The following is a 141,456-nucleotide window of genomic DNA, read 5'->3' as shown; positions in this document are numbered from 1 at the left end:
GTTACCTCGCAGACTGAAAGGTTCGTTGAAAATTGTGTGTTAAGGTTTTGATGTTAAATTTTTCATACCAGTGACGCCTCCCCCCACCCCCCCCCCCAACATATCGTCACTGCACAACGCAACCAGCCTCCCATTGTTTCCGAGTGAAGAACCCCTCGGCATGTTCCGAAAAAAGTTCGCAAGCGCCCATACTCACGTCCCCCCCCCATCCCCCCTCCCCCTCGCCGAGGGAAGGAAAGTTGAGATGCGCCCATTACTCCCCTCGAGGGAGAGCCGGTGTCGGTGTGTGACGGTTTGATTTGTGTGTGAGGGTGGGCGCGCGGAGGGGACGATTCCTTCGTCAAGGTCGGCGATAGACACTCATTTCATTTCATTTTCTCTCTTTATTTCCTTTCCTTTCGAAAAGGTAGGAGCCGGGACTAAAAGCTGTAAGAACAGCTTGACAGGGGCCCCGGCCCCCTACATGGTGGCACTGCAGCGTGTCGGAAACAACATCAACATAACAAAGGAAAAATAAATACACATACATACTACAGAGGCAATATAGTTCAAGCGCAACAAAAAATACAAATTCAACATTGCAAGGCAAACAACAGTTTGTAACGCTTCAAACACAAAAAAAAGAAAACAAAGAAAAAATAGATGAAGTACAATGTGTTGGACATTCTGGACACAGTATGTAACGAATTGAAGCGACAGTAAATTTCTACAAGGGACATGGGTACAATAATTACAGCGCAGAAAACTTCTCACATTACAAGATCTAAGACAACTATAGTAATTTCTGCCGACAGAACAGGCTAATGGTATGTTTAGGTTCGTATGCTGGATCGAAATTCGACGACTCTAAACTATTGAGTAATGTGGGAGTAATATATTTCAAAGATTGCGTATGGTATGAGGTGCGAGGTGTAGGTACAAGCCATTTTTCCTTGTGCCTCGTAAGGCGAGGTCTGGCGTTTTCTTGTAGTTGGGCTAAAGATATTAAAAAATTACTTTTTTCTTTCACAAAAGATTTATATTGTAACGTGCTTCCATAGAACCTCGACGGAAGAAGCAGAAGATGAAGGACGAGCAGAGAGAAAGGAAGAGAAAGAGCTGAAGGACGCTGGTAGGCTTCCTGCTTCCATCCTGCTCCGACCGATCCCCTCTGTGAATAACCCCCCGTGCGTGCTAAGCACGTAACAGTTTGGTGGAGGTGCGGGGTATCGACCACGGAGCATTCCATCTACCGAAGGAGCCGTAGACTCGCAGGCTTCCCACCACTGCCATCGGACATGCCTGGAGACGACAATGCCGAGCAACCCGGGACATCCACAGCGAACAACTGGCCACATTACCGAGAGCCCCGCACATTTTTTGGAAAACCTGAAGAGGACGTTGACGAGTGGCTGAAACACTACGAGCGGGTGAGCAAATACAATCGCTGGAACGCTGCTACCAAACTGGCTAACGTGGTGTTTTTCCTTGCCGCCACTGCCCTTGACTGGTTCGACAATCATGAGGATACACTGAGTTCATGGGCAACCTTTACGACCGAAATCAAGAAAAATTTTGGGGATGAATCGGCAACAAAGAAGCGTGCGGAACAGACATTGCTTCACCGCGCGCAAGTACCCGGAGAAACTTGCACGGCATACATCGAAGCCATCTTAAAGTTATGCAAGCTCGTTAACTCCAGTATGCCTGAAGAAGACAAAGTCGGCCACCTTCTAAAAGGAATTGCGGAAGATGTTTACAATTTCCTGATTAGTAAAGAGAGCCTGAGCACCTCCGCTGACGTTATAAAACATTGCAGAACATTTGAAGCTCTTAAGCTGCGTCGAATTACCCCTAAATTCGGAAGATTGGCCAATGTCACCTCTATAGCCAGTGTTGAAGCCTGTCCTCCAAATTCTATGGCTGATATGATTCGAGAGATTGTGCGCGAGGAATTGTCCAGATCCCGGGACACCTTCTGCCGCACAGAATATCTGCGGCACAGTTCTGCACCGGAGGAAGATGTTGCCGCCCTGTCGACTCCGTGGGCTCAACCTAACGGCACTTTGCCCATGGACGATCGGAACATTGCCCAACGTTATGGCCACCAGCCGGCGGAAAGGAGGCCCACCTACCCAGAAGACGTTGTTCGTCAGCAGCGAGATCCTGGCTCCAGCCAACGTCGCGACTTTGTTCGCCAGGACTTTTATGGCGGTCGCTGGCGCTCTCAACCTTTGTGCTACCGGTGTGGCATTGCAGGGCATATCGCTAGATATTGCCGCCGTCGTTTCCCGACTTCTCAAGACTGCCAACCCCCAGCGCCTACTTACGGACAAGTGCACACCGCGCAGCAGCGACCCTCAACGTCCGCTTGGGACCCATACCGTCCGAGCACTTTGCGGAGTTCATCACCTGCATCTGACCGCAGTGTGACGCCGCCACCTCAGCGCCAACGGCGGTCACCTTCTCCTCGACGTCGTGCATCCCCTCCGCCTCCGGGAAACTAGGAGGCGCGGCCAATGGAGGTGAGGCCGCCGGCGAGTCGATGACGTCCAATATACCTCTGCCCGTGTTTATGTTGAAGAACAAACTGGAAGTGTTTATTGATGGTGTGAAAACAATGGCTCTTGTGGACACTGGTGCTACCGTATCCGTTATGAGTTTGAGGTTTAAGAACCGTTTAGGTAGGAAAGTTATGTTTAGTGGTGACCGTGCAGCGTTATTTCGTGGTGTCGGTGGTGAACCTTTGGTTCCACTTGGTGTGTGTGCTTCGGATGTTGTTATTGGTGGTCTAACGTTTAGAACAGAATTCGCAGTGCTACCACGGTCAACGCATGATGTGATTCTTGGAATTGATTTTCTGCAAGAGTGTGGTGCAACTTTAGACTGTCGTACGGGAGAAATTGCTTTGAATTCTTCACTACTTTCAGCTCTTGTGGATAACTCGACACCGGATTTTGGAGCATTTGCGGTGGAAGAAGACACTATTGTACCAGCTTTCTCCGCAGCATTCGTGCGGGTTTCCTCTATTCACAATCAGTGCGAATCTTTTGAAGCTGTGGTAGAGCCTACGACACTCGCCTGCTCTAAGAAGAGTATCGTCGTGCCTCGTTGCGTCGTTCCCGTGGTGAGAGGCCGTACTGAGCTGTGGACAGTGAACCACTCTGAAGAGCCAGCTGTGTTGCCCCGGGGCCTCAAACTCGCCCGTTTCGAGGAAGGTGTGTCAGGTTCCGTCGCGACGTTAACCAACTCTGTCAGTGAGCAGCACGTGAAAAGAGATATGGAGACCCAAGTTAAGGCTATGATTAATCAGGCTCTTCCCACAACCGAGCGTCGCACTCTAGTGGAACTCCTTCTGAAGCACGTGTTCGTGTTCGACTTTGCCAAAGACGATTCTACACCACCGCCTACCAGTCGTATTCATCACACGATCAACACCGGCTCCGCACCTCCTATACGCCAGAAGCCCTATCGAGTCTCAGCCACTGAACGTAAGTTAATAGATGACCAAGTTCAAGAGATGCTAAAGCGAGGCATAATTCGAGAGTCTTCAAGTCCTTGGGCAGCTCCAGTTATCCTTGTTAAGAAAAAAGATGGCACATGGAGGTTCTGTGTTGACTACCGTCGCTTAAATACGGCCACGAAGAAGGACGTCTATCCGCTTCCACGTATAGATGACGCAATTGATTGTCTGCACTCCGCTTCATACTTTTCTTCTATTGATTTGAGATCCGGCTACTGGCAAATCCCCATGCACGCTGCAGATAGGGAAAAAACGGCATTCATAACACCAGACGGACTTTACGAGTTTAACGTTATGCCTTTCGGATTATGTAACGCACCTGCAACATTCGAGCGGTTCATGGATACAATCCTGCGTGGCCTTAAGTGGCAAATTTGTTTATGTTATTTGGACGACGTTGTAATTTTTGGCAAAACGTTTAGGGAGCACAACAGCCGCCTGGATATTGTGCTTGATTGCATGGAACGAGCTGGCCTTATCCTCAATTCCAAGAAATGTCATTTTGGGAACCGTGAAACAATTGTTCTTGGTCATTTAGTTGATAAAGAAGGTGTTCGACCAGATCCAAAGAAAATTGAAGCTGTCAAAAGTTTTACGGTGCCTCAATCAGTGAAAGAGCTGCAGAGTTTTTTAGGGCTCTGCTCGTACTTTCGACGCTTTATAGCTAGGTTCGCGGACATCGCTTACCCACTGACGTGTTTGCTGCATAAAGATGCACCGTTCAATTGGACCAGCGAATGTGACGCAGCTTTCCGACATCTGAAATTTCTTTTGACCTCGGGCCCCATCCTACGCCACTTCTGCCCATCTGCACCAATTGAAGTGCACACTGATGCAAGTGGTATCGGTATCGGCGCTGTACTTATACAACGCCATGGTCACGATCAGCACGTGGTAGCATATGCCAGCCGGTCATTGAGTAAGAGCGAAAGAAATTACACGGTTACTGAGCCAGAATGTCTCGCCGTTGTTTTCGCTGTACAGCGCTTCCGCTCCTATCTGTACGGGAATGCTTTCACCGTCGTGACCGACCACCACTCGCTTTGCTGGCTAGTGAGTCTTCGTGACCCCTGTGGCCGGCTTGCTCGATGGGCTTTGCGCCTACAAGAATTTAATTTCACTGTGGTGCATAAAAGCGGCCGTAAACACTCAGATGCCGATTGTCTTTCCCGTTTGCCGCTTCAAACGGCTGATGACGACGCAGACAACTTTGATGAATACTTGGCGTCACTTTCACAAGCCTTCCCCGATCTTCAAGTTTTCCGAACTGAGCAACGCAAAGACCAAACATTAACCTCTTTGTTTGATGCCGCTCAAGATTCTGTAAAGAATACTTTTTGCATTCGCGACGGTTTGCTTTATAAGAAGAATTTCGCTTCTGGAGGAGCACGCATGCTTCTTGTCGTACCCGAAAACCTACGCATCACAGTTCTTGAAATGATGCACGACGACGCCACGTCTGGGCACTTGGGAGTGACACGCACACTCCACCGCACACAGCAACGATTTTACTGGCCTAACATGCGTTCAACCATCCAGCACTATGTAGCCAGCTGTGTGCAATGCCAGCGCTTTAAGCTGCCGACTTCAAGTCCACCTGGCAAACTGCGGCCAATCACACCTCCAACAGCCCCGTTTGAGCAAGTTGGCATTGACCTCCTTGGACCTTTCCCACGGTCCTCGAAAGGAAATCGATGGATTCTTGTGTGCGTAGACCACTTAACCCGTTATTGTGAGACAGCCGCGATACCAGCTGCTACTGCGTCTGAAGTATCTAACTTCTTACTTCGTTTCGTCATTCTTCGGCACGGCCCTCCTGCAGTTCTCATTAGCGACCGTGGACGCCAATTTACAGCGGACGTTGTTGAAGAACTTCTCCGCCTCAGCAGCTGCAGTTTTCGCCACTCCACGCCATATCATCCCCAAACGAACGGTGTGGTAGAACGCACTAATCGGACGCTCACCACCATGCTTGCTATGTACGTCGCTGCAGATCATAAAGACTGGGATGGCGTCCTCCCGTTCGTTACTCATGCATACAACACAGCGCAACATGAGACAACTGGCTACAGCCCCTTTTACCTGCTCTATGCTCGCTCGCCTCGCTGTGGCCTTGACACCATTCTACCATTTTTCATCCACGACGAACCTTCTCTTGCGACCACACTCTGCAGAGCTGAAGAAGCTCGCCAGCTTGCCCGCGTTCGAATTTTATCTTCGCAAGAGCGTTCCAAGAACCGCTACGACGTCCAACACCAAGAAGTTTCTTATGTTCCTGGTGACATTGTGTGGTTGTGGACCCCTCTACGCAAGCGTGGTCTGTGTCAGAAACTGCTATCCCACTACACTGGACCGTTTGTTGTGTTGGAGTGCATTAGTGACGTTAATTACGTTATATCACGACTAACTGCTAGTGGTCGACGGTCACGCCAGTCTCAGGTGGTGCATGTAGCCCGCCTCAAGCGATTCCATCCCAGACGGTCTATTTAACTCGCCCGACGGGCTTCGTCTGCGAGGAGGGAAATGTAACGTGCTTCCATAGAACCTCGACGGAAGAAGCAGAAGATGAAGGACGAGCAGAGAGAAAGGAAGAGAAAGAGCTGAAGGACGCTGGTAGGCTTCCTGCTTCCATCCTGCTCCGACCGATCCCCTCTGTGAATAACCCCCCGTGCGTGCTAAGCACGTAACAATATATTAGCATTAACCTATAGTTATATAGGCAAAACACTGGGAGAACATTATATTTCTCAAAAAGGGGGGCCGAGTGGTGCAAAAAAGACACATTAGCGATATACCGAACTGCTTTTTTTTTAAGTAAGTGCAGTTTTTTTAAGTCAGTCATACCAGTCGTGCCCCAGACAATAATACAGTACTGAAGAAGAGATAATACTAGGGAATTATAGAGAATAATTTTAACCTTGGTAGGCAAAATTTCTCTCAGTCTCGCAATAACACCAACAGCACTGGATATTTTCGATTGAAGGTACTCAACGTGTTTGTTCCAAGTTAAATGCTTTGAGAAATGAACACCAAGTATTTTCACTGTATCGACTATTTGGATGCGATCTGTACCTAGACGTAGATTCAATGAAGTCAGCTGATGTTTTCCTTTTGGTGAATATAAAATTGCTTGTGTTTTAGACGGGTTTATCCTTAAACAGTTTGCGTTAACCCATTGGTGTAAATCGCCAAGCGCTTTATTCGACAGCAATTCAATGTCTGCTTCTGTCTTGCCCTTAACAAAAAGCGTCGTATCATCTGCGTACGAGACAAACTGAGCGCTGTCTGTGCATCGAACAATGTCATTGACATAGATAATGAATAACAGTGGCCCAAGTATGCTTCCTTGCGGGACTCCAGTTGATACAGCCAGCACGGAAGATTTACTGCCATTTATGTCAACGTACTGAGTTCTATTTCCAAGGTATGACTTAAGCAGTGTGTGAGCAATGCCGCGGACTCCGTATCTATGTAGCTTGGAAAGAAGGATGAAATGATTTACAAGATCAAACGCTTTCGTAAAGTCGATATAAATGCCTGCTATAATCTCTCTTTTGCTAAAAGCTTCTAAAATGATCTCTTTTTGTGCTACAAGGGCCGTCTCTGTTGATCGGTGCCGTCTGAAACCATGCTGAAAGTCAGAATACAAACTGTGTTGTGAAAAAAATGAAGAAATTCTTATGTGTAATATTTTTTCGATTCCCTTTGAGAAAATAGGTAATATGGTAATTGGACGGAACTGCTCTAGTTGGTTGCGTCTACTCAACGATCGCGAGCCACTCGTTTTCGACGTTCTCCGGCCAGTGTTCCGTTTCTTAGCGTAGCTGTAAATAAATCCTCTTGCGTTGTTTTTAAAAGTATGCTTCAATCTCCCTCATGTCATTGAAAAACAGAGATGATGCACGCAGATGATGCATGCATGCCTACTTCTCTATCTCAGCCGTGAAATTCACTGAAACTCCAGTAGCAGCTCAGGGAGAGCCTCGATATAAATGCCAGAGCGCTTTATTGGGAAAATTGACGGAGGATAGAAATCGGTAACGTTTCAAACTACGTATATTGTTTCTTCGTTGCGTAGCCAGAACGTTTTCTTTCCCGTTAATTGAACTGCTCTAGTTGGTTGCGTCTACATTTATCATCACCTACGCCCCGCACGCAGCCTGATGCCCCGCACCTTCCAGGTGCAATCTGGTACTACTTTTGTGCTATCGTTCACCTTCATTCCGATCCTCATCAGGCAGCTTTATTTAGCATAACTGGGCGGCAGAAAGTCAGCTCTGGGGATGATATTGAGATGTTCGCAAGCACAAGGCGGATTCCGGCAGCGCAGAACAGGGCTAATTTGATGTGAGTGGTAGATCCTGCAGTGTACGTAGTCACGATGATGATGCCGATGGTGTAGCGCGCCGGTAAGTGTACCAAGCGGATTGTGAGTACCCAACTCCTCCATTCAGTTTTTAGTTGTATGACTTGTGGGGACGCCTTCGTCCCCTGCGTTCACTTTCCCGCATTGCACACCCCACTGTTGTTAGCTCCTCCGAAACGCGCTCTTCTGTTTTGGTTACTTTAACTAACAGGGGAGGGCGCTCGCGTCGTAGCGACACCAGCGCCACGGATGGCGTTTGCTGCGCGCGCGCGGGGGATAGCTGGCTCTCTTCTCCCTGGGACAGGGAAGCACGCGGACGTTTCCGCGCGCCGGTCCGCTCTTCGCCGCGGGCGTCTTGTGGTTGGAACTTTCTCCCGCCACCCCGTCCCGTCGGGCCTCGGATCTTCCCTTTGCCCTACCGTGGGCGAACGTTCGCTCGTAGCCGTGCTGGTGAGTCGGACATCCTAGATTCCTCAGTGTATTTTGTTGCTAGCTGGCGTTATTGTTGCTATAGCAATAAATGCCTTGTTTGTGTCAGCCAGTGTGTCGTTCCTTTGTTCCCGCAGAGCAAGGCCCGCCGTGGTCGGCGTGCGCTCGGTAGCGCTCGCCGCGCGGTAGCGGTGGGGTCCGCGCGGTTTTGAACTGTGTCAACGGTTTTGAACTGTGCGATTTAAGTGACCATTTGCCAATCTACTGCATTTTACCTCACAAAAGGCCTAATTCAAATAAGCAACCAGTTTTTATCCGCCATTACTCTGAAAAAAATATCAGCAAATTCAAATATCTTCTCTCAAATCAAAGGTGGGACTCCATTTTAATGGAAACAGATGCAAATAAAGCGTACGAGGCTTTTCTTTCCTGCTTTATGGCTGCATACGAGAAGTGTTTTCCCCTCGAGCCATGGGTAAAACGAAAAAAGATAAGGAAGCCTTGGATCACTCATGAACTGCATATGAGAATCAAACAAAAAAACAGGCTGTTTGAAAAATTCCTGAATACCAAGCATGAAAATGACTTTACACTGTTTAAAAAAGTTCGAAACAAATTAAATGCAGATATTAGAAAATCAAGATTTGAATACTACATAGCTAAGTGTTGTGTCCCCTTATTGCTTTTGTGTGTGCGCGCCCCCGCATCCTCCTCCTAACGACCACTTGCCCCTCGTCGCACGCTGTCGCCAGATGCCCCCCCCATGGTGCGCCCCCGCATCCTCCTCCTGTTTTGGGAAGCCACTCCCTCCCGTGGACGCTTCTCCGCTCCCTCCTTTCTTCGGGCGGCCAGTTCGGCTCCTGCCTCGGTCGACGCTGGTCGCACCCTCATCAGCTTTAAATAAACGAAGTCTTAAAGTACCGTGTGCGTCTTTCGCTGCATTCAACACAGCGACCGGACACGACAGTGGCGACGAGAAAGTGGATTCGACCCGCGCTACGCAACGCTATTGACAAGCCATGGCTACGCGAGGGTTTCCCAATCAGATACCAGAATTCAACGGCTCATCGTGGTCATCGTGGGTTGGACGCCTTCAGTTCTACTTTGAAGCTAACAACATCACAGACCCAGCCTTGAAGAGGGCCAACCTGCTGACGCTGTGCGGGGAGCAGACCTACGATACTGTCTGCGCCCTTATTCAGCCAAGCACACCAGCGGCAGTGTCTTACGACGACATCGTAAAAGCGCTGCAAAAGCACTACGACCCAAGGCCATCCGAGGTCTACAGCCGGGCTCGCTTCCAACGACGAGATCAACTGGGAGGAGAAAGTGTGAGCGCCTACGTAGCCGCGCTCAAGAAGCTCGCTGCCGACTGCAATTTTGGAACGCTGTCGACAACAGCTACCGGGCAGGAGGGAGACGCAGCTTCTTCTGCTAACACCACCATGCTTCCCTTGGACGTGATGTTACGCGACAGATTTGTGTGCGGACTGAGTGACGAGTCACTGCAGCAGCGCCTGTTCGCTGAGAAGGACCTCACATTCAGCAAAGCTTACGACATCGCCGTTCGAGCGGAGAGCGCCGGTCACCAGCAGAGAGGGATTCGCCGGAACACCGAGCCGGTACACCAGACAAGCAACCAGGTGCGCAAGCCTTCTGTTGTTGTAAAATCGGTCAAAAAGGCACAACGCTGCTGGCGGTGTGACGACCAACACAACCCCCAGGGATGTCGATTCCAGTCAGCCACGTGTAATTTTTGCCACAAGCGAGGGCATATCGAAAGAGCATGCATTACGAAACGGAGACTTGCCAAGATAAAGTCACCTTCCCAGCCTAATCACAGCGTCAACGCCTCAGAGAATACGCCGCTATCTGATCTCCATGGAACAACATCAGCAACACCATCTGTGTTGTACGACCTGAACACCATGAATCTCGGCACGCGACCGAAGATTTTTACAGAAGTAAGCGTACATCACCAGCTGATTAAGTTCGAGGTGGACTCCGGCGCAGCCTGTACTCTGATCAGTGAGGACACGTTCCGAACTTCATGGCCATCTGACGCACCCGCCCTGCAACAAGACGACACGCACCTGCGAACGTGGTCAGGACAGAATCTGCCACTATTGGGCTCTGCCAACGTGCAGGTTAACTACAACGGCCAGACCCATACGCTACCTCTGCTTGTTGTGAAGGGCACAGGATCAAGCCTTCTAGGGAGAAACTGGTTTTCTCCACTAGGCGTGATGATATGCGGCATACACCAGACGCCGAGCCAGAACATGGTTGAGCAACTGCAAGAGAAATACGAAAGAGTATTCTCGGAAGAGATTCCAGGAAACGAAGGGCCCCCGGTCACACTGGAGTTGTTGGACAACGCGCAACCCAAATTTCTGAAGGCCAGGCCGGTGCCGTTTGCTCTCCGAGATTCAGTTGAAAAAGAGTTGGACAAACTGGAGCAGCAAGGTGTCATCGAGCCGACGCAGCATTCAGAATGGGCCACACCACTTGTCGTAGTTCGCAAGAAGAACGGAACCATACGCCTCTGCGGAGACTACCGGAGCACCGTCAATCTTGCGACTAAAGCGTCCTCTTACCCGCTACCGACACCTGAAGAAGTATTCAGTGTACTACGTGGCGCAAGAGTCTTCAGCACATTGGACCTCACCCAGGCGTATCAGCAGCTGAAGGTGAGCGAGTCAACTGCTGAATTATTGGCAATTAACACACTGAAAGGCTTGTACAAAGTCAAGCGACTGCCTTTTGGCGTAGCTGCAGCCCCGGCCATATTTCAAAAATTCATGGAGACAGTGCTTCAGGGCATCCCAGGAGTTTGTGTCTACCTTGACGATGTCATCATCAGTGGCACTTCCACTGAAGAGCATGCAGTGCGCCTAGAGCTCGTTCTCGAAAGGCTAGCAAACGCTAATTTGTGCATAAGCAAATCGAAGTGCTGTTTTGCGGTGCCAGAGGTGCAATTTCTGGGACACCGAATTGATGCGGAAGGCATTCACCCTACCGAGGACAAAGTGCGAGCGATCACAGAAGCACGAGCTCCAACAAACAAGCAGGAGCTACAGGCTTTTCTCGGACTCTTGACGTTCTACGACCGGTTCTTGGAACAAAGAGCTACCGTGGCCAACGACTTATACCAACTCCTTCGGAAAGATGTGACATGGACATGGTCGCCACGCCATCAGCAGTCATTCGATGCCCTGAAAGACCTGATTCGAAGATGTACAGTCCTCCGCCACTACGACGAAAGGAAGCCTCTGCTTTTGGCTTGCGACGCATCACCGTACGGAGTCGGCGCGGTTCTATCGCAAACTGACGAGCAAGGAAGGGAAGCTCCCATCGCCTTCGCCTCACGTACGTTGTCGCAAGCAGAACGCAACTACGCGCAACTTGACAAAGAAGGGCTAGCCATCGTCTACGCGGCGACACATTTTCACCAGTACATTGCCGGCCGGAAGGTGACCTTTATAACCGATCACCGACCGCTATTGGGCATTCTGGGACCACAAAGGCCTATGCCACCAACTTTGTCTCCGCGAATGACACGTTGGTGCATCAAACTCTCAGCGTACGACTACGCTCTGGTCTACCGCAATGGGAGTAAACATCAAAACGCCGATGCGCTAAGCCGTCTGCCACTAGACGCAACTGTTGACGAACCATTTCCACCAGGAGACGTTCTGATGTTCGAAGCACTGCCAGAACCTCCGCTTACAGCAGGCACAGTTGCAGCATCTACGCAGAAGTGCGCAGCTCTCCGGCTAGTTTACACAGCTGTTCAACAAGGCAACGTGCATAAACTCAAAGGGGACAACTTCGACGCTTACCGCAGGCGAGCTACAGAGTTGAGCACCCATCGCGGCTGCATCATATTTGGGTCCCGAGTTGTGATGCCGAGAGAACTACGCGCACAAGCTATGTCTCTCATCCACGCCGGACATCGGGGCATCGTTGCAATGAAAAAGTGTGCCAGAAGCTACATGTGGTGGCCTGGCATTGACAACGACATCGAAACAGTGGTGCGAGAATGCAAGCCTTGCCAGAGCAGCCGGAGCGCCCCGCCGAAAGCTCCTGTCCCAGAATGGGAAAAGCCAGACACACCATGGCACACACTGCACATTGATTTTGCAGGACCAATTGAGGGCTGCACTTTCCTTGTGGTCGTAGATGCCTACACAAAGTGGCTTGAGATAAGGCAAATGGGACAGACGACTTCGGCAGCAGTCATTGACAACCTCCGATCACTATTTGCAACGTTCGGCCTGCCGCGCAAGGTAGTGTCTGACAACGGAACACCGTTTGTGTCTGCGGAGATCCTCAAGTTTTATCGCGACAACGGGATCTCATCAGTTACATCGGCCCCCTACCACCCAGCGACAAACGGACAAGCCGAGCGCTACGTAGCCGAGCTAAAACGCGCCCTTGAAAGAGATCAGACAGGCTCGCTGCAGCGCCGCCTTGCGCGCTTTCTCTTCAAGCAGCACACGACGGTTCAGAGCACAACAGGCGAGACCCCCTCGAAAATGATGTTCGAGCGTGAAATGCGAACCCAGCTCACAGCCATCCTCCCCGAGCCAAAGGCAGAGACGTTCCGGGAAGAAAAAGCAATTCCGCGCTGCGGCACGCTTAATGAGGGGCAGCGCGTCCTCGCCCGACAGTTTCTGAAAAAGCCACGCTGGGAGGAAGCTACAATTGTCAGACGCATAGGCCTGCGCTCTTGGCTCGTCAACATACATGGCACAGTAGCACGCCGACATCTCAACCAGCTGCGTAGATTTACGACGCCGTCTGAGAGCTGTCCGCCAGCGGAGAGAACACGTGCACCATCTTCCCACATAGCCTGGCACCTCTTCCCGGAAGAAGAGACTTCGCCCAGGACAGACCTAGGAGACACAGCGAACAACAGCCAGCCTACAAGTGTTTCTCCCCCGAGCGCACAAAGCCAGCGCGCCTCCACGCGTGAGCGCCGACCCCCTGCACGATACCAGGCAACTTTCTAAGGGGTAAGGAAGTGTTGTGTCCCCTTATTGCTTTTGTGTGTGTGCGCCCCCGCATCCTCCTCCTAACGACCACTCGCATCCTCCTCCTAACGACCACTTGCCCCTCGTCGCACGCTGTCGCCAGATGCCCCCCCATGGTGCGCCCCCGCATCCTCCTCCTGTTTTGGGAAGCCACTCCCTCCCGTGGACGCTTCTCCGCTCCCTCCTTTCTTCGGGCGGCCAGTTCGGCTCCTGCCTCGGTCGACGCTGGTCGCACCCTCATCAGCTTTAAATAAACGAAGTCTTAAAGTACCGTGTGCGTCTTTCGCTGCATTCAACACAGCGACCGGACACGACACTAAGTTTGCAGACATTACGGGTAACTCACGGCTAATGTGGCAAACCGTGAGGGAGGTACTCTCGAAAAATTTCCAGCACAAAAAGGTTCCGTATCAAAACGATGCTATGACTGACAACGAAGTCGCAAATTTATTTAATGACCATTTCATTGCAGTCGGATCATGCGATGGGAATTCAGTTGATTCACTGTGCGAGCAGTTCATTGCATCGAACGCCGCAAACACATTGTTTTTAGCACCCACCGACGAACGTGAAGTGCTGGATATTATTCTGACACTAAAAAATGGCTGTGCTCCAGGAGCAGAAGAAATTAAACCGAAACCTCTAAAGGCTGTAGGTGAAATAATCAGTTGCCCGCTCTCTCACATTTGCAACATTATTTTATCTATGGGCGTTTTTCCGCAGAAAATGAAACTGGCCAAAGTGACTGTTGTGCACAAGGGTGGCCCCGCGAACGAACTAACAAATTATAGGCCTATATCAGTACTACCAGTATTTGCAAAGGTAGCCGAACAGGTTATAAACAAAAGATTCGTCCGATTTCTCACCGCGCAAAATATTATAGCCGATGAGCAATTTGGCTTTAGGAAAGATAGATCAGCCGAAACCGCACTCCTTGGGATAAAGGGAAAAATTCTAAACAACATTGAAGAAAAGGCACACACCCTGGGAATTTTCCTCGACTTTAGAAAGGCATTCGACTGTGTTCAGCACGATGTTCTAATAAGAAAGCTTCCATTTTACGGATTCCGTGGCGTGTCGTTGACCTTAATTGAGAGCTATTTAACGTCAAGAGAGCAATTTACTGTCATAAATGCTGCAGCCTCACACGTAAAAACAATAAAATATGGTGTGCCTCAGGGATCTATTCTCGGACCTGTACTCTTTATTTTATACCTGAATGATATTGTGAATATACCAGGCAGCGAAAACCTAGTGTTGTACGCTGATGACACTAATGTCTTTTTCTCAGGTACTGACCCCTACGCGCTCGAAAGAAAGGCTAACTATTCGTTGACCGGCTTGAGTACATGGTTAAAACTAAACAGGATGCAATTAAATGCTAGTAAGACCAAATACATTCTCTTCAGAGCAAAAGGTGTAAAAGCTCCTGACAACCTAAACTTAAACTTTGAAAACACTCAGCTGAAACAGTGCTCGCAAATTCGTTTTCTAGGTGTTCTGTTTCAAGAAAATCTCTCTTGGAATTCGCATGTTGATCAGCTTCGAAGTGATCTTTGTCGGGCGGTTGGCATTTTAAACAAATTGAGATATTATCTCCCGGCGTCCATAAAGCGGCAAATATACTATTCATTAATACATTCCCGTTTAAGCTACTGTTCCCTTGTATGGTTAACGACGACACAAACAAATCGAGATTCCCTCTTTGCAATTCAAAAGCGGGCATTACGAGCTATTGGGAAAATACAGTTATTGCACAGCTGCCGGCCTTTGTTTAGGTCTTATGGAATACTAGAAATAAGTAAACTGCACACATACAAACTATGTCTGGAAATATTACGCCAGTACAAACTAGACAAAATAACCTTCGAAACCACCTATCACACTAAACTTAGCACATACGAACTTCGGAAACAATGTATGGAAACACCTCGTGTACGCACAAATTACGGTTTTCAGAGGTTAGGATGGCAAATTCCTGACTTAATTAATCAATACCCTATTATTCTGGATACTGTACGCAGCACTCCCTCTATACGTAAATACAAAATGTTAATTAAAGCAATGCTCATAAATGAACCTTAAAGGTGAAAACTGAACGTATACCTATCACTAGTGTATGTTTTGTAAATACTGCTATGGTCGAATTGTGTTTTGAAGTATGCTGTTTGTTTTTCCGCCGAAAGCCTGTGTTTTGTAAGGATGTCTTATGTATTGTGTAAAAAATATTGAATGTGTGTTCTATTATGTGATGCTCTTTCTTGGTTTTTGTAGCCTGTGGTGCCGCCTGTCATCCGGGTGGCGTGGCCTCGTCAGGCAACGTATGCCTTTTGCCACGTCACCCTGGACAACCTTTTCTTTGTCTTAAATAAATTCTGAATGAATGAATGAATGAATGAATGAATGAAAAACGGGGAGAACGGATTTATCTCCCCCATTTTAACCCCACAGACTACTGCATGGCATATAAATGGCGCAATGGGCTATCTCCCCCCTGGGCAGTCTACGTTCCTATGGCTAGAATATCATCAGGTGGCTTGGCTTATAAGAGTTGATGCGCATGCTAGTTGGTGCATCATGTTTATGCACATCGCATGGGAGGACGGGAAGAAGGACAGCGCTGTGGATGTCCTCTTCTTCTTCTTTCTCGTCCTCGTCCCTTGCGCTGTCCATGAGCTTGGCTCATTTAGGCTGACTGACAACGCTTGCATAAAAAAAGAAAGCGGGGAACGCAGCGCCAGGAATATGGCTACACAGGTGGCTAAGGAGACGCTTCATTCTCGACAATACATTAATCATCAACGAAAATATTAAAATTATGACATAAGCAGCATTTTATTCAAAAATTACTAAAACAGAACTTCCACGAACAGGAAAATTAGCGCAAAATATTTATTTTCTGAGAACCTTTTAAAACTTTGGCAGTGTTGCAGCCAACAATTCCGGACACAATCATTTCTGAACGGAAACCGGTTTACGAACCCGATTTTTTTCATATATTCGAAGATTTCACTACAACAATCAATATATCCGCAGATCTCCCGTCGGCAGGTTTGTATTTTTTTGCTATTACCGTTTTTGCTGTCGTCAAAAGCGTTCCACATTGGTTTTCTATGGCAGACTTAACTGCTTGATGCGACGGATGGAAGCACTCTAAAAGAAAGATTTTCATACATATGAGAACAGACAATTACCTTCAATATTTTCATGGCAATACCTTACAATATTTCAATATACTAATATTTTTTTCCAGGCATGTTGCACCTAGAACAATGGCGCTGCATCGACAGCTGCGACTCATTACGGTTTATTTATATTTATTTATATATACGAAATACCTACAGCGCCCCCATGGAGTAATTACTGTAGGGGAAATATCATAAAAAGCAACCGACGTACAATACAATAAATTAGGCCAACGATGAAATATACTCACAAAACCACCCAACCTCCCCTCATCTCAAAAAGCAAACAAATTTGGCACTCAGGTGCCGATCATTGTAGGAGCTCGAACATTACATGCAGCTGATAATTTTCCACCTACCGGTCTGCGATCAGACCATCCACGTTGAGGGACTCCTGTGTAAAGTAGCCGGCAACGCTACTGCGTAGTGTTGGTCTTTGAAAGTACGCAATAGAAGCTGGCCCTGTGACCTCGAACACGCGAACCGCACTTTTTGTGGGATGCATCACGCTAAGTCTGACTTTGATCTGGAATGCCCACTGCTGAACGCCACCCATGTTGCCCTTGTAAAGGCGGATCCATGCGTAAAGTTTTACTGATTCGCCGTCGCTCATGAGCCGGATTCCCGGTTGAGTGAGTTGCAGAGCGTTTTCGATGTAGTCCATATTCGGAGTAAAATCATTCTTTACTTGCGCAGCAGCTCTTACTGCTTCGTTGTTAGTGGCAGTCTTTTCATCCTGCAGGGTTTTCTCTATTCTGTTCGTGCTTTCGGAAAGTTTATCACACTTTGTGTGATACACTTTGTGCTTTCTATTCGCCGTGATCAAAGCGCTTTTGTACGGCTCGTGACGGATGTTCGCAATTTAGTGCAGTCAGGAGGAAACTTGCATTACTTTATCTAACAATTTATTTAACAGCTGCATCTCACCGGTACTCACCTATTGGGGTATGAAAAGTGGAGGCCAACAAAGAGGTTTCAGCTTAAGTTAAGGACAACGCAGCGAGCTATGGAAATAAAAATGATAGGTGTAACGTCAAGAGATGGGAAGCGCGGGCGGGGTGGATGAGGGAATGATGATGATGATGAAAACTTTATTTATAACAAGGGAGTTTTGGACACGTCGGTCCTTGGGCCCCCGCACGGCCCCACTGCACTCAAACGTTCATGTCCCGGAGGCTCATGACGCTGGCAGCCCGGCCGGTGGCGATGGCTTGCTTGGCCGGGACCTCGGAGCGCAGTAGGGTCTCCCAAGCCTCCCATGAGGTAAGGTGCTCCAGGCCCCGCGGGGGAGGATCCGCCGGGCAGAGGAAAAGAATATGGTCGAGGGTGGCTTTGGGGTGGTGGCAGAGGGTACAGGAAGGGTTCGTGTGGACTGGGTGATATCGCGAGCGTATATAAGGGGAGGGCAAAGTGCGTGTTTGGAGCCGCCTCCAAAGTGTCTGATGGTAATTGTCGAGGGAAGGATGAGGTGGGGGGTAGAGCCGACGCTCGGCTTTGTAGGCCTGCGTCATTTCACTGAATGAGTGCATGCGCTCCCGCGAGAACCCCAGGTCGGAGGCCGCCGGTGCCCGGTTGAGAGAAGCTCGGGCTAAAGCGTTGGCGGCCTCATTTCCGGGATTCCCGGAGTGGGCAGGCACCCATATCAGCTCCACATGGCGGGGCGGGTGCGCGGCGAGGGAGTCCAGTATGCGAAATGCAGGGACGTGAACTCTCCCGCGAGCAAAATTTAGTATGGCAGTTTTGGAATCTGACAGTATATATCGCGCCTCCGTGCGGGTGATGGCCAGGGAAATGGCGGCCTCTTCGGCCTCCTCCGAAGTGGCAGTAGGGGTTATGTGAAGTGTGGCAATGGGTTGGAGGGAGGGGTTCGTGATGGCGACAACCGCGTCCTCGCCCGTGCATGCGGCATCCACCCAAACGGCATACGGTTCCGTGCCATAGTATTTGTGGAGTGCCCGTGCGCGAGCTCTGCGGCGGGGTTCGTGGTAGGTGGGATGCATGTTTTTGGGGGGAGGTTTAATAAATAAATCGCGGTGAATGAGGCGGGGTACCTGGAGCTGTGTGGGATCGGTAACTGGTAGGCGTATACCGAGGGTGTGTAGGATGTGTCTCCCGGTGGTGGTTCTCGCGAGACGTATGTATTGTGTCTGTCGGTGGGCCTCAATAAGCTCCCCTATCGTATTGTGCAGGCCTAGTTGAAAGAGTTTTTCGGTTGAGGTATTTTGGGGTAGGTGTAATGCTGTCTTAAATGCTGTTCGAATCATGGCATCCAGGGTGGAGATTTCCCTAGCCTGGAGTTTCAGGTAGGGGAGCGTGAAGATAAAGCGGCTGAGGACGAAGGCATGAATGAGACGACATAGGTCATGCTCCTTCATGCCCCGGTGGTGTGCAGAAACGCGGCGGATTAGGTGTGATATCGACACAGTTGTCTGCTTGAGTTTCTGTATGGTGAGTGTGTTTTTCCCGTTGTTCTGGATGTGGAGGCCAAGTACCCGGAGAGTGTTTACCTCCGGGATGGGCCGGTTTTCCAGTGTCACGGTGATGGGGGCTGTGGGACAGTTTCGTGTTGTGGGGCGGATTATGAGGAGCTCCGACTTCTCCGGTGAGCAGGAGAGTCTGATACTCCGCGCATGCGTTTGGGTGAGGATAGCCGCGGACTGTAGGGTGTTCTCTATGTCTCCATCACTGCCATGGGTGGTCCATAGCGTGATATCATCGGCATAGAGTGTATGCCGAAGGTGAGGGATGGTTTGTAGCTTGTGGGCAAGGGGAATGAGAGTGACATTGAAGAGGAAAGGGGAGAGGACGGACCCCTGGGGGGTTCCGACCCCACTAAGGGTGTATGGGGGGGAGATGTGGGGACCGAAGTGAATTTCGGCCGTGCGGTTAGTAAGGAATGTTTGAATATAGGTGTACATACGTTCACCTATGTTCAAGGGGGAGAGAGCCGCCATGATCGCTTGATGGTTCAGGCGATCAAAGGCCTTGGAGAGATCCAAGGCTAAGACAGCTTTTGTGTGACCCGGAATGAGGGGGTCGAAAATGTCCTGCGTGAGTTGGAGCATGGCGTCCTGTGCTGACAGATGGGGACGGAAGCCCACCATGCTGTGCGGGTAGAGGTCTTGCTCCGCCATGTGTTGGGTGAGTCGAGCGAGTGCGACGTGTTCGAAAAGCTTGCCTAGGCATGAGGTTAGTGAAATGGGACGGAGATTTGAGGGTGTAAGTGGTTTGTGGGGCTTTGGTATGAATATGATTTTGGCATGACGCCATGATTGGGGAAGAGTGCCCTCCTGCCAGCATTTGTTGAAGTACTCCGTGAGCTGGGCGATCGATTGATCGTCCAAATTGCGGAGCATGGCATTAGAGATCCGGTCAACTCCTGGGGTGGAGTTAGAACGGAGAGTCAGGAGGGCCGCTCTGACTTCTGTCTCCGTGATCTCTGCGTCGAGGTTGGCATTCGGGGCGCCTGTATAGGGGGGCAGGGGGTTTGAGGTACCGGTAGTTGTATGTGTGTTTATAAGTATATTAATGAGTGCGTCAGGAGAAAGGCCGGTCTTGTGTATAAGGCGTGTGACGTGGTGTTGTGTGGCTGTTTTGGATTGCGTGGGGTCAATTAGGTGACGGAGGAGTTGCCAGCTACGTTTGGAGGACAGATTGCCAGCCAAACTGTCGCAAATCGGACCCCAGTTTGATCGGCAGAGCTCCTCAGCGTGCTCAGTAATTTGTGTTTGCAGCGCGGCCAGCCGCTTTTTAAGGGTCCGATTGAGCCCCTTCCAGCGCTATGAGGGAACAAACGCAGGTTAATGGCATTCTAGGAGAAATCAAGAGGAATAAAGGTGCTTGGTGTTGAGACGCGGGTTCTCAGTTGCCGTCGGGACGCGGGTCCACTGTCGCCGACCGGCCGGAGCAATGAAGAGACGGGGGGGGGGGGGGGGGGTTTGATAAGGAGCAGCGTGAAAAAAAAGTTATAAAAATAAAACAAAATAGACAAGGCCCACCTTTTAGCAAGATGAGAACATTAGCAGAGTGGCCAGTGAGCAAAAAGGACAGATGCGGAGGGGGATAAAAAAAAACACCGTCAAACCAGCGCACAAGTTAACACCTCCTAAACCACCCAAACTCTAATATCTCGGAGGACTGCACACACAATGATGTGCACGTGGCTTTTTCAGAAACAAGTATAGGTTAAAAAAAAAATGCGGGAGTTAGGCCGGCAGTGAATGTCAATCATTTGTGGTGTAAGCAATGTTGATTTCTCTCCCTCTCTCTCATTGCTTATGGTAAACGAGCGAGCCAGCTGCAAGCGCACGAGTGAGCCTACTCCTCGGACTGTGGCGAGAGCAGAGAGGCACGGGGGAGACCGTCCACTAAAGATGCACAAACAAGGCAGCGTGGGTCGACTCTCGCACCAAACACAGCAAAAAACCGAGTGAAACGTAGCCCCTCACCCTTTTCTTGGAGAGGGCTCCACTTTCACCCAACAAATGATTGACATTCACTGCCGGCCTGACTCCCGCATTTTTTTTCTTTTTTTTAAAACCTATACTTGTTTCTGAAAAAGCCTCGTGCACATCATTGTGTGTGCACTCCTCTGAGATATTAGGGTTTGGGTGGTTTAGAAGGTGTTAACTTGTGCGCTGGTTTGACGGTTTTTTTTTATCCCCCTCCGCATGTGTCCTTTTTGCTCACTGGCCACTCTGCTAATGTTCTCATCTTGCTAAAAGGTGGGCCTTGTCTATTTTGTTTTATTTTTATACTTTTTTTTCACGCTGCTCCTTATCAACCCCCCCCCCCCCCCCCCCCCCCCCCCGTCTCTTCATTGCTCCGGCCGGTCGGCGACAGTGAACCCGCGTCCCGACGGCAACTGAGAGCCCGCGTCTCAACAACTGGATGGCAGCGCTGGGATCGAAGTCAGCTCTTCGCATCGCCTAGCAGCGTTCGCAGTTGCAAGAGCTCCCACGTTGGTGGACCCCATGACTGCGGCTCTGTGAGTGTCCGACATTTCTTCCCTGATGTATTTTGCCAGGCTTTTGAGTTTAGCGTCAATGCTGGCAGGCTTTCTTTGGCAGTGTTGTGAGTATTGATTGTTGTACGCATTGCTAAGAAGAGATAGGGGATCGGTCGAGTGTCTGAGCGCATCATGGACCTGAAATCTTTGCAAAAGCTGGATCTAAATTTGATCAGCAAAGAATTAGGGGTTGAACTTGGGAAGGCCATGCGGAAACCGGAAATCATAGAGGCAATAATATCTTGCGACAGCGGAAAGTTAGGTGGGCGGATGAGGTTAAGAAGTTAGAGCCACGCTCCAGGCTTTCTTCATAGGTGCAAGGCGGTCGGCCGTGACATCATGACAATAGGTCGTCGCTGCTGGTTGAAGGGAGGTGCTTTGCAGGATGAATACCACTTCGTTCTTGATTTGTATCGGACTATATGGTAAACCTAAAGACCGATTCTGGCCACGTATATATACATTTAGTTTCCTCGCCGCGTGACGAACGCGCGTTACCGCTGAACCTGCGTTGAGTGGGATCCACTCCCATTGCACTCACCATTCCAACGGTTAGAAGAGCAGCCGCTAACTTTCTTTGCTTGAAGTGAGTTCCAGAGGTTACAGAAAAAAAAAACGGCGGCTGTCTAGGAGAGAGAGAGAGAAAAAAAAAGAGCTACACAAGCTTCTATGCAAATATTTTTATTCTTGACTTTACATGATGTACTGGCCCGCATTTATGAAAATTTCACAATGAATCACTTTAGAGTGAGAGCTCTGCTCATGGGGGTACAACTTCCGATTTCGATGATGATGAGACAATGTCCTTCAATGCTTCACAAGTTCAAACGGAACTTAACTGCGGGGTGGTATGGCCCAAGCTGTGGTAGTGTGACCACGTGATTATGTAACTATGACTATTCGGCACTTGACCTTGATTTTGACTTTGGAATTGAGACAGTAGCCACCACATAGACAATGACCGTCGATTCCTCACAAGGTGAAACTAAACTTGAATGGGTGGTGGTATGACCACGTGATCATATGACTGACCATTGCGCACCTGGCCTTTATCTTGATATTCGATTTGAGACGGCGGAGAACATGCTTAATAGACCTTTCGGTCGTATAACTGCTTCAAACCACGTTCAACGCCAGCCATTTTTTTAGTCATACATCGCCCAGACGAAGACAAGTCCCCTTGTCGAAACGTTGGCTCTAGCAACCTGAGGTTTTCCCCTCCATTGTTCATTTTGTGATCGCCAAGGACCATCTACCGCACCCTCTCTCTACCATGGAATCCATCACAGAGGTCTTATAAGCAAGGGTAAATTTACCCGAATGATCACCAAAAGGCCTGCGAAATTTTCGGCGCTGTCAAAAAGAAGGCTGATTAAGCTACCGATGCTTACTGGAAGGAACTTCCGCCCCAGTGTAGAAAAAAAAGTTTTGTAATATGGGGCTGATCATGGAAGGATCTCAAACATTACACGCAGTTGATTATTTTCCACGTAGCCGCATTCGATGAGCTCTTCGACTTTGAGCGACCGCGCAGTCATTAACGCACCAAAGTTACGGCATGCTTTTGGCTTTTGAAGGGATATGTAAGAAGGATCATTTATTTTTTCCTCAAGGACGCGATCCGGGCATCTTTTTGTGGGATGCATCACGGCAAGCTTGACCTTGTGGTTAAATGGCCACTGCACAAGGTCGTCCATGTTGCCCTTATACAGGCGAAACCACGCGTACAGTCGTACAGATTCGCCGTCTTTCTGGAGGCATACCCCAGGTGACAAGTTGTAGCCGCGCAGATAAACGAGGTCGCTCTCATAATCAGCCCAGAGTACCTTCAACGCGGTCTCTCGGAGGGACTTGACACCCTTTACAACAAACACACAGAGCGCCTTTCCCAGATCAGTGTTTCGAACAATGCTTTCGATATGCTCCAGTGTCTTGGAGCTAAATTCAGTATTTTCTTGCGCTGCCGCTTTTGCTGCTTCGATAGCAGTAGCATTCTCTGACAACTTTTCTTTAGTTTGTCTCGCTGCATTACCGATTTCATCCTTCAGTGTTTTCTCTAGTCTCTTAATACTTTCGGAAAGATTCGTTGTATCAGACCTCGAGGCCAAAATCGATTTCAGTTCCTCGTTAGATGCGGCCACCTTTGACAGGATTTGTGTGAAACTGTCAAGGAGTACCCCAACTTCTGTCTTAACCTCCTGTCGCTGATTTTCCCTAGCGTTGTTTATCGCGTGGGAGATCTCGTTCAGCCTGTCACCGTGTGCACTAATGTGAGAAACTATTTGCCCGAGAAACTCCTTGACTTCCCCTGCCTGTTTTTCAAATGTTTCCTTCAGAGAACATTCAAAAGCAGCGGCGTTCCAAAAATCTGAATGTCCTTCGCCGTCTGATGTGGCAGGCTTTGCCGACCTGCAATAGCAGTTTTTCAGGTGCGGGATCACACTGCGACAGGGAACGGTGGCAGAGCACTTGGGACAGCGAACAGAGTGGTGTCCACAATCGCGCTGGAAGTGTTGGGCGATCCGCGAAGCAGGAGCCACATACTCGCAGCCAGCTGCTTCGTTCCAGCACATCACCTGCAATGATAAGGCATGCATAAGGTTGGACTGAGATAACAGCGATGGCTGCGACGGACGAAAAAGCGAACCTTTGACGTTTGGTGGTGCAGAACGGAGTTTTGGAACGCTTTCGGTCGTGAATTCCGATCGCGACAGTACAAGAAAACAAAGAGTTAATCCGTACAGTTTCAAGCTGTGATATCGCTGGTCAATTCTGTCTCATTCCAGCTTCAAACATGAGTATGATAGCGCGGGATGAAGGGAAAGAAAACATATTCCGTAGCGTTTATGCGAAGCCAGAAACAAAATGTGATCTATTCAAACGCGATAGCATTAGATCATATCTTCGGTGAAAACTGTGGGGCCTAACGGAATTCCTGGCCCCAATGAAATTCTTCTTTGGTTCACAACAAAATTTCCCATTGGTTTACAGGTTCTAGCATGGATGACCTCGTAAGGCGGAAAGGATGTCATAGCCAGAGTCACAGGCTGCCACTGATCCGTAACCTCATAAGTGCCTGAAAAATCCCGGGAGCGCCAGCGGCGAAGGCCTTGCGCAGCCTGAGAGAACGGAAGCTTTCCACTTCTCGCGAAAGCCACCAGGAGCGCGTTGAGTGAGCGCGACGTCATCGTTCGTCCTCAAGGAAGCGGAGTCTAAAGTTTTCATTGCCACGGGGACATGTTGGAGCAGTGTGATATGATGCCGTCATCTAGATGGTACAAGGAGCGGGTGCTATCGTGTTTCACTCTTAACGAGGCTGTGAAACACTGCTTGAAGGGTTGCCGGCTATACTTCATTGAATTCTTTATATCACACAGATGCTGAGTCAAAATGAATTACAGGAATCGGCGCATAGGAACGGGAGTTATCCACTGCAGAAACTTCAAAATACAAGCAAACAAAGTGGGGTCCCCAACTCCATTATCGCGGTGCTTCCCATTATTTAATTTTCCCAATAAAGCGATTGAGAGGGACTAATCAAGACAGCCTGTCCCAGCACGTCGTGGAACTTTGCACACCATGGTTGCCTGTTTGCTGTAAGTCGTTCCTGCCAAGGCCGACAGCGTAGTTTCCATGGTTACAACAGCCACGTCGACGCCATGCTGGCCCAGCGATGCTTCATCGTCGCGTCAAGAGCGCAGGAGGGAACAATGACCAATGGCCGTAGGCGCCGACTGCGGAGGAGAGGGGGGGGGGGGGGCTGCAGGGCTCGAGCTCTCTCTCCCCCCCCCCCCCCCAGCCACTACGCATGTACAGATCGCCCTGGGGCGCCAGAGGGTGCCACGTTCCCGCCAACAGCGCGCCTGCCGCGTCGAGACGAATCAGCGCAGGCGTGGAAAGGGGCGCGGTAAGCTGTAGCCGTGAAGTATAGCAGTACCCGCTGTGTTAAATGTATCTGCTTTCACCACAGCGCGTACCGTTCCTCGCCACTGCGTGTACACACTCTTGGTCCCGACGCGGTAGGCAGGCGCGCTGCTGACAGGAACGTGGCACCATCTGGTGCCGCTGCCTGGTGATTCTCCACAAACTGACAATGCGCACTAATAAATGTGAAACGAAACGTTTTTTTTTTGCTTCCTTCCTTGCGAGCGAAACGAATGCTTACAGAATGCAGTGGCTTGATCAGATCGATTCTGCCAAGCCGTTTTCAGGCACACAGCAGCCATAATAGTTGTTTCCTGGGCAATAGATCTGTACAGAGATGTGCAAAGTCCTTCGATGCCAAACAAAAGCCAGAGCCTCTGGTGGTGTTATTTTTTGCTTTACATGCATGGCAGTGCTTTGATGTAAGGCAAATGTGTTGATTTTGTTATTTAATTTAAAACACAAAACATGACATAATGCATATTCATCTATTAACGCAATTTGCAGTATATCTACTCCATGTGCAATATGTCATCCAGCGCCTACCCAATGTTGTCATATCCACTGATAAAAATCGTCACCGTGTGATAACACCAACAGTGCCATGAATGTGCTTTTTGTCAGCTAATTAAAATAATAAAAACCAGAATATACGTGGTACAACCGATACCAGTAGCATTAGTACACGCCCCACCGCGGTGGCTCAGTGATTACGGCGCTCGGCTGCCGACCTGAAAGACGTGGGTTCGATCCCGGCCGCGGCGGCCGAATTTCGATGGAGGCGAAATGCTAGAGGCCCGTGTGCTGTGCGATGTCAGTGGACGTTAAAGAACCCCAGGTGGTCGAAATTCCCGGAACCCTTCACTACGGCGTCCCTCATAGCCTGAGTTGCTTTGAGACGTTAAACCCCAATAACCAATAACCAACCATTAGTATACCTCACTAAATACATCCAACAGGGAAAACAATGTACTTAAAGGGAGACTGAGGCGGTTTTCGAATCAGCTAATTTTTTAGGGTTTTGAAGTAGTGTCATTGCTGATCACGTCTGTGAAATTATTTTTTCGATTTTGGCCAAAACAGTGGCGCAATCACCAATTAAAAACGCGATGTTTAAATCTCCCGCGCCGCGCGCGACCGCAGGAGAGGAGAACAGCGGAGAGGTAAACCTCGTCCATGTCGGCCAACGTGACGTCACGTTGAGGAGCCAGGGATACTTCGGCGCACCCGAGAGAGCTTTCAGCGCGCGTTGTTTCTCGTGCTGCATGCGTTGTTCCTCGTACTGCGTGCGTTGTGACGTACAAAGTGTGTCAGCCGACCTTGAGAATCAGATTCAACACGAGGTACTACTCTGCTTTCGTGTCCACGAACAACTACGCCCGCGACTGTGTCGTCTTCAACTGTTTTCCGCAAGATCATACGCTCGCAGCGCAAGCGCTCGCTGCTTTGACGAAGAATTCAAGCCGACCAAAGCAAGCGTACTCTGCTCGAAGCATTTTCGTGACACCGGCTACATGCAGAGCTTGTCCCTAATGTGATCTCTGGAGATTTCGGTCGCGGCTGAACCATGACGCAGTTCCTTTCATTTCCTCGCGCATGAGAGGCGTGTCACCATTTCGAAGAAGCGCCTCTTCTAAAAGCAGAAACATGCTCACTAGAAACACGCCCCTGCAGAAACCTAATAGAGGCTCAAGCATGTGTGTCTCTTCTCAGCTTATAGGTGCGGCCAGACTACCTGAGGCGTGCTCAGCAAGGCTCGGTTAGTGATTTTGTACTCGGTTCGACGTGTCCAAGCAAGCAAGCAAAGCAAAACACAATAAAGCAAAGCAAGCAAGCATTGAAGCTCTTCATATGCGGCATCTCGTTTAATCGTATCTAAGCGATTAAAATGAAAGCGTTCGGCGTTCTGATTTCGGATGCAAATTTAACAGAGAAATGAATGCCAACCAAGTTTTTGCAAAAAAACATGTCTCGCAACCTTAGTCCGTTTCTTCTTCAAGTTGTGGCAACGAACGAGTTGCAGCTAGCTTGGCTTTTAAACACACATATAGTTGGCCACTACTTCACTGAACATAAACTGCAAATCTAGGAAGGGCAAACGTTTCCGAGCCAGCGATTAATATTTTCTGGCATCTGCTGAACGCGCCACGAGTGAAGCAGCAGCCTTGTGCGCGTATTTAGCTTGGTTTCCAGCGCACAATGATTCCTTCAATATCCTGTGGTCACATGCCTCGCAGTGCTTGGCCACTGCGCTTCGCTAATTTTGACATCAGCTTTGTGCTGCTTCATCGTTTCCTTGAAATACTTTCTTGCCCCAACCTACGCCGGGGAGTGAGAATAGGATTTTTTGTACACAGCGCTTTGGGCCTTTTCTTTAGGATGACGCTCTTTCGGGCGAGCCAGGAGTCGTCCGGTGGTGGTAATTGACTTGAGTATTGTTCGCACCCCTTCCTTTCCGAGAATACCAGCCGAGGTTGTGCTGGCACCTTTCACGCATGATCTGCGTACGTGTCTTTCACGCTAGCGTATGCTTGTGCTAGGCGTAGAATTTTTTGCTCGTGTCTTTTTTGCTTTCAGGTGATGCGTGGAATGAACAAACTGTAGTATCCTTTTCTTTAGAGGTCAGTAAAAAAATAGTCGCCATATTCGCTTTTACAACGCCACGGAAAGCTGCGATCTGCACTCAGCGCAGCGCCGGATCCGCATCGGCAGCTTCTCCAGTCCTCAAAGTGACGTCACGACCTCGCTTGACCAATCACGGGCGGCGGCGCGCCGCGCGGCGTTCCCCGCGGCAGAGGCCGCATATTTCTGCTAAAAAAGGCAATTCGCGCTTGTTTTTGCCTTATTTGGATGCGATATTCGAGCATACAGCATGAAAAACTATAGGACGCCGCTGCCAGCCTGATTTTCAAAAAAAGTGCTTCAGTCTCCCTTTAAATTGTGTTTGACGGCCCCTTAAGGCGGATGTCAAGCGTCTTCCAAGTTTTTTGAAAAAAGACTCCACTCCGTTGCAAACATATACCTCTCACATAAATGACATTTTGTTTCAGCAACACGTGTTTAGGCAGTCCGGACAGTGACACAGCTATCATATCGCTCAATAAGAATTACTGCTCACCTCTCTTGTCAACAGCTCTTTGGCAGGGAAGTCCACGCAGATGACGTCCTCATCTTGCCACTCGTAGCCGTCCAGCGGACAGACGTGTATGCCTTCTTCAGCGTACTGCCCGTAGCACGACTCGCACAGCGTGTGGGAGCACGGAAGCAACGCCGTCTTGGGGCGCACCAGTCCGCACGCCCCACAAACTCTGTTCGGTGGAAGAGGCTTGAGGAAGTGCAGGGGCCTCCAGTCTAGCTCTGAGGAAAATCCGACCAACATGTACTGCATGCTTCCAGGAGGCATCTTCTGGCCCGCACAATCGCTGTACTTCGAACAGCAGGAACTGCAGCATACGCCCCCGTCAAAGGGCTCACTTGTCACAAGCATTCCTCGCTCGTCGCCAAGGCGACAATCGCTTCGATAACTGCCTCCTATCTGTCTTCCTAAGGCGGGACGCGTGGCCACCCGGGGGGAGCAAGAATCTCTCCAGTGGCGCCTGCCGACACCTTCACGTGTTTTTTTCGGAATCGTTGCCTCGCAGACTGAAAGCTTCGTTGAAAATTCTGTTTAAGATTTCATGTGAAAGATTCCATGTCATTGACGCCTACTCCCCTCCCCCCTTTTTACCTCCCACCATAACGTCACAACGCAAATAGTCTCCCATTGTTTCCGAGTGAAGAACCCCTCGGCTCGTTCCGAGAAAAGTTGGCAAGCGCCCATACTGCCCCCCCCCCCCCCCCCCCCCCCTCCTCGCCGAGGGAAAGCGGTATCGGTGTGCGACGTTTTGATTTGTATGTGAGGGTGGGCGCGCGCAGGGGACGATTGCTTCGTTAAGGTGGGCGGTAGACACTCAACGTCCCGGAGAAGCGAGCCACTCGGTTTCGACCCTCGGCGGCCAGGCTTTCCTTTCTTAGTGTAGTTGTTAATAAATCCTTTTTTGTTGTTTTTAAAAGTATGTTTCGATCTGCTGCATGCCACTGAAAAACGAACACAGATAATGCAGGCAGATGACGCATGCATTGCTTCTTCTTTCTCTCTCAGTCGTAAAATTCACTCTAACTACAGTAGCGATTCAGGGAGAGCTTCGACATAAATACCAGAGCGCTGTACTGGGAAAAGTGACGGACGGTAGAAATCGGTAGCGTTTCAAGCTACATTATTTCTTCGCTACCTAGCGAGAACGTTTGCTTACACGTTATCTTCACGTCTGTTGTTTGTTGCGTCTACGTTTTGTCATCAGCTACGGCCCGCACGTAGCCTGACGCCTCGTACCTTCAACGTGCAATCTGGTACTACCGTGTGTTATCGTTCATCTTCGTTCCGTTCCTCATCAGGCACCTTTATTTAGCGTAACGGGGCGGCAGAAAGTCAGTTCTCGAGATTATGTTAAGAAGTTTGCAAGTAGAAGAGGTTCCAGCCTGTGCAGAGCAGGGCTAATTCAGGGATAATTGAAAGTCAGTTCTAAAGCCTCCAACGTACATAGTTACGATGATGCTGACGATGATGTAGCGTGTCGCTAAATGTACAAAGCGGATTGTGAGTACCCAACTCCTTTATTCAGTTTTTGTGTTGTATGACTACTGCGCTGGCATAGAAACAGCGCAGTGTGCGATTTCCTAACTGTGCAGTCTACGTTCCCATGGCTAGAAGATCATCAGGCGGCTTGGTTTGCAAGAGTTGATGCGCGGCCTACTTGGTGCATCATGTTTATGCACAGTGCAAGGGACAAGGACGAGAAGATAAGAAGCGCTGTGGCTGTCCTCTTCTTCTTTCTCGTCCTCGACCTTTGGGCTTTGCATGAGCTTTGCTCATTTGGGCTGCCCGACAACGGTTGCAGAAAAATAGCGGTGATCGGAGCGCCAGGAATATGGTTACGCTGGTGGCTAAGTAGACACCTTACTCTTCACAACACATTAGTGATCAAGGAAAAATATTATTATTATGACATAAACAGCCTTTTATTCAAAACCTAACAACACACCACTTCCACGAACAGGAAAGTTAATGCAAAATATATTCAGATAGCCTTTTAAAATTATGGCAGTGTTACACCCAACAATTCTGCACAAAATCATTTTGAACGGGAACTGGCTAATGAGCGCCATTTTTCATATATTCAAAGATTTCGCAACAACAATCAATAGCCGCGGATCTCCCGGCGGCAGGTTTGCATTTCTTTGCTATTAACCTTTTTGGTGCTGTAAAACTGTTCCCCTTTGGTTTTCTACGGCAGTCTTAACTGCTTGATGCGATCGATGGAAGCACTCTAAAAGAAAGATTTTCATACATATGAGATGAACAGACCATTACCTTAAATATTTCCATGACAATACCTTATAATATTTCAATATACTAAATTTTTATCCAAGGATGTTGCACATGTAACAGTGACACTGAATCGACAGGCGCTGCTGATGACAAGTTGATTTATATTTATTTATCCTTCAGCGCTCTCACTGGGTCATTATTGTAGGGGGAAATATCATAAAAGCAACCGACGTACAGTACAGCAAATTCGGCCAATGATGCAATATACCCCCAGAAAACCACCGCAGCTCCCATCACTTCAAAATGCAAACAAGTATGGCACTCGGGCGCCGATCATTCAAGGAGATCAAACATTACAAGCAGCTGATCATTTTCCACGTACCGGTCTGCGATCAGACCCTCCACATCGAGTGACTCTTGAGTAATGTAACCGGCAACGCTACTGCATACTGTTGGTCTTTGAAAGCACGCAATAAGAGGTGGCCCTGTGACTTCGAACACGCGACCCGCACTTTTTGTAGGATGCATCGCGCCAGGTTTTTGCTTTGTGCTGGAATGGCCACTAAGAACGTCATCCATGTTGCCCTTGTAAAGGCGGATCCTTGCGTAAAGATTTACTGAATCGCCATCGCTCATGAGCCAGACCCCCGGTGACAAGTTGTAACCGCGTAAGTAGACCAGTCCGCTCTCATACCGAGCCCCGCCTCTCTTCATCACGGACTCGTGAAAGGACTTAAAAATTCCGCACAGAAAACACGCACAATGCCTTGCTTAGTTGAATGAGTCGCAGAACGTTTTTGACGTGGTCCATATTCGGAGTAAAATCGTTCTTTGCTTGCGCAGCAACTCAAACTGCTTCGCTGCTAGTGGCAGTTTTTTTATGCTGCAAGGTTTTCTGTAATCTCTTTATGCTTTCGGGAAGATTAAGTGGATCACACTTTGCGGCCAAAACTTTTTTTAGTTCCTGGTTAGAGGCATCAATTTTGGACACGATTTGTGTGAAGCAGTCCTTAAGCAGTCCAGCCTAGCGCCATAACCACTGAACCACCGCAGCGGCTTAAAAGCAATTAGAAAAAAAAAATAGACACTTCCTGCTGCCGCGTTCTAGCATCTTCAGAACGGCCGGGCTCGAGGTGGTGCTATGAGAGGAGTAACGATTTCGTACGGAGTGCATGAGATTCGCCGCGCAGTTTATATAATTTCTGCAATGTACTGCGTCTGTAGCACTTCCTGTGAAATAAAAAAAAAGACGTGCTTTAACTTCGCGATGCTACCTCCTTATTGCTGCTTTTACAAAACAAAGGATTCTTTGTCAGTTCTAGCTAACAGGTCCGTCCGAGAGAGCGCAACAGCATTAGTGCTAGTCAGCTCACCGAAGGCGACAAAGACGAAGACCATTTTGATAAGCCGCGGTAGCTCAGAGGTTAAGGTGCCCGTCTATTGAACCATAGCACCCGGGTTCGAACCCAACTGTGGCGGCCGTGTTTCTATGAAGGCGAAACGCAAAAGGCGCCCGTGTGCTGTACGATGTCAGTGCTCGTTAAAGATCCCCAGGTGGTCGAAAATATTCCAGAGCACTCCACTACGGCACCTCTTGCTTCCTTTCTTCTCTCAGTCCCTCCTTGATTTCTTCCCTTACGGCGCGGTTCGAGTGTCCACCGACAAGAGACAGTTACTGCGTCGTTTACTTTCCTGAAAACCCAATTTTATAAAAAAAATTTTCATAATTACCCTCGACATCGTCACCGTACTGGCTATATGTTTGTACACTGTTGCCCTTGTACAAAGTGGAGCAAAACCTGCATATCGATAATATTTACTCTCCGACTCCTTTGCATCAGTCTCATTCTCCCTATTCGCACTTCCACACACTTTACTTGGTTTAACATATTACAAGAACGAACTACGGCTGTCAAAAGGTTAGTTATTAACTGCTATTTTTACTAAACGTGTTCAGTGACCTAGCGTTAGCTGCCCTGAAATTACTAGTACAGTCTAGCCCGTTTATAACGAAGCCACTTATAGCGAAATAGCGGTTATAACGAAGGGATTTCAATTTCCCATTCCTATTTTTGCATTTTCAATACATTTTGGGTCCGGTTTTAACGAAGTAAATAAGTGCGTGTCAGCGGATATAACGAAGAGATTTAGTACCAACCGAAAAACAATCTGCCAATCAACACATTTTTGCGTCCTTGAGGCGATTTTTTCCGCGAAAATAAGAGCAAAATCGGCTGACGGCGTCCTTTCGTGGCGTCGTCTGCTCTCCTGCGGAGCGAAAGGTTGCTTCACTGCATCGCATGGCACGCCGGCCTCGTGTTGCGCCGTCCTTGAACGGCGTCACGGCGTAGAGCGGTAGAGCACGCCGCGCAGGGGAAAAATGTAAAAAGAACAGAGACGATTTTTTTTTTCGATGACGTCGCAGAGAGCGGCTGTCTTGGCCAATCGCGGTTATCTATTTCTCCCAGGCAGTCGGCGCCACGGCTGGACTGCAGTCTGCAGGAGGTGTGGCAGCGCGCGCTTTGTTTTATGTCGGTGCCGCGGTGCGCAAGGCAGGGAGAAAGCGCGGCAGCATTGTGCATGTTGGAAGCGTGGCTCATTTTTATCGTTATCGCGGATCGTTGTATGCTGTTGTATGGATGTTGTACGCGTTGTAGGGGACGCTGGACGACTTCTTTCAGCGGCAATAAATAGGTATGCCGATGTTAGCATTTTTTTTTCGTAGTCCGTATATAACGAAATAGCGGATATAGCGAAGTGATTTCCGATTCCCGCCGACTTCGTTATAACCGGGCTAGACTGTATCTCCTCTCTGCGAAGTATTATTGTTCATTTGAGTTATTACAAATACAGCAACTGCTGTTGTACGAAGTGCCTTCCACTCTTACCTGTTGGTTGATGCTCAGCCGCCTATTGTGTTTTTCATTGCTTATAATTTGTTGTAGTTTGCTCGACTGCCCGCACTATTACGTTTATTTTCTTGACTTTATTGTTGTATATTAAGCTTGATTTATACCAAAAAATTTCCTCAATAGAGTCATGACATTCGTTTCTCGTCCCCTGCCACTGCCGTCTGACAGAGTGTGAGAACTTCGTAAAGCGGATTGCCGCTTTTTCTTTTATATTTCATTTCAGTTATTACTAATACTGCAACTACCGTTTTACAAAGGGCCTTACACTATCACCTGCTGGTTGATGCATAGCTGCCTATTGCGTTTTTCATTGCTTATAATTTGTTGTAGTTTCCTCGACTGCCCGTACTATTATATTTATTTTCTTGATTGTATTGATTTATATTAAGCGTGATTTATATTAAAAAATCTTCTTAATATAATCATGAAATTGGTTTCTCGTTCCCTGCCACTGCCGTCTGACAGGGGGTGAGTACTTTGTCAAGAGTATTGCCGCTTTTTTTTCGCACGTCCTCCATCAAATTCTCTTCGATGGCAACAAACAAGCTTATTATTATAGCTTGCGCAGGAGAGGGCTAACTGGCATTAAGTGGGAAAGTTATTGTTCCCATAGTGGACGCATTTAGGATGAAGGAAGTTTTTCATAAAATTTCTTGTACAAGTACTGCTTCGGCATAGCAACTGCGCTGTTTGCGATCCGCTGTGCGCTCTCCTTGTTTGCTTGCGCAGTCTACATTCAGATTGTTAGAAGAGCATCCGGCAGCGGTGATCTTAGGAGCAAAAAAAAAAGGAAAAAACAATGACTAAGCACAAACTTTTATTTGGGACATTGCGTTCGTTGTCATCCAAATTGCTGAAAATATGAAAATCCAAGCATTGTATTAAACAGTTAGCGATACAAAACTTCCACAAACGGGGAGTTAGAGGTGAATAATTGCCAAAAAGCCTCATAAAAATTTTAGCAGTGTTAACTGCGTTGACGGTTACTGCTTATTAGAAATTATTTCCAAGAGCTTCAGTCCCTAAAAATATTTTTCTCCTTGTGCCAATTACGGAAGGAGCTCGAACATTACACGCATCTGATCATTTTCCACGTAGCCGTCTGTGATAAGTTCTTCGACGCTGATTGAATCATCAATATAGGCGACACCAGCGTTCCTGCATGCTGTTGGCCTTTGAAGGTACACACTAGAACGGTTACCGCTGACCCGAAGCACGCGTTCTTTCTCTTCTTTCGGATGCATCACGCCAAGCTTGATCCTGTGCTGGAATGGCCACTGCAGAACGTCGTCCATGGTGCCTTTATACAGGCGCAGCCACACACGCAGTTTTAAGCATTCGCCGTCTTTTGTGAGGGAAACGCCAGGCGTCAAGTGGTAGCCGCACAGGTATACCAGTTCACCCTCATACACAGCCCGGCCTTCCTGCATAGCGGCCTGCTGGAGTGACTTGACACCTTTTACAGAAAACACGCACAGCGCCTTGCCTAGTTCAGTGTTTCGCGGAATGCTTTTCATGTCGCCCTGTACGTTCTGAATAAACTCATTGTTTTCTTGTACTGCTGCTTTTACTGCTTCGATGGCGTTTGCACACACTGACAACTTTTCTACAGTCTTCTTCGCTGCATTGCCCACTTCATCCTTCACAATTTTCTCCATTTTTATGCTTTCAGAAAGACTAAGTGCATCAAGCTTTCCGATCAAGGCCCCTTTTAGCTCTTCGTTAGATGCGCTCACTTTAGACAAGATTCGTGCGCACCTGTCATCGCGTTCCGCAACTTCAGCCGTAGCTTCATTTTGTTGAGTTTCTTTGAAGCTATTTATCACTTGGGAAATCTCGTTCAGCCTGTCCCCGTGTGCGCTAATGTGAGAAACTATTTGCCCGAGACATGCCTTGACTTCTAATACCTCTTTTTCAAATGTGTTCTTCACAGAACAGTCAAAACATGCGGCATCCCTGCGTTCTAACTGCCCTTCGCCGTCGGATGCGGGGCCAGTTACCGGGTTGCAAAAGCCGTATTTCAGGTGCGGGATCACACTGCGACAGGGAACGGTGGCAGAGCACTTGGGACAACGAGCGGGGTGGTGTCCACAATCGCGCTGGAAATGTTGGGCGATTCGCGTAGCAGGACCAACATACTCGCAGCCTGTCCCTTGGTTCCAGCACTTGACCTGAAAAGATAAAGCAGCCCGTTACATTTAGAAGCCATCATATACAGGGTGTTCCACCTTATGTATTGCAGAAGTTCTAAATATTGGGTTTTTGAATTATAAGAGCGCTTTTTCGCCATAGCACTGTCAGCAGTGTAGTAAATCGGAATGCGGCTTAGATGTACTAACTAGCAGGCTTGTTAACTAATACTTAATAGTTAACTCTTTAACTATTACTGTATAAGACGTGTAGCTTGCCATAATTAGGGCCCAGTTTTCAGAATTTTGAAACTGTGGTTACCATCTACGATATGGCCGAACAAACTTTGCCTACATCGCGCCAAAATACATGCGGTTTTGAGAAGCTTGCACGCAAAGCAACCTCTCCAGTGCATGCAACTCGTCGAAATAGCTAAATTATGTTGTGGCACAGCGTTTAGCCTAACAGTATTTTCTAAATTTAGAAACTGATATGGACATTACTTACGGTTGGCCTTCACGGCTATCAATAATTAAGAAGCCTATGCAATAGTTAAAAAGTAATAGGCAATAGTTAAATATTCGGTAACCAGCCTGCTAACCGAACTCCGATGTACTGCACCACTGCCAACGCTATGCCGAAAAACGTGCTTCGCGTTGCTTGCAGCATAAACTTGCTAGTTAAATTAGAGTCTAGCTCGCGGCAGGGACTCGAACCGGCGACCTATGTTAGGTGTGTTAACACTCGATATTCGGTCGCTGCCTCAACGTCGGCTCATTTTTTTTTAAAGTTCACCTTGATCGAAATACGACGATGCCGTGATTGCAGGTAACTAGCAGAACGATGAGGTCGTCTTGTAAACATTACGCTGAGCACATGTGATCCACTCGTCCGGGATGGAGGCCCTTCAATATCAGAAGCAAATCTCCATCCAGTACAACAAACTGCGAGAAAATAAATGCTGCCATCGACTAGTCTATGCTCTTCATCTCATATCTTAGTCTTCAACGCAAAATTCAGCTTAACATCCTTTGTACACTGGCTAGTGCGTACCTTTACAGCCATAGGGTCACGCCTTTATGTCTTAACTGCCAAAAATACTACATAACCTTTCCGACTGCCTCTTAATGCACTTGAGCCATACCAGCGCTCAACTATTTTTCCAATGGCAGCCGCATCTCTAGCTTCACATTAGAAGCCTTTTTGGGCGCCTCAATTTCGTAAGTTGTCGCGACGCTGCGCTAGTCTTATGGAGCGACTCAAGAGCTAGCCTAGGATCAGCGGCACTTAAATCTGAATGCAATTGGTTGTGGTTCTTTAAGTTCGTCGGCGTTTCGTCGTAGGGCGCTACTAAGACGGTAATATCCTCCCGTGCCGAGAAGAAGCAGGTGCGAAGGCTAGTCGACGAGGGAGAGTCGGGATCGACAATTGAGGGCCTAGATCGTTGACTCAGCCGTATCTGGCTTGCTTAAAAAAAAAAAAATTGAGGAAGCGCTAGCTATGTAATCTCTAAAATATCCTTTCCCACCCCTTACTTGGTGGAGTGCTTGGCTATCCTGGGACCACCTGCAAGAACAGCTGGTCCTCGTGCGGGCGACCCGCTACCAATTTAGTGGTATACCAAATCTGTACAATAAGCTGTTTTCTCGCTCCCTCCTTGCTTTAAATAAGCAGAAGTGTTTTTCGCAGCGTCATTGGCAAAGGCAGCAGCAAAAGAAGCGGTGACGAGTGCAGAACGCAGGGATGGGGCATTTTTATTTAAATTTACCATTGAAATATCGTCGCCTTATGTGCCCTTAGCGTACCTTGCGCCCTGCCTTTTTCATTCGCTGCAGTTTCTCAAGTTTCTCATTCACTGCACGCGTTAAGTCACGGCAACTTTAAACTTCCGAGGGGCGTCTCATATAGAAACGCCCCTCGCCCACAGTATCTCATATCTCATATAGATGCCTATTTTATAGTGACACTACATTTTGCTCCGTCGGAACGTCGCCTGTGCACTCATCGCAGCTTTGGTTGTGCTGCAAGGAACTACTTCTAGTATACATTCCGTTCTCGCTCACCTCTCTCCTCAAGAGCTCTTCTGCACGGAACTCCCTCCAGTCGACGTCATCGTCCTGGCACTCGTAGCCGTCCAGCGGACAGACGTGCGAATCTCCTTCAGCGCACTGCTCGTAGCAGGGTCCGCACATTGTGTGTCCGCATGCAAGCAAGGCCGTCCTGGGGCGCACCAGTCCGCAAGCACTGCAAACTCTGTTCGGTGGAAGAGGCTTGAGGAAATGCAGGGGCCGCCCGTCCAGCTCGACGCAAAATCCAACAAGCTTGTACTCCATGGTTTGGGGAAGCGTCATTCAACGCCAACGCCCGCTCGCATTCACTATGAAGGACGACAGCCGCCCGTCAATGCGCGCTCTAATCTCCTCTATCGCCGGCCGTCAAGGCGACATTCGGGGAGATACCCGCTTCCTATCGGCAGTCGCATGGCTGAGCTCACGGCCTAGGAGCCAATAATCAGTTCAGCTGCGTCTTGTCGCTATTTGCTTTTAACTCCAGAGCGTCAGTCCCACCGTGTCGGGGGAAAAAAAAAAAACTCCGCCGTACGTGTTGGCGACCGTTTGCAGCATTGTTGGCCGGAGTGACCGGCCACTCCGGAACTGTAATGCCCACTTAAGTCACATGACCTTGTGGCGTCGTCACAACCGGCCCACCAGATTTTGAACAAGCTGACCATTGTGGCACGTGGGTGTTAAATGAATGGTGGTCGTGAGAGGTTGCGCGAGAAGAGTAACCTGTGTTTATAGGCGCCAAGTGCTGGGAAGTGGGGGGGGGGGGGGGGGAGAGGAGGGTTGGGAGGCTCCAGACCCCCCCCCCCTTTTGGATTCTGTAGGCTCTGTATCGGGCGGGACGAAAAAAAATGTCGAATTTCTAACCGACCTTTATGACGTCGAACGTTAGAAATCGTCGCAGCAAACTTCTTCCGGGCTCTCTTCATTTGCTGCACGCTCACGAGCTTGCTTAGGGGCATGCCCTGTTTTAAGGCGAAAGCCTTTAATGGCTCATACTGTCGTCTGTCGGTTACCAAAGCGCGTTACACGCGTTTAACTCTGAAACTAAAAAGATAGAAGGAAACCAATGGTTGGTTCAGATAGAATAGGAAAAATTGAACCTAGAAGCTAAGATTGATGACTGTAGATTAATGAGTTAATTAATTATAGGCAAAAATGTCGAAATTGCGTCGAAATAACGCAGATGTCGATATAGCCACGGGAACGGTGTGACATCACATACACCGTAAGTCGTCACGGCATAGTTAAACTTGTCACTGAATGGTCGGAAAAACGTCGAATTTGTGTCAAATTAGATGAAAAAATGTGTAATTAAGCGTAATTAACACTTATGATCCCCGAAAGATGTATACTCTGGGGATCGATATAGCCACGGTAACGGTGTGACGTCACATCCACCGGAAGTCGTCACGGCATAGTGTCCTCGGCTTTCGCGTCTCAACACTATAGTTGCCAAAGTGTCCTCGCAATTTTTGAAAGATCTGATATGAGCATAGAACCTTTGCCCTACCTGACGTCATTCCTGTGCGGCGCATATAGTTTCTTATTATTACCTAGAGGGAAGGCTGGCACCTCGTCTCTGGCAGTTTGCATGGAGCTTCCTTAAGACCACTTCAGCCACCATGGGCGCTCAAAGCATCATGGGGCGGTGAGCTATCGGCTGCAGAACCAAAACTTTTGGCCAAAAATAATGCAAAAGTAGACGCTGTTTGATAATAAAGAATGACCTAACATTCAACACCCTGTCTATAAACTGCAACAAATGAGCATAAAAAAGCGTAGATCCAAAAGTTTGCCTAAAATAAGAGGTGGCTTGCTTTTCAATTGGCCAAGTATTGCACACCGCAGAAACTAATATTTCGTGCTTAACAGGCGCACTTTTGAAAATAAATATGTAAAAAAATGTTGCTTAAACACTTTAGGAGGTTTTTTAATGGCATTTCGGAAAAGAGAAACCTTATATTGGCGTCGTGTGCTGTTGCGTTGTCGCAACTCTGGGTTTTGCGCACTACGTTCGCGCCGAATTCGTCTGCGCGCGGGGGGCGCTCCTTTTGACGGCTCTTCTCTGAAGCAGCACGTATGAACACACACACGGATAACACCGTTTTAGGAATGGAACATCTCAGTAAGGCCGCTCTGTTCCCGAAAAAATACATCTGTCCCGCACCAACTATCTCACCGGCCCATGATGCTTTGAGCGTCCATGGGGGTTGAAGTGCCGTGCCGCCATCTTTCCCTCTAGGTATTAGTAAGAAACGGCATGGCGTGACAAGCTTCGGTTGCAGATCCGATGAAATTGAGAAAAACTCGCTCGGGAAGCTCTTCTTTTCTCTCCAACAAAGTTTCTATGAGAGGTGTGTCTATTCGGAAACAATTTCCTCTGTTAGTTCAGCAGAGTGGCATTCGTCTGCGCAACAAGCTTGGTGCGTTTCGTGCCGATGGAATACTCCGTTTGTTTGAACACGTTATATTTTCCAGCGAACCTGGTCAAAATGAATGATCTTGGAATACAATAATTTGCTTTGTGAGCCGCGAGCTATGTAACTCATTGTTCCCAGCAGCCTACAAAGCAGAACAAAAGTAGAGAAATGTCTCGCTTCTAATGAAAATGAGTTGTTTGTACATTGTTACGTCGATATTAAAGAAGGTGAAGGCAGTGCTTTTCGCTGTTGCTTAGTCCTTTGTTGTCTAATTTGTGGCAATTATCTGTACACAGTGTTAAAAGTATAATAAAAAGATTAGATATAAATATACGGGTACGAGAGCCACACTCAGGGTGGTTTCAGTCTTCGGGATGAATTACTAGATGTTTCGTTTGCGAAACGTATGCGCAGACAACGAGGCGCCTTAAAGTAATCGAAGTAAATGAAGCATTGAATTAAGTAATTGAAGCATTTGTTTTGAAAGTTGCAGTAAAGTTCAAAAGCAATTGCAAGAAAAGAAAGAGACTACACAAATTCACAGTTGTCCCTTGACAGTAGTCTTTGGCATGGGCCTGACCATCGATCAGTCTTTGTCTCCATCAAGCCAATCAGTGAAGACGAATAAGCGGCTGTGAAGTGGGGGGGAGTTAAGAAACAATAAAAGATGTACCAAAGATAAACCGTCTTTAATCACGCTTGTGTAGCTTTCGCTGCATAAGCACTCGGGTAGGCAGAGAATAACTGCTGCAATTTTTTAATAAACCACAGTGAGTTACATATGTCTAGGTATAGTCCACAGGTCTGAGTTATTCCATTCCACCGCCCAAGCAATTAACAAAAATCTGTCGTCGAGTGTGAGGGGTCAGAGGTGTGAAGTCCCAAGTGGCTTCCACAGTCCCTGCTGAAGTACGATTCAAGGCAGCAGCTCCCACCTAATCTGAAGCTGGTCATTTTCTACGAATCCGTCTTTGATGAGATTTTTGAGGTTCAAAGACGGGTTGTAACAATAACCAGCTCGGTTACTGGACATTGTTGGCTTTTGATTAACTTCGCTGCACCGACTTGGTTTAACTTCCAGCGCACGCTCGGCGACTCCTTTCGGGTCAATGACGCTCAGCCTCATCTTATGCACGAACGGCCAAGGAACAAAGTCGTCCAAGTCACCTTTGTGCAGGGTGTATCTCCCCCGCAGTATCACAGATTCCCCGTCTTTTAGAAGGTACACTCCCGGAGATATGCAGTAGCCTCTAATGTACACCTGCTCGCTATCATAGACAGCCCAGGTTTTCTGCGTCGCAGTCTGCTGAAGCGATTTCAGTCCACTCACAACAAACTTGCATTGCGAGACTTGTAGCTCCTTCTGTCGGAGGACAATGGTCAACGTCTTTTGCACGCTTTCATTCATTTGCAGTTTGACCTCTTCAATGGCACCTGCAATTTCTGACAAGTCGTCTCTGGTTCCACTGAATTTATCGTTCAGAGTTTTTTCTAAACGTTCAATAGTCGTCGAGAAAGTGTTAATTGTGTCTCTGCTAGTGGCAAAACATTCTCTGAGCCCGTCATTGGACGCTCCCAATTCAAGTATGGTTTTCGTCAAGCTGTCGTGAATTTCTCTCGTTGAAACCCCTAGTTCCTGTCTCAGTGTCTGTTTGAGTGCGTTCATGCTGTGGGATATTTCGTTTAGTCTGTCCCCTTGAGCGCTGATATCGAGAGCCATCGGCCTCAGACACGCTGTGATTGCATCCGCTTGCTTTTCAAAGGCGGTTTTGAAAGAAGCCAAAAACGCTGTCTCTTCGACTTGACTCGGAGGAGCTTCGCATTCGGATGAGAGAGGCTTCGAAGTGTCGCAACAGGCTGACCTGAGATGCGCGCACACGTCTCTGCAGAGCACAGTGGCCGAACACTTGGCACATAACACTGAGTGGTGTTCACATTCCCGCAGATAATGCTGGACGATTCCTGAAGCTGCCGTAGAATACTGGCAGCCACTTGCTTGGTTCCAGCACTTGACCTGAAAAGCGAGAAGAGGTACCACTGGGAAAGGAGTCTTTGTACGCCGAGGTAATTACTTAAGACCTCCTCTCGGCGCATTGATTCACTCTGCAATTCGACAAAACCACTCGACCAGTAGCGGATGTGGACTGTCAGATCCCTAGGTTTTGCCTTTAAGTTAATTTAGAAATAAAACGGTAAAAGCTGAGAAATCTTTTGTGACATATGCGCTTTTCATTTGTGTTCGATATTCAATGTGTTTTGCGAAGCTTCCCCGGTATGTATAGTAACACAAAAAAAAAAAATCAGTTTTTTGAACAATGGGCGAGGTCAGAAATAATTGATCTAAACCTTCGTTTAACATTAGTAATAAGGATGGAACAAAAATTGCAGTTTGACGGACCAGATCGATCAAGGCAGCTTCTCTCTTCGCTTATGGTCTATGCGCGTGCCAACAAGTTGGATAAAGTGCGCTATTGTCCATGGAAAAAGATAACGCCCTGCCGCTGATAGCAGTGGCGACGCTGGCACTTTCTGGAGTACATACTTATGAAAGCGCTGCAGATAAAATTCATAGCTTGAGATTTAGATCAGCATGATAGAGAAGCATTACAAGTGCGACAGCACGTGCCGCTCGGTTGTGCACTTGTACGGGGTGAACAAAACGCTCGGCTCTGTGAAGTTTTACGAAGCCTGAAGTGGCAACGCGCCGGCATACCGCCGTGTATTTCGTCTCATCGGAACTTGCGAAACAGTGGACGCTAAGCGTTTTATGAAATTAAATGATTTAATTTACCCTCAGGGCTTACAAAAAGATTTAGACGAGAGTAGCAGTAATGCAAAAGATAGAACGACATTTTTCAGAAGCAAAAAACAATTTTTGAGGACAATTACGATATTCCCTAACGCGAAATTTGAGCTCAGCTCTGTGTTTTGATTTCTAGATGTATTGAAGCAAAGAATTTGATTGGTTTGGTTTATTGGCGTTTAAAGACCCAAAGCGACTCAGGCTCTGAGGGACGCCGTAGTGAAGGGCTCCGGAAATTTCGACCACCTGGGGTTCTTTAACGTGCACTGACATCGCACAGCACATGGGCCTCTAGAATTTCACCTCCATCGAAATTCAGCAGCCGCGACCAGGATCGAACCCGCGTCTTTCGGGTCAGCAGCCGAGCGCCGTAACCACTGAGCAACCGCGGCGGGGTCGAATGATTTGAGATATACGTCTGTGCTTGTGCAGTTACATAGTACTCTTTATTTTCCACGGATACTCTTTCTTCAAGTAACACTTTTCTCCACGTCTTTGATTGTCAAGAAGGTGGCTTTATGCTCGGAGAAATTAACGGACATATGCTCGCCCTGCTTCACCAATGTATGGTTCATAACCAGGCCGTTTATAGTAGGAAGACAACGTTGTGAGTGGTGTGGCCGACAAGGACAATGTATCGCGCGCAGCAGATTTCCCAGCACCGCCCGCCAACGGAGCAGAGCGTGGGGCGATGCGAAAAGGCAATGCGTGGACGGCGCGCGGCGTGCACCACTCCGGCGCCATCTATGAGCGATGCGGTACTTCCGTCCACTAGGCACAACCGGACTCGAGAGGAGCGCGCTTGATCTTTTCCCCTCACCCTGCTCCTCTCGCGCTTGGTTACACCGACGGCGACGGCGTCGCGGCTTGATCCTCGAAAGGGCGTATAAGAGCTACGCCCTAAAAAGGTCTCTTATTTAAAAACAGGAAGTACATTCCAATATAGGCGGTAGATGGGACGGAACAAGATCAGTGCATATAAAGTAAATTGCGTTTGCACCGCCGTATCTGGAAGTAAAAGACGGTCAAATTTAATAGCCTGAACACCAGGTGAAAGCAAGGAAAAGGAGAGACTCGAAAATTTTTAGGATGTTAGAAAGTGCAATACGAAAGCGATAGTGTCGGAGATCTTTAATCGTGGAAAATAGTTTCAACGGAAACTACATCACAGGACCGGCAAAAAATTGACCCGCACAGCGGATAAAATATATACGCATGTATGGAATCATACCTCGAACTTCCAGGCCACATTGCTTCACAGCTTATTAGACTTCTTTAAACCCAGTGACAGCGTCTCATAGTCCAAAGAATTCCGCATTTACTAAGGTCCAACCATTAAGTATAGCGTCTCTGGGACAGTCAAAATGAGTGAAGCCTTTGTCATAATTTCTAAGGCCAGTAGCTCAGCCTCAGGGCCTTGCAGTGCGGCTCAGATAGCATCTGCAGTCGCTCGATATCCTGATCGAGTGCTGAAGACAGAATAGCAGATTGGAGAGAGTGGCACTAGGACAGGTCATCCGGGAGATCGAGATGTCTAGATCCATAACCTACCATCTTTTCATTATCCAAACAGCTGTTCTATTCACACGATCGACGCTTTGAACTAGCGGCGAAGAAAGCGACGCGTTGATTTCTGCACCTATATGGAGCCTGTGATTTTAGAAGAGCACGTAAAGAAGCCAAGGTACTTAGGAGTTAAGAGTTTAAGCTGTTATGCCGACCTTGTTGCTTGAGGGACGCTTTCAGGTCGTTCTGTATTTCCTTGGTCGCAAAAATAAATGTGAAAAAGCTTGATTGTTTCCTGTGGCCTAGGCGGAAGTAACGATAATAAAAAAAAACTATGACGGTCGATTTGCGTAGCTAAGCTAAATGAGAATTGGGTAAGCTGGCAGTTCGGTTTTCATTTCGCCTCCGGTGACCAGATCCAGTGTGCACGGATGGGAGTTGTTCGGATAGCGATAAAGGGTTAATGTCCACATATGCAGAACTGGTTTGGTTTGGTTTATGGGGTTTAACATCCCAAAGCGACTAAGGCTATGAGAGACGCCGTAGTGGAGGGCTCCGCAAATTTCGACCACCTGGGGTTCTTTAACGTGCACTGACATCGCACAGTACACGGGCCTCTAGAATTTCTCCTCCAAAGAAATTCTAGCTGCCGCGGCCGGGATCGAACCCGCGTCTTTTGGGTCAGCAGCCGAGCACCATAGCCGCTGAGCCACCGCGGCGGCACATATGCAGAACTGGTCGTTGTCCCTACTCATAGACCCCTGGGATTCCTCATATAATTCCTGGCGCAATGCGCCACTGGGCAATCGACGGGAATTGGGTTGCTTGGATTCGGTTGCGATCCATGTTGCTCTTCCCGAACAGCCTTTCAAGTTTAATTGAGCAGCCACCTGACACGGTGCGCAGGTAAGCATTCTGCCACAAATCCGGCTTTGTCCGAACCCGACCGCGGTGGCCGCATTTCGATGAAGGCGAAACGCAATAGGCGCCCGTGTGCTGTGCGATGTCAGTGCACGTTAAAGCTACCCAGGTGGTCGAAAGTATTCCGGGGACCTCCACTACGGCACCTCTTTATTCTTTCACGCCCTCCTTTATTCCTTCCTTTACGACGTGGTGCGGGTGTTCACCGAGATATGTGAGACCCTTACTGCGCCACTTCCTTTTCTGAAAACCAATTTTTAATTTTCTATTTCAAACAGGAAAACACGCAACGGCTAAATGCGGAGAATGTACACTATCAGTGCGGTACAGTGTACCTCTTTTTCCAGCTGTCCCCTCACCTCTTTCATTTCATTTCTACACCCTGCCTGCTATCTTCTTATTTCCGCTGCCCCAGCTCAGGTGCTTCCCGTAGCGATGGCAGATGCCGGGGCTATCAAAAGTCTTTACCTTCTTTTTATTATATGTTTAATAAAACCACTACTACTACTACACTATAGTAGCAAGCGCACTAAAACAGAGAAATCCGAGCGCATTCTTTTGGATTACTGTTTCGCTCTCACCCACCTCTCTTCTCAGTAGCTCCTCATCAGGGAAGTCTTTGAGATCGACGTCTCCCTTCTCGTATCCGTTGCCGTCGAGCGGACACACGTGCGACACACCATCCAGGTCTTGCTGCTCGTAGCAACACTCGCACAGCACGTGCATGCAGGGCAGCAGAGCGGTTGTCTTGCGAACCAATCCGCAGGCACTGCATACTCGGTTTGCTGGAATAGGCTTCAGGAAGATCAGGGGCCTCCAGTCCAGTTCTGGCGAGAACCCGACCAGCGTGTACTGCCGCCCACTTGAGGGAGGCATCGTTACTCTCCTGTGCTCGCTGTGCAGACTGATTGATGAGCTGCTTTTTCTTCCCCCGTAAAGCGCTATCTATCTTGCCCGCGGCGGTCGCCAAGACGATAACCGCGACTGAATCTGCTGCCTCTCATGCAGACTGGCGGACAGTGTACGGGGAAAGAATATCACGTGCCCAAATGATCTGTCCTGTACGCTTGAAGACGCACCGAAACAAGGTATACGGGGTGTTCCAGCTTTCTAGCAATGGTGTTTAAAAAAGGTGTTCAACATTTTGGAACAAAAATGTTGAAAATCGGAAATTTGTAAGACACTTTATATAACTATTCATGGCAATAGTCCATTCTTGTGCGATTTAGCGAAATACGTCTTTTGCAGTGTTTCCATCCATCGCATCGAACTGTGAAGCCTGCCAAAGAAAACCAGTGGGGAACGCTTTTGACGAGAACCTGTGCAAAAACTCCTTTCGAAATGCTGTGTGGATACCAGCCAGAAATCCACACCACCGTCCTTAAAAGAATAGTGAGCAGCCAGGACGCAAACTGGGAAGACTCCGAGGGGTTGCGAACCCGTGTTCGAGAGCGCATTATTGCCGAACCGAAGAAATAAAATTCAGGGGAGCCCTTTGAGGATCTGAAGTGCGCAGAGGCGACGGCCTTTAACCGCACCTGCGCATCCGCAGTGTGCGTGTTGAGTGGGTTTGCACGTTTACTGGACGCCATTAACTAAGTAACTAATTGCCATGAACTATTTAACCAATTATCACAAACTAACTAACAATTATTAATTAATTAACGAATTATTATTAACTACTGCCCATACATCTACTACTACACCATTAACTATCATTACTTGCTTTTCAAGCAACAATTAACGATTCTTACTATCATACTGAGGATTGACAGGTGCCGTGGACGCACGGACGGACACGCTGGCGAGTCAGGAGCCATAAAAGTTTGGTTTGGTTCATGGGGTTTAACATCCCAAAGCGGCTCAGGCTATGAGGGACGCCGTAGTGAAGGGCTCCGGAAATTTTGAGCACCTGGGGCTCTTTAATGTGCACTGACATCGCACAGTACACGGGTCTCTAGAATTTCGCCAGCATCGCAATTCGACCGCCGGCGGCCGGGATCGAACTCGCGACTTTCGGGACAGCAGCCGAGTGCCATAAGCACTCAGTCACCGCGGAGGCTTGAGACTATAAAAGACTTTCGCATTAAAATTAAGGCAGTGTACGATCGCCAACGCTACCCTGCTAGCCTCTACAACGTCGCCGACGTTGTTTTCCCGACCAGGGCTACTGAACTGACTGGAAAACTCGCAACAGCCCAGCAAAAGTACAGGGGACGTTTGGTGGTTACTAGTGTTCTGCCCACCGGCACTTGCCGAGTGACAGAGCTCGACCAGTCAGAGCATGCTCGTTGGGCAACTACGACCCACGTGTCGGAGTTAAAGGGGTGGATGTCGACAAAACACCAAGTCCGGTTAGACAACGAAGATATCACTAGCGAAGAGGCAGAGACTGTGAGTGAAGCAAACAGTGGCAGAAGAGCGTTTGGAGCCACGCTTCAAACGCTCTTCATAGGTGCCAAGCGGTCGGCCGTGACACCATGGTAATAGGTCATCGTTAGTGGTTAAAGGGGGTGGGGGGTCATTTGAAGGATGAATGCCGCTTCACTCTTGAGTTGTATCCGACTATATAGTAAATATAAAGACCGATTCTGGCCACGTGTATATAATTAGTTTCCTCGCCATGTGGAAAACGCGTTACCGCTGAACCTTCGCTGAATGGGATGTGCTCCCGTTGCTCACGCCATTCCAATGTTTAGAAGGGCAGCCACCAACTTGCTTTGCTTGATTAAGTTCCAGCGGTTAGATAAAAAAACAGCGGCTATCTCGGAGAGAGAGAGAAAAAACAGCTACACAAGCTTCTGTGAAACTACTTTTATTCTTGAGGCACTGGCCCACAATTCTGAAAAGTTCACAATGAATGACTTTAGAACGAGAGCTCTACACCTAGGGGTACAACTTTCGATTTCGATGTGGATGAGAGAATGACCTTCAATGCCTCATAAGGTCAAACCGAACCTAACAACTTGGTGGTATGGCCCAAGCTATGGTGATGTGACCACGTGATTGTGGCTACTACTTTTGGGTACCTGGCCTTGACCTTTTATCTGATACTTGATTTGTTACAGTGGGTGCCCCATAGACAATGACCGTCGATGCCTCACAAGGTCAAACTGAACTTGAATGGGTGGTGCTATGGCCCAAGGTGTGGCAGTATGTCCAGATGATCATATGACTGACCATTGGGCTCCTGGGCTTGACCTTGAAATTTGATTTGAGACGGCGGAGACCATTTTTAACAGAGCTTTCGGTCGTATAACTTGGCTCGAGCCATGCTGATCCCAAACTATTTTTTTTAATCATACACCGGTGATAGAGGCCTTATCAGAAAGGGTAAATTTACCCGATTGATCGCCAAAAGGCCTGCGAAGTTTTCGGCACTGTCAACAAAAAGGCTGATTCCACTGCTGATGCTTGCTGGAAGGAACTTCCACTCCATTATAAATGAAAGCTTTGTAATCTGGCACTGATCATGGAAGGACCTCACACATTGCACGCAGTTGATTATTTTCCACGTAGCCGTCGTTGATGAGCTCTTCGACTTTGAACGACTGCGCATTTGTCCACACAAATGAGTTGCGGCATGCTGTGGGCTTTTTAAAAGATATGCCTGAAGGATCTCCTTTTGCCTGAAACACGAGGTCTGCTCCGCTTTCATAGGAATGCATCAAGAAAAGCCTGATCATGTTGTCAAATGGCCACTGCACAAGATCGTCCATGTTGCCCTTATACAGGCGAAAACACGCGTGCAGTTCTAGAGATTCACCGTGTTTCTTAAGGCGAACTCCAGGGGACAAGTTGTAGCCACGCAGGTAGACGGGCTCGCTCTCATATAAAACATCGCCTACCTTCAACGCGGCCTCCTTGAGTGTCTTAAAATCCTTTATAAAAAACACACAGAGCGCCTTGCTTAGTTCGGTGTTTCGTACAATGCTTTTGACATGATCCAGTGTCTTCAAACTAGACTGAATATTTTCTTGCGCTGCAGCTTTTGCTGCTTCGATTGCAGTGGCGTTCTCTGACATGTGTTTTTGAGTTTGGCTCGCTGCTTTAGCGATTTCATCCTTCAGAGTTTTCTCTAATTTGTTTATATTTTCGGAAAGATTCGTTGTAGAAGACCTCGAGGCCAAAACCGATTTCAGTTCCTCGTTAGATGCGTCCATTTTAGACATGATTTGTGTGAAACTGTCAACGAGTTTCCCAACTTCTGTCTTAACCTCCTGTCGCTGATTTTCCCTAGCGTTGTTTATCGCGTGGGAGATCTCGTTCAGCCTGTCACCGTGTGCACTAATGTGAGAAACCATTTGCCCGAGAAACTCCTTCACTTCCCCCGCCTGTTTTTCAAATGTTTCCTTCAGAGAACATTCAAAAGCAGCGGCGTTCCAGGAATCTGAATGTCCTTCGCCGTCCGATGTAGCAGGCTTTGCCGACTTGCAGTAGCAGTTTTTCAGGTGCGGGATCACACTGCGACAGGGAACGGTGGCAGAGCACTTGGGACAGCAAACAGAGTGGTGTCCACAATCGCGCTGGAAATGTTGGGCGATCCGCGAAGCAGGAGCCACATACTCGCAGCCAGCTGCGTCGTTCCAGCACATCACCTGCAATGATAAGGCGCGCATAAGGTAGGACTGAGATAACAGCGATGTCTGCGACGGAGTAAAGAGCGAACATCTGTCGTTTAGTAGTGCAGAACGCAGTTCTACCTTGCTTTCGGCCGTGTATTCCGATCGCGACAGTACAAGAAAACTAATAGTTAATCTTTACAGTTTCAAGCTGTGATATCGCTGGTCAATTTTGTCTCATTCCAACTTTAGACATGAGGTTGGTAGTGCGGAATTGAGGCAAAGAAAACGTATCCCGCAGAATTTTTGCGGAGCCAGAAACAAAATGTCATTATTTAAACCCGATAGCATTAGATCGAATCTTCGGTGAAGACCCGGGGATAGCAGAATTCCTGGCCCCAACGAAATTCTTCTTTGGTTCACAACAAAATTTCGCATTTGTCTACAGGGTCTAGCATGGGTAATTACCAAGTTTAGGGCATTTAATATCTATATTTAGTGACTGCATATATAATACAAAGCAAGCATCACGACGGCCCATTGTTTCCAAGCTTTTCTCTCGTGACGGCCGATGCGTGCGCATGGAGGCAACCGAAAATATGCGCCAAACTGCAGCCATGGGTGCGGCAATATGAATGGCAGAACGCTGCGTAACGCTACAACGCGTTAAGCACAACACTTGTGTAGCGCAAAATGACATAGCTTCTGTGTTATGCCTTCAGCATGCCGATACCACTGTCGGCCAAGCGAGAACACGAAAGTGCAGAGCTTATCGTTTAGATAAGGATTGCTAAATGACAAGAAACTTCGGTGGATGCTAATGTAGCCGCTGGTTGTGCTTGGGTGGATGCTGTGTTATTACAAATTTACTAGAACTTGGGGGATTCCCCTAAATATTAACTCAAGATCACTATCTTTTGCAGATAAGCTATGTGCACGCGCACTAAACTTTCTATAATTTAGTTATTTGCAATCTACATATGGCTTAAAGACCCAGCAAAAGGGCCAGTTGTTCAGCTCTTGATTCGAATTGTCGCGTTTATTCAAAATTCTCTTATCTATTGTTCATTAATAAAAGCTGTGGTCTTAATATGGCATCTCATCTATTTCGCGATAAATCTGGCGCTAAGATTAAACGGCATTGCTACTTTAGGCGACTTTTAACTTGAGACCTGGCTAATCTTGTAATCAGCCCAAAGGCAGCCCCGGGACGGAGGTTAAGCTTCTTCCAAGTTTTATGTCAAAGGCTGCAGTCGTTGGCAATAATATACCTCCCGCATAAACGGCCAGACGTTTAGCTCAGGCAGCCCGTGTACGCCTCACATGGAAAATTAGAGATCACTGCGGGGACCCGCATTGGGGGAATGAGAAAGCACTGAGGCCTCGTTCGCACTCGTCGCCTCTCTTTGCCTCCATAATTTTCTTTGTTTCTCAGTTTAACTTCTTAATTACCGTATTTATCCTAACCTTTAATTAAAAATACATTTATTTACTCTGATTATACCTTCTTTTATCGCATTCAACCATTTTGGTTTTTCAAATTTGGCGCCGTGGTTGCTATCCCGTCCACTTACTATATACCCGTCCAGCGTATTCAACCGTCCGTTGGTTTTTGCTGATAATTAACCAATTCATCTATGCCAACTTGACTTTTTGCAGTAATTATCGCTGATCAAACACATTTCATTGCATTTCAAACTTTATTTTCGTTCCTTTGCCCACTTTTGCACTATAATTCCGTCCACGGCTGTTTCCCGTCCACTTACTATATCGACGTCCGCACTATGTGGGTGTTTTTCCGGCATTTCTGGCATTAATTTATTGCCTAATAAAATAATTATTAACTAATTAATTTAACTAATCATGCTATCAACATTTTCTTGCGCAGCATCATCACACCTTCCTCTTTCAATTAGAACCACTAGTCTGATGCTACTTCTTCTGAGAACGTCACAACGGCCGCGGACACGTCTTGCGGACACGTTTTGCGGACACGTTTTGCGGACACGTTTTGCCGACACGTTTTGCCGACACGTTTTGCCGACACGTTTTGCCGACACGTTTTGCCTACACGTTTTGCCGACACGTTTTGCCGACACGTTTTGCCGACACGTTTTTCCGACACGTTTTTCCGACACGTTTTGCCGACACGTTTTGCCGACACGTTTTGCCGACACGTTTTGCCGACACGTTTTGCCGACACGTTTTGGTGCTACGACCCCGCCGACAGAGGCTAGGAATGCTTTGACAATAATAGAACTCCCGAATAATGACAGCGCAATAATATCGCTCAATAAAGATTCTCGCTCACCTCTCTCTTCAGGAGCTCTTCTGCGCGGAACTCCCTCCAGTCGACGTCATCGTCCTGGAACTCGTAGCCGTCCAGCGGACATACGTGTAGGCCTTCTTCAGCGCACTGCCCGTAGCACGAGTCGCACAGCGTGTGGGAGCATGGAAGCAACGCCGTCTTGGGGCGCACCAATCCGCAAGCACCACAAACTCTGTTCTGTGGAAGAGGCCTGAGAAAGTGCAGGGGCCTCCAGTCCAGCTCTGAGGAAAATCCGACCAACGTGTACTGCGTGCTTTCAGGAGGCATCTTATGGCACGCACGATCGCTTCACTTCGAACCGCGTGTACTGCAGCATACGCCCCTTGAAAGGGCTCACTTATCGCATGCATTCCTGGCCCGTTGCCAAGGCGACAATCGCTGAGATAACCGCCGCCTATCTGTCTTCCCATGGCGGGGCGCGTGGAGACCTGGCAGCAAGTAATCCCTCCTGCTGCGCCTGCCGACGCTTTGAACTGCATATTTCAGAACCGTTACCTCGCAGACTGAAAGCTTCGTTGAAAACTTTGTGTTAAAGATATGATGATTTCGCGCAAATGACGTCTCCCCCCCTGTCCTCCCAAGGTGTCGTCACTTCGCAACTCAACTAGGCTCCCATTGTTTCCGAGTGTAGGACCCGTCGGCTCGTTCCGAGAAAAGTTCGGCAGCGCCCATTACTCACCTCGAGGGAGAGTGGTGTCGGTGTGCGTCGGTTTGATTTCTGTGTGAGGGTTGGCGCGCGGAGGGGACGATGCCTTCGTCAAGGTCGGCGATAGACACTCAACGATCCCAGAGAAGCGATCCATTCTTTTTCGACGCTCTCCGGGCAGTGCTTTCTTTCTTAGTGTAGTTGTTAATAAATTCTATTTCGTTGTTTTTAAAAACATATTTCGGTCTCTCTCATGCATTGAAAAACGAACACAGTTTGATGCAGGCGGATGATACATGCACTGCTTCTTCGCCTTGTGTCTTAAAATTCACTCAAACTCCAGCAGCAGCTCTGGGAGAGCCTTGACATAAATGCCAGAACGCTGTATTGGGAAAAGTGACGGTACAAATCGGTAGCGTTTGAAGCTGCATTATTTCTTTGCTGCGTAGGCAGGTTTTCTTTCGCATTAACTTCGCTGCTGTAGTCGGTTGCGTCTAAGTTATATCATCAGCTACGTACCGCACCTTCAAAGTGCAGCCTCTGCTTCCTCCTGCTTTCTCTCGATCGTCACATGGCTGAGCGCTGGTGGCCTAGGAGCAACTAATCAGTTGAGCTACGTCGTGCTGTTGTTTTGTTTTTAATTAAGGACAACATCCTTGGGTAGGGAAAGGCTAGTTCTAGCATATTGGTGCTCTGTGAACTGTGATGCGCGTAATAAAACACGAATGATCGGTTTCATCCTGAATTTACACCTAGATTCGTGTTATGTGAAAATTTTCCGATGTTTGTTTAAACAGGGAACAAATAGCTAATCCTACTAACTTGGGCAGTAATTTCTTTGTGTCAGTGACTGCATAATATTTCGCCTCGTATTTTCTTTTTTTTGTATACTCAGCGCGCTACAAATATAGGTTGTAATATAGGTACAAGCCAGTGGCGTAGGAAGAAATTTTGTCCAGGGGGGGGGGGGGGGGGGGGGGGGGGAGGCTCATGTTGCAGCGCGGCCTCCTCATAGAATTTGTGGAGAGATCAAACGCAATAATAATAACTGCATTGCCATTGACAATGACATTGCGTACTAGTTAACGCTACGCACTGTCTAGACAAGTGAAATATGTATTTTTTATTTTTAAATAAAAGAATGTATTCGTGTGTTTAAAAATCGTGGCAGATATAACTGATACCAATGCTTCCATGTTCTTGCGTATTTAATAAGTAAAGAACATATTGTCACGGACGCCTGTAGAACGTTCTATCCCTGGCAGAACAGTACCTGGCGAGCACACTGGGCAGAGCGCTTGTTGTTTGTAGGCGTTCGCGGAGCTTTTCGAAGGCGTCCTGCTGTTCCTGTGCCCAGACGAAAGGCTGATCGTCTTTTGTCAGCCGTGTGAGAGGCTCAGCCAGCCTGGAGAAGTCTTGCACGAAGCGTCTGTAATATGCGCAGAGGCCAAGAAACCGGCGCACAGCTCGCTTATCAGTGGGAGTCGGAAACGCAGCTACAGCGGCCGTCTTGTCGGGGTCGGGCTGACGTCCTCAGGTGTCACAACATGGCCCAAAAACTTCATCCGTTGGTACGCGAAGTGGCATTTTTCGGGCTTTAGAGATAGACCGGCTGATCGGATTGCCGTCAAAACTGCACTCAAGCGTTTGAGATGTTCTTCTTAGGTCGCAGCGAAAATAACCACATCATCAAGATAGACGAGACACGACTGCCATTTGAGGCCAACCAGGACAGTGTCCATCATTCTTTGAAAGGTGGCAGGAGCGGTACACAGGCCAAAGGGGAGCACCTTGAACTCGTACAAACCGTCGGGGGTTATGAACGCGGTCTTTTCACGGTCACGTTCATCGACTTCGATCTGCCAGTACCCACTGCGTAGATCAAGAGAGGAAAAATATCGGGCATGATGCAGGTGATCGAACGAGTCATCAATTCGGGGCAATGGATGAACGTCCTTTTTAGTAATCTTGTTGAGGCGACGATAGTCGACGCAGATTCGGAGAGTGCCATCCATCTTGGCGACCAGCACAACGGGCGAAGCCCACGGGCTTGTTGACGGCTGGATAACCTCGTAGCGGAGCATTTCCTCAACCTGCCTCCGAATCACCTCCCGTTCTTTCGCAGACACTCGATAGGGGTGGTGTTGTATAGGCCTCTGGCCTTCATCCACCACAATGCGGTGTTTAGCGACCGATGTTTGCCGAACTTTAGAAGTGGTCGCAAAGCAGTCACGAAAAGAGTCGAGGATCATGTGGAGGCGGTGTTTCTGATCGGCGGTTAGGTCGGGATTCACGTCAGTCATAACGGGGGCGCCAGACGTGGATGCATGGGTATCGTTGAGGGACAAGGCGCAGTGGGAGACTGAGTCACTAATTTAATTGAAATAGGCTATGGCGGTTGCTTGCGGCAAGTGGCGGTATTCGGGGCTAAAGTTGGTAACAAAAAGCTGCGTTCGCAGTCCGCGGAGGGAAGTAACACCCCGCGCAACGCAGACTTGTTGACTCAGCAGTAACGACAGGTTACCTTCCGCAACCCCGTGAGGCGTGCGTGGGTTAGAGCATTCCACCGTAATAAACAAACTGGAGCGTGGTGGTAGCGTGACATTGTCATCACACACGCGAAAAACAGGCCTGTCGGGCTCGCTGCTGTCGGCTATGGCACACTGAGGTGAGAATGTCACGACAAGTTCGCGGAGGTTGATTATCGAACCGTGTTCCCGAAAAAAATCAAACCCGAGGATGAGGTCCTTCGAGCAATGAGCCAACACAGCGAAGCAGGCACTGAAGGTGACACCACGAATCTCCATTCTAGCGGTGCAGACGCCAAGCGGTGTCACCAGATGGCTTCCAGCTGTCCGGGTGTGCGTTCCAGGCCAAGGTGTCAGTACTTTCCTCAGGACAAGCGCCAGACCACGACTCATGACGGAGAAATCGGCGACGGTATCTACGAGAGCAGTCACGCGGCGGCCATCAACGATGACCGGGATTTCAGCCGAAGCTTGGTCACCTTCAGAAAAACGCTGTGTGGGGGAGGACGGACTAGGGGTTCGTTCTCGCGGTCGGGTTGGGGCGTCAAGCGGAGGCGTATCTGTTCGTCGAAAAGTCGTCGAACTTAAGGGTCGTTCAGATTGTCCAATTGAGTCGTCAAGCGAAGGCGTCTCTGGGCGTCGAAAGGTCGTCGCGGCGTGGGGTCGGAGGTCGGGTCGCATGCTAACGTCGGTGAGCGGAGGGGATGTTCGTCATTATGTCCGGTGACGGCGGCCCTACCTCCGGGGGTCGCCGTCCTCAGTTTTCCCGGCGTGGGCTGGAGGACTGCCGGACGTAGGACTGGCGGGCTGGTGAAGAAAACCGTCGAGGCGACGGTGACCTGGACTGACGTTGGGCAGTGGGTGCAGGTGGGACGTTGGCCGCTAGGTACTGATCGATCTCGCGGGGTCGTTCACCATAGCGTGGCAGGGGTGCGTCTGGCGAAAAGCCGCGCAGGCCAATCCGGCGGTACGGGCAGTGACGACGGATGTGGCCTGCTTCGCCGCAGTGGAAGCACAGGGGCCTGTTGTTCGGCGTTCGCCACATGTTTGCCTTCGTGACGGGTGGGCGGTCGTCTGGCAGCGCTGTCGTATGCGGGAATCGGTGGGACGGCGCGGTAGGGGCAGGAGAGTAGAACGCCGGCGGTGGTGGCGCAGGACTTCGCAATGCCTTCGCAGGACTTCGCAATCACTAGAGGCCGGATTTTTAGGCACTAAAAAGCGCGTTTTAGGCGCCATAAATAGGCGGCTAAAATTGCATTTTAGGCACCTAACGGAGAAAAATAGGCACTATAAACTTTATCAAAAGTGCACACAGTTCCGAACTTCAGCGCGCAATATCTGCCGTAAAATAAAAAGAAAACACACCAGGAATGATTTGGGACCTTAAGCAAGGTGCGAACATTTGAAGGCGCTTTTTTAAGGCTGTCGCGCAAAAGGGACGGTTACCGACCCTTTTAAAACACTTTGATATACCTCGAAACAAACAATTCGCTTGTCGTGTACAAAAGTAGAAACAATGAACACCTTAACAGGAGGCCATAAATTTGGAAATTGATAGAAACATTGTCAATTCAAAGCACCTGACAAGTGAGTTCAGTCTTCGCTCACAAGGGAATTGAACTTATTTATTGCAGGCATACACGATGCTTCAACATTAATAAATATGTTGTCATTTGTGCAAAAAGTGTTTTATAGTTTGTGGCTTCACGTGTCTGGAGCCACGCGACTATCAAATGGTGCTTGCCATTAGAACGGTCTGGAAGCCATAAATACGAGATGCTAGAAAATGTTACACACAGCGCTGCTTGATGCGGAATATGCCGAAAAGAATCATAGTTCTGCACGGGCCTACGTACATCCACGAGTATCCATGGGAAAATAAACATCATCCATCTAGAAATCACTGTTAAAGCTATCGAAGCAGAAGCAGACAAGCACCATCTGGGGCACAAGGAGCGAAAAAAGGCAGGTTATCCAGGTGGAAATTTTAATGAGTTAAACTGTTTCCAGCAGGTTTATGGAACATTTTACAGTTGGTTTCAATTGGAACCAACTGGGAATTATTTGGACGAACCTATAGCTTACTCCGTATACTTTCCGAAATGTGGTGCCATCTGGCCAACTACCACTTTAACAGCCAAAGTCATTTCATTTCATTTCATTTATTTGTCCCTTAAAGGCCCGAAGGCATTACATAAGGGGGGGCGTACATACAGGTTGGAGGGTAGTGGCAGAGAACACAAAAAAAAGAAAGGGGGAAAAATACACGGGGTACAAAAAGAGTACAATAATATACAAACTAAAAGCAAGAAATAAACATACAAAAACAAAACAAGGAACAGTTGGCACTTCGGTGTCGCAGTATGAATATGTTTATGAGAAGTGATTAGCCAGTTTCTCGCGGAAAAGGCAGCGATCGAAAAGCTGCCACGATAAAATGGCAGAAAATAGGAAAAAGGTTGCTTCAATAGTTTCGGCTGACGTGGTTGGTATTGTGTACACAGCCGGCGTAGGTGCAGTGTTCACCACTGCCAACTGACGAGGTCATCTAATGCTGCCACGTGTGTGTTCTACTCAAAACCGAAATGGATTCGAAAGCAAACAGAATCTGAAAGCAAAACCACAGCGTATTTCAGGCCCCTTTTCTGTAAAATAGAGCATTTTTAGACACCGACGTCGGAAATAGGCATTTATAGGCACTGACACCCAAAATAGGCATTTATAGGCACTATAAAAAGAGTATTAAACATATTGTCAACACCTAATTCGTGCTCGTATGTAAAAATGGTGCGCCTACGAAGCGTTAAAAAAAATAGGCATTTGCCTAAAATCCGGTCTCTAGTCATCACAGAGGGTGCTGGCGGTTGGGGAGGTGGAATGGGCTGCACCGAGCGGCGTATCTCGTCACGCACAGCATCCGAGATGGCGGTGACGCTAGGAGGCTGCTCCATAGAGCGAAGCTTCTGCAGCTCTTCGCGAACGATGCTCCTGATGAGCTCTCGGAGGGAGGTGTTCTCATCCCCGGGCCTCGGCATGTGGCACTCCACAGCAGTGATATTTGATGTACGGCCGTAGTGCGCAAACCGCTGTTGCAGGGTGCGCTCCATGCCTGCCGCTTCCTTTGCAAAATCGGCGACTGTAGCCGGGGGATCGCTCATGAGCACAGCGAACAATTGCTCCTTCACTCCCCGCATCAAGTGGCGCATCTTCTTGGCTTCTGACATCGAAGGATGAGCGCGGTTGAAAAGCCGGGTCATGTCCTCCACGAACATCGCCACGCTCTCGTTTGGCTGCTGCGCTCTCGATTGCAGGGCCAATTCAGCACGCTCCCTCCGTTCGTTGCTGCTGAACGTATCCAGCAACTGCCGCCGGAAGTCTTGCCAGGTGTGGATGGCGGACTCGTGGTTTTCGAACCACGTCTTGGCGGCGTCCTGGAGGGCAAAGTAGACGTTCCGAAGCTTGCGGTCCTCGTCCCACAGATTAAATTCAGCGACCCTGTCATACCCGTCCAACCAGTCCTCCACATCCTCAAACTTGTCACCATGAAACGACGCGGGCGTACGAGGCGTATGAAGAAGCAGCGGTGGCGAACTCACAGATTGCTGGAAGGTCTGGCTGGCCACCGTAGAGGTCATCTTGCGGGATGGCGCGGTGAGGGGATTGTACTCGGGGGCTAAGCCTTTCAAGCGGCGGCTTGACTTGTGGACATGTGTCGTGTCCAGGGGGTGTGACGGAGCGCTGGAGGTTCCTGCTACCTCTTCGTGCATAGATCGGACCCAGCACCTCCACCAAAAATCTCACGGACGCCTGTAGAACGTTCTATCCCTGGCAGAACAGTATCTGGCGAGCACACTGGGCAGAGCGCAGCCGGCAGGCTCTAGCACCGAGCAGAAGAGGACGAAATCCGGCGCGCGACAAAGGTCGAAGACAGACCGCACGGGGGCGCCGGTAGAGTGATGTCTAAACTAAGTGCGGCAATGTCACACGAAGTCTAGAGCTATATCAGTCCGATACGAGCAAAACAGTGCATGCCGCTGATATGAAAAACGTAAAGGCCATGATATGAGCAAGTAGAGGACAAGTATTTTAATGAATCCTTGTCGTTCAAGAACCTTTGCATTTTTGTACATATGCAACGGCCAGAAAAAAATCTCAATGACGCTGTCCTTCGTTCAGTGTACTGCGCAGCAGCAGGAGCTGTCACCGGTCATGTATAGTGAGTAATTGCACCGAAATTTTAGTCGCAACAGCGAGCACATGTATAAATGAGGAGTTCTGCAAAATATGCAAAAATATGTAAAATGTAAAAATATAAAAATAACAAATTAATTGAAGTTTCCGATTTGAAAATCTAAAGAGCGACTTTTGAAATCTCAGTGCAGCTTTCGCGTCAGAAGTTTATGGGAACTTTATACCCTCTAAGTTTCCGAATCTATGTTCCGAATTGAAATGCGTGGCTCCGTAGACTCCGCGGCCGCCGCGAGATGCCACGGCGAGCCCGCTTGGCATAGATAGGCACTTGAAAGCTTGTGCTAGGATGGGGCTCCTTGCGTTGTGTGACTCCAGATGCATGGGCGTTGCCACAAAATCTAATCCGATCTAGCAATGTCCGTGCCAAAATGTCTTTTCTAGTCTGAAAGAAACATTGTAGGGGACAAAATCCAGAATTACTTCCGGCGCCGCTGGTTGTTTTGGGCAGCATTGCGTGACAGTTCGAAAAAAATTCGGGGCGGGCTGAAGCCCCATAAGCAAACCCCCTGGCTACGCCCCTGGTACAGGCGTATTTGAATCATATTTGAATATATGATTCAAATATGATTCAAATATATTTCAATATGATTCAAATATATTTGAATCAGTGTCTATGGAGCAGGAGACTTTATTTTCAGATTCCTTAAGTAGGTATGACGACCGGTTTTAATGGCCTGCTTGGTCAAAATTAGGTAAAGAGGAAGTAGTAACAGGCGGATAAATTACTTCGAAAACCTCAATGGCTTCAATAAAAGGTGATGCAAGCAAAGCGGCAAGGGAAGAGGAAAATTTGGCTCCGAAAGGGAAATTATTACAATTGCTTTCTACCTATGAGGCATTCTGCGCGTGGCTTGGATTAGCTGCAATCATTGCTCTTTTATTATTATGCGCTTACAAGCCAAGCAACAATCCACTTGAGCTTTGTTTTTTCCGCAGGGAGATTTCGTTCCGTCACCCCAACTTTCCAAGCCATATGCGTTTTCAGTTCAGAAAGGTTTTTGTTCTTCTGGGCGGTTATATTTGTGGTTATTTTTTAGTAAATATCCACCGGCGGCGGTACCGCAGCCGATACCTTCTCAGTCTGGACGCAAGTGAGCCCAACTCACTAGTGTCCTTTCTATTCGCCATGATGAAAGCGCTTTCGTACGGCTCTTTACAGGTGTTCGCAATTTAGTGGGATTGAGAGGACCCTCGCATCACTCTAACAATTTATTTAACAGCTGTATCTCACCGGAACTCACCTATGGTGGTCAGAAACGTGGAGGCTAACGAAGAGGATCAGCTTAAGGGAAACGCAGCGAGTTATGGAAAGAAAAATGATAGGTGTAACGTTAAGAGATCGGAAGCGGGCGGAGTGGGTGAGGGAACAAACGCGGGTTAATGACATTCTAGTCGAAATAAAGAGGAAGAAATGTGCTTGGAGAGGGCATGTAATGCGAAGGCAAGGTAACCGCTAGTACTTAAGAGTAACGGAGTGGATTCCAAGAGAAAACAAGCGTAGCAGGGTGCGACAGAAAGTTAGGTGGGCGGATGAGATTAAGAAGTTGGATCCACGCTCCAAATTCTTTTAATGGGTGCAAGGCGGTCGGCCGTGACGTCATGGTAATATGTCATCGCTATTGGTTGAAAAGAAGTGCTTTGAAGGATGAATGCCACTTCGTTCATGATTCGTTTCGGACTGTATAGTGAATCTAAACACCGATTCTGGCCGCGTATATGTATTTAGTTTGCTCGCCATGTGAGGAACACGTTACCGCTCAACCTGTGCTGAGTGGAGTGTGCCCCCATTGTGTTCACCATTCCAATCGTTAGAAGAGCAACCGCCGACTCGCTTTGCTTGATGCGAGTTCCAGCGGGTGCAGAAAAAATAAACAGCGGCTATCTCGGAGAGAGAGAGAAAAAAAACAGCTACACACGCTTCTGTGCAAATACTTTTATTCTTGAAGTACCAGCTCACAATCCTCAAAATTTCACATTGAATCCCTTTAGAGCGAGAGCACTACTCCTCAGGGTTCAAGTTCCGATTTCGATGTGGATGAGACAATGACCTTCAGTGCCTCACAAGGTGAAACCGAACTTAACAGCGCGGTAGTATGACCCAAGCTGTGGTAGTGTGAGCACCTGACCACGTGATCAGACAACTATTCCGTACCTGACTTGACCCTAATTCTGACACTTGATTGGTGACCGTGGGCATTACGTAGACAATGACCTTCGATGCCTCACAACGTCAAACTAAACTTGAATGGGTGGTGGTATGGCCGAAGGTGTGGCAGTATGAGCACGTGATGATATGACTGACCATTGGGCTCCTGGCCTTGACCTTGACATTTGATTTTAATCGGTGGTGACCATGCATAACAGAGCCTTCGCTCGTATAAATAGGTAGGTACAAGCCACATTGAACCCCAACTATTTTTTTAGTCACACATCGGTGATAGCGGTCTTATAAGCAGGGGTAAATTTAGCCTAATGATCTCAGTAAAGTTGTTCGTTTCTTCACAGGAAGGTTCTCAAATCCTTCCTTTAGTTAATTCGGCGTGGGGGAAGACCAGGAGGCATTCTTGTAGGTGATGAGATAGAATAGCATATATTTACAACGTACATGTACAAGGAGTAAAAGTGGAAAACAGCAAACATGAATTTACAAAAAGGGAAAACAAACTTTGCGCAACTTTACTCTTCTACCTAGCAGGTTAGAGCCTAAGAAGCAGAATGTTACATGCTAAGCATGGAGCCCCAGCTCAGGCTGGTCTCCATCCGTTTACTTCGGTTTTTATAACCGTAACAAACAAAGAAATGGGGCGGTCATTTTAAGTGGCCCGCCCCAAGCATCAATTCTCCAATCATTGACCTATCCCGTGGGTTCAGCTCAGCCCCAAACCCAGGGTCTCGCTAAGAAAACAAAAATAAAGAACAAATACAACACCACTCTCTCGTCGGAAAGAGCATGCTCATCCTCTCCCGTTGGGGCTCTCCTTCCGACCTGTCCCAAGCACACCACCGCCCCCCTCTCCACTCGCAATGCAAGTCAAGATCTTGGTACAGATGCGTACCCCCTGTTCTCAGTGCTTGTCATATGCAAACAATAGATGAGAGAGAAGCCGGTACGGCACAGACGGTGGGGGCGCTCGGACAAGGGTGATCGATGAGCGGGCGGATAAAAGTGAGGAATGCATGTCGTTCCCCACGTCGCCAGAAAATGCTCGAATCGTGCTTTCCTGGGCTCTCTCTGTCGGCTCGGCATACCAGCTACGAAAGGGTTCCTGTTTTCCCCCACAAATTGATAGAGACACCGTGAAGATAGCAGTGAGTCAAAAATTCCAACTCCCTACTGCACTGTGCTTGGAGGTGCTTTCGTTCACAATGGACAGCCCCTTCCGTGGGGGCAGCGCCCTACACAGTAGTTGCAGCTAGAATTTAGCAGCGGCCTTACAATCTCCAAGAACCTGCGAAATTTTCGGCACTGTGAACAAGAAGGCTGATTCCACTGGTGATGCTTACTGGAAGGAACTTCCACCCGACTATAAAAAAAAAAGTTTTGTAATCTGGCACTGGTCATGGAAGGATTTCAAACATAACACGCAGTTCATTGTTTTCCACGTAGCCGTCTTTGATGAGCTCTTCGACTTTAAGCGACTGCTTATCGATCCACGCACCAAAGTTGCGGCATGCATTTGGCTTTTGAAAGGACGTGTGAGAAGGATTATCAATTTCCTTCTCAAGTACGCGATCTGCGCTGCTTTTCTTGGGATGCATCACGGAAAGCTTGATCGTATGGTTAAATGGCCACTGCACAAGGTCGTCCATGTTGCCCTTATACAGGCAAAACCACGCGTGCAGTCGAACAGATTCACCATCTTTATGGAGGTAAACTCCTGGAGACAAGTTGTAGCCGCGCAGGTACACGAGGTCGCTCTCATACTGAGCCCAGACTTCCTTCAACGCGTTCTCCTGGAGCGACTTGACATCCTTTACTACAAACACGCACAGCGCATTGCTCAGTTCAGTGTTTCGCACAATGCTTTTGACGTGCTCCAATGTCTCCAAGCTAAGTTCAGTATTTTCTTGCGCTGCAGCTTTTGCTGCTTCGATTGCAGTGGCGTTCTCTGACATGTGTTTTTGAGTTTGGCTTGCTGCATTAGCGATTTCATCCTTCAGAGTTTTCTCTAATTTCTTTATATTTTCGGAACGATTCGTTGTAGAAGACCTCGAGGCCAAAACCGATTTCAGTTCCTCGTTAGATGCGTCCATTTTAGACATGATTTGTGTGAAACTGTCAAGGAGTTTCCCAACTTCTGTCTTAACCTCCTGTCGCTGATTTTCCCTAGCGTTGTTTATCGCGTGGGAGATCTCGTTCAGCCTGTCACCGTGTGCACTAATGTGAGAAACCATTTGCCCGAGAAACTCCTTCACTTCCCCCGCCTGTTTTTCAAATGTTTCCTTCAGAGAACATTCAAAAGCAGCGGCGTTCCAGGAATCTGAATGTCCTTCGCCGTCCGATGTAGCAGGCTTTGCCGACTTGCAGTAGCAGTTTTTCAGGTGCGGGATCACACTGCGACAGGGAACGGTGGCAGAGCACTTGGGACAGCAAACAGAGTGGTGTCCACAATCGCGCTGGAAATGCTTGGCGATCCGCGAAGCAGGAGCCACATACTCGCAGCCAGCTCCTTCGTTCCAGCACATCACCTGCAATGATAAGGCACGCATAAGGTAGGACTGAGATAACAGCGATGACTGCGACGGAGGAAAGAGCGAACCTTTGTCGTTTGGTGGTGCAGAACGGAGTTTTACCACGCTTTAGGTCGTGAATTTCGATCGCGAGAGAACAAGAAAACAAAGAGAGTTAATCCGTACAGTTTCAAGCTGTGATATCGCTGGTCAATTCTGTCTCATTCCAGCTTCAAACATGAGTATGATAGCGCGGGATTGAGGGAAAGAAAACGTATTCCGTAGCGTTTATGCGAAGCCAGAAACAAAATGTGATCTATTCAAACGCGATAGCATTAGATCATATCTTCGGTGAAAACTGTGGGGCCTAACGGAATTCCTGGTCCCAAAGAAATTCTTCATTGGTTCGCAACGAAATTTCCCATTGGTTTACAGGTTCTAGCATAGATGACCTCGTAAGGCGGAAAGGCTGTCGTCGACAGAGTCTTAGGCTGCCACAGATCCGTAACGTCATAAGTCCCTGAAAAATCCCGGGAGCGCCAGCGGCGGAGGCCTTGAGCTGCCTGAGAGAATGGAAGCTTTCCACTTCTCGCGAAAGCCACCAGGAGCGCTGTCAGTGAGCGCGACGTCATCGTTCGTCCTCAAGGAAGCGGTGTCTAAAGTTTTCATTGCCACGGGGACATGTTGGAGCAGTGTGATGTGATGCCGTCATCTGGATGGTAGAAGGAGCGGGTGCTATCGTGTTTCACTCTTAAAGAGGCTGTGAAACACTGCTTGAAGAGTCGCCGGCTATACTTCACTGAATTCTTTATATCACACAGATGCTGAGTCAAAATGAATTACAGAAATCGGCGCATAGAAACGGGAGTTATCCATAGCAGAAACTTCAAAATACAAGCAAACAAAGTGGAGCCCCCAACACCGTTATCGCGGTGCTTCCCATTATTTAATTTTCCCAATCAAGCGATTGAGAGGGACTAATCAAGGCAGCCTGTGCCAGCACGTCGCGGAACTTTGCACACCATGGTTGCCTGTTTGCTGTAAGTCGTTCCTGCCAAGGTTGCCAGAGTTGTTTCTATGGTTACAACAGCCACGTCGACGCCATGCTGGCCCAGCGATGCTTCAACGTCGCGTCAAGAGCGCAGACGGGAACATTGATCAATGGCCGTAGGCGCCAACTGCGGAGGAGAGGGGGGGGGGGGGGTCTGCAGGGCTCGAGCTCTCCCCCCCCCCACAGCCACTACGCATGTGCAGATCGCCCTGGGGCGCCAGAGGGTGCCATGTTCCCGCCAACAGCGCAACAGCGCGCACGCCTGGCGCGTCGAGACCATGGAGGAAGAAAAAAACTAGTAGAGAGTGCGCTCAGCCTCTGCAAGCCATCCTCCTCTGACGCCGCTGCCGAGGGCCCTTTTGCGCACTGACACTTGGGAAATAGGCCCTCCACAATTACCAGACTGCCAACCGGCGGTGCTTTTAGTGAACGTCCGTGCTCCGATGTAGCGCAGAAGCGCAGCGCCTGTGTTGAAGCTTTGGCGGAATGCCTACCGATCTCGAGGTTGTCTGAAGGCTCCGCGTCTCAACGCTTCTGTTGATTACGCTCTTGTGTTTGGGGTGCACTGTAGAAAACATTAGGTAAACTTTTCATCAAAGGGTGCGGCCGCGACCTCGTCACTGTTCAAGTGTGGTTCATAAAGAGAATGGAGAGGAATTCCTTTCGTCGTTATACACACATACGGAGCGTGTATTTCAGCGCATGCTATAACCGAAGAACTCGAGAGTAGGCGAAGAAAACGAGCCTCTAAAAAAATCTCTGCCTCTCCCGTAATCGAGAGTAGAGTAAGCATGAAATATTTACGGGCATAACACATTGGTTGTAGATGGTACTAGTCAAAACCTTGAAATGGGTCTAGTGTTCAACACACCAAACCACGCTCTTCTTGTTGCGTCGAAGCGATCGCCTGCAACAGTGCGGGCTTAGGTAGGCAGCCGCGAACCGTGGCGGCCTTGTCGCTTTCGGGAGCGGCCACATAATCATGGCGTTGTCGGCAGGGGCGAGCAGTCCTCTGCTGTGGCGTATCACTCGCAAAGCGATCGCTTTCCGCAAGACGCTTCCTCTCTCTCCTTTCATCAGGATCCATAGCTCGGCTTACGTAGTTGTGACGGTAGCGGCAATGAAATGCAGGACGATGCAGAAGCGTACGCGGACACGACTATGTGAAGGACCGTGTACGCGAGGCCTAGGCATGGCCCAAAAGAACTCTCTCCACTCACTAGCACCAGAGACACTGTGTGTGGCTTCAAAACTGCTGCCCTGCCCCGTCTGCGAAGGCGGTTGTGTGGAATCCGGCGGCCGCAACAGAAAGACGTGCAAAGTAGCCAGAGGGCTAAAGAGGACAGAGGACAGCCGTGACCCTCATAAACATGTCAAGTTCGAGAGGAGTGCGTCTTCAGCTCAGCATGACCCCGCGTTCGCGAAGAGGCCGGCACCCTGCGGCGCCGAGGGTAGGCCGGAACGCTCGTGGCACAATCAGTTTCCCGGAGTTCGCGGGCCCACAGGCCAGCAGTGTCTTGCAACGCAACGGCCTTACTAACGGCTTGAAGTGGCGGGGGAGGCCGGCAAGCCAGCACCAGGAGGACTCCCAGCAGAGGAGGCGAGGCGCTGGTTTAGGGGAACCGTTGCCCTCCGAGGGACACCTGATCCCCTTCGACACATCTCCAACGGGGCCGCCGGCCTTCGCGTCCTAACGGCCGCGGCTTCGTGGAAAAATCGGCGGGCGCCCTTGGTCGGCTGCATGAGTAGCGGCGGCGAAAAACCGTTGGGCGAGGAGGACACCGAAGGGAAGAAAGAGAGTCCTCAGAGAGACGCGTTGGAGACAGAAGAGACAACGGACAGAACGAGCAGGGACAGGCGAGGTGAACGGAAGCAGATCGCGCTGGTCTGTAGTCGGCGAGGCTGGACCTGAGGGCATCCGCAGCAAACTGTCCGCCAGCCGAGACGCCCAAGAAGCCTGACGCCACAACCCATCATAGTACCGCCAGCCGAGACGACCAAAAAGCCTGAGGCCTCGAACCATCATAGAACCGCTAGCCGAGACGCGTGGGAAGATCCGACAGTGTCAAGGTGGAAGCCCCCGTTAGCGGTCGTCGGGCCAGTTCGCCGAAACGTGGGACCGTCACCAGGCTGAGCGCCACCCCGCCAGAGCAGCCGAGAGCGAGGCACCTGTTGGCCGGACTGCACAGACGCCTAATAGAAGACTGCAGTGAGCGGAACTCCCAGTTTCACCTTCAGGCAGAGAGGGAATAAATAAGGTTGACTCGGAGGCGTTGTGTGTTAGCTCAATTCTCTTCGTTCTCAAACTTCCTGCACGCTGGCTCAGTATCATATCGTTTCAGCGCGAGCGCTTTAAACGATTTATACGAAGTCACCCCTGCCACCTCTTCATCCACCACGCAAAGTCCAGAGCAGCCCCGACCATCTTACACCGCGCAAACCCGACTAACTGTTTCTCCTGCCATCCGCCCAGATTACCGACCTGCTCTAAAATTTGCAGAAAGTCCCTTATCTTGGGACCGTTGTCACCCCCCGTGAATGACGGAATCACAGCTCCCAACAGCATCTGATTTGCTCCTATCACCCCTTCGTGAAGACTCGATGATTCCTGCAGCTACATGTTGGCCCTTTTCTCCTCGGGTACGAGGGTTAATGGTCTCGCACCAAAACTTCAGCAAAATCCCACCGCTGCCACAACTTGTGACGTTCCCGCCTGTCGGGGGTCAGTCACAATGCAACACAATATTTGTTGCTATCTACGGGTTCTGCTGAAGCGAGGAGAATTGAGCCAACACACAATGCCTCCGAGTCAACCTTATTTATTCACTCTCTGCCTGAAGGTGAAACTGGGAGTTCCGCTCACCGCTGTCTTGTATTAGGCGTCTGTGCAGTCCGGCCAACAGGTGCCTCGCTCTCGGCTGCTCTGGCGGGGTGGCGCTCAGCCTGGTGACGGTCCCACGTTTCGGCGAACTGGCCCGGCGACCGCTAACGGGGGCTTCCATCTTGACACTGTCGGATCTTCCCAGGCGTCTCGGCTAGCGGTTCTATGACGGGTCGAGGCCTCAGGCTTCTTGGGCGTCTCGGCTGGCGGTACTATGACGGGTTGTGGCGTAAGGCTTCTTGGGCGTCTCGGCTGGCGGTCAGTTTGCTGCGGATGCCCTCAGGTCCGGCCTCGCCGACTACAGACCAGCGCGATCTGCTTCCGTTCACCTCGCCTGTCCCTGCTCGTTCTGTCCTTTGTCTCTTCTGTCTCCAACGCGTATCTCTGAGGATTCTCTTTCTTTCCTTCGGTGTCCTCCTCGCCCAACAATTTTTCGCCGTCGCTTCTCATGCAGCCGACCAAGGGCGCCCGCCGATTTTTCCACGAAGCCGCGGCCGTTAGGACGCGAAGGCGGTGGCAGCGGTGGGATTGGGTCACTGCACATGTATTATGAGCTGTGGATGCTGTTGTTGTTGCCTTGGTGGCATGGCACGTACCCACGACGGGGGACTGGCCAGGGTTCACTGAGGAGAGCCCAAAGAAGGCAAATTGGTGCCAAGCTAATGGATTACCTTTTGGTGCCAAGCCAATGATTAACTTTGGGTACGTATTGCGAGGAATTAAATATGGAATTTAAAGAAATTACGGGAAGAAATGAATGAAAAAAAAACAACCGGCATAAAGATTAGAGAATTGAATACCAGAAAAATTCTGAATGATTTTGCAATGCGGACATTTTGGGTACCATTAGCAAGGGAACCTGCCGGTAGCAATTATGTAATTGTGGAGGAAATCACAAACTTGATGCAATGCGAAACCTCTGGTGCTAGCACCGAATGAGAGAAGAAGCGGAACCGACAAAGTGAGTCCCATTCGAGAAATTGGAATTTCGAGATACGTCCTTCTCTGAAGTGCAAACCTCCGGCAATAGAGTAGGAAATGCTCCAGTGTTTCCACCTCTCCACAAGTCGTACAAAGGTTTGAGGGACTGAACCCGCATCTGCATAAATAAAGATTTAAGCGGGGAATTCTGCACCGCAGGAGTGTCATTGCAACCTCACACTGCCGGGATTTACAAGCCCGAACCTTCCATGGGTACGTGAGATGGTGGTAGTCAATAGTAGACAACAAGGGATCGTTGCACATAGTGGTAATATGCTGAAAGCGGTGAAAGCGAGACATTCCGAAAAGGATCAGATTAGGGACGTTACAGGCGACCGGTGCATTGAGAGCAGATTTTAAGGCGGAAGCCTTTAATGTCTCATCGTTGTAAGCAGCAGTTGTCGACAGAAAATGTCACGCTTTTCAATTGGTGGAAACGGTCGTGACGTCACAGTGCGCGAATTTCAAACGGGGCCAATTGCACTTTGGCTAGTAACCATACAACCAATTGAAGGGATCGTATAGTGATGCTCCAAGTGGGACTGAGCTTAGTTAATTACTTAATTACCCAATTAGCCTTACTAGTCAGGCCATATAAATAAATAAAAGCAATTAAGAAATTGGTCGAGCTCAGGAATCGAACCCCGGTCTGCGGCGTGAGAGACGAGCCCGCTATCCACTCCGCCATGCCAGCTCGATGGTTTCGAATGAACAAAGGCGCGTCTAGTGAATACGGTGTCTGCACATACTGCCATCCTCCTCCCTTCCCTTCCGGCGAGGTTTAGGTGTCCACCGAGATATGACAGATACATTTCCTTTCCTCAAATACAATTTTCATTTTCTTCATTACGGCTCCTCTTTATCTATCTTCTTTCACTCCTACCTCCCTTTCTCTACGGTGCGGTTCAGGTGTCCACCGAGATGACAGAGAATTACTGCGCCATTTCGTTTCCTCAAAAAGCGTGGCGTTCAAACGGCAAGGCATCGCGCCGAACGGGTGGTGGCGTTCCGTGGACTCCCTGGCAGCGCTACAACGCGCTGTCGCGTCCCACTCCTAAAGGCGCAGCTTAAGCGTCATTAATTAGCAGTTAATTAGTATTCAGGCATTAATCAGTAATTAACAATTAATTAGTGATTTGCCATCACTTAGTAATTAGTACTCAAATATATGTGACGCCACCAGTGCCACAGAAACAGCGAAGGTGGTGCGGAAAACGCTTCCGCCTCTACCCACTTTAGACAGTCAAAGTGCCCCCTGAATTTTTGCTAAAAAGTCTGCTGCATCGTTTTGAGAAATACCGCAGTGACCTGGGATCCAGACGAAGCGCACCTCTTTCACCCATCCAGAAATGAAATACTTCAATGAGCGGCTCAATAGATCGTCCCGTTTAGAATCCAGCGCCAACAACACAGAAAGGCAATCTGACAGGAAGATAACCTGGGAGACACTGGGGGGAATCTTTAAAGCAGCCAGCCCAAGAGCCATAAACTCCGCTAGAAATAGGGGAGTGTAATTCGGGACTCGAAGTGAATAACTCCAAGAGAGATCCTCAAAAAAAATGCCAACGGCTGCGTTCTGGCCAGCCCCGGACGCATCTGTAGCAATCACACTGTGGTGGGGGAAACAGTCAAGGTGTTCTGAGAGGAGACTAAGTAGGGTCCTGGACGGCAGATGCTTTGCATTAGGTGGGAAAATATAATCAAAAGCAATATCCACAGGGGACGTTGCAGAACCTACTCTACACACAGAACTGAGATCTATACCAATGACCGATGCACTCACAGCCACACTATGTTTGCACCATCCTCTTCGTCTTTTCCTGGCTCCGTTTGCAGAAGCTCCGGTGGCACGCCGTCGCGTACGCCGTGCTCGACGCAGAATGCATGCAGCGCACCTTCGGATGGAAGCGGGTAGTGGGCCGCCAGCATGGTGCGATACGCCTTGGGTGAACAGCGGTAAACGTCCAGGGCGAAGCGCAGCGTGGGCTCCGTCCAGCGCACAGGAGCATCGCCGGGCTGCTTCACGAGACGCTCAACCTGATCAGCCCGCAGGAAGCGGGATAGCCGCTCTGACTGACGAGACAGAGTTGCTTTGACTCGTGCCGCCTGGCGCGCCGCCTCGCAAATGTCGCGCCGCAGGTCGGCGCTCTGCTGCTTCAACGTCGTCACCTCCCGTCGCAGCTCGTCGTAGGTGGGAGGCCTCGCAATCAGGGGCGGTGGTCCAACCACTGCACTGGATGTCTTTGCCGAGAGCGATTCAACAGACAGGATGATGGGCATGGGAGGAGAGCCACCCTGTCCTGGCACTGCACTGCTCACAGCCGAGTCTGGCAGGGCTCTGGGCACCACCAAGCTCGGTTGGCTCATGGGCACCAGGATGATGGGGCCGGCGTTGGGAAGGCAGCCAAGTGGCGGTAGCACTATGTTTTGGGGCCGGGCAGGAGCTGCCGCAGCACGGGGAACAGGTACTGATGCGAAGGCATTGGAGCTGGCCACGGTGGCAACCGGCGGCCGGCCACTGATGAGGCCCCGGTCCTGGCCCAGGGTGGTGGCCGGCACGAGGACGACGTTGCCACCCGAGGTGGCCACCGTGAAGGCCGGCTCAGCCACACCCCTGGCCGGCTGGGCCCAGCAGGGAGGGGCCGCTGAGTGCACGCCCGCCTGCTGGCTGGTGGCCACCGCTGAAGGGGCAGCTCCAGTGGTGGCAACAGTCGTGGCATCACTGCTGTTTCCGGCTGGGCTGTGTTGTGCCTGAACCCTCATTCCGCTGGCCTGTCGGGGAACCAGAGCTGTGCGCCCGCCGTCGCGCAAAGCAGGCACGGACTCGCCGCCATGGCACGGCGTCATCCTGGCTGGCCAGCTGACCCTTCCTCCTCCTCACTAGCGTCGGATCGAGCCAATCCGAGCGGTGGCCTGTGGCGTGACCTCATCGGAGCAGAGGAACGCCGGGTGCAGAGGAGCGCAACGGTCACTGGCGGCTATAAAAGGAGATCCGCACTGAGACGCGGGAGCGTATCTGTCCTCGCTTCGGCGAGCGCGGCTTCGGCCGCTTATCTGTTGTTTGAGCAGCGTCCGCTCCGGCGGACGCAGTTGTTGCTGCGACGCGCGTCTTTTCTTTCCTTTTTCTCTTTTCTCTGATCTCTTAACTCTCCTCTATCTGCTCGTGGCAGCGGTGGTGGCTTGGCTCGAGCCAGTAGGCAGGCCCGTGCAATTTCCTTTTCATCCTTCTCTCAGTCACAACAACAACAACAGACGCGGGAGCAAGTATCTGTCCTCGCTTCGGCGAGCGCGGCTTCGGCCGCTTATCTGATTTTGTGCAGCGTCCGCTCCGGCGGACGCAGTTGTTGCTGCGACGCGCGTCTTTTCTTTCCTTTTTCTCTTTCCTTTGATCTGTTAACTCTACTCTATCTGCACGTGGCAGCGGTGGTGGCTTAGCTCGAGCCAGTAGGCAGGCCCGTGCAATTTCCTTTTCATCCTTCTCTCAGTCACAACAACAACAACAACAGACGCGGGAGCAGACGGGCAGCAGACACGCCATCGTGACAGAGAGACGCTCTCTGCAGGGCCTCGTCCTAGCACGTTGTGCTCACTGCCCTTGTACATATCTTGTAAAAAGCCTTGTGAATATTGTACATAAACGTCAGTTCACTTACCGTCCCATCGACCGTTCTTCGCTCAGCTCTGCTGAACAAAGGCAGCAGGCTGAGACGCACAAGTCTCAACAGTGGTGACTAGGGTGCGACGCACCATTCGTAACAATGGTGGCAGCGGTGGGATGTCGCGTCCCAACAGTGGTGGCAGCGGTGGGATGCCTAAACCACAACAGTGGATGACAGCTGCGGGATCGACCGGCGTCAGCTACCTCGGCGCGTTGAGTTCCTGATGTTTTACCCTCAATTCGGCAGACTGCTCTAGCACACGTGATTGTAGTCTAGTGTAGGGCTGTGTGTTGCACTGGAGAGAGCTTTGCCGTTTCGAGCCATGTCGGAGCGCTTTGAAACGAAAGCTAGTGCACAGTGAGTTAACAAGGCTTTGTTGTAAAGAATTGCTTGCGCGTTTTATGCTAGTAGTGCTTAGTATTGAACGGCAAGAGAATTCAAATAAAAGGGCGAACAGCAAGAGGCTATTGTTTGCGATGGAGGACCTTAAAGTGAAGGAACTCATCGAAATTTGCGAAGAGTTGGGCATTGATTTGGGCCCCACGAAACGAAAACATGCGATCCTTGAGATCATGCGGGCACAGGAAGTAACGGCTGAGGAAGCCAACGAGGCCTGGGATGAGATCAAAGAACGCCGTGAGCGCGAAGACGCAGCAAAACGGAAGCAGCCTGAGATAAAACGGCGTGCTCGCGTTAGGAAACTTATGGACCTAGAGCTTGAAGCGCATCGGATAAGTTGCGAGAGAATTGAAGCATTGTCCGTTCTGCATGAGTCCAACGGCCGGCAGCCGAGAGACAGGCCACGGCCCTTCGTGATCGCCGAAGATATGGCGAAGTATTTGGCGGAGTTTGAGCGCGTCTGCGAGGGAAAGCGCGTTGAGTGGAATAGTTGGGCACAGGAGTTGGTAGCCTTTCTTTCCAGCGAAGCGTATGAAGTTATCAAGCGCCTGTTGGACGGCGGCTTGGCGAACTACGATGAGTTGAAAGGCTTTTTACTGATGAAATATGACTTGTCACCGGAGGACCTTCGCCAAAGGTACCAGCGAGAGCAAGATAGTACCAAATCGTTTTACGATTTTCCCTATCAGTTTAAAGCCGACATTTTAGAATATCTCGAAAATGCGGAAGGTTCGGACGATCGTGGCACAGAGGTGGAGTGCGTAGCTTTGGAGCAGGCCTGCCAGTGCGGCACACAGGAAGGTAGTCCGTACGTGGCAGATGTAACTGCTGCTGTAACAGTGGTAGATGTTCCACATTCGCGAACTGTGGAGACCTCTCTATCTTCGGATAAGGTAGCCACAGCATCGGACAATGCAGTTACAGAGGTCTCTCGTATTGAGAGTGGAGCAGAGCTGAAGGAAATTGGATCTCCTGGCGTTTCAAAAGCAGGAGCAGTTGCAGGGAATGGCAGAGAGGATGTTCGGCTGGACATTAATGAAAAGGCCAGTGCCAGTTCTAGCGAAGTCAAACAGGATGACGCACTGTGTTGTGCATCGCGTTCGGCAGAAACGCAGGCCAGTGCCTGTTCTAGCGTAGTCAAAGAGGATGAAACACTGTGTTGTGCATCGCGTTCGGCAGAAACGCAGGCCAGTGCCAGTTATAGCGAAGTCACAGGATGACGCTCTGTGTTGTGCATCGCGTTCGGCAGAAACGCAGAAACGTGACACTTTCGGTCAACGGATTCGGATGCATATAGAGTTCGCGGACGCTAAGTTGGACGCTAGTGTTTACGGCGATCGATGCAAAACGCGTCTCGTGCTTTCGCAGCGCTGTGAGCTTAGTCACATTCCGGAAAGCAGCTGCAGTAGCGGAAACGCCGCAACTGAGTGCAAGGCAGACCGTCATCTGCAATCGGCTGGAACGCGTCAGGAGCCTGGCGAGAGCTGCGTGCCAGCACTTATGTCGGGAGAGAACGCTGGTTTGTCTGCGTCTGAAGACACAGGTGCTGGACGGTAGTGGCCTTCAGAACCATCCAGACGACATGGGGGTTGTGGACGTCATTCTATGCGAGGAAGATGAGGACGTATGTGTACTCAGGGACGCTGAGGCGGAAGAGCGCAGGTTTGAGGAATACAGGAAAGGCGCCGAAGACAGATGTGAGCCAAGTAGCGCACGTGAATCGGCTCTCAATCAGAGGGATATTATCAGAGAGCAGCAATTTAGGGGACAGAAGCAGCATGAGCTTCCACGGGAGAAAATTAGAGGAAAGCTCAAGATAGCAAGTGGCAACCTGAAGGAAAGGAACCGCCAGTTAAGGAAAGTGGACTATCATCCCAAGGTGGTAGACAAACAGGAGAAAGAGTGGTGCTGCCGAAAGGAGAGGAAAGGCAAGCACGAGAAAGAGAGTTGCCACCGAAAGATGAAAGGCAGGCATAAGAGTGGTGCCTCCGAAAAGAGAGAAAGGGCACGCGCGCAGAAACGCGCTGCCGCCATCGGAAGCACCAGCGTCTCCGGCAAAATGTCTGCAGCAAAGTCCGTCACTTTGTCAACCCAGAAACTATCGTTAGAATCGGAGCTAAAGAAATGTGCGAGGGCACAGGCTGTCATGCAGGCTATCATTTTCCGCTGCGGTCACGGGAGAAACCACGGTCCCACAGAAAACGGCACGCTCGCGCAGTGAAAACGCGTGTGTGGCTCATGAAGCGAAAGATTGTACGGGGCCGTAGTGACGGAGGTAACAAGTTAACTGGCCAGAAGGAAGCGTCTAAGCGCTCCGCCAAGCATAGTTATCGCGATGGACAGCCGCGAGTTGACACGACGCCATTTTGTAGGCCGAAAATCAAAAGGCCGGGTAGATGCGGACCTCGCATCGTGCGAAAAGGACAGGTGCGCGTGAAATTGAAGATTCGTGGAAGGTCTCACTTGCCGTCACGAAAAAAGAAAGAATGGTCCCACCGGAGGCGTTGCGCACTCGAAATTGAACGCCGCGACTGGCGTGAGAAGCTTAAGGAAAGGGACAAGTTGTCAGTGTCTTCTTCCCGTAGAAACTGGAAGGACAAGTACGGAGAGAGAGGAGAGCGCAGCTACAGCGAAAGAGTAACGCTGTCGTAGACGCACTAAGCCATGCGTTCTGAGCAAGGCAGCCTTAGACTTCCTCGTGACTTATATGTTGTCACTTTGCGAACAGCTGTCAAGTTCGCTCGTAGATTGGGGCAAAATTGATGTCTTCATTTGTGGCCTCAGCTGAGCGTCTTCTGAACCAAGTGATCTCAAGAGACCAAATTTATTTTGCATTCATTCATTCCGTTTGTCACATGCGTTTGACACGAGTTAATTACTTTAGAGTTCTTGTATCCCACATGTGCCTCTTGTTGAAGAGGGAGCAAAAAGGGGACAGAAATATAGCTAGTAGAGTTTTTTGTGGCATTGAAGTCTGGCGTTTTGACAGGTGGCAGAGGGCACTTGCTCGTGTTGGGTTTGTCTGTTGTCGATCGATTCTTGGCAAGGTGCAGAATCATGCACGACCGGTGCCGAGCAGCAAGTTCTTCCGGAGGACCGAGCGAAGCTGGTCCAGACACCTGGGCGACAAGGCGGAGGCACAGCGATCCTGTCCTGCGAGCGGGGCCTGTTCACGGCAAGGAGCATGGAGCCACCTGCGGCTGAACACCGGACGGGAACTGGGAGGAGCCTGGTGTTCGAGCGCGCCCCGCATCCGAGCCACGCGGAAGCAGCTCGTCTTCGTGGCGCATTGTCTGGCGGCGGGGGTGCTGTTGTGCCTGAACCCTCATTCCGCTGGCCTGTCGGGGAACCAGAGCTGTGCGCCCGCCGTCGCGCAAAGCAGGCACGGACTCGCCGCCATGACACGGCGTCATCCTGGCTGGCCGGCTGACCCTTCCTCCTCCTCACTAGCGTCGGATCGAGCCAATCCGAGCGGTGGCCTGTGGCGTGACATCATCGGAGCAGAGGAACGCCGGGTGCAGAGGAACGCAACGGTCACCGGCGTCTATAAGAGGAGAGCCGCACTGAGACGCGGGAGCAGACGGGCAGCAGACGCCATCGTGACAGAGAGACGCTCTCTGCAGGGCCTCGTCCTAGCCCGTTGTGCTCACTGCCCTTGTACATATCTTGTAAAAAGCCTTGTGAATATTAATTGTACATAAACGTCAGTTCACTTACCGTCCCATCGACCGTTCTTCGCTCAGCTCTGCTCAACGGAGGCAGCAGGCTGAGACGCACAAGTTCCAAGAGTGGTGACTAGGGTGCGACGCACCATTCGTAACAGTGGTGGCAGCGGTGGGATGTCGCGTCCCAACAGCTGCCACGCACAAGCGTCCGGCGCCGTTTGGGGACTTTCCGATGGCTGAACAGGGTGGGAATGGCAAATTTTGGGTGCCTCCCAAGGACTCCTGCTACGGTGTCTGCGAGGCGCACTTTGAAGATCAGTATGAGCCAAGGCGCACAGATCACAAGCTCAAGCCATTTGCCAATCCCACCGCTGACACCACTCATGACGTTCCCGCCTGTCGGGGGTCAGTCACAATGCAACACAATATTTGTTGCTATCTACGGGTTCTGCTGAAGCGAGGAGAATTGAGCCAACACACAATGCCTCCGAGTCAACCTTATTTGTTCACTCTCTGTCTGAAGGTGAACCTGGGAGTTTCGCTCACCGCTGTCTTGTATTAGGCGTCGGTGCAGTCCGGCCAACAGGTGCCTCGCTCTCGGCTGCTCTGGCGGGGTGGCTCTCCTCCCATGCCCATCATCCTGTATGTTGAATCGCTCTCGGCAAAGACATCCAGTGGAGTGGTTGGACCACCGCCCCTGATTGCGAGGCCTCCCACCTACGACGAGCTGCGACGGGAGGAGACGACGTTGAAGCAGCAGAGCGCCGACCTGCGACGCGACATTTGCGAGGCGGCGCGCCAGGCGGTACGAGTCAAAGCAGCTCTGTCTCGTCAGTCAGAGCGGCTATCCCGCTTCCTGCGGGGTGATCAGGTTGAGCGTCTCGTGAAGCAGCCCGGCGATGCTCCTGTGCGCTGGACGGAGCCCACGCTGCGCTTCGCCCTGGACGTTTACCGCTGTTCACCCAAGGCGTATCGCACCATGCTGGCGGCCCACTACCCGCTTCCATCCGAAGGTGCGCTGCATGCATTCTGCGTCGAGCACGGCGTACGCGATGGCGTGCCACCGGAGCTTCTGCAAACGGAGCTAGGAAAAGACGAAGAGGATGGTGCAAACATAGTGTGGCTGTGAGTGCATCTACAGCTCATAATACATGTGCAGTGACCCAATCCCACCGCTGCCACCGCCTTCGCGTCCTAACGGCCGCGGCTTCGTGGAAAAATCGGCGGGCGCGCTTGGTCGGCTGCATGAGCAGCGACGGCGAAAAACCGTTGGGCGAGGAGGACACCGAAGGAAAGAAAGAGAATCCTCAGAGAGACGCGTTGGAGACAGAAGAGACAAAGAACAGAACGAGCAGTGACAGGCGAGGTGAACGGAAGCAGATCGCGCTGGTCTGTAGTCGGCGAGGCCGGACCTGAGGGCATCCGCAGCAAACTGACCGCCAGCCGAGACGCCCAAGAAGCCTTACGCCACAACCCGTCATAGTACCGCCATTCGAGACGCCCAAGAACCCTGAGGCCTCGACCCGTCATAGAACCGCTAGCCGAGACGCCTGGGAAGATCCGACAGTGCCAGGATGGAAGCCCCCGTTAGCGGTCGCCGGGCCAGTTCGCCGAAACGTGGGACCGTCACCAGGCTGAGCGCCACCCCGCCAGAGCAGCCGAGAGCGAGGCACCTGTTGGCCGGACTGCACCGACGCCTAATACAAGACAGCGGTGAGCGGAACTCCCAGTTTCACCTTCAGGCAGAGAGTGAAGAAATTAGGTTGACTCGGAGGCGTTGTGTGTTGGCTCAATTCTCCTCGCTTCAGCAGAACCCGTAGATAGCAACAAATATTGTGTTGCATTGTGACTGACCCCCGACAGGCGGGAACGTCACAACTAGACGCATGCCTGACAAGAATGTATCTGCAGCGCGTTCGAATACTCTGCGAGCGTGTATACATCTGCCTGCCAAAGGGGGATCCTTCATGAGCTGAAGGCCCAGCGGTCGTTCTTTTACATGCGTGAGTTTGGGACCGCAGCCCCATCCTTGGGGACGGCGCTGAAGCGCGGCCCTCTCTCTTAGTCTCGTTAAATTTCGTGCGGTGTCCGGATGCTCTCGTTTCAGTGCCCGGATGAGTGGAATGCAGTGCCCGGATGTTGGCTCTCGGTCTCGGCGTGACGTCACCACACTGCCGACAACGGGAGCTAAAAGCATTTCATGCTTAAAAGGGCGCAGTGGCTTCCAGAGCGCTCACGGCGGATGGACGTGTTGAACGAGCGCTCCGGCGCGCTGCGCAAGATTGTATTTCTCGGGCAGGCGGACTTCGGCCCGCCCATGGGCCCGCCGTTCTCCGCTATTCTCGAGGCACAAGTCGCGCAGAATACGCTCGCGCTCATACGCGGTTCCGACGTGAAATGCAGCAGTGGAGTATTTCTCTCTCTCCCTGTCGAGAGAGAGTGCCGGCGGCTTTACGTCTGCCCCTGCGCGGGGTCTCCCGGCCACTGCGCACAATCACTTACAAAAAGAAGTAAACTCTGTGTAGTGTAAATAGCCGCGCGCGGTACACTGCACTAGCGGCCAGGGTGGGGCTCCCGACCGCGTATACCGTCCGAGGTAGCACCCACGGAGCGTTCGTGTCACGCGTGCACTACCTGGCGAAGAGCAAGCGGGAAGTCAAGTCCGCCTGCGCGATGAACGCACAGAGGCTCACCATTGTTCTGTCACGGGTGCGCGCACTGCCGCGCGGCAACAGGAGCGCTTCGAGATTGTCCGGGATGATTCCCAGCGCCCTGTAGGCCTCGAGCATCTCACGACGCGGCACTGCAGAAGCGGCACAGCGAAGGAGCATGTGCTCCAATGTCTCCACTGCGCCGCAGTCAGCGCACGCGTCGCTCGGGGATGGTGGCCGCTGCGGCGAGCGAGCAGGTTGCGCTCACCACGGAGCCGTCAGCGAACACAAGCAGATGGTCGCACAGTTGCTCGTAGCGCGAGAGAGCGAAACCGAAATCCGGCTAAGAGCTACCGCTGCCTTGTCACGTGAGGGCCTTTTTCCCATGATGCTTTCCTATTATATTTTTTATGACTAGGCTTCAAGATTGTGACGTCATGCTCTCTCCTAGTTTTTTCTTCCTCCATGTAGGCCAGATCTGTACTGATATGTGCAAAGTCTTTCGATGCCACACAGCCAGAGGCTCGGGTGGCGTTAATTTTTTGCTTTACTTCCTTTGCAGTGCTTTTGTGTAATGCAAACGTGTTGGTTTTGTTGATTTAATGTAAAACACAAAACATGACAAAATGTATATTCATCTATTACCACAATTTGCATTATATTTAATACCTGTGCAATCATCAAGCTCCCACCATCTATTACCACAATTTGCATTATATTTAATACCTGTGCAATCATCAAGCTCCCACCCGATGAAGTCACATCGACTGCTAAAAACCGCCACTGTGTGGTGACACCATCAGCGCCATGACTTTGTTTTAGAGCGCAGCTCTTTGGCGTCCGTTCCTGGGTTTCGCGTCGGCGTCGGCGTCGGCGTCGGCCTCGTAACCAGCTCCGCCCCTAATGTCATGCTTTTCAATTGGTCGAAATGCTCGTGACGTCACAGTGCGCGAATTTCAAATGGGGCCAATTGTACTTTGGCTAGTAACCATACAACCAATCAAAGCGATCGTATAGTGATGCTGCAACTAAGTTGGACTGAGTTTAGTTAATTGCTTAATTAATCAATTAGCCTAATTAATATAGAGGAGAATGAAGAGGTCAGAAGAAAAGAAAGACGCGCGCCGCAGCGACAACAGCGTCCGCGGAAGGAGACGCTGCTGAAAAAAAAAACACATAAGTACGAAGCCGCGTTCCCACCACCACCACGCACTTCCCCACTCAGTAAGACGTTGCTCGTTTCATATACGTTGTGTCGAACATCCTAGACAGTTCCAACAATTGACAGGTTAATGACAGAACACGATGGATAGAAATGCAATAATGTAAATATGAAATAGCCTAATTAACCTTTCTAGTTAGACCGCATAAATATATAAAACCGAGAACGAAATTGGTCGAGTTGGGGAATCGAACCAGGGTCTCCGGAGTGCGATACGAGCACGCTAGCCACTCCGTAATGCCAGCTGAATGGTTTGGAATGAACAAAGGCGCGTCTAGCTAATACGGCGTCTTCGTTCACTCCCATCTTCCCCCTTCCCCTTACGGCGAGGTGCAGGTGTCCACCCAGATATGCGAGAGAGATACATTTCCTTTCCTCAAAAAATAAATTTACCGTCCAGCAAGGCGTACAGCCGAATTGGCGATGGCGTTCTGTGGACTCCCTGGCAGCGTTGCAAGACGCTGTCGCGTTCCACTCTTACAGGCGAAGCTTAACATGTTAACCACACATCAGTAACACACGCAGAGAGCCAATGGACGCGTCATTCGCTGGCAGCACTTGATTCATCATTCACAACCACATTCTTAACGTACGCTCCCTTGCCGCACATGCCAAGGACGTACACCACGATCACATTCTGCGCCATTCCTCTGTACTTTGCCTTGCTGAAACCTGGATGGATCCCGAAGAGCCTCTCGAAATCATAGATTTCCTATACTGCTGTGGTGCTCGCAGAGACCACAACAGAGCGGCGGGAGTCGCTATCTACTTGCGCACAGGTCTCTCTGCAATACCAGTCGAAATGTTTGGCACGTCACATGAACTTGGCGAACTGTGCGCCGCAAAGTTGCCCAACGGCTTGCTGGTAGTAGCTGCCTACTTCGCCCCTACCGCACTCACGAAAGACGTCGTGCACTTCCTGCAACTCGCATTAACCGTCCATCGATCCACACCGATTTTAGTAGTGGGGGACTTTAATGTTGACATAAAGACAAACAGCAATTTCCTAACACTTATGCGGGAGAACATCCCGTTCCTCTCGCTCGTAACGCGTCCCACGGCTGTGACAACCTCGCGAGGCACTTGTATAGATCTCGTCTTTGAGAATCAAGCATTGGTGTACCAAGTCGAACATATATCAGTCTATTTCTCCGACCACAAAGCTTCATTCATGACTGTCAAGAACTGTTAGTGGAATCTTTGTTAAAGGAATACGTGTGAAAAATAAAAAAAAAACTCTGTGATAGCGCATACATGTGTTGCTCGATTTCTTTGCCTCAATTTATCGAAAAGGTGAAACAGCTTTTTGCTGCGCTCAAATTTCGCATTAGGAAGTAACGTAATCGTCGGTAATTTTTTTTTTGGCAGCTAATTAAAATAATAAAAACCGGAAGGTACGCGGTACGGCCGATACTAATAGCATTATTATACCCCACTCTATGGACAAAACGCGCAAAACAATGCACTTAAATTGTGTTTCACTGCCCCTTTGAGGCGGATACTAAGCGTCTTCCAAGTTTTTTTGAAGAAGACTCCACCCCGTGGCAAACAAATACCTCTCACATAAATGGGCGTTTTGTTTCTGCAGCACGTTTTTCGGCAGGTCGAAGAGTGACACCGCTATCATATCACTATATAAGAATTACTGCTCACCTCTCTTGTCAACAGCTCTTTGGCAGGGAAGTACACGCAGATGACGTCTTCGTCCACGCTCTCGTAACCGTCCAGCGGACATATGTGTATGCCTTGTTCAGCGCACTGCACGTAGCACGACTCGCAGAGCGTGTGGGAGCAAGGAAGCAACGCCGTCTTGGGGCGCACCAATCCGCAAGCACTGCAAACCCTGTTCGATGGAAGAGGCTTGAGGAAGTACAGGGGCCTCCAGTCCAGCTCCGCGGAAAATCCGACCAATGTGTACTGCATGCTTTCAGGAGGCATCTTCTGGCACGCACGATCACTTTACTTGGATCCGAAGGAACTACTGCATACTTCCCGTCAAAGGGCTCAGTTATCGCATGCACTCCTCGCCCGTCGCCAGGGCGACAATCGCTGCGACATCCGGCGCCTATCCGGTGTTGGAGATGGAGGGGTCCTTAAAGGGGCCGTGAAACACAATCTTAGTTAACTGTTTTGCCTGTTGATTGCATACAGTGAGTTATAATGGTGCTATCAGCGTCGGTAATACCGCGTATATTCCGTTTTTTAATATTTTAATGTCCTCCCAAAAACAACTTCATGGCTCTGATGGTGTCACCACACAGTGGCGGGTTTTTAGCAGCGGATATGACATCACCTGGCGCGAGCTTGATGATCGGACAGACAGTAAATATACTGCGAATTGTGTGAATAAATAGACACACATTTTGTCACCTGTCTGCGTTTTATACTAGATCAACAAAAACAACTTGTTTGTCTTAGATAAAAGCCCTGCTAAGCAAGTAAAATAAAAATACACCACCAGGGGCGCTCTGGCATGGAAACAACGCTGCCAGTCTCAGCAAGAACGAGTTACAGAGAGCAGGCAACCATGGAGTACAAACTTCCGCGACGTGCTCTGGCTGGCTGTTTTGATTGGTTGCGCCAGGTGCCGTCATTGGGAGAGCGTAATAGGAGTGGGAAGCCCCGCCAAAATCGAGTTGAGGGCAGCGTTTTGTTTGCTTGTATTTTGAAATTTCTTCACTGAATAACTCCCGTTCCTGTGCATCGATTCCTGTAATTCTTTTTAGGTCAGCATCTGTGTGACATAAAGAACCCACCTGAAGTATAGCCGGTATTCCCCCAGGTAGTGTTTCGCAGCCCCTTTAAGTTGACTGACCCGTTCATCCTCGCAGGTCCCGGCTCCGAAGGACGGTGTCGAACTGCGTTATGGAGGAAACTGTACAGAAGGTTTATTTGTACATATTTATAGTCGAGATGGGAGTGCTTCTGTCGCAAAACAACATCCCGTTAAATAGGCTTCGGATTCCCCAGATATCTGACTCTGGAATAAAGTTGGGAGAACGATGTCCAAACTGATGGACAGTTGTGGACACGCAGGCGGCGATGTTGATGCTCTTTCGCTCTCTCACAGCTCGGTCAATGGAACGGGCGTAGAGACTGAGTCATAAAACACTGATGTGTCAATCTGACCACTGCGCCAAGTGTTCTGTTCGTTGCCTCCGTGGGAAAGGTCTTGCCCACTGTCTGCCAGCAGGTGAATGAACGCCCTCGTATTCCCTTGCCGGATGTCCGCAACACGACACCTCCGTCGAGGACACAGCCGTCTTTCAATTAACAGCAACAACTTGACCTTTCGAAGCACCACTCCGTATTGCGACCCGAGGGCAGACTCGGCCATCTGACGCCGCCGCCGTCTGCGCTGCTTCCGCCGTTGCTGCCGCCGCCGCCAGCCCTCGCCGCATCTTTGCTTCACGATGACTCACGTCTGGTAGTAATTCCTCCTAGGCCCGTGTTCTCCGATCTTAACATCGCCGTTGCATACTGTAGCGCATGTTTGTCCGGGAGCAAATAATCCCTCGAGCTCAGTGGCGGTCCCAGCGATTGGTTATAGGTGGCGCGGACGGACTTCCGTATATCAAAAAAAAAATAGAAACAACGATTTTTTATTTACACTCTACTTGTACAACAATTTTTGTGTACTTTGTTGTTGAAAAATCAATGGCGAACGATAAGATGTAATACCATAACTCATGCTTTGAATGCTAACGGTTACGTGAACAGGAATCATATGTAATTGATATATATATATTCATGATTTATATATGAATATTGCTGACGTAACCATTACCTTATATAATTGATATATATTTACGCGGCGGTGAAATTTAGATCAAGGAAAAATTCCAGCGGCACGCGAACTGTGCGATGTCAGTGCACGTTAAGAAATTGCCGGAGCCCTTCATTCCGGCGTCCCTCATAGCTTGAGTCGCTTTGGGACGTTAAACCCCCATAAAACACACAAGCAAAACAGAGATATTTATCTCACAATATTTCAAATTGAATGATAGGGCCAATCCTGAAGCGCAAAAGTAACTGTGAGGGCACGGCAGGACCACGATACCTCGACAGTCGCGTACGAATTGCACTCGTATAACTACCAACCTGTTGTATAACTACTACTGTTGTAAGACAGTATTAGCTTACAACGTGACTTACTGTGGCAGTAGGAAACTGGTGTGAAAAATGGCAAATGTCTTTAAATATTGCTAAGTGTAAGGTCATTTCCATATACAGGCGCCCCAACTTAATACCACATAGCTACTTTTATCTGCGGTTCTCTTTAATGCTACTAAAGTATAGAAATATCTTGCATTACAGCTGTCTGACGACCCTAAGTGGTCAACGCACCTCAACCACATGACTGCAGCATCCAGCCGATTTCTTGGCTATCTTCAACGCTGAATGAAGTTTGCCCCAGCACATGTACAATTACTAGCCTATACCACATTAATGCGCCCAAAATTAGAATATGCAGCCGCCATTTGGAAATCACATGAAGAATACCTTTCTGAGAGCATAGATGCTATCAAAATCACGCCATTAGATTTGTGCATTCCGATTATTCATCCTACACAAGTGCAACCGATCCGAAGAATCGATCCAGCTTGCCATTATTAAAGAACCGTCGAAAACTTGGCAGTTTAGCCCTTTTTCGTCGTTTCTACTATTCATTTCCGTTAAGAATCTGCACAAAACACTCCCTGTTTTCAGCTCATCACAAAAACAATCAGCAGGTGTCACACCCTCGCCCAAAGGTGAGTTTTGCCGTCATCTTGATGAGCGCATTCGTACTTGAACTGGCCCCGCTCTCGACGTGAAGCATTTCAAGAAGCCAGCTGCGATCCCCTGGTTGGGAAAACAGCGCACTGTCGGTGTAGGGCACACAGGCGACACAACCGACTCGGCCGGCGCCATGTTGGAAAATGGCGACACATCGCTACCTCGCAGCAGGCCTCCGCAGAGCTGTGTCCGTACGGGCTTTGTCTGTAAATTTCATCAGCACTCTCTACCATCTAAATCTGCCAGTCGAAACGAAGTTTTCAGTCGCTGTGCTTATTGTTTGATTAATAGTCCTACACTGATCAAATAATCTAGGGACTATTTTTGTGTTCCTGCAGCCCTGATGGTACGAGAGAGCTCTGCCTTCCGTAGTGCTGCAAACATCTTGTGAGACGAAGTATAGAAGGGGGTAGTGTGTTCAAGGAGCGTTTGGGCCTGAAGCATCTTATGTCAACGACAGGAGATGGCGCCACCAGGGGATGGGCTGTGTAGATCTCTCAGCATACATGGGATCTGCATCACCGAGAAAGCTTCTCGTGTTGCGCTTAGCGCCGAATAAGACACGTCTGCGGCTGTAATGCAGTTATTTCTTTCAAGCGAAGCAGCGAGTACAGGAAAGAGTGGAAATCTCGACATACCAGTCTACTCTGCAATGACAACGCCGAATTTATGAGAGAACACTTGTACGACGGGCTTGATTTTCCTCCTCGGGGAGCCTCATCTAGCATGTGGGGGACGGGAGGGACTCAGATGGCCAGAAAGGAAATTTTCAAAGATAATGTGATTACAGCTAGCATAGGAAATACTTACTTCAAGTCATCTGGTGAGGCCTTTGGTTTTGCAGTGGACGCTGATAGGGTGATGATTATAATGATGATGCTGATCTAGCGTTTCTTTAAATGTGGAGAGCCGATTGGGGCCATGTACGAATTTAATTTAGTTTGTCGTGTGACGAACGCTTCAACACTGCAACTACGCTAAGTGCGATCTACTTCGGGTGCAATACCCATTACACATGTTAGCACAGCAGTATCCAGCTTGGTTTACAATGGCTGAGTGCCAACGGTTACAGAAAAAACAAATGGCAACGTCACCGGAACAAAAAAAAATCAGGGGTTTAAGCCTGCTTGCACCCATTATTGAGCGATAGCTGGAAGATGATATACATTTTCGGATTGTACTTGTCGAGACCTTTTTAACGCATTTGAGTCGTCATTGTAGCGTAAAGTTCAATTTCTAGTCACAATTAACTAATTAGCGGTAATTAATGAATAAGTGTAATTCGTATATGTAATTGTACTCGAGAGAACCTATACAACGATATATGATGATTCGTATTATAAAGTTCACAAAAAGTTCAAGTTTTAGTCACAAGGAACGGATTAACAGTAATTACGCGTATTCATAACGTGTAATTAGTAGACAGTAATTGTACTCGGTATAAGTTATCCAACGATATATAACGACGTTGTAGCGTAAATTTCAGTTATTTGGTACAATTAACTAAACGGTAATTAAGATGTGTAATTAGTACAGTGCAATTGTACTCGACATAAGCTAGCGGACGATTTGACTTGACATTCTACCATAAGGTTTAGTTTTTAGTCACAGTTGACTAAGTGTAATTATATACGACCGCGTAATTGGTACAGCTCAGTTGTACTCGACACAAGCTAGACATGTGGTTAGGTTAGACATTGATTTTTGGTACCGTTATTTCGAGGTCGAATTGTGGGAAGGGGTGGGTCAAATCTGCGGGTTGGCCGCCTAAATTATGTCTACTACCATCGTGTTCCTCATGCTCGAATTTGATTAAGATACTATGTTAGCCCGGCTCAGCATAGCACTAGCGGCTAGTAAACATCTTTCTTTTTGCTAGGTGCATTTGACCTTGTCTTCGCTGAAGGTCATTCGTTCGTAGCGGACAGGTCGCATGTTGGTGAGCGGGGTTGGCGCATAGAATAGAGCTATCGGTCTGAAACGCTGTAAAAGCTACGAAAGTGATTAATGTTTTTTCAAAAATTCTGGGGGCACTTTGGCTGCCTAGAGTGCTGCAAGGCGGAAGCCTTTCCTGGCGCTCTGTTTTGCTAAAGCCCCTGGAAATTTTTAAAGTAGCGACAACCTTTGCAGAACGCCGCCTCTCCCTCTCCTGCGCCCGTCGCCTCTTCCCATTGGTCGATGGTTTCGCGCGCAAAAGCCCTTTAAACCCGCGCTTTTCGTCGCCGCGGACGCCATATTGTCCGCTCCAACCGCGCACCGTAGGTTCGGCAGGCGTCGTTGCGGACACTGCGCTTTTGCTTGCTGTGAAGAACAGCGGCTTTTGTTTTGCTCGGAACGTGTGTCAGTCACCTAACTTCAAGCCGTCTATCTGTGCGGCATGACGAGCAGCTGCGCCTTCGGGTGCAAGAACCGTCACGACGGTGGAAAGCGGTTCTTCGCGATCCCATCATCGAAAACCGACGCGGGCCGGCGGAAGGTTTGGTTACACAAAATTGGCCGGGCGAATTTTAACGGAACGCCATCGACCAGACTTTGCGAAGTAAGTGACGTGCTTTCAATAGCTGCTGAGTTTGCCTTTTATTTTTTCAAGCTACGCTGTGCAGTGGTTTGTTCGCGATCGAGCGTATGGCCGCAGTAAGCTCGACATGAGGGAGCTTGCGTTGAGCGCATCGTGATTGCCCGCACGCAAACGTGTAACCGTCTACCGGGGCGAAGGCTCCCAATCGGCTAAGTCCGAATAGCGACCGCGTCTACCGGGGCGGCAGGGCCGCGCCAAAGACCGCCAAACCGGCAGGGAGAAAAGGGGCAGTTTCGCGGCGCTTAAGACGCGAGGCACACGTCCAACTGTATAGTGACGTTCCTTAAATTTGAGCGCATGCCGCAATTAGACATACATGCGTACTATAAGCGCAGATCAAACTGCGCTCTGAGATGGTGAAGCGCACGCGTTACATTCTGCAGTCACGCGCGTGCGTGCGTGTTTACAGAAAAAGGCAAAAAGAGAATTACCGCGCCGATATGCATCAAGGCACCGTAGGCACCGCTGGTGGAAACACCAGATAGCACGCGCTGGCTTGCGTTTACTCTCGAAATATGACCAGTAGCTGTGGGTATGCGTGATAGTGCCGATCGTAAGTGGGCCGCGCGTTTCCTGTCACATACTTTGTATCATCACTTCCGCATTCTCGCTTACCCTTGACGCCTAACTAGTTATAAGGAGGCTACGAATGTAAGAAAGTCTGTGATAACCTCTTTTAATAATGCTAAAACGTTTTTTTTTTGCTAACGTTGCCCACAGCACGGTGTAACCACCATGGCCCACAGTGAGGCCCCCATTATCTCTATTTTTAAAAGTTTTGTAGCTGCTTTTTTTTTAAATGAGATCTGTATAACAAAAGGCTTTGGCTTTACCGATGTGCATTTAGTACTCGGGCTGTTTCCGGGCCTGAGCCGGCCATGTCTACCTCGCGGGCCGGGCCGGGTTTGGGCCTATATCGAAAAAATCGGGCCGGGCTGGGGCAGGTAACGAAAAAGGTTGACGGGCTCGGGACGCGTGAATAATTAAGGCCCGTGCAGTTTTCTAATAGCGACTACACGAATATGGAAGATTATCGGACAGATGTGTTAAAAACGAGGTAGGTTTTGCTTCTCACTAAATGGCTGATGCCGATGAAACATTTACGAAGAACTTCATTATCCCATTGCTGGCAGGCGAAGGATATTTGCGAGGTTGGTTTTCTCTTTACTAAGTCACTATTCCAAAGAAAATTTTAATGCTGGAGTCTATATCGTTACAGTTCATGCACGCGAGAGAACATTAGGGGAGGCACCGATAAGTACAGACGTAGCGTGTCCTTCATACCGCATTTCGAGCACTCCCTCAAGCGTCTAACCTGGTCCGCGATACACTGCAGCAGACCAAAACCAAAAGCCACTAGAACAGCGGATGAACCACAGGCATTTAGAATGCCTTCACTTACAGGTGTCTTTTCGAATGTCAAACCTGTGCATCCGTTGTAGCACGTCCAGCGTTCCGGCGGGGACAGTCGTTCTGTTTGCATACTCCTCTTCACCAAAACAGATCACCGCCAATTCATTCTACGGCCTCGTGATTCACGGTCACGTTCAATGCACGCCCCACTCTCGATATCAAACTTGGCACGCCGCATAAAGCCCGGCGCACCCGGACGCGGTGCGCGTGCGGCTCTACCAAAACAATCCAATGCGTGCTCATTTTTGCCTTTAGACGATTCAGTGAATTATGCAAATGTTTCTCCTAAGTCACCGATGTATTTATGCAGCGAAACGCACGGCTAATGCGAAGACATAGAGAAGAACTCGGCAAGTACGGGAATCCAACGCAACTAATTCAAAAGGGGCGTTAGTTCCTGCGGAGCGGGCTAGAGGTCGCCACCGCGGTCACATGAAATCACAAAGAAAACAAAAGTCGTTCGCCCGGCGCGCGGGGGAGGAGGAGCGAAGAGAGAGGGCGTCTTGTCGCTACTTTAGCTTTTTTAGGGGCTTTATGTTTTGCGTATGCCATACGTCACCTGTCGAAACAGACAACTATATTTTATTAGTTGTCCTTTGCTCCAAGAGGTGGCGCCAGGCATCCGTGGGTGACCTTGTTACTTCGAATCCGCGCACTCTGACGTCATAACCATTTCGACCAACCGAAAAGCGTGACAGCTGTGCTTACAACCTTCTGTTGACAACGATGAGGCTCTAAAGGCTTTCGCCTTAATATTTCATTACGTTCAACAGAAATCTATGAGTGAACCCATTTTTTTTATTAAAACATCAGAAGTAAAGGTCTTACAAGCATGGGTACGTTTCACCAAACGGTTGAAAGAGTATTGTAACGTTTCGGCAAAATCACAAAATCCACAGATGGTGCTCATCACAAGTTGCTTCTGCTCCGCCCCCCCCCCTCCCCCCCCCCCCTCAAAAAAAAGTTTTAAATCAATCGAGGAGCTCGAGCATTACACGCAGCTGATCACCTTCCACGTAATCTTCTCGGATGAGATCTTCGAGGCTTAGCGACTCCAGAGCAAAGTACCAAGCGACGTTACTGCATGTTGTTGGCCTCTGAAAACATGGTAAAGTAGGATCACCTTTGACCTCGAACAGGCGACCTGCACCATATTTTGGATGCATCACGTAGAGCTTGACAGTGTGGTCAAACGGCCACTGCACACTGTCGTCCATGTTTCCCTTATACAAGCGGAGCAGAGCGTCCATTTTCAGCGACTCTTCGCATGCGATCAGGCGGACGCCAAGCGACAAGTTGTAGCCGCTCAGGTAGACCTGCTCGCTCTCGTATCTAGCAACGCCTTTCTTCGTTGCAGTCTCCTGGAGCGACTTGACATTCTTCACAACAAATACGCAGAGCCCTCGGCCTAGGTGAATTTGTCTCACTATGCTTCTGACTTCATCCAGTGTCTTCTCACTAAACGCATTATTTTCTTGCGCTTTACCATTTGCTGCTTCGATAGCAGTTGCCGTCTCTGACAACTTCTCCCGAGTTTGGCTGGCTATATATGCCATTTCATCCTTCAGCGATTTCTCAACTCTGTTTATGGTTTCGGAGAAATTTAGTGTGTAAGACATTCTGGCCAAAACTCCCTTTAGTTCTTCCTTAGAGGCATCCATTTTAGACATGATTTGTGTGAAACAGTCACGGAGTTCACCAGCTTCAGCCGTAGCTTCGTGTTGCCTAGAATCTCTGAAGCCGCTTATCGCATGGGAAATCTGGTTCAGTCTCTCACCGTGTGCTTTAACATCGAACAGTATTAGCTCAAGATAGTCCTGTACTTCTTGGACTTGTTTTTCAAGTCCTTCCTTCAGAGAAGAATCAAAGGCTGCGGCGTTCCTGCAATCTGATTGTCCATCGTCATCCGCTGTAGGAGGAGCTGACGAGTTGCAAAATCCATGTTTCAGGTGAAGGATAAGGCTGCAGCACGGAACGGTGGCAGAACACTTGGGACAATGAATGGCGTGGCGCCCGCAATCGCGCTGGAAATGTTGGGCAATCCGCGAAGCAGGGGCCACATAGTCGCAGCCTGTTCCTTGGTTCCAGCACTTCACCTGCAAAAATAGTGCAACACTTTGCATGTAGAAGCCAGCCTATGTATAGGGTGTTTCACCTAAGTCTTAAGAATTTCTTAAAAAAAGCCTTGATGAGTTATACCAGTGATTTTTTTCGGCATAGCAATGTAAGCGGTGTAGTACATGAGAAAACAGCGAAGACGTGCTAATTAGCAGGATTGTTAACTAATATTTAATAGTTGCGTTTTTAACTACTACTGCTACATTCATTATTACTGAGTGGCGTGTAGCGCACTGTACGTAATAACCATACTGGATTGGTTTGGCCTGGTTTATGGGGTTTAACGTCTCAAACCGACTGAGGCTATGGGAGATGCCGTAGTGAAGGGCTCCGGAAATTTCGAGCCCCAGGTGGTCGAAATTTCCGGAGCCCTTCACTACAGCGTCTCTCATAGCCCCAGTCGCTTTGAGACGTTAAATCCCATAAACCAAACCAAGCCAAACCAGTTTTGAGAATTTCGAAAGCGCTGTTACCGTTCGCGCTGTAGCCCAAAAATTTTGGCTATTTTGACGAGTTAGTGCACTGGGGAAGTTGCTTTGCCTGCAAGTTCCTCGGAAGCGACTGTATTTTTGCGCCATGTAGCCAATGACAATGGCAATGTGTGACAATGCGTCGTGCATTTTTTCAATGCTTTCTGCATCGAAGCGGTGAATGCTATGAGCCGGACGCTGTCGCGCACTGCAAACCGACCACACCTTGCTACCGTGCCTTCCCATAGGCTGGCTATAATGGCTTGCGAACTTCTTCACAATGTTTTCAGTCGCGAAAAAAAAATGGCTTGCGAACTTCTTGACCGTGCTCTCAGTCATTGAAGCATAACACGTCTTGAAAAACCACACATATACGATGGAGTTTTCTGCCGAGGACCGTGACATCATAGCGAGCCTCTGTACTGCGTCTGACGGCAAATTGATGAACACTCCGCGTTCGAATCCTCATGAGGCATGGCCAGGAAGTCGCTGATAAGGTGTTCCTCGATGACGTGCCTCAAATATAATCATCTTGCATTTGTGGATAAGATACGACAGCAGCAACGAGAATAAATCTTCAGCACTTGTAAAGCAGGTCACTTCCTTAAAGGAAAACTACTCGTATCTTCATTCGATCTGTTGAATTTACATTGAACAGACCACGTAGGAAGGGGCTTTACAAGTCTGAAGCACATAGTAATTTGGCGACACGGCATTCCTTGACAGAAGTACCTATGCTGCGCGTAGTGCGCGTCCTTTGCAAGCAATGCGCCACTTTTATATTTTATTTTAAATGTTGAATTTTTGGCTTAAAGTGGAAAAGTTAGCCGAGGAGGAGCAGGCAAAAGGTGTTACAAAATACCTGACTAAGGCCTGCCCTCCTAAAAAGAAAAAAAAAATCCAAGCGTCTGACAATGGCTGCTTATGACCAAAAGGAAACACAGAATAAAATGACAGACAACATTGAACAAATATAGAAATTATAAAATGAAAACATTTTCGTACGTGATGGCGCAGTGCAATCGCAACAACATGCGAAACACTATAGGCAGTGGAAAAAAAACTAGCATGTTGTGCACGAGTCGTTTAAACAGTCATTCTGAGTCTCCGACACCATGGTGAGCAGCTCGGGGTACGTAATTAAACCCCACATACCATATGGCCCAGCTGTCGCGGTTGCTCAGTCGTTATGGCATCCGGCTGCTCACCTGAAATACGCCTGTTCGATCCCGCTCGTGGCAGTCGATTTTAAGGCGGAAGCCTTTAATGCCTCAGCGTTGTAAGCACGAGTCGTGAACAGAAACGTCACGCTTTTCAATTGGTCGAAACGGTCGTGACGTCACAGTGCGCGAATTTCAAACGCGGCCAATTGACTTTGGCTAGTAACCGTGCAAGTAATTAAAGGGATCGTATAACGATGCTCCAAGTAAGTGGGATTGAGTTTAATTAATTGCGTAATTACCCAATTGGCCTATTAACCCTTCTAGTCAGGCCAGATAAATAAATAAAACCGAGTAGGAAATTGGTCGAGTTCGGGAATCGAACCCCGGTCTCCGGAGTGGGAGACGAGCATGCCAGCTCGATGGTTTGGAATGAACAAAGGCGTGTCTGGTGAATACGGAGTCTTCGTTCACTCCCAGCTTCCTTCCTTCCCGTTTCGGCGAGGTTTAGGTGTCCACCCAGACATGCGAGACAGATGCATTCCCTTTCCTCAAAAACCAATTTACCAACGAGCAAGGTGTAGAACTGAACGGGCGATAGCGTTCTATGGACTACCTGGCAGCGTTGCAAGACGCTGTCGCGTTTCATTCTTATAGAGGCGAAGCCTAACATCTTAGCAACGCATGTGACACAAGCAGCAACACCATGCTTAAGGCTTTCGCCTCGCAGCACTTTGGGTCAACGTCAACGTCAACGTCACAACGGCCGCGGACATGTCTTGCGGACGCGTTTTGCGGACGCGTTTTGCGGACGCATTTTGCGGACGCGTTTTGCGGACGCGTTTTGGTGCTACGACTCCGCCAACATAGGCTAGGAATGCTTTGACATTAATAAAACTCCCAAATAATGACAGCGCTATAATATCGCTCAATAAAGATTCTCGCTCACCTCTCTCTTCAGGAGCTCTTCTGCGCGGAACTCTCTCCAGTCGACGTCATCGTCCACGCTCTCGTAGCCGTCCAGCGGACAGACGTGTAGGCATTTTTCACTGCACTGCAGGAAGCAGGGCTCGCACAGAGCGTGGCCGCACGGAAGCAACGCCGTCTTGGGGCGCACCAATCCACACGCCCCACAAACTCGGTTCGGTGGTAGAGGCTTGAGGAAGTGCAGGGGCCTCCAGTCCAGCTCCGCGGAAAATCCGACCAACGTGTACTGCGTGCTTTCAGGAGGCATCTTTCGGGCCGCACACTGCCTTCGCTTCGAATCGCAGGAACTGCAGCTTACGCCCCCGCCAAAGGACGCACTTGGTTATTCTTCGCCCGTCGCGAAGGTGACAATCGCTGGGATATCAGCTGCCTCTTCGTCATCGCATAGCGCAGCGCGTGGCTACATGTCATGGAGGAAGGCTACATGTACTCCGTTTCATACAGCAGGTGCAACGCTGCCAAAGCTAGCGCTCTTTTTTGCGCAGCCTGCATCCGTGACAGAAAATAGTGCGTTGCTTGTGGTGATCGAAAAAGAACATATGCTTTGCCGGCAGGCTTCGTGGATAATACATTTGTCATCAGCGCGACAAAAAACGCTGTTATTGTGAGTGAATCGATCCAGATCTGTGATTTTGTATTTTGTGTTTGTCGTCTTTTTCCATTTCACGTTTGCGCTGTCCCCGCTGCGTGTTCGCCAAATGCAGCCGGTACAGCCAGCGATGACAGCGCCGCCCACCGGCAGGTAGCAGCCACATTAAGACTGGTTATAAATATTCATTCAGAACGACGGCTTGACAACGCCGCTATGGCGTAGTGGATTAGAGGCACGTGTCGCGTATGGAAGGTCGGCTGTTCGACTCCGCTCTCTGTACTGTAATTTTATTGTTTTTTTAATTTCATTTCTTTCCATTTTTTCCCTTTTAGGTCGCAAATCGTGATGCTTAGTGGCATATAACGCCGTTTAAGAGGATTTATTATCCCTTTTAGGTAAGCCGTTGTGACAATCTTCAGTCACCGTGATCAATTCACCATGGTTTCAAGCCTTGTGGCTGTACAGGCTGCAGTTGGCGAATACGCGTCCCCGCTGGCCGCCGTGTTTACTCATGTAGAAAACCAGCGAAAAAGACGCATTCACAAGGAGGAGAAGTACACAGTTGTCCTGTGTACTTCTCCTCCTTGTGAATGCGTCTTTTTCGCTGGTTTTCTACATACCATGCACCAACTGGCCCAACAAGCTACGCTTCTTCAATACCGTGTTTAGTCTTTCCGTCCGGCTCCCTTTTGATTTTGAGAAAATGGCGTCCAGCTGAGCGGCCGCGGCTACGCATTTTCCCGAAGGTTCGTGCATTCAAGCTCTGAGGGCACGCCAAGCAAGTAATTTCGAATGTGTTCTGCCGTACCAGGATCCGTTTTTCGGAGAAGTCTGTTCGGGAAGTACTGAGTGCTGTGAGCGAGGACACCGGAGTATCCCCCGTACCGTTGCCAAAATCAAGGCGGAGCGTCTATGCGGGCCTGTGACGTCTCCGAAGAATAGACCTCGCGACGTGAAGATTTCGAGCTCGCTGACAGTCAAGAATGACAGCTTCACAGTCCATGCCATCCGTCTGAATGTGCACAGTATGTACGCGAAGAGGGAAGTCCCAACACTGCGCAGTGTGCTAAAGGCTGTCAATGAGGACGACGACTTGCCGAACTTCAAGAAAACCGCATTGTGGAGGTTGATGAAGGACATCGGGTTCACATTTGAAAAAGTAAACGGAACCTTGCGCTGATCGAGTGAAGTGACATCATTGTCTGGCGTCGCAGGTACCTGCGGGCGATCAAGGAATTCCGAGGACAGGGCAGGTACGAGTCGTTCCTTGCTTATTTGCTTACGCAGCACGTTTAGACTGGCTTCACATAGAGCTTGACGTTAGCTTTGCAACCTCGTAGTCGTAACAGTGAGTGTTGCTTCAGAATAACACATTTAGATGAAATCGTCTTAACCACGTTGCTGTTGCTGACCTTTTGCGTAGAGGTGACGTTTCCCGACCAGTTTTGTGCTACGTTTGGGGGGGGAGGGGCACGTGTCTGCATGGGCCTGATTTAATCGCTAAATCCCAATTTGTGCGGCTAGCAAAAACAACAAAACTCCCAAGAATGTTGTAGCACCCCAATTGGTAGTGCCATATCGTCGTCACCGTAGGAACGAATGGACACCCACACTGTACACTGCCCGTTGCTCCGGTGGTGCGAGTTACTGGCGCTACTGCTGCGAACGTTGGCAATTTTTCTTCGCAGTCGCCGCGAGTGAAGAGATTTCAAACGTTGCCGAATTAGTCAAGTGCCCCATGCAAACATGCAGTGAATATAAACTGGCTACGAAATGCCGCCTGGGCGTGAAATATAAGCCCAAACAAGGGCGCAATTAAGCCCAGATAATTCTTTTTCTCGAGTGCCTCTGAGCGGCTATTTGTCCGACAGTGGTCAGCAGTGTGTTTGTTGCAGTGCATTGCCTACATATATGCTGCAGTGTGTTTGTTTACTTACAAGCATTAACTCGTGCACTCGGTTGTTTTGCATTTACAGGTGCATCACCTGCCTAGATGAAACCTGGGTCAACGCAGGGCACACAAAAGAATACGTCTGGCAGGACAAGACTGCGAAGTCATCTCAGGATGCCTTCCTGAAAGGTTTAACAACGGGATTGGCTGTGCCTTCGGGCAGAGGGGACCGTTTGATCGTTGTACGTGCTGGGAGCAGGGCAACAGAATCCGTGGAAGACGCTGCTGACTTCTTCAGAGCAAAAAAGAGAAACCGCGCTGACTACCACTCTTAGATGGATGGCAACTACTTTGAGAAGTGGTTCAGTGACAGGTTTTTGCCACACATTCCAGCCAATAGCATTGCCGTCATGGACAATGCTTCATATCATAGCGTGGCTCTTGAAAAAGCACCTACCAAGTCTATGCACAAAGCTGACATTGAGCTCTGGCTCACAAAGAAAGGTGTTCCTTCCTTGGTCACAGGACATGGTGGGGGCAGAAATGCCGGAGCTTTCTCAAAAGGTAAACACACCCAGCGTTGTATACCGCATCCACACCCTGGCGGCTACCCATGGCCACGAAGTGCTTCGTTTACCACCATACCACTGCGAGTTCAATCCCATAGAACTTGTTTGGAGCCAGGTGAAGGGATACATCGCAAGTCGCAACAAATGTTTCGCTTTGGCTGAAGTGGAAAAGCTTCTGCCGGAAGCACTGGCGTCTGTAAGCCAGGAAAACTGGCAAAACTGTTGTGTTCATGTGGAGCAAGTTGAGGCTGAATCATGGCAACGCGATATGATTGTTGACGCTGAAATTGAACCGGTTGTCTTCAGCATTTCTGACTCGTGCAACTCCTCCTCTGATAAGTCGAGGACTGATTTCAGTGATGAAGATATAAGTGGCATTGAGGAACTTCTCTGACTTCGAATTGATGTGTAATACACATGCTACCGAGGAAAGAGAGAGGACTCGTCGGCATGCTGTGATCACCTTTGTGCGTGTGTGGGTGGAAATGTGAAATATGTGTACATGTGAGTGTGTGTGTTGATCAGTCTTCCGAGGAAGTTGTAACATTTCCACCGAAAATTGTAACATTTCCATCAGATCATTGCATCATTGCATCAAATTTAATCGGGCAGTAACTTGTTGTGTAGGTGGTGAGGTGGTCGTGTTAATAGTGTCTGTATAGAAGTAGAATTTGTAAGGGAGTGCAAATGGTGCTTTTTACAATCAGAATATGAATACTGGTACACGTCGTCAATGTGTGCAGTTTATTGGAAGATTCATTGCAGAAAAATACGGTGAAGCTTAATCAAGCGTGGTGTCAATTATTCGAAAAGTATCTGAAAATTTGAGAGCAAACTGGATTCATCTTTTTGAGCATGTAGTATTCTTTAATTTGTTCGACTAACTGAACAGAAATTTATTCAATGTGCTGTCCAAAAAGTTCGAACATTTACAAACCCCTAGGAATGGGCCTCATTTTGTGTGTGAGGGTTGGCAATGGTATGTATGGGTGTCTGATCTTGATGTCCTGAAAAGGGAGTCCTGGTTTGGTGTTGTCTTGCATTAGTGTCAATCTCTTGTCATTTTGACATGTTATGCAGAGCCAGTGTTGAGGTAGCCAGTACTGTATGTTTTGTGCTTAATTTTTGGGAGGTGTGAATGATTTCAAGCTGGCTCTTGTACAGTTCAGTGTGAATTTGTTTCGAGTCATGTCTTTGTTTATACCGTGGTCGGGTTTTCGTTTTATCAAATATTGTTGTTCGATGGCTGCACATTTTTTTCCCAATTTTGAGCACTTGACTGATTGTGTGTGTGTACATCCACTGCACGTGTCCTTTAATTTGTATGCAATGTGATCCATGCCACGGGCTGTTTCCAGAATAAACAATTTCTCGCAAACACTGCGGGGTCAGCATTCTTTATTGTCTTGTCTCATTTATTGTTTGCTCTTTCGAAATATTTTTTCCAAGTGTTGTACAACTTTTTCTGCATTCTTACTTGACGCACCCACAGCTTGGAACTCTTCTTACCTGGCTGCATGAAAATCCTGTCTGAGCAGCTTCTGCACTTTAGGAGAGCAGGGAAATCGAGACAAGCTGGCTTGCCTCTGTATTGCCTTCATATACATTTGTGCACAACAACAAATCTGCAACTCTTGAGGCAGTACTATTTTCTGTCACTGTGAATCAACGCTATGTTCTAAATTTAACTCTAACACGGGGAAACGGGCCATATCAAAGTGATGTGTGTAAAAACAATTTGACCCATCAGTTTCAATATACTGCTCTCTTGCCGCATATAATAGCCAAGTTATAGAGCTCTCTTCGATGACAAAGGAAAACGCACTTTGCTTAAGAACAAAAGATATCTTAACAAAAACAAAACATTTGCAGATATGCACAAGATAGTTACATATAAACAGTCAGAAAATAGGCGATTAAGAAGTCTAGAATATGTTTTCTGCGCTCCCGCATGATAAACCAGCATTCTAACTTAACAGACATCTTGCTTCTGAATTTTGCGATCAGTAAAAAATAATTCCTCTCGCCAAGCCCTTTGGGCTACTCTACAGCACACTGCCAAAGTCGGTCCCGGACTCTTTTGGCGAAGACTGGATCAGCCGCTAACAGGTTGCAAAGAACAATTCATAACATGTCAGGTACCTTAAGAGAGGCCCACAAAAGAGTGGGCTGCTCGGCAACGGCGAAATCGAAAGTTGCAGACGGCCACTTGTTGATCGGGCCACGGCAGAGCACTCACCACTGTGCTAATTAATTAAACCCGACGAATGAACGTCATCTTTCGCACAAACCTCTCGCTTGCATCTAAAAAGTATAGTCACAATGCTGCAGAATCGGGAAGAAAACCGCCACTGCTGACCAAAAGCCGGTGCGAGCTCACTGACGAGGAATTTCGGACAGCTCACAATAAAGCGGTACACATCAAATGAACAGATGCATGCAGTTCATTTCAGAACACGGCATAATATCAAGTGATTCTGAACAAAACGAGTTTTCGCATTCAAGTGACGCGAAATTCAACTTTCGATGAAAAAAAAATGTCCGAAAAAAAAAAGTTTCACCATGCGGGATTTGAACCCACGCACCCTCACTGCCTGTCGATTCTCCGGAGCGACGCGTTAGACCACACGGCCACAGAACAGCTTTTTTTCTTTATTGCATGGAAGAACATCCGTAGAAAGGAGGAAAACTTCAATCAGACTGGATCGCGTCTCAAGTTGCCGGGCTGCTTAATAGGAGCCCGCCATTGCCCTAACTCAACACTGCATCCCCATCAAAACATCAAAATTCAAGGAGGCACACACATGCATCTAGGCACGGCAGCCAGCTTGGAGGTTCTTCGCGTGCAGCATATACACTCCTCACCAAAGAACACTGTTCACGAAACACAGATTTGGACGATCTTGGTGGCTCGGCATGTCTGTCCATCATACGGCTTTTCCAAAGACTGAATAGTCCCATCAACATAAACAGATCATAAGGCACAACAGAGTTTTTGTCAACAGGCAGAAATCTAATAGTGTACGGTGTGATTTCAATGTCCTTCTTGAGAGTTCGTTGTAGTATGTCCCAAAAGAACATGGCATCACGGCACAGGATAAAGCAATGATCAATTGTCTCAGGCACGTTACACAGACGGCAATTCACATTCCAAGGTACAAACATCCCCTTGTCATTAAGAAATGTCTTGACAGGCAGCGTCGCTGTGTGTAGTTTGAAAAAGAACGTTTTAGCGGCTGCCTGAATGCACATCCGCCTAACACGCTTTAGAACACTGATGTCCAAAGACCCCAGATAAGGCTGCCGATACAATGGTGTAGGGAACAAAGACTCAGTGAGAGCCTGGGTCATCTGTTTTCTCGAGAGACTATACAGGTAATCTAAAGAGAAGCGCACAGTGAGGAAATTGAAAGTGTCAGCAACCTCCTTGAGGAATCCCCACAAAGTCCCCTCACTAGCCTGCACAGTCGGTGCGAATAAGTAAGGCAAATGAAAACTAAGCCGCCTAATGAGCACAGCTACCAGAAACGGGTGGTTTGCCGATTTTAAAAAGAAAAAACGGGAAACAAGTTGATGCACGAACAGGTGAACAAGACCCACTCCACCACCCTCTAAGGGAAGGAACAAGTTGTCACGCCTTATGGGCTCCCATTGAGAGCGCCAAACGAATGTTGGAAATATTCTGTGTATTTCTTGCACCTTCCTCCTCGCACAATGCAGGACTTGAAGGACATACGCGAGCTTTGCAAACAAAAATATGTTACAGACCTGTGCCCTCGCAAACACTGAGAGTTCCCTACCCATCCAAGCCTGTGCTTGCCGCCGTAGAGTTACAATTTGTGAATCCCAGTAGGCTGTACTGTTGCGAACTTGGTGCAGCGGAACGCCTAGGTACTCAAGAGGGCTACTGTCCCAGCATATGTCACCGAACTGGCTTGGCCTAGTTCCCCAATAACCCAACCAAAAGCCTTTGGATTTCTCTAAATTAAGAGCCGCGCCTGATACATCACAGAACTGTTTAGTCAAGTTTAGAGCCTCAAGTACACTCTTTTTGTCAGAACAAAAGAGGGCGACATCATCAGCATAGGCTAAAACTTTAACTTCACATTGAGCCAGAGAGAAAGCGCGGATAGCTGCGCTGTTAATTATACTGAGACAGAGGGGTTCCAAATATAGGGCAAACAACAATGGAGACAGTGGACATCCTTGACGAACTGATGCTTCTAGTGGAGCGATACACCTCTCTTTATTTTCTTTTTGCGGACTACTTCCGTAGCCTTCACAGCATTGCACATGTATGAAACGGAGTATAGGATAAAATAAGTTCAGCTTCTTCTGTCGACTCATTTGTTTGTTTATTGAGAATCGTATTTTAGCAGACTGAAAGCTTAGTCCGACATCGCCTACTCAGCGTTTGCTACGAACGCATAATGGAAAATGAGCTGTTTGTAGCGGTATTTCTGTCGGAATGCTCGTTATTGAAATTATGCCACCGGTTGCTGAAGCCGGCCGTATATTAGCAAAACTCACAGAATTTGACATATATTTTCTTCTTTCCTATGCGTGGATGATGCTGCCTCCCCCGGGAGTTCTTTTGTTTTTTGCTCTGAGTTCGGCGTAATAAACGCCACGTCGCTTTCAACATGTAGAAAAGAATTGCAATGCATCTGTAGCTTCGAAGCAGGCTCTTTTCGTGCATCTATTCTCGTTAGGATGCCACTTGCTATGCTATTGCCAACAAGACTGGTTATAAACGCCTCAATTTGGTTTCTTGTTCTACAGATATCGACTGTAGAGGACACGTGCCTATCTGTCACTGTCAGAGATCATGCCGCAACTGTCGTATCGTCACCTTGCCTCATGGCTCCTGTTTCTAACGAGACCATCGAAAAATACTAACCGTATCATTTTTATGGTCACTACAGGCACGTTTCCCGGTTCATATATGTCACGGTGAGCAGGTTACCGAAGCCGCAGATAATCATCAAGTAAGTGTACATTAGTTCCGGACTAGTTCCGGGTACATGGGGTGCATTAACGTGCCGAGAATTCGTAACAATACACGCGTACTGTTGAATTTTGCTTCCATCTGTCTGAACGCGGCCGCCGTGGTCAGGATCTGACTCCGTGTCCTCGTGCAGAAGGTTGAGGGACAAGTATCTGCGCCGCTTTGTTATGTTGTACGACAGGTGCCCGCTCTATTATGCTTTATCATAGGTTATCATGCTGAACTATAGCAGTCGCACTTATCGAGTGCCGCAGGATTTTCAGTTATTTGACAATCACACAATTTTAGACTACTGGGGTTGCAGAGCTAGTACATTAATTGCTTAATAAACTTGTTTTAGTGCGTTAACACTAATAGCGGTCGTTCCCCGCATTCAGCCGTTGTGCATTTGTATCTCTGTCTGTTTGTTTCTGTGTTTGTCTGAAGCGGCTTTTGTGTCAAGCTGCCCATCTTTCCATCGAGTTGTGCTCAACCTTGGTTTGGTTTAGTGGGGTTTAACGTCCCAAAGCAACTAACTCAGACTATGAGGGACGCCGTAGTGAAGGGCTCTGGAAAGGAGAAAAGCTTCTCGGTGACTGGTTTATTTGTTTATTTGGGGTTTTAACGCCCCAAAGCAACTAAGGCTATGAGGGACGCCGTAGTGAAGGGCTCCGGAAATTTCGACCACCTGCGCTTCTTTAACGTGCACTGACATTGCGCAGTACACGGGCCTCTAGAATTTCGCCTCCATGGAAATTCGGCCGCCGTGGCCGGGATCAAACCTGCGTCTTTCGTGTCAGCAGCAGAACGCCGTAACCACTGAGCCACCGCGGCGGGCTGTGGGCAACCTGCCGAGGTGTGTATATCTATGCACCTAGCATGTTGCCCACTTCCAACCGCCCATTGGGCTGTGGGCTAACAGCCCATCATGGCGGCTGGGCTTCCTTTCCGCGCGGGCTTCCCCGGAGGAGCGACGCCGAGGCCTGGACTCTCCTCCTTGGAGACGGGGTGTCGGTCGACGTTCTCTTAGCGGAACCGTCGGTTGGTGAACTCGACAGCGAAGGAAGGAACAAAGGGACGCACGCGGGCGCAGGACGTGAGCAATGCTAGGGAGGTCAACAATGTGGGAGCCGGCGAAAAGAAAGAGCGGCCGGAAATTTGCGGACGAAACTGGTGCCGACTCATCGCGCCCCTCGAGAACGACTCTAGTTATTTTTCTTTTGCTAAACGCGGCTTTTTCCATTTTGTTTTCCTTGTTGTTTTTGTTTTGTTTAGGTTCTACAACAATTTTCTTCCAAACTGAAACAATTCACTTAACGCCGCCTTCATCTACTTTCTCTGTGTGTTCTTATTTGCGTCTTCAACAGTCCATTCGGTTCATCAACCATCTGCGTGCTCCAAGAAAGGATATGTTGAGCTTGTAATGTCCTAGCAGTGTAACCCCAGTGGCCTACTGTGGTGTAATTGTCAAATGAATGAAAATCCTGCGGCATTCGCACTTTGCGACTGCAAAAGGACTGTTGGAAGTGAATGGTTTGTTGGTTTATTAGGGTTTAGCGTCCCAGAACGACTTAGGCTTTTTGGAGGCCGTTGTGAAGGGCTCGGAAATTTCGACCACTTGGGGTTCTTTTAACGTGCACTGACATCGCACAGCACACGGGACTCTAGAATTTCGCCTCCATCGAAATTCGGCTGCCGAAGGCGCGTCTAGTGAATGCACTTATATGTCTAAGAAATGTAATGAGGTGTGCATGAATATTTTAACTGTGAGAATGTAAATTACACATATCTCAATTAATTGTGTAGTGAAGTACGTTTCCAGTTAATTTTCTTCGTGTATGCTTGGAGTGGTAGCGCCATCATGCCACACCCACTGAAACCCCAACACGCAATGTACAGTTATGCGGCAGCAGATGGCGCGCGTCTAGTGAAGGCGCAGATGTCTTCGAATTGTATTTTCGATTTTTACGCATCTTGATTTAAGAGTGGTACGCGACTGCGCGTTGCAGCGCTGCCAGGGAGTCACGGAATGCCATCGTCCGTTCGGCGCGATGCCTTGCCCGTTGGAAACACCTTTGAACGCATTTGACCATACTAGTGTGTGCACTTTTTTACCAAGTTAGAAGAAAGCAAAATCGGGGTATGCTTAAAGTTTAATCCACAGAAACCGTTCGTAACCAGGCATAACTGACCTTTCACTTTAACAACCAGGGACAGCCGAGTTGATCCACAGCTGAATTTAGTTTCTTTTGCCATTCAAGCAGGCAGAAACGCAGTTCTGCTGCACGTGATCAAAAAAGCCATGCTGCACACGTGCACGGAGGGTTGGAGCCAACATCTCCGAAGTTTGCAATGGACATTACCGAGCAAGACGCGCAACAATGCAATAGGCGAGCAGTTATACTTAGCGGAAAGAGTGCCGCTGTTCAATACATTCGGCTTTGTATGCTAGCAATTAATCTGGATAAGCACCGCCCACAAAATTCATTTAAACTCGAACGAAAAGTACTTCTAGCGAAACCTAATTGAGCAGGTTTTACTCGCATAGTGGGTCTGAAGCAACCAACGATCATAAAGGGACAGTAATGAGAAATCTTGAAGGTGAGCACCTGACATGTTGAAAATCGGTTTTGAGGAAAGATAATGGCGCAGTAACTGTGTCACGTATCTCTGTGGACACCCGAACAGCGCCGTAAGGGAAGTGATAAAGGTGGAAGCGAAAGAAGAAAGGAAGAAGTGCCATAGCAGAGGTCTCTCGAATATTTTGACAACCTGGGGATCTTTAACATACACTGGTCTATTTAGGGGCACGGGTTTGGTGGACACCCTTCGCTAATCATGTGTGTTTATGAGTGCGTGAGTTTGTGTATGCTTGATTTCAACTTTCACCCTTTCTTTTTGTAGCGAAATGCTACACTGCGCGGGTCAGAGCCGAGTTCCGCGTGAGCGGTAGCCGCCAGTTCTGCGCATGTGCGAAAACCAAGTGACGTCACGAGAGTCGCAGGTACATCGCCTCCTCGCCGCAGCTGTCGCCGACTCCGCCGCCTGATCCACAGATGCGCCGCGCGCTACTGCGCATGTGCGTCGCGGCCGCCGCCGCCGTCTGATCTTAGCCGGTCCGCGTGTTTACGACAGACGCGCCGCGCGCTACTGCGCATGCGCGAAGAGGGTGCTCCGCGTGTATACAGTCGAGCCCACTTATAACAGCCGCAGATATAACGAACGCTCGCTTAGTACGAACGAGGGCGGTGCTACCGTCAAAATATATATTGGGGCAATGGCACAGTGTCTCACATAGAACGAACTGTTGTGGCCTCAACACTCGGTAAGAGCGAACGCGAAGCTGTCGGGCCCCCGTAGTTGACCGAGCCGGCGGTGTTTGGCGCGGTTTCGCTCGACTGCGAACCCGCGGCAGGCGAATTTCGCGCACTTTGTGTTCCCCTGACACGACACGGCAGTGGCATGGACGGCAGTGACCGGCGGCTGCCTTTTGTCATCGGCAAGTCACGTAAGCCGCGATGCTTTGGAAGCTACGTGCTGATATATTTGTCGATGCTAGAAGCGTGTCCCACCAGGCATCGGGTCCAGGAGTACCGCCGCAGTGCCGAAGGAGGAAGGAAACGTGGGCCGGAGACGGGGAGTAGGGGAAGTGAAGGAAAAATTGTATTCACATATTTACATTATGTACATAGAGCGGGACTGAGAATGGCTCTCAGTGGAAGGGGAACGTCTTCGTCAACCGTAGTCGACTGGAGCTAGCAGGATTCTCTCGGCCACACTCACGGCCGAGTTAAATATCGTTCGGTTTCCCCAGATCCCTGGCTGGGGAATAATGGTCGACGAACACTGTCCAATCGGATGGACCGAAGGGGACGTTCTTGTTACCACCCACGGCTGGGCAGGTGCGGGTTTTTCCACTCTTCGATGAGAGGGGGAGAATGCTGACTCAACCAGCCCAGCGGGAAAGGAACCTCCCGAAGTCTTCCAGCAGGGGAATGAACTTGCCTCCCCGCCGATTTCCCAGAACGCGAGTCGGGGACACAGAATTCTTCAATTATCCGCCAGCGTGACCGGCGCCGCCAAGTCGCCTCCGCATTCACGGTGGTTGCTCGGACAAAAGCTCCTGGGCCTCGCCTGCCTTCGTCGCCGCTATAGTGGTCATCTCCGCTGTGGTCGCTGGGGTTTCTGCTGACAATGGCCCTCGACATTCTTGCTACTAATCCGCTGAGGCTCGGAGGGGCATTCCAAACATCCCACTTCCCATGGTCGTCGCGAGGTTGTCGACCTCGATGAATGTTCACGGTAGCTGCATGATCGGGCCCACGTGGTCCGAGTGGACACAGGTGTGACGGGAACACACAAAGAGAGTTAAAGGGGGGGGGGGGGGGTAGAAACACAACAGCACGTCCGCCGCCCGAAGAGGTCTCGTAGTGGTTGCAGCCAACGCTGCTGCGCGCAGAGACCTGGAGTTGTGTCCGTTCGGCTTTTGGTCACAGCTGGGCCCAAAGGTTCTTCTTGCTTCGTTGACAGCTGTAACGAGCTCAACCAGCAAAGTCCAAAGCCCAACAAGCAGAAAGCGCCAAACTGACTTCAAGAACTGCCAAGCTGTTTTCGGTCACCAAAATCTCTTTAGAGAAAATGAGCTGTAGCGTGAAATTTACGTCCTCCTCCGAAAGTTGACATGTTTGACCAAACCAGAATACACAGAGCTTGTTTAGCCAAAAGGGAGGAAAATTTCCTAAAATTTTGGGGGGGGGTGCCGTAGCACGGTGTATGTAACAGAAAGCCACCGCCCGTGAGAGCACAAAGGGAAGGTGGAGCTGCTGAACACACATACAAAACAGACAAAAATGATTCCCGCTAAAGCAAAAAAAAACAAAATACAAATTTGCATAGCGGATTAACGTCCGTGGAGTCAGGAAAGGGCATTACACGGGAAAGCTTCGGCTGAGGCCATCAGCGCTTCCATTACCTCGCACTTTAGTGCAACGCATGTAAACTGAGTCCGGCAATGCCAATCTCCAAAATTTCGCTCTCATTTCGCATAGGAGAGTGTAATGAACAAAAGAACAAAAAACAAGCATTAAACTCAATATGAGATTATGCGTCATATCCGCCCCTTGCGCGGCCGCGGTCCGACAGCTGCTTTAGCAGATGAGACATTGCATAATGCCAGGAATTTCAGCTTGCATTTCTGTACAGGCGAGTTAAATGAACAAAAGAAACAAGCATTCAACTCAAGACGGGATTATTCCTCGAATCCATCTACAAACAGCGTTGCGACTCAAGGAATTTACTGCTTCCTATTCTTCAGCCGCCCCCTTCGCGGCCGCGGTCCGATAGCTGCTCTAGCAGGTGCAACAGGACACAAGGCTAGGAATTTCAGCTTGGGACCCTTAACTGTTCTTCGTCCAAGTCCCACGGTTCTGAAGTTTGGCTGACGCTCAGAAAGCAGAACGCGAGAAGGGAGCGAACGAGTGCGAATGCCGTGCCATCGAATCTGCCTCTCTCGGATTGGGTTCGCGCGTTGCGTCCCCTTAGCTTGTGTTCCCTTCAAGCGGCGCGTGCGAACTCTTGAGCGCTGAGGTGCCAAATTGGGGCGGGTAACCGGTTGTCCGGTTTTCTGTGCAGCAGTCAACATGAGGCGCACTTTCCCCTTCATTAACATTCCCCGTTTGGCCACCTCTATACGCCGCCGCTCGGTGGAAACCCTCGCTGTTGGTTTGCGGGGCGCGTCACTAGCCATCGCGGAACCGTCACAGGTTAAGTCGTCGGCGTTCGCCTCATTGTCAGTTTGTGATCCAGCCTGCTCTGGCTCACTACCGTTAGAGTTTATAAGGCTTACAGGGCCACGTTTGCCCTCTTCACCCGCGTGCTCTGCTGGCGCTGCGAATCCTGGAGCCTTCGAAATGGTAAGGACCTGCGCAGCATCATCTCCAAAACAAAGGCCCTTTTCTTTGGGCAGCATATCCAAGCGTTTTGAGAAAATCGAGGGATACTGCAAAGGCAGGTTTTGGGAGACGGCTGCCTTGGTCAGACGCAGCTCGAGCGGGCTCTCGATCGCGACGCGGGCAGTAAGTTGGTCGTGTTGGATACCTTTCCTATCCTTATACTGGCGGTACAGCAGGCCAGAACGGAGTTGGAAAGGTATGTTCTTTCGTGACACACCTATGTCACTTTGGTGACTCAAGTTGCGTAGAGTCTGGTCTTTCTCTTGCTCAGCGGTGAACGTTTCTCTGTCCACACGAAGGAGTTCGAGAAAGCCATCTGAGTGGGGCAATGCTAGATTGGTATTCAATTCCTCACCTAGCCCCAGCTCATCACTCGTGCCTGATTCGGAAGACTCACTATAGCTTGCACTACTATCGGTGCTCTTTACCCCTGTGCTAGAAGTGAGTAAGTCCTGGGCTGGCTCGTCATTAGGTAGCGCGGAACCGTCACGGGTTAAGTCGCCGGCGTTCGTCTCATCGTCAGTCTTTACTAGAGATTGCTCTGCCTCGTCACCGCGAGAATTTACAGGCTTCGGGCTTACAGGTTGAGGTTTGCCCTCTTCAACCACGTGCTCTGCTGGCGCCGCGACCTCACGAGCCTTCGAAATGGTAAGGACCTGCGCAGCATCATCTCCAAAACAAAGGCCCTTTTCTTTGGGCAGCATATCCAAGCGATTTGAGAAAATCGAGGGTTGCTGCTTAGGCAGGTTTTGGGAGACGGCTGCCTCGGTCAGACGCACCTCGAGCGGGCTCTCGATCGTGACGCGGGCAATGGGCAAAGACACACTAGTTTCAGTGGAGCATAACTCATTTTCGGGTGTTTGGTCGCGAGCGGCTGTCGTTCCCTGATCGTTGAACTGATCATTGTTTCGAGGCAGCGCTGAGGCGCATTCCTCGCTTACAATAGAACTTGCAGTTGCCACTTTCAGCGCGCGACTGCTTTCTGGAGGACTGCCTTTTTGCGCTGCGCCTACGCCTATCTGGGTTGCAAGGAAAATCTGCGCGGCATCGCGCTTTTCATCTAACGCCGCGCTCTGGCTTGGAGCGCCACAGTCGCTGTCAGGTGGCAGACAACGACGCTCTGTGCCGCAGATTATCACATCAATTTCCCGAATGTCACTGTTCTTCTGAGCAACTACAATGTGCGTAGCTGACCAAGCGGGGCTCTTTGGCTGGTCGCTGACGCACTGATGGGGGCGCTGCTCGCTGCTATTACTTCGGATTTTAGACTCGGTCTGTACACGAATTCTGAAGTGTCGGAAGAGGGCACTTTTCGCTTTGTCGTAGTCTCTGGCATCCTCATCGGACAGTCGCGCTAATACGGCGCTGACATCGCAAGGAAGGATGGCCAGCAACATCATTGACCATTCGCCCTGATCTAGTTCTTCTTCCGCACATATCTGTTCAAAACTCGCGAGGAACGTTCTGAAGCTCTCGCCTCTCTGAAAAGTCCGCAACCGATCTCGGGCCCTTTTCCGTCTGAGAAATTGAGTCGTACGTATGAGCTCCTGCTGCTCTCGTTTACGTAGTTCCTCGAGCTCAGCGCGTCTCTTACGGCATTGCTCCTGCCATTCTATTTCAACCCTGTCGGCCTTCTCCTTGCGCTCTTTTTCAATCCTGTCAGCCTCCTTCTTAGCGGCTTCCTTGCGGCAAAGGCGTTCTTTTTCAATCCTGTCAGCCTCCTCCTTAGCGGCTTCCTTGCGGTAAAGGCGTTCTTTTTCTATCCTGACGGCCTTCTCCTTGCGTTCCTTTTCAACCCTGTCGGCCTTCTCCTTGCGTTCCTTTTCAACCCTGTCGGCCTCCTCCTTAGCGTTCCTGATTCCCTCCTGAATGACTTCCCAGGTCTCCAAAATTTTGTCTCCCTCCTTAGCACCACATTCCTTAATAGCCTCAATCAGCTGCGGCTTTCTGTGACTCTTCCTGGCCTCAATACCCAGCTTTTCACACAGCAACATCAACTCTGGCTTCTTTAGCTTGCTCAAATCCATGGCAACTTCCGAACGAGGACTTTCAATACAAGCTGCTACGTGAAATGCTTAAGCGAGCACGTGCAGAAAAACAATCTACAGGTAGTGATAAATTTCCAGAGTTATCAAGCCTGGCAGATTCTTAAGGAAAGTCAAGCGCTCACCACTGCTGAAGCCAGGACCAAGCGTGGAAGATCCCGCCGCTGCCAACCAGTTGATATATTTGTCGATGCTAGAAGCGTGTCCCACCAGGCATCGGGTCCAGGAGTACCGCCGCAGTGCCGAAGGAGGAAGGAAACGTGGGCCGGAGACGGGGAGTAGGGGAAGTGAAGGAAAAATTGTATTCACATATTTACATTATGTACATAGAGCGGGACTGAGAATGGCTCTCAGTGGAAGGGGAACGTCTTCGTCAACCGTAGTCGACTGGAGCTAGCAGGATTCTCTCGGCCACACTCACGGCCGAGTTAAATATCGTTCGGTTTCCCCAGATCCCTGGCTGGGGAATAATGGTCGACGAACACTGTCCAATCGGATGGACCGAAGGGGACGTTCTTGTTACCACCCACGGCTGGGCAGGTGCGGGTTTTTCCACTCTTCGATGAGAGGGGGAGAATGCTGACTCAACCAGCCCAGCGGGAAAGGAACCTCCCGAAGTCTTCCAGCAGGGGAATGAACTTGCCTCCCCGCCGATTTCCCAGAACGCGAGTCGGGGACACAGAATTCTTCAATTATCCGCCAGCGTGACCGGCGCCGCCAAGTCGCCTCCGCATTCACGGTGGTTGCTCGGACAAAAGCTCCTGGGCCTCGCCTGCCTTCGTCGCCGCTATAGTGGTATCTCCGCTGTGGTCGCTGGGGTTTCTGCTGACAATGGCCCTCGACATTCTTGCTACTAATCCGCTGGGGCTCGGAGGGGCATTCCAAACATCCCACTTCCCATGGTCGTCGCGAGGTTGTCGACCTCGATGAATGTTCACGGTAGCTGCATGATCGGGCCCACGTGGTCCGAGTGGACACAGGTGTGACGGGAACACACAAAGAGAGTTAATGGGGGGGGGGGGGGGTAGAAACACAACAGTGCCCGTACGCTACAGGAACAATACAAAAGCCTGGATGAGTCGTGACTTATTTGCCGAGTGGCTTGTCGAGTTCGACCGCGACATGGCACGAAAAAACAGGAAGGTCCTGCTCGTGCTGGATAACTGTGCGGCGCACCATGCGCAGCCTTCCTTGAGTGCGGTGACAGTGCTCTTCTTGCTTCCCAATGCAACCTGCAAAATTCAGCCGCTGGATATGGGCATCATTCATGCGTTCAAGGTGTGCTACCGACGGCGCGTCATCCAACGCTTGTTAATCGCGATTGATGCTGCCATGCCAGTTCGCATCAGCTTGCTTGCCGCCGTGGAGATGTTGAAAGCGGCGTGGATGGAACTCACCGCGGAGTGCATAGCAAATTGCTTCCGCAAGGCGGTTTTTATGGGCCCAAGCACTGAGGACGCCATAGATGACCCACCGGAAGGCCGGTCGCACGAGGACTCGTGGCAACGCGTCGTTGACACGCAGCTGGCCGGACCTGCCGTTGCCTGGGACGATTTCGTTTCTTCTGATGACGACGCCGACATTGCGGAGCCATGCACTGACGAAGCTATTGTGCGTGAAGTGCGAGCCCTTCCTGTCTGCCCAGAGACCGACGAGGACGATGACGAGGATGCTGCTCTACCGCCAGTTGCTGTGAACGCTTGAACCGCGATCGGTTACATCGTGTCGCTTAAGGAACTCGTGTGCAGCAGAGGCCTTGGCGATGAACATATTACCGCGCTGGAAAAATTAGAAACGGCAGTGATGCGATCAGCTTTGAAGAAGCAGACATGCATCACTGACTTTTTTCAAAAATAAAGTTAACTTTCGTCTCGCTTACTCTTTTTGCCCGTATTATAGGTGGTCCACTTACTACGAAATTTGGATACAACGAACAAATGCCGCGTGACGATCAAGTTCGTTATAAGTGGGCTCAACTGTATACAGTTGAGCCCACTTATAACGAACCTGATCATGGACGGACGGACGGACGGACGGACGGATGGACGGATGGATGGACGGATGGATGGCAATTCTCATTAAGAATCGCCATCATCATTACTTACGGTTTCCTACAATTCTAACCTTATGCCACATCTCTGCTTTTCAGCCACCAATCCTCCAATCGCTTTTTGCTAACTTCCGCTGCAGATTTATTTACATGACCATTGTTATCTTTAAACCCTAGGGCCTCAGGAAGAGTGACTGCGCCTGCATCGACATCCGGATGGATACCATCACATTTGATTATGAGGTGTTCAATTGCTTCCACAGATCTACCACACACTGCACATGTGTCATCTTCTTCGTTAAATTTCTTTTTGTAGCTGCGCGTTCTAAGACATACTGACCTAGCTTCAATAAGTAGGGCACTGCCTCTTGAGTTATCATAGAAAAATTCTTTCCTGATCTGCCTTTTCCAGTATCGATATAGTTCTACACTGTTTCTTTTCCATTGAATTCATCCAATTTTTAACTTCCGCGTTTTTAACATCTTCTAGCGAGCGTCCTCACGCGGCGGGCCGAGGAGGCCGTCACGTGGCAGCCGCCGCGCCGAGCGAAGGAACGATTACGGCCCAAGAGACGAATTGGGGCCCGTGCTCTCCTCTGGTCGTGACGTCACGCTGTCACGTGGTCGTGCCACGTGACAGAAAGAACGACCTCCGCCGACGGCAGAAAAGTGCTAGCAATATTGCTTTCGCAATAAAAAAATTACCGAAGACGCTCTGAGTCGTCGCACAGCGGCGGCCGGTAGCCACGCGCGACCTGTAGACGCGGCGCACTGCGTTCCTTCCGTTGGAGGCGCTGCGTTTTTGCTTTCGCAACCTACCAGGCTTAACGAAAGCTAAGCCCCCGCCAATTTTTTAATGTAGTTTTTAAGTCGCATGGAAAACTTGTTAGCATATATAAGTCGCTGTGAGCGGTCTACTCATGGTACGGCTTGCTCTCCAGTGCGTCGATCAAGAGCCGTGACTTTAGTTCCATTTGGCTGTCCTGCAACGATTACAGAAAAAAAACAACTACCGCTCTACCCACCGGAATAGAATAACTAGACTTGTGAGAAAAAATTTTATTGTCGACTTTACATTCAGCATCGCACCAGAGTCATGGACATGTATCAAACTCACAGGAATGAGGAAGTCAGGACGAATAATTTTCAGTGTTCCAAAATTTCAGCTTCGTCAAGGACACACCTGAATAGACTCGACAGCTGCTGGTTAATACAAGTTGGTGCCACTTAAAAAAACATAAAAAGGTCGTTCTGGCGCGAATCACGGGAGTAGCTCGAACATTACTCGCAGTTGATCATTTTCCACGTATCCGTCTTCGAAAAGACATTGGAGATTAAGCGACTGCAGAGCAAAGTATGTACTGCTGTTGCTGCATGCCATCGGCCTTTGAAAAGAGTGCAAGGCAGGATTTCCATTGTCCTCAAGCACAAGATCTGGGCCATCTTTGGGATGCATCACACCCAGCTGGATCTTGTGTCCGAATGGCCACTGCACAAGATCGTCCATGTTGCCCTTATACAATCGGAGTAGCGGGTGCATATTTACAAATCCACCCTGGTTCTTGATCAAAACCCCTGGTGACAGGTTGTAACCGCGCAGGTAGACCAACTCGCTCTCATACTTAGCCGCTCCCGTCTTGATCGCAGTCTTCAGCAGCGACTCGACACCTTTGACAAAGAACACGCAAAGCCCCTTGGCTAGTTCCCTGTTTCGCAGTAGGCTTCTGATGCAGTCCAGTGTATTCTGACTAAAATCATTATTTTCTTGCGATTCCGCTTTTACTGTTTTCAAAGCCGTTTCAGTCTGTGACAACTTGTGCCTTGTCTCGCTTTCTACGACGCCCGTTTCATTCTTCGGCGTTTCCTCTAACTTGAGCATGCTTGCGGAAAGATTAGGTGCGTCAGAAGTTGTGGCCGCAAGCCCTAGCTCCTCGTCAGAGGCGTCCTCTTCCGACATCACCCGCGTTAAACTGGCACGGCGTTTTCCAACTTCAGCCATATATTCGCGTTCCTTACTTTCTTTGAAGTTCTTTTTCTCCTGAGAAATCTCATTATGTCTGTCGCCATCGATTTTAACATCGCTAAGCATTTGCTCAAGTTCTTCATTGGCCTCCGCAACTTGTTCTTTGAATGTTCCCTTCGCCGAGGAATCAAGGGCCGTTGTTTTCTTGCGAGGTGGATGCCCTTCGCCGTGGGTTCTAGGAGGAGCGACAAAGTTGCAAAAGCAGTATTTCAGGTGCTGAGTCACGCTACGCCATAGGACGGCGCCGGAGCACTTGGGACAGAGGACGCGGTGGAATCGGCAATCGCCCTGGAAATGCTGGGTGATCCGTGATACAGGAGCCACATAATCGCAGCCATTCACTTCATTCCAGCACTTCACCTGCGAAGACAACACAGCACGTGCTGTTTACTAATAATTTATTAGCTGATAACTTACTATTCAGTACTATTCATTTACTACTAATGCACATACAGACATACAGTCCGAGGCTAAAAACAGCGCTAACGGGGACGAAGCAGAGAGAGGGACACGACGCTATCAACCATTGATAGTCAACGTCGTGTCCCTCTCTCTGCTTCGTCCCCGTTAGCGCTGTTTTTAGCCTCAGATCATGCACCAACCAGCCCAAATTTTCACCCTTTCGAAGCACATACAGTCTTTGTCAAAAGTAACCAGGCTGCATGGTTTGCTTCTAAGTCGTATATTTAAACTACTATGCCAGCCCTCAAGCTCTAAGTCTTTGTATGGTAAGGAAAACCCCTGTCCTCACCTTCAATGAACTTTTCGACATTAGGGAAAGTCGTAAAGGCTCTAATGTACAAATGAGAAGCAAACCATGCAGCCTGGTTACTTTTGACAAAGACTGTGCATGCCTAGAAGTTGAGCTCCTTTCAGGAATTTTTACTCCTTCAGGAATTTTTTATAAATATGTCACTTCTCCTACAATGATAATACAGCACGTTGAATTTACTATTAACAATGTATACATGCTTACAAGAAGTAGTTATGTTCCTATCGGGAAACTTACTGTTTCAGGGATTTTTGTATAAATAAGTTTATCTAAAATTAATAAAAATAATAATAATAAATAATAAAGGTGTAAAAAGTTTTATATAAATAAGTTTCAAGAATAAGCGAATCACCAGGGAAATTAAGTAGAACGTGTTGTCGGGCTAGTTGGTTCAATACTTAAGACATGGCATTTGCGCGAAACACAAACACAAGGCAGGTTACGGGACGAGCGCGAACTTACAACTGATTTTATTCAAAAAGGAAAGCACATATTTAAAGGAAGAAAATAGAATGCACTTTGAGTATGCGCATCGAAATTATACATCATGTAGCAATCAGTAGCATACCAAGGCCTGAACATACATCGTCTAATCGAGAAAGGTTACCTCACTATTGTACAGTGCAACCGAAGAATGGAAGCGTATTTCATAAAGAAAAGAGGAGAAGCATGCATCAGTGATTCCTCGGTTGCACTGTACAATAGTGAGGTAGCCTTTCTCGATAAGACGATGTAAGTTCAGGCCTTGGTGTGCTACTGATTGCTGCATGATGTATAATTTCGATGCGCATACTCAAAGTGCATTCTATTTTCTTCCTTTAAATATAGACTTTCCTTTTTGAATAAAATCAGTTGTAAGTTTGCGCTCGTCCCGCAACCTGTCTTGTGTGTGTGTTTCGCGCAACTGTCATGTCTGAAACAAGGAAATACCGACAAAAAAAGGGTGGCTGCGACACAAACAAGTCTGCCGGGGCAGGACGCGAACCATTCTACAAAAGCAGAAAAATTGGATCATCTTAGCATTAGCACAAGTTGTATTTAATTGGTGACTATATAATAACTAACTAGGTCTGATAATCCGTGACCCCATTTAACAAAGTGTTTGCTATCCACATTGCTGTAGGAGGTGGTCGCTCAACGCATCTAAACTGCCGCTCTGAAAGAGCGCTCCCACGTGGTGTGGCGAGCCTGGCTTCCGATTCAAAGGGCAGCTGCTCAATTCTCGCTCGACCAGATTTTTCGTTGCGGCGAAAGTGCTCTTCTTTTTTCGGAGGCACCTCGCAATAGTGGTCGGATAACGTCACGGCCCTCTCGACCAATGGGAACTGCGCTGACGTCAAGCGCACGCCTCGACTTTTTCGGCCAGTGCGCTTTCTCCTGAGAGGGACGGAAAAGGAGCCGGATTTCATGGAGAAAGGGGCTTATAAAATGGACGCCTTGAAACATGGGACGGGAAAGCGCAATTTATCGCACACTCTTGACAGAAAGGAGTGAAAGGGGATTAAGCTGTCCCCAAGCACACTCCTTCCCTAAAAATTGGCAGTGGTTTAGCTCTGGTTAAACCTGGAGGATTGCGAAAGCAACGAGGAGAGAGAGAGGCGACGGAGAGAGCGCGGCAGCGGCGGCTGCCCCGTCACTCTAGCTAAGCGCCGCTACTGCGCATGCGCAACTGGCGAGCGCGGCGGCGGGACCTCTGAGTCATCGAGCAGCGACGGCGCGTCAACTGTGCGCCGTGTGACGTCGCCGCTCCTCGCGCACGCGCAGTAAGGACTTTCGTCATCTCCGCGAAATGGCTCGGCGACTCGCGTATTGTGTTGCTTTCGCAACAAAAGGGAGTGTGCTAGAGGACAGTTTACTGCCTTTTTACTCCCATATAGGTGAATTTCTTTTCAGAGGGTGGTGCAAGAACATTTCCTCGTGGTCACTTCTGAGCCTTGTCGAAGTAGGACCGCTGTGGTACGGTCGCTGTTATCACTGTTGCTTCGTTTTTGTATTTCGCATTTATAAAAATTTTCTGCATATGATGGCCCCTGAGGGGGGGGGGTCACTTCGATGGCCGCTATACTGGCACATATACAATGGATCGAAAGTAAAGGTATAAATTCAGTCGCTACGCGCCAGCTGTTGCTATCTGATATAGTGTGGTCAGGCAATCACTTTTTTTGGGGGCAATTTGACCTTCATTGCAGAAAGACGCGTCGTTGACAAATGGAAGTAGTAAGAGCTAAGGCTCTATTTAAAAAGTAGGCCCCAATAATTTCAAACGCTGACATCCTTTGCCAGTTTTATCGTACCGTATCTCCAAACATTACATTGATAGTAGTGCGGGAGCACCGGAAGATAAAATTGGTACGGTTTTAACGTTGCTAAACCGAGTAGACGTGCGAAATCATGAGTTTGACTTTGTGGCTCATGGTTTTGCTTTGCTGGGTCGACGGCACGTCTGCCGACAATTTTCATCATCATCATCAGCATCAACCTGACTACGCCCACTGCAGGGCAAAGACGTTTGCCATGTCTCTCCAATTAATCCTTTCATTTGTCAGTCGTGCCCACCGTATCCCCGCAAACTTTTTTAATTTCAACCACCCACCTAAGCTTCTGCTGCGCCCTGCTACCTTTGCCGTCTCTTGGAATCCACTCTGTTGCCCTCAAGGACCAGCGGTTATCTTGCATTCGCATTACACGCCCTGTCCAAGCCCATTTCTTCCTCTTGATTTCGACTAGGATGTCCTTAACTCGAGTTTAACATGAGGCGTGACGAGCGATAGCCTAGTACTCTCTCGCAGTGACCTGCAAAGCTGTTCTGTTCGCGCCGCGGGCTCAACTCCCAGTCGTGATAGTTATGATTTGTTTTTATTTACGTACGTACGTAGGTGACAAGATTTTTGGTCTGTGTTGACGAGCGTATCAGTGCTTTCGAGCTAGAAGGCACGCCGCAGTGCTTTTGTGAATAAGCGAAACGCAGAGCCAGCGGCGGGATGCGTTGCATTTTGCGAACCGCTTTAAACGCATATAGGTCTCGATAGCTTTGAGCGGTGGCCTGTAGCGCACAGCAAGCCAGCCAAACCAATCTGTCTTCCAATAGGCTGACTTGAATGGCGTGTGAAATTGGCGACGTTGTTCACTGTCATTGGCGTAAAACTTAGGTCTTGCAAACCCGAACACGCGGCTTTTTGCCTGCGATCGCAACTCTGCATACAATGTTACATTAACTTCTATACTAAGTATGACTACAAACTTGTGAACACCGATCGTTATAAACCGCACGACGCTTTGCTCGCAAATCATTAGTAACACGTTCCTTGCTCACGCTCAGTAAATGTGATAATTATGTACTTCGGAAGGTATGTGATATCCACAACTAATTTCGGCCTTCAAAGTGTTCGTAAAGCAAATCACATCCTTTCTCAAAGAATATACCGGTATCTTCACTTGTATCGTTAAAATACTTTTAACAAAGGACACATGAAACGCATGCGCGAATTTGAAGCACGTAACTATTTCTCACTATCTACAAAAGCATACTGGTATCGTCAATTGTTTCCTTAAAATACTTTGAAGAAAGGACAAGTGCAACGCCTGCACGAGTTTGAAGCACGTAACGATTTCCAGACATCGCTTTTTTGGCAAAAGCACGAATGGAATTGTTATCGATAGTGGCGCAGGTAGCAGCGAAGGTGGCGGTGATGTCAGAGCTCGGAGAGAAAACGTTATAAATCAGCGACTGAATGTAAATTGTCACACACAACACGTCTTCAAGGAGCGTTGAAGCCTGCCTGTTCACGGTGCAGTTTCCAGCCCTGGGCTCTCGGTAAGTCATAGCCACTCGGAACCTTTCAATGACGACGATTTGAACCTCAATCAAATGACACTTGCCAATTTTTTGCCTTCCCTTTGGGAGCATGAAATTAACAGCTTTACTGCAACAAATTTCCTGGCCCCAATCAGAGCACGCACGCTAATATCGGCTGCTATTTCAAGACCACGCCTATGAGGAACGCCGTACTGAAGGGGTCCGAAAATTTCGACCACCTAGGGTTCTTTAACGTTCACTGACGTCGCACAGTACACGGGCCTCTAGAATTTCGCCTCCATCGAAAGTCAGCCACCGCGGCCGGGATCGAACCCGCGTCTTTCGGGCCAGCAGCCGAGCGCCATAACCCTTGAGCCACCGCGCCGGGGGGCGGGCCCTAATAAATGACCATTGTCTTCCGACAGCACGTGAGCATTACACGACGTACTTGTAATATCGCTCAACGAAGCCGGCTACCTACGTTCCGTTCTCGCTCACCTCTCTCTTGAGCAGCTCTTCTGCGCGGAACTCCGTCCAGTGGAAGTCTTCATCCTTCCACTGGTAGCCGTCGAGCGGACAGACTTGTGGGCCTCCTTCAAGGCACTGCTCGTAGCAGGATTCGCACAGCGTGTGGTCGCACGGAAGCAACACGGTTTTCGGCCGCACCAATCCACAGGTACTGCAAACTATGTTCGGTGGAAGAGGCTTGAGGAAGTGCACACGCCTCCAGTCTAGCTCCGTAGAAAATCCGAGCAGAGTGTAGTGCATGGTTCCAAGAAGCAGTGTTCAACGCCCACACAAGGTCGACTGACATAGGTCTCGGAGGTGAAGCTGGATGTGGCTTAAGACCAAGTGCCAGTGACATCAGCTTGGGGCAGTGGAAGTGCAGAATCAGGACGAAATCAGTAGATAAACAATATAATAAAAATGTTTGATCATATATTCATGGGTGATAACATATAGCAGAACAGCAGTGATTGGCATTTAAAAACTTCTCAGTCACGAAAACTAGCTTCCAAACAACGTCCCTTTTCTTATCGTAAAAACATATTTATTCTGTTGGCGCACTCTCATATCAGCGGCGGTTATGCCGCTAGCTGCCTGGCTTTACCATCCAGCGCATGTCTCGTAATCCAGTGATTTCGTGGCGATGGGCTGCTCGCCTTTTATCAGCATTAGTTTTAAGAACTTTGTTACCTTTGATCCTCGTGCAACGTACAGGTCGGCTAGGTGTACGCGCTTGTTTGTTATACCAAGTTGGTGGGGACGCGCTTTACTCGACCCCTGTGGTTCGCTTACCCGCAATTCACCTTCAAATCGTCTCCTGTAGTTCGCTTCCCCAAAATGCACCCTCCTTAGCCATGGTAGTTACTTTAACTAACAATAGAGGGCGCCGGCGTCGCAGCGCCACGAGCGGCACGGATGGTGTGCGTGTGTTTGCTGCGCGCGGGGGTTGTGGGGGGGGGGGGGGGTGGAGACGTTCACGCGCGGCACTTCGCTCTTCGTAGGCGGGCGGCCGCCAGCTCGTCCCGTCCAGGCCTCGGAGTTTCCCCCCTGCCCTGCCGCGGGCGAACGTGCGCTGGTAACCGCGCTGGTGAGTCGGACGTCCTCGATTCCTCAGCGTATTTTGTTGCTAGCTAGCGTTATTGTTGTTGTAGCAATAAATGCCTTGTTTGTGTCAGCCAGAGTGTCGTTCCTTTGTTTCCCTCAGAGCAAGGCCCGCCGTAGTCTGCGTGCACTCGGTAGCGTACGCGACCACGGGGTGGGGTCCAGCGGTTTTGAACGGTGTCAGTCGCGTTTAAACAGGTCAAAAGTGTTTCTCTCTTCCTATTACAACCCGACAAGTTCAAGTCATAGGATTATGCGCACGGCACGCTAAAAAGTGATGCTCCTCCGCAAAATGACAAAAGACCAGCTACTGTGCAGGCACCACATTGCGACGGCAGGACACTAATGTCAATTTGCACTGGTATGCCGGTTTCACCATAAGCGCCTTTAGCAGCCAGCATCCAGTCTGAAACACAAGCTTGGGAGATGCGAATTTCGGATGATCTCTTGGTATTTTATACGAAGAATGGTAGTCCGTTGTGAATTCAGTTCATTTCCTGGCACCTACAATAGGACCGAATTATTAAGCGATGTGTTCAGTGTACCGGGCGTTATAATGTAAAGGTGCTCATGATGAAGTGACCGCCGCCGTGGCTCAGTGTTTATGGCACTGGGCTGCTGACCCGAAAGACGCGGGTTCGATCCCAGCCCCGGCTTTCGCATTTCGATGGACGCGAAAACTAGATTCCCGTGTACTGCGCAGAGAAAGTGCACTTTAAAGAACCTCAGGTGATCCGGAAATTTCCGGAGCCCTTCACTACAGCGTCCCACATAACCAGAGTTGCTTTGGGACGTTAAACCCCCATAAACCGAACGAAACCAAACCATTAAGCTATGTTTTAAGTGTACCGTGGCAGATCAATAAATAAGAATATGATGCACAGGTCTGAAATGGGGGCACTTCGGTGAATTGAAGTGTAGTGCTCGTAAATGCGAAGCGGGCGCTGCCTTCAGCGCTTACGCTACTTACATGTTACCGAATACTGGAAACTGGGATTTAAACGGTTTTTTCTTTAACATTTTTTTACATTGAATAGACTTTTTCGTCGTGACATTAGACTTTAATACTGCCTTATTGTCGCAGAACAGGGAAGAGTGTGTTGTGTGTCTGATATCACGGTCTGCTCTTTCTGCTGAATCTGCATGCTAAGAATTTATTTGTATTTCTGTGTTAGACTCAGCGCACTCCTTAATGAGATCAGTTCCTGCTCTGAAAGCGCGATCTGGAACTTTTCTTTGTTACCAAACGCTCGCTAGTATTCGTATTTGCGTATTCTCCAGTGCCTTTTCATACTTCCTCATACTGCGCGCGCTTGAAGACACGTCTCATTTTGTCTCTGTAGCCAATTTGTATTGTTATTGTAAATGTCTGTCCATCATATTTTCTAAAACGCAGGTTAACGGCACTAGAAAACTGTAGAACGATTTACAGCACTCTTATGCCATTCATGAACTACAGGCTACTAGCTTATAGTGCGTTACGCGAGGAAATTTTAAAAGTTGTTTCATGGGCTAGTACAGCATCCACTTCCTGCGTCACGATTCGTAGTGCGAGTGGTGTTCTGTGGTGTCTGAAGAGTTAGAATGGCGTCTGACTAAATAGTTGCACCATAGTTGCTTTTTATCTGAGCGAAACTCGAAGCCAACTCCTCTTGGGCGCTCGAAACATCTCCGAAACCGGAAGTCGGTCGCCTAAAAAATTGTACCACGGGAATTAAACCAAATAACTGGGTCCATTGTTACTTCAACATCTTGAAGCTGAAAAAGTCTACAAACACTTAAGACTGCCTGCTGAACGCATTCACCGCGCACTGTAGCATGACGTAACCCGATGCCACGCACCTGGCAATTCTACCTCTGCATGGCTCGACGTAGCCGCCGCCGCACCCCTTCTGATCTGCGCGCTGATCCGCCTAAATGATATGATTCATAGTATAACAGCGCGAAGGACGAGGACAAAAGAAAAAACCAAACACCTGCGCTGACTTTCAACTAAACTTTATTACACACGCGCACATTCATACCTTTCCTGCCAAGCCCAAGTTAAAAAAATTGGCAGTGGTTTAGCTGTCGTTAAACCTGGAGGATTGCGAAAGCAACGAGGAGAGAGAGAGGCTATGGAGAGCGCGCGGCAGCGGCGGCGGCCCCGGCACGCTAGCTATGCGCCGCTACTGCGCATGCGCAACTGACGAGCGCGGTGGAGGCACCTCTGAGTCACCCGCGCAGCGACGGTGGCGGTGCGCAGCTGTCCGCCGTGTGGCGTCACTGCTCCTCGCGCATGGGCAGTATGGCCTTTCGTCAGCTCCACGAAATATCTCCGCGACTTGCGTAGTGTTGCTTTCGCAACAAAAACCGAACATGTCAACACTGATCAAGACCTACAGCTCCGCAATGACACACTCCAAAAATTCAATTTCGGCGTTGTCAAGTGATAATGAAGGTTAGCTGACACACGAAGAACCACCTTTGTCAGTATGTTTCAGCAGAAAAGGGAATGGAAAGAGGTTCTCCATCATCCTTATCACTATGGTAAGCCTCGGCTATCTCCCTTACCGTCTGATGGCTATGTGTGAAAGTAACTGACGTTTCATGGAACAAAGGGCTGCATGTGCGCTCTCGTTGGCGACAATGAATAGGTAGATTAGATCCCGTGCCGCCGTCCCAAGATTTGTTGTCTTCCATAACGCAGGTGTTTAAACGGTGACCCGTCTGTCCAACGTAGTAGCCTCTGCAAGAAAGGGGCACCCTGTATTTACCATTCTAACAACGTGTTTTACAGGACAACTTCTTCCGTCTCTCCTTCCCAAGCAGGACATATAATCGGCCCAATATTGCAAAAATGGATGGTTTCACTCTGGGCCTTTGATGGACCGGCCTCTGCCAATACTTCTCCAGCCGCCGTGGTGGCCCAGTGGTTATGGCGCTCGGCTGCTGACCCGAAAGACGCGGGTTCGATCCCGGCCGCGGCGGTCGAATTTCGATCAAGGCGAAATTCCAGAAGCCCGTGTGCTGTGCGATGTCAGTGCACGTCAAAGAACCCCAGGTGGTCGAAATTTCCGGAGCCCTTCACTGCGGCGTCTCTCATAACCTGAGTCGCTTTGGCACGTTAAACCAATCCAGTCCAATCTAATCCAAAACTTCCCCAGCATGGGGCCGATTACATGTGTTGCTTGGTTTCTTGCATTAGGCTGCCGCCTCCGCTGCACTGCCTGGTTATTGGCCAGTTTTCGGCGTGAAGAAAAAAACGACATCACGGTTACTTTCTGCAATTTTTTAGCATTCTGTGCAACACGGCGTGTACGTATGGTATTACGGCTACCTTTATACAGATTTGTTCATCATTCTCCCTTGGATTACGGCTACCTTTATACAGATTTGTTCATCATTCTGCCTTGGACTGTGTCTCTGATCCGACTTGCTCTTAGCAATCATTCTTTCGCAAAATTTTGACATCACCGTGTTGGGACACCGTCCTTGCAATCTTATCATCCACGCTCACCGCAACTTGATGCACACCAGAATTGCTTAAGGCTCTGCGAATCCAAGGCATGACGATGCCACCTTTAACCAACTTCGAATGGCCAGACTGATAACTAAGCAGTGGCGTGACCAACGGGGAATGCTTACAGCAAATGTGTAGTGGCCAGAGGTATACTTCCAAAGTGTCCTGTACGTATTTTCTTGAAAAAGTTCTGAATTAACAGCATGCTAATCATGCAGTGGTTCCTCTGGCTGCTGTTGCCTTTAAGGTCACATTGCGGCGCCTCGGCCGACCCCAGGCGTTTAAAAAACTGAGACGAGCTGATCGCAGGCAAACAGAAGTTGAGGTACAGACTTGTGCTTCAAAACATGCACGTAGTTCTACAAACTTTAAGTGTCGTCGGTTGCGCCACACTTAGGGCCGTTTCACATGCGTGCGATTCTCGCCTGCGACGCTGCGAATTCTGTCGGTCTGCGACTGGGGAGGGCCGTCGGTGTAGCCGCAGACGGCCTGCGACCAAGTTCCGTCCGGTTGGAATTCAGTCGCAGTGTCGGTGTGCTCGCTCTGCGACTGACCAATGGGGAGCGCCGAGACGGCCTGCGACGTGCGGTCACGTGGGAGCTGTTGCCGCGGTGGAAGTAAAGCTGTTTATTCTATTCAAAACATACGAAATATTGCCTTGAATCTAAAAACACGCTGGCCATAACATCTTCAACACATTCCGTGCAGCGTTTCAGTCGCGTTTGATCGTGGGTTGCCTATGCAAACTTCGAGCAACCTTGCGTGTCCCTCCGACCGAATTCGCTGGGTACGCGCTGCATGTGAAAGCACTGAACGAAAATCGCACTGCGGCATCACCGAGTAGGCCAACTATTTTCGTTCTATTCGCAGCATGTGAAACGGTCTTTACAGCGTGATTTTCGACCGATATATTGAAGCATGATTCTAAAGAAATGAGCAAGTAGTGACTATGAAGCTCAAAGTGAATCAAGCAGGCCGCAGACTCCTTTGCTACAGTTCCCGAAAGGTAATGATAAATGATCAAGAAGGCAAGCGGTCCCAACGTTCGAAACAATGGTTTCCAGGTTGCAACATGTGCAGAGGATTTCAGGTGTAGTGCGTTAACACGCAGCCGCATTCAAACAGGTCACTGAATGCAAACAGCTGGCTGAATAAACAGGTGGTTGCTATAAAACGTTTCATGAATTTTGTGAACTAAGCCGTGTGACAGTGCACTGCGCGTCTCCAGGGGGTCGGTATATGTCTCGCGACGTCTTCCCTTAGTGGGAACCCGGACGCGCTTGAAAAACAGTCTGCATGGCGCCAGGAATCGTCGGGCATCGGGGGCTAAGGCTAATTATGGGTCTGAAGGGTGACAGCTTGAGCTGTCATCTATATAAACATTCAACTGGTGCAGCACTCCCCCTCAACAGTGGCAGTGCCGCCGGCCGGAGATGATGATGATGAAAACGTTTATTAAAGCCTTAGTTGAAGGGAAGGCTGATCGGGTCCCTAGTCCGGGACGCCGTTGGTGAAAGCCGCTGCCCGTGCTCTGGCGACGAGGGCTCGTTGTTCCTCGAGGTCCGAGCTGGACAGGGCCGCCTCCCAGCCCTCCCGCGTTGGCTGATTTATGATCTCAATGCGGTCATTTTTCTGACAAGCCCATACCATGTGGTACAAGTTTGCCTTCTGGCCACAAAATTTGCACTGTGCCGAAAAGGACTCGGGCTCAATGGCGTGAAGCGTAGCTGCGTTATTGAAATACATAGTTTGTAGCCTGCGAAGATGACATTCCTCTGATTTACTGAGACCCTTAGCAGGCCTCGGGAGTGTCTGACTTTCAAGGCGCAAATGTTGCAATATTTCTGAATATGTCGTTAGTGGAGAGGGGGAGCCAGAATCAGGAAGGGAGGACGTAGAAGGATGCCGGGGAAGAAAAGCTCGGGCCGAAGCGTGTGCGCGCTCGTTTCCTTCAACTCCCTGGTGACCTGGTACCCATATTAATCCCTTCCGTTCAGCTGAAGTCCTACATTGACTAAGAATTTTGCAGGCTAGCGGCGTGATTCTGCCACGTATATAGTTTCTATAAGCCGCCTGGGAATCTGTAACTATGTATTTAGATTCGGAGTGCGTTGCGGCTAGGGCTATCGCTACTTCCTCCATAGCCTGTGTATCCCCGTTACGAACTGAAAGCCCGTCCACGACTTGCATTTGGTGCACCACTGAGATTGTTGATATTCCTTGTACAGGACCCGCAGCGTCCACGAAGAAGGCTCCTTCTTTTGTTGAATAGCACTCGTTCATCTTCTTGCTCCTCGCCACTCGTCTAGCATGATGGTGCTCCGGGTGCATGTTTTTGGGAAGCGGAAGCGTAAGGAATTTGCTCTTCCACTCTTTAGGTATATCTTGTCTCCCAGCCACTTGCTGCGGAAAGCTAATGTTTAAATCTTCTAAGACCCTGCGGCCGGCCGTAGTTGTGACCAGTCGCACTACCTGGCTTGTAAGATGGGCGCTAATCAATTCATCAGCCGTGTTGTGTACCCCTAGTTTTAGTAGACTATCCGTAGATGCTTTCATGGGTAGGCCGAGTGCCTTCTTATAAGCCGTTCGAATGATAACGTCCAGGTGGTTTAGATCGGTCTTCCTCAAACGAAGGTACGGGGCCACGTACACTATCCTGCAGATGACAAAGGCCTGTATTAGTCTAAGGGTATCCTGTTCTTGCATGCCGCTTTTCTTGCTTGTGATCCGAGATATCATACGGATGACTTGTTCGCACACCGTTCGGAGCTTGGTGATCGCTGCTGCGTTCACACCCTTGTTGTTAATGAGCAGCCCCAAAATCCGTATTGTTTCCACCTCGGGAATAGGTGTATCATGGACCGAGATTTCCAGCGATGCAGTATCCCCCTTCCCTCGCAGGACGAGGAGCTCCGACTTGTCCGGGGAACAGCGCAGTCCGCATTCTTCAGCATACTTTTCAACCGTACTGGCAGCCTCTTGGAGGGCCTCCTCCATCTGTCCCATGTTTCCCTCCGTTGTCCATATGGTTATGTCATCCGCGTATAGGGCGTGGCGGATTCCCCTTATGGCATTAAGTTGTTCCGGCAGATGCATGAGGGCAACGTTGAAGAGCAGTGGAGAAAGGGCTGCTCCCTGAGGCGTCCCCCTGGTGCCCATGGGTATCGCCTCGGACCTCGTGTCGCCAATCCTGATGTGCGCTTGCCTATCTTGCAAGAAAGCCTTGATGTAATCAAATGTACGCTTTCCACAGTGAGTACCCTGTAGATTGTCCAGAATCTTGGAATGCTTCACGTTGTCGAAAGCCCCCTTCAGATCTAATGCTAGTATGGCCCTACTGTTTCGTTTGCGCGGGGGATCGATAACCTCCATCTTCAGCTGCAGTAACACGTCCTGGGTTGACAAGTGTGCCCTAAACCCAAACATTGTGTGAGGTATAATATTGTGGTCTTCTATATACGTAGAAAGTCGCATGTGTACCGCCTTCTCCATCAGTTTCCCGGCGCACGACGTAAGCGAGATGGGCCTGAGGTTATTGATGTTCACCTCCTTTCCAGGCTTGGGAATAAAGCTGACATCAGCCGTCTTCCATGCCTTGGGTAACTGTCCACTTTTCCAGCATTCGTTGATGTACTGCGTGAGATGTTCAAGCGCTTGCTGATTGAGATTGACAAGCAATCCCACCGTCACCCTGTCGTTCCCTGGCGCCGTGCCCCGCCTCATGGCCGTAAGCGCCGCCTGTATTTCCTCGACTTCGAACTCTCTGTCCAGGTCCGGATTGTCCATACCCTCATAATCCCGTACTGGCTCGTTGTCTTTCACTGTACAGAGGTACTTGCTCACGAGGGCTGCAACTAGCTGCTGGTCCGTGCCCGCGAAGCCGTGTAGGGCTCTCTTGAGGTTACGTTGCTGATCCCCGCGAGACTTAGAGGGCTCTATCAAACATCTAAGAAGACTCCACGCCGCCTTGGTGCTGAGGGTGCCTTTCATGGAGTCGCATTTGGCCAACCAGTTGTTTTTGGCCAGGGATCGTGCATACTCTTCTGCTTGCAAGCTTAATTTTGCGATCTTGATCTTGAGCTTGCGGTTATGTTTTTGCCTTTTCCACCGCCGTGTGAGACTTCTTCTGGCCTCCCATAGATGTAGTAGGTGGTTGTCAATAGCCGGGACTTCTTCTGATGTCTGAAGCGTACGTGTGAAGCGGTCCCTGACTCTCAGCAGCGACTCAGCCCACTCCTCGTACTTTTCAATGGGCGCGTTGAGCGTAGAGTCTTCCGCCTGTCGGAACAACGAAAATGCCGAAGCCAGTGGGAAAGTGCGGGAGAACATGGGGAACGCTGCACTCGCCAACGCTGAGAGGAGGGCGAGAGAGGCGTTCCAGCCTGGAAAAAAATTCGCTCTGGCTTAGCTTGGTTAAGCCCGGTAATTGCGAAAGCAATATCCGTACCTACGCCATGGTACAGCTGGTAGTGTAGCTGGTGGTGGTGGTGCTTGTGGTCAGACTTGTGGTGATGCATCGGTTATACAATCCATTCCAATCCACTCCAATCCAATGCAATCCAATTCAATGCAATCGAATCCAATCCAATATAATCTACTCTAATGTAATGTAATCTAATCCAATCCAATCAAATCCAGTCCAGTCCAATCCAATCCAATGTAATCCAATATAATACAATCTAATCCAACTAATGCAATCATTGCAATCAATCCAGCTGCCACCTGGCTGACTCCAAGACACTATTTAAGAGGAATCCAAAGCCGTGTTCGGTGTCTATGTAGCGAAACTAGCTTGCATGAATCCGGTGTTCCTTTCTGCATTAGCCGCCGCGGTGGCTCAGCGGTTATGGTCCTCGGCTGCTGACCCGAAAGACGCGGGTTCGATCCCGGCCGCGGCGGCTGGAATTTCTTTGGAGGAGAAATTCTAGAGGCCCGTGTACTGTGCGATGTCAGTGCACGTTAAAGAACCCCAGGTGGTCGAAATTTCCGGAGCCCTCCACTACGGCGTCTCTCATAGCCTTAGTCGCTTTGGGACGTTAAACCCCAATAAACCAATAAACCAAACCTTTCTGCATTAGTGTGGCAACACAACAACACAGGGAAGAAGACAATAAATATCCTGAGCGGCGGCTACATTCAAGCACTAAATTTCTTCCTGGAATTTCATCGACTCTAAGAAGAATAACCTTCCCTTCTCTGCTCATGATGGAAAGAGTTGTTGGGCGCGAAAACTAGCGCTGAATCTTTCGCCTCGCATTCCGTGTGGCAATTTTGCGTAGTGAGTTCAAAACCGCAAACTCTCGACGGCATTCACGCTCTATTGGTCAATAGGAATTGTCGGGCTAGTCGGTATCTAATGCTTCCAATTCCACTGATCGAAAAAAGACAACGACGTCAGAGGAACACCGCAAAGCGCTGTCGTATTAAGCATGAAATGCTTTTAGCTCCCGTTGTCGGCAGTGTGGTGACGTCACGCCGAGACCGAGAGCCAACATCCGGGCACTGAATTCCGCACATCCGGGAGCTGAAACGAGAGCATCCGGGCACCGTGCGAGATTTAACGAGACTCATACGTGGTGTGTTAAGGGCTTTGAGAGAGGGCCGCTTAGAGCAAGAGGGGAGATCCAGGGCGAGAAGGGCTTTTGGCGGAAAAACTGCTTCCGCGCCGTCCCCAAGGATGGCGCCGCAGTCCCACACTCACGCAGGTAAAAGACCGGCCGCTGGGACTTCAGCTCATGACGTTTCCCCCTTTGGCAGGCAGATGTATACACGCTCGCGGAGTATTCGAACACGCTGCATATACATTCTTGTCAGGCCTGCGTCTCGTCTTGTCCGCGTACGCTTCTGCATCGTCGTGCATTTCAATGCCGCCACCGTCACAGCTGCTTAAGCCGAGCAATGGAGCCTGATGAAAGGAGAGGTAAGAAGCGTCTTGCGGAAAGCGATCGCTTTGCGAGTGATACGCCACAGCAGAATACTGCTCGCCCCTGCCGACAACGCCATGATTACGCGGCCGCTCCCGAAAGCGACAAGGCCGCCACGGTTCGCGGCTGCCTACCTAAGCCCGCACTATTGCAGGCGATCGCTTCGACGCAACAAGAAGAGTGTGGTTTGGTATGGTGCGGTGTGTTGAACACTAGACCCATTTCAAGATTTTTACTAGTACCATCTACAGCCAATGTGCTATGCCCGTAAACATTTCATGCTTACTCTACTCTCGGTTACGGGAGAGGCAGAGATTTTTTGTCTCTTTTCGCACTGGGGAAGTGGAGGCATGAGATACGAACCAGCCCAAGAATTAGTATTGGGCAAGTTTGTATTTTCTCAGGGCTCTCTTCTACAACGCTTTGTGGTGTTCCTCTGTCGTCCTTGTCTCTTTTCGCGCTGTGGAATTAGACGCTGTACTAGGCTTGCTAGACGGCTGGCGAAGCCAAAGGTCCGCGCCGAAAAAACGTGTATAGTGCTCCCGAGGAATATTGTATCCTCTTTGCTTTGTTCGTTATTCCCTTTACTCTCTATTTTACCTTCCCTTTCAGTAACCATACCTAACGCGGACCCGCACCCGCTGAAACCATCTGAACAATAACTAATTCCATTTTTTTTGTGCAAGGTTTTTCTATTTCTGTGGCTCACCACGCAAAGTTTACTTAAATTTTCATGTAACGTTTTTAATGCAGCATACATTTAAAAATGCCCAGGAGTAAACGTCGTGTGGTCTGGGATACGAGGCCCGCGCTGTGGCTGGGAGGTGTTGCACGTTGTCAGATTCATGTACGGTCCCTTTCCGCCCCAAGATATCGTGATCATCGTCCAAATGAAATGACGTCACCACGCCGCAATGTCACGTTGCGCTTTGGTCAGATTAGTGTTCAGTTTGACCTCCCAATTGTTCTGTGACCCGCTAATCTTCAATCCTCAAATAGTGGAGCAAAACATGAAAAATGGAAATGAGAAAAGGCCGGGCGCGCCTCAACAAAAAAAATTTAGACAGTCTTTAGAGTGTCCATAGACTTCTGTCTATAAAGTCTATAGACTACAGACCAATCTGATAAAACAGTCTATAGGCATTACAGATGCTATAGACCTCCTTCAACCCGCGACGTCACGAAGATGCGGTGGCGCTGATGTCAGTAGCGACTTTCGCGCGGTAGGCAAAACAGGTTCCGCCTGCCCGTGCCTACCGCAGCTACCGGCGGCTGCATCATGCCTGCGCACTGCAGAAGCAGCATGCACTGACTAGCTGCGTCACTGATGGATTCGCGTAGTATCATAAAACGGAAAATTAGATTAGCCTTATCGGTTTCTCGCAAATAAATACCGCATTAGGAAATGGGCCGCGGTAGTAAAAGCGCGAAGTCTGGGTGTCGACCGGCGCTGCCAGTCAACATACTTCATAGCATGGAAATTGCCGCGCTCATTCACCTGAACAACAGCATGGTACGCTTAAAAGCATGTATTTAGCTGCGCACGTATTTATCACCCTGAGCTGGTGTGCACGGGCGCCGGCAGGGTCACTCACCACAAAGGAGTGCGTTATTCTGTTGATAGCACAGCATGTTTTAACGTGTGTAGATGTTATACGAAAATATAATGGCGCGTTTTAGGGTGTTTAATATATAATTGAAACTATTTCTTAACATGACCGACATAATTATTTGATTCTAGTTGAAAGAAGTCTGGTAAGTTGTGGCAATCTTGCGCGGTCACGTTGGCATGCTTCGAACAGCTTACTTTAAGTGTGCTAAAAGCCACATGCTTTTCACTGCATCATGCATGTGTCATAAGCTGCTCCAGAAGTAGTACACGATCGTGAAGCCTGTTTGGAGAGAAGCAACTGCAGGCGGGCTACGAACAGAGGCACGTAGCGAGATTGACAGGGGATGAGGCAGTGAAATTTGTTTTCTTTATTGATGCATGAGATATGTAACCAAATTTAGTGCAAATATGAAACTGCTCTGCTAATTTCAGTAATGCGTTTTATTTCCAGCTATACCTGGTACAGTTAACACTTAACAATTAACACTCTTGTCAAGTCACCCCGGGTCTTGAATAATTAAGTAAAAGTGCGGAATTTTTGTATGCCAGCATGTTCCCAAAGCCCTATTCTCTATGATGGCGGTATAACTTCTTTTTTTTTTTAGATTCTCAGTACTTATGCATGCATAGTGACATGAAAACTTTTCTTATAAAAATAACTAACATACTACTGCTCCTGTAGGAAAAAAATCGAGAGATTTATTGCATTCCTCAACGTCTCTGGAATCGTCCGCGACAAATAGAATCATTCCATTTCAATTCGTTATAAATTTACGAAGGGGTGAGTGATGCCAATCGCAGAAAATGTGATAGATCACAAAACAAACTTGTAAGTTTATTCCCTCGTTTGTGGCCTCTTCGCTTTCACTTTGGTCAAAGAAATGCGTCACTGAAATCAACAAAACCTCTGATCCCTCTTCTTCGCAGTGATGCTACCATTGTGGTGCTCCGTTGTCGGAAAGCCGCAGATTTCGCGACGTGGCAGGACCATCAGAAACTCTATTACCTCACAATTCTTGACAACCACAGATCTAAAAACCGTAATTTTATGAATTTCTGCTGTATATTTTGCTATAATTTTTCGTCACTAAACAGAAGACCCAGGGTTAGGAAAGAATGTAATTTCAGAAATCCAAATTTTTCACCAGACCGACCAGTTTAAGAAGGGGAGAAGTCGGCCTGTCTGGTGCCTGATCTGACGGCTAAAAACAGCGGTTACACGAGACAGATGAGATTGGGACACGATCGACGCTGTCCCCACTTTTCGCACTTCGCGACACGTGTGTCAACCGACGGTAAGCGCTCGTCGGCTCTGCCGAAAAAATGCCAGTGCTTCCCTCACTACTGCCCCGGGGTAAAATCATTCAGGCTAGTGCAGAGTGTCAAAAACTTGTTATTTTACTCAATGCCTCGGTTAGAAACCTACGGCAGCAATGCTTTCTAGCCATAATACAATACACTGTGACTGAAATACGCCGTACATTGTCAACGCGCGCCCGTGTACTTCGGGGAATATTAAGTTGAAAGCATTTACTAGCATGTACCATTGCTATGATCCTCAGAAACTGAAAACGCGCCTTGAAAACCGGCGCTGCACCGCCTCGACTCGACGCCACTCCCTGGCCTCTTGCCTGCCGCGAGCCCGCTAGCGACTGCAGCGCCACCTCGCTTGTTTGCAAACATGGGGGAGGTCTATAGACAGTCTTGCGACAATCTATACATTTATGGCCGTAGACTTTTAGTAGACTTTTGTCTATAGCCACTCTATAGACTGTCAAGCAACTTTCTGAATCTCGTTGGACCTCTCAACAGTGCCGGGAGGGAAGGGATGAAGGACTGAGTGAAAAGAAAAAAAAATGAGAAAGAGCTTTAGTGAGGCTCAGGAGTAATTTCTACCACTTGAGGTTATTATTTGCTATTTAGTGAGGTTAGAAACACGCAGGAGTGATCGGTATATTCCATCACCCGTCATCGCACAACCAAAATTTTCAAGCTAGCTTGATTAACACCGAAGTTATCGGCGAATAAAAATAGTGCTTCCCCTCTCCCTCTCAACACAGTGGTGTAGATAAATAAAACGTCACTAAGACACGCCCAAAGAGAAGTCCTGCCCCCCCCCCCCTCTTCCCCCCACCCTCTGTGTCGGTTGGGCAGTGGTTGCAAAAACGCGCGGTGAGGTGTCGCTCTAATCGATTGTTAGCAGCAACTTTGAAAAATTTTTCGTATATTATAGGGCTCATGCAGACCTCCTAATACCACCTCTAGAGACCAACGGGCTTGGAATACGGGGGTAGAAATTATTGCAGGGTCTTTAACGCGATTTAGTATCGCGCAACAATCGGCCGAATTTTGTGTTTCGCCTTCATAGAAGCTCACCGCCATGGCCGAGATTCGATCGTGCGTCCTTTACATCAGCAGCCAACTATTGTAATCTTTGGAGGATAGATTATGTTAGTCCCGTGATACCTTTAAATGTCAGAGTATGAGCTCGCAGGTAGGGCACAAAATACATTTACTTGCTGCATATTTTGTTCCAAATTATTCTCGCTAATATTGCTGGCGCTCAGGCTGATGGCATATTCATGAAAAGCCCTTAAACATTTTTTGATAGGCCGTCCGGGCTAACTTTGTGGATAAACAGTGCATGACACATTACATGCAAAGCCCTTAAACATTTTTAGATAAGCTGTCCGGGCTGATTTTGTGGACAAACAGTGAAGGACACATTAACTGAGTCTCAGATTATAAGCCGTTATTCTGCTGCCAATATTCCCTCAATACGCAACCGTTCGCCCGAAGCCGGCAATGTAAGTGTGCAACCGCTCATCAAAAGAGAGCAATAGCTGAAAGAAGGAAAAAAAATGTCCGTGTTCGATAAAACCTTACTTTGCCAGCACTAAAATTTTCTTTTTTCCCCGCACCATTACCGAGTGGAAACAGCTACAACCATGGCGTTCATTGAATTGTTATATGGCGAAAGCCTTTAATGGCTCATAATGTCGTCCGCTAATAAAGCGTTTCACACGCGTTTAACTCGGGAGCTAAAAAAGATAGACGAAAACCAATGCTGGCTTCAGATAGACGAGCAAAAATGAACCTAGAAGCCAAGTTTTATGACTGTAGGTTAATTAGCTAGTGAATTATAGACAGAAATGTCGAAATTGCGTCGAGATAGCGCGGAAGTCGATATAGTCACGGGAACGGTGGTGACGTCACACCCACCGGAAGTGGTCCCGGCATAGTGTCCTCGGCTTTCGCCTCTCAACACTTCAGTTGCCGAAGTGTCCTCGCAATTTTTTTTTTGATGTCTTGCCTTGTACTTTTTGTTTTGTGTTTATTGTGCCCCTCCTGCCAGGGCCATTCCATGGTCCTGCAGTATGCTCTAAATAAATAAATAAACAAATACAGTAAAACGCTGTCCAGTAGACGAGTTAAACGGTTTCCCCTATAGTAAACGGCTTGCTTGTTTTAATTCTGGGTAGAAACCGAAGACGTGCAAGGAATATTTTGAGCAAGGGGTTCAGAACGCGTTCAAAAACGGAACGACAATCTATTGCGTTACGAAACAGCATGATGGGAATGACTGGGAAAATTTCTCCTATTTGACGCAAGGTGGTCCATCCATGTGATAGCGTCCAATCTAATCTAATTCACGCCGACGTCTTCAGCAACATTATCTTTGGGGTTGGGCCTTACACAGGACGGACTCCTTTTCAAACCTTACCCGGCTGCCAACTATGGCTAGTCTTGAGGGCCGCTAGAGCAGCCCCAGCCAATGAAATACCGAACTAGGGACTGCACCCTTTGCTTTACTGAACAACAAAAGAAAGTTTAATGATCATCATCATAATGCCCACCGCCCACCATTGCGGAGAAGAAAATGGACGTGCAGGGGCCGCGAGACATCATAATCACCCGCAGCTCGTGCGTCGAGCACGAGCTCGCACGGTCTCCCGTTCTACTACGTCCGTTTTCCCAGGTCGGTTCTGAACTCAGTGCTCTTGTTCCTGGGCTCCTGGACGGCCTTACACGCCCCGGAGGTCCCACCACGAGCAGCTCACTCCAACTGCCTCTTCGGTTAGCTTCGCAGGAGCCTTCTTGGTTTCAGGGTTCTGCGCCTCCGCTGATCCGTATGCTGAGCTGTCTCACTGAAGGTAAGAAGGTTTCCCACCTTTTCCTGTAGTTTTGCGCGAAGTTCCCATCAGAAATGAAGTCATCTTACGTTGTCCATGAAATACGTCGCCTATGGTTTCTTGGTTTCCAGCGTACTTACCTCCCCGTCCGAGTATTTCATCGCGTACTCGGACCAGTATTTGCGTTTCCTTCGGTGTTAGTTCTCCCCCCCTAGAAATAGGCTGACGCTCTAGCTACCGTTTCGGGCTCAAGCTACCTTTTCGGGCTTCTTTCTTTCGGCAAATGGTGAAGCCATTTCATTCAGATTGATTTTCGAAGGACGTCTTTCGCTGGACGTTCACAGCTAAGCGTTCTGCGTCAACAGCGAGCGATGATCGCCCCCTCTGAGTACCAGCGGCACTGACACGTGATGACTCAGGTCGGCTCGGTGCGACCAAAATCCCCAATGTTCTGAAAGAATATTGGGGATTCGCTATAGCGTGTGGGCTTCAACGTCTCGTAACTGCGTATGAGCTCGCAGGGACTGCGCTGTGACGTGGTCCGGAATAATTTCTACACCTGCGCGGGTCTTCAAATTGCGCTCACAACCCTCAGAACACGGGCTTTCGCCTCCATCTGAATACGCCGGCCGCGGCCAGCATTAGATAGTCATTTTGAGCTCAGCGGCCTAACGCCTAAGGCGCTGCGCAGGCGATGATTTGCTGTCGAAACTGTTGTGTCGTCATACCAGGACCGCAGTGACGTCCGCTGTGGAGCATTGTGTCGAGGTACTATGGGTGACATGTGCTGTTAAACGTCCCTCGCATGTGGGAGGTGCGCGGTTCGATCCCTAGTGCCGCCGGGTGCCCGACCTATCGGGGATGAAATGCTTCGGAAATTGGTCTCTGACCTCCACCTTGCGTAGACCGAGGAAAACTTGTTTCATGGCGCTCCCTGGCCAAAGCTGCGGTAAAAATTCTTACTGATCATCTCGTTAAGCTGTCTCTGCAATCGTACAACACTTAACCTGGCAGGATTAATGGTCTGCTTGTTCACGTACTTTGGTCTCCAACGCCATGTCGCGTTCGAAGTTACCAACAATACTAGATGCATGTCCCGTACGCATTCTAAACTCAAATTTAAAAAAAAAGGAAGCAGGATTAAAAAATGGATTTGAGGAAACGAAAGACGCAGTAAAGAAATGAAAATTGGTTGCTGAGGAAAGGAAGTGGCGCAGTAATTGTCTGGGATATCTCGGTGGACACCAGAACCGCGGCGTAAGGGAAGGAATGAAGGTGGGAGTGAAAGAAGAAAGAGAAAGTGTTGGTGTAGTGGAGATCTCCGGAATAATTTCGACCACCTGGTGACCTTTAACGTGCACTGACATTGCACAGCACTTGGGTGTCTGTGTTTCGCATCCATCGAAACGCGGCCGCCGCGGTCGGGATCGAACCCGGGTAGCCCGGCTCAGTAGCCGAGCGCCCCTAACCACTCAGCCACCTAGCTCACATATCTCGGTGGACAACCGGAGCCACCGATTATAGGTTGCGGGTTCGATTTCCTGCCGCAAGCTAGGCTCTAACTTAACTACTGAGTTTATGCTGCGCAAGACGCTGAATCATGACACCATCCTGAACATTCTGCGGCAAACTGTTGGCATGATACGATTTTTTCCGCCCCGTGGTGCATACAACTACAACTACTACTACTAGTACACGACGGCTTTTCGACCGAACGAGCTGTATGCGCTGTCGAGTAATAACTATGCCGCTTTCGGCGGCTAACGTGAGCTAGGCACAGTGGACGCCATTCAACCTGTGCTGGATGATGGCTTGAGAGCGCAACTTTCTCTTCGCATTCCGGTTGCCTAGTAACAAGCGAATACCTTTTTTTTGACCGTCACAAATTGGTCTTGGGAAGGCTCAGCTCACAAACGACGTGGTCCCACAGTGGCCATGGCGTTATGCTGCTGATTTCAATTTGGCGGAAATATAACCCGGATGCGGTCGCCGCACTTCGATATATTCGAACAGAAAAAGCCAAGGTGCTCTAAATTAAATCGCAGCCCTCTACTTCGGCGTCCCTTGTAGACTACTTGCTGCTTCAAGACGTTCAAACACAGTAAAACTGATCGAGGAAGGATTAGAGTTAAAAGAGAAACAAGAAACAATATCGACAACTTGCATAGGATCGCCAAAATGCAAACAAGAGACTGTGCTTATAAAACAAGGCGTAAAGAAACGAGGCTCGTGCCCACTCCTCGCCTAAATTTGTTAAAAGAAGGGCTCTTCTATCTATTTCCGTCTTTACTAGACGAGTGTGAATTGAATGGCTTTGATTTATTTTCTTGCACGTATAAAGAGCTTCGTGCTCTGCTCGAACACACTGTAGCATAACTAATATTTTGAGCATTGCTACCGACCTGTGAACTCCATGAGTGCTGTAACATATCCATGAATACATACGAATTTTTTTCTTGATTATTTCCTTTGTGATACTTGAATGTTTTCCTGGTGAGCGTGTATGCCTGCGTTTCTTTCCTTTTTTTTTCGTCATTTGATGTGTTTGCAATATTATTTAAATATGATTATTCTCACTTGAAGTTTCCAATGATGGCTGACATTATTGTATTGTAATGCTGTACTGTACATCAGTTATCTTTCTTTTTACAAGTCTGTGTGCCGGTAACGGATGCTGCCGCTGTGCAAAACTGGGTGCGGCGGTCCAGTCAAGCTGTGAATGGGCGGCTTTTTTTTTTCCAGCTCCCCTCCATCTGGAAATTTCTAGGTGGCAAAACAAACTGATTTGATTTGATTTGATTTCCAGCCAGAATATATGCCATGGCGATGGATATCACTGGCTGTTGGCACCGAAAGTTCAGGAGCGATTTTACCATCAGAGTCGACAGTGTTTTTTTTTTTTCTCCGTCGGCACGGACTCGCATGTAACGTTTCCATACTCTCCAATGAACGAAATAGCGGCTGGAAGCGTCTTCCTGTGCGAAGCTGCGACGAAATATGGATGAAATTTCTGTCAGTTCTCGGATAATGCGCACCAGGCTAACCCGAACACTAAAAGAATTCAGGGGGCACTTTGGCTCTCTAAAGTGCTGCAAGACGAAAGCGTTTCCTGGCGCACTGCTTGTGTTCTTTTGTTTCATATTTCATTTTTTAACTTTATTTTTAAACTTTTGTTACTTTCTAATTTTTTATTTTACTTTTTTCTTCTTTTCGTATTTCATTTTTATTTTATTTGTTTTATTTCATTTATGAAACCCGTGCATTCACTAGATGCGCCTTTATATATGCTCGAACCCTGAGCCTTCGTAGCGGAGTGGTAGCGTCTCCATTTCAAAGGCCCTGGTTCGATTCCCAGCCTCGACATAGTTTTTCTTTAAGTAGTGACGCCGAAACGCGGACACACTTGGTAATATCCCTTGGTCACGACAGTATGAGGCATTAAAGTCTTTGACTTTAAAATTTTTATGAACCTTGTCTCTCAGTCATAAAGCATACTACACCCTTGCCTCAATTAACTAAACTCACGGTGACATGCGGCTTCTAAATCTCACATGTATCGCGGATGTCTTTCGTACCACTTGTTTTGTGCGACAGCTCCCGGGATATTGCTTTTCTCCAAAACTTTTTTTCTCTCAACAGGAAGCGCCAATCTCCTGACCCACGTGAACCAAGGACTGACGTTCCGGTCAGACCCGCAGGGTAGGGACAAATCAGGCTCCGCTGACCCAGTGTCTTCTGTCACTAAAGTCCTTTTCGCGGAAGCCAAGGACACCTACCAACCGCGACCATGAGTAAGTTATCACGCATTTGGCGGGGCAAGGTCGTCCCGCGATATCGTGCTATAGTTATTAAGCTTGCTGATAGATAGCTACGCTTGAACTAAGACGCAGCATCGATCACTACTTTTGTGTGCGTCTCTGTCCCGAGCCTTTAGCTCAAGCCACTGGGAAATTATTCTACCTGTTGAGATTCAGCCAGGGTATCGGGCATCTATAGAACTCAGTATTTACATGTAAACTCAAGATTTACAATGCGATACTGGCAATGCGACTGTATTGGCAATGCATCTGGCAGTATTGCCAACGTATCGGCAAAGGCATCAAGAACTTTAATGCTATCCACCTGCCAGGGTTGGCTGGTGGAGGGTTCACACAGACCAACCTGCTCTAGTGACTTCACTTATCTCCAGCCAATGGGCATTCGTCGGTCTGATGACGTCAATGAAGACGTAAATGCCCGCCAGCCCATCCGCATGCCCGCCCGCCGTGGCGACGCCGACGGCCGGGTTTTTGCTTCAATAATCGAAGCTTCTACACTCTTGCCAGATAGTAAAAAGGGAATAAACTCTCCTCTAGCGCACACCCTTTTATAAGAGGGAGTGTGATAGAGGACAGCTTCCACCCTTTTTACTCCCATATAGTTATATTTGTGTTCAAAGTGTATGCTATCGCATAAAACGTTATGAAAAATACAGTTTTCCCCACTGCTTTTATCGCATACTCATTGTGAATTCTTTCTCTTGCGATGAGGAAATATGGGAGTGGAAAGGCAGGGGAAGTCGTACAAGACGCTGATATTTCTCCAGACAATGGGCAATCTTCGGTCTGGGGACGTCATTGATGACGTCACTGTCCACCATACCTGGCAATTCTGGAACAAAAGCGTTATTGAGAGGAAAACCGTTTATGAACGCAGTTTTTTTTTTCATGTAATGTAAGATTTCACTATTACAATCAATATATCAGTAGATCAGCCAGCCGCCGCAGTGGCTCAGTGGTTATGGTGCACGGCTGCTGACCCGAAAGTCGCGGGTTCGACTTTGAATTTCTTTGGAGGAGAAATTCTAGAGGCCCGTGTACTGCGCGATGTCAGTGCACGTTAAAGAACCCCAGGTGGTCGAAATTTCCGGAGCCCTCCACTACGGCGTCTATCGTAGCCTTAGTCGCTTTGGGACGTTAAACCCCATAAACCAACCAACCAATCAACCAGTAGATCAGCCGACAGCAGTCCTATTTTTTTCTAATAACTTTCTTGCTGCCGTCAAAACCGTTCCACATAAGTTTTCTATGGCAGTGTTAACTGTTCGATGCGAGTGATGGAAACACTTTAAAAGAAAGGTTCTGCTACATATCACAAGAATGGACCATTACCTTCACTGGTTCCATAACAGTGTCTTACATTGTTCCAATTTTCAAAAATTTTCTCCGAGAATGTTGGACATGTGACGGTCTTGAATTCGCGGTCACGTTCGCATTCTCTCCTATTCATACTGCGCTTCAAAGTCAATACTAAAACAGGACTCGGTCGTGGTGACTTCTCACCTAATTGTTATCGTCTGTTTGATAGTTCGCAACAGTCGCTTTCACGGCTTGACTGTGAGACTTTAAAGCCAGTGCGTGTGATATTGCGATAAACAGGACGTAC

At 49.1% G+C, this 141,456-nt stretch overlaps 8 protein-coding genes across 9 annotated transcripts; 1 reads left to right on the top strand and 7 right to left on the bottom strand.

The window, feature by feature from the left end:
• Positions 1–22,191: 22,191 nt before the first annotated feature.
• LOC149329645 (TNF receptor-associated factor 6-B-like) lies at positions 22,192–29,013 on the bottom strand. The gene is made up of 2 exons (XM_089560372.1): positions 28,569–29,013; positions 22,192–24,102 (listed from the first exon to the last, which is right to left on the bottom strand). Exons 1-2 carry the CDS (start codon positions 28,935–28,937, stop codon positions 22,972–22,974), a joined length of 1,500 nt encoding a protein of 499 aa, XP_089416498.1. The 5' UTR covers positions 28,938–29,013; the 3' UTR covers positions 22,192–22,971.
• A 5,517-nt stretch (positions 29,014–34,530) lies between these two features.
• Positions 34,531–38,640, bottom strand: LOC149329644 (TNF receptor-associated factor 6-like). Its single transcript, XM_089560369.1, has 2 exons — positions 37,924–38,640; positions 34,531–35,901 (listed from the first exon to the last, which is right to left on the bottom strand). Exons 1-2 carry the CDS (start codon positions 38,209–38,211, stop codon positions 34,780–34,782), a joined length of 1,410 nt encoding a protein of 469 aa, XP_089416495.1. The 5' UTR covers positions 38,212–38,640; the 3' UTR covers positions 34,531–34,779.
• Positions 38,641–38,803: 163 nt separating this feature from the next.
• On the bottom strand, positions 38,804–47,963 carry LOC149329643 (TNF receptor-associated factor 6-like). The gene is made up of 2 exons (XM_089560368.1): positions 46,162–47,963; positions 38,804–42,360 (listed from the first exon to the last, which is right to left on the bottom strand). Exons 1-2 carry the CDS (start codon positions 46,450–46,452, stop codon positions 41,263–41,265), a joined length of 1,389 nt encoding a protein of 462 aa, XP_089416494.1. The 5' UTR covers positions 46,453–47,963; the 3' UTR covers positions 38,804–41,262.
• A 197-nt stretch (positions 47,964–48,160) lies between these two features.
• Positions 48,161–53,293, bottom strand: LOC149329642 (TNF receptor-associated factor 5-like). The gene is made up of 2 exons (XM_089560367.1): positions 52,450–53,293; positions 48,161–50,174 (listed from the first exon to the last, which is right to left on the bottom strand). The coding sequence occupies exons 1-2, from the start codon at positions 52,732–52,734 to the stop codon at positions 49,047–49,049; spliced, it is 1,413 nt and encodes a 470-aa protein (XP_089416493.1). The 5' UTR covers positions 52,735–53,293; the 3' UTR covers positions 48,161–49,046.
• Positions 53,294–60,405: 7,112 nt separating this feature from the next.
• Positions 60,406–83,430, bottom strand: LOC149329640 (TNF receptor-associated factor 3-like). 2 transcript variants are annotated; one of them, XM_089560379.1, is made up of 3 exons: positions 73,130–73,338; positions 71,260–72,454; positions 64,450–64,581 (listed from the first exon to the last, which is right to left on the bottom strand). In XM_089560379.1, the coding sequence occupies exons 2-3, from the start codon at positions 72,321–72,323 to the stop codon at positions 64,578–64,580; spliced, it is 1,068 nt and encodes a 355-aa protein (XP_089416505.1). In that variant the 5' UTR covers positions 72,324–72,454; positions 73,130–73,338; the 3' UTR covers positions 64,450–64,577. The 2 variants fall into 2 exon arrangements, with proteins under 2 accessions (XP_089416504.1, XP_089416505.1); XM_089560378.1 differs by lacking the exons at positions 71,260–72,454; positions 73,130–73,338 and adding an exon at positions 82,726–83,430 and having other exon boundaries at positions 60,406–64,581.
• Positions 77,813–78,527, top strand: LOC149329641 (uncharacterized). The gene has a single exon (XM_089560383.1). The coding sequence runs from the start codon at positions 77,828–77,830 to the stop codon at positions 78,326–78,328; it is 501 nt and encodes a 166-aa protein (XP_089416509.1). The 5' UTR covers positions 77,813–77,827; the 3' UTR covers positions 78,329–78,527.
• A 7,354-nt stretch (positions 83,431–90,784) lies between the features above and the next one.
• Positions 90,785–95,023, bottom strand: LOC149329639 (TNF receptor-associated factor 6-B-like). The gene is made up of 2 exons (XM_089560380.1): positions 94,540–95,023; positions 90,785–91,938 (listed from the first exon to the last, which is right to left on the bottom strand). The coding sequence occupies exons 1-2, from the start codon at positions 94,822–94,824 to the stop codon at positions 90,814–90,816; spliced, it is 1,410 nt and encodes a 469-aa protein (XP_089416506.1). The 5' UTR covers positions 94,825–95,023; the 3' UTR covers positions 90,785–90,813.
• An 18,886-nt stretch (positions 95,024–113,909) lies between these two features.
• On the bottom strand, positions 113,910–120,021 carry LOC149329638 (TNF receptor-associated factor 6-like). The gene is made up of 2 exons (XM_089559278.1): positions 119,752–120,021; positions 113,910–115,045 (listed from the first exon to the last, which is right to left on the bottom strand). Exons 1-2 carry the CDS (start codon positions 120,019–120,021, stop codon positions 113,924–113,926), a joined length of 1,392 nt encoding a protein of 463 aa, XP_089415404.1. The 3' UTR covers positions 113,910–113,923.
• Positions 120,022–141,456: the final 21,435 nt, after the last annotated feature.

The sequence above is a fragment of the Amblyomma mixtum genome, chromosome 9 (genome assembly GCF_055824585.1).
Source record: "Amblyomma mixtum isolate Tamu chromosome 9, ASM5582458v1, whole genome shotgun sequence".
NCBI lineage: Eukaryota > Metazoa > Arthropoda > Arachnida > Ixodida > Ixodidae > Amblyomma > Amblyomma mixtum.
Note: the sequence above shows the minus strand (reverse complement) of the source record. Positions and strands in the feature narration are given on the sequence as shown.

What these genes read in the sequence shown, in the direction of transcription:
- LOC149329645 (XM_089560372.1), bottom strand. Translation starts at nt 28,937, where the DNA reads ATGCTTGTGACAAGTGAGCCCTTTGACGGGGGCGTATGCTGCAGTTCC. An exon ending in AAGAGCTGTTGACAAGAGAG is followed by an intron (nt 24,103 to 28,568) that starts GTGAGCAGTAAT and finishes TTATCATTGCAG; the next exon opens with GTGATGTGCTGGAACGAAGC.
- LOC149329644 (XM_089560369.1), bottom strand. Translation starts at nt 38,211, where the DNA reads ATGACGCTTCCCCAAACCATGGAGTACAAGCTTGTTGGATTTTGCGTC. An exon ending in AAGAGCTCTTGAGGAGAGAG is followed by an intron (nt 35,902 to 37,923) that starts GTGAGCGAGAAC and finishes TTATCTTTTCAG; the next exon opens with GTCAAGTGCTGGAACCAAGG.
- LOC149329643 (XM_089560368.1), bottom strand. Translation starts at nt 46,452, where the DNA reads ATGCCTCCCTCAAGTGGGCGGCAGTACACGCTGGTCGGGTTCTCGCCA. An exon ending in AGGAGCTACTGAGAAGAGAG is followed by an intron (nt 42,361 to 46,161) that starts GTGGGTGAGAGC and finishes CTCGCTTTTCAG; the next exon opens with GTCAAGTGCTGGAACCAAGC.
- LOC149329642 (XM_089560367.1), bottom strand. Translation starts at nt 52,734, where the DNA reads ATGCCTCCTGAAAGCACGCAGTACACGTTGGTCGGATTTTCCTCAGAG. An exon ending in AAGAGCTCCTGAAGAGAGAG is followed by an intron (nt 50,175 to 52,449) that starts GTGAGCGAGAAT and finishes TTATCATTGCAG; the next exon opens with GTGATGTGCTGGAACGACGC.
- LOC149329641 (XM_089560383.1), top strand. Translation starts at nt 77,828, where the DNA reads ATGCCCATCATCCTGTATGTTGAATCGCTCTCGGCAAAGACATCCAGT.
- LOC149329640 (XM_089560378.1), bottom strand. Translation starts at nt 83,010, where the DNA reads ATGCCTCCTGAAAGCATGCAGTACACATTGGTCGGATTTTCCGCGGAG. An exon ending in AAGAGCTGTTGACAAGAGAG is followed by an intron (nt 64,582 to 82,725) that starts GTGAGCAGTAAT and finishes TTATCATTGCAG; the next exon opens with GTGATGTGCTGGAACGAAGG.
- LOC149329639 (XM_089560380.1), bottom strand. Translation starts at nt 94,824, where the DNA reads ATGCCTCCTGAAAGCACGCAGTACACGTTGGTCGGATTTTCCGCGGAG. An exon ending in AAGAGCTCCTGAAGAGAGAG is followed by an intron (nt 91,939 to 94,539) that starts GTGAGCGAGAAT and finishes CTATTTTTGCAG; the next exon opens with GTGAAGTGCTGGAACCAAGG.
- LOC149329638 (XM_089559278.1), bottom strand. Translation starts at nt 120,021, where the DNA reads ATGCACTACACTCTGCTCGGATTTTCTACGGAGCTAGACTGGAGGCGT. An exon ending in AAGAGCTGCTCAAGAGAGAG is followed by an intron (nt 115,046 to 119,751) that starts GTGAGCGAGAAC and finishes TTGTCTTCGCAG; the next exon opens with GTGAAGTGCTGGAATGAAGT.